The 144,179-nt window shown below is 41.9% G+C and overlaps 5 protein-coding genes across 8 annotated transcripts; 2 read left to right on the forward strand and 3 right to left on the reverse strand.

Moving 5' to 3' along the window:
• Positions 1-1,164: 1,164 nt before the first annotated feature.
• On the forward strand, positions 1,165-30,303 carry CHRNB4 (cholinergic receptor nicotinic beta 4 subunit). The gene is made up of 6 exons (XM_077828034.1): positions 1,165-1,219; positions 10,329-10,474; positions 19,448-19,492; positions 19,608-19,717; positions 26,806-27,778; positions 30,163-30,303. The coding sequence occupies exons 1-6, from the start codon at positions 1,165-1,167 to the stop codon at positions 30,301-30,303; spliced, it is 1,470 nt and encodes a 489-aa protein (XP_077684160.1).
• Positions 30,304-39,721: 9,418 nt separating this feature from the next.
• On the forward strand, positions 39,722-51,172 carry CHRNA3 (cholinergic receptor nicotinic alpha 3 subunit). The gene is made up of 6 exons (XM_077828057.1): positions 39,722-39,800; positions 41,993-42,132; positions 42,225-42,269; positions 46,740-46,849; positions 48,259-49,270; positions 51,044-51,172. Exons 1-6 carry the CDS (start codon positions 39,722-39,724, stop codon positions 51,170-51,172), a joined length of 1,515 nt encoding a protein of 504 aa, XP_077684183.1.
• Positions 51,173-60,156: 8,984 nt separating this feature from the next.
• CHRNA5 (cholinergic receptor nicotinic alpha 5 subunit) lies at positions 60,157-86,843 on the reverse strand. The gene is made up of 6 exons (XM_077828062.1): positions 86,690-86,843; positions 69,443-69,594; positions 68,341-68,385; positions 67,313-67,422; positions 65,413-66,244; positions 60,157-60,318 (listed from the first exon to the last, which is right to left on the reverse strand). Exons 1-6 carry the CDS (start codon positions 86,841-86,843, stop codon positions 60,157-60,159), a joined length of 1,455 nt encoding a protein of 484 aa, XP_077684188.1.
• An 11,376-nt stretch (positions 86,844-98,219) lies between these two features.
• On the reverse strand, positions 98,220-109,535 carry PSMA4 (proteasome 20S subunit alpha 4). Of its 4 annotated transcripts, none has more exons than XM_077827889.1 (9): positions 109,421-109,535; positions 108,316-108,335; positions 107,814-107,856; positions 105,356-105,518; positions 103,380-103,457; positions 101,215-101,303; positions 100,144-100,274; positions 99,773-99,896; positions 98,220-98,632 (listed from the first exon to the last, which is right to left on the reverse strand). In XM_077827889.1, exons 2-9 carry the CDS (start codon positions 108,316-108,318, stop codon positions 98,478-98,480), a joined length of 786 nt encoding a protein of 261 aa, XP_077684015.1. In that variant the 5' UTR covers positions 108,319-108,335; positions 109,421-109,535; the 3' UTR covers positions 98,220-98,477. The 4 variants fall into 4 exon arrangements, with proteins under 4 accessions (XP_077684015.1, XP_077684014.1, XP_077684016.1 ...); XM_077827888.1 differs by lacking the exon at positions 109,421-109,535 and adding an exon at positions 109,104-109,326; XM_077827890.1 differs by lacking the exon at positions 109,421-109,535 and adding an exon at positions 108,659-108,682.
• A 5,288-nt stretch (positions 109,536-114,823) lies between these two features.
• On the reverse strand, positions 114,824-133,254 carry HYKK (hydroxylysine kinase). Its single transcript, XM_077828979.1, has 4 exons — positions 132,902-133,254; positions 130,311-130,453; positions 117,857-118,040; positions 114,824-115,284 (listed from the first exon to the last, which is right to left on the reverse strand). The coding sequence occupies exons 1-4, from the start codon at positions 133,245-133,247 to the stop codon at positions 114,824-114,826; spliced, it is 1,134 nt and encodes a 377-aa protein (XP_077685105.1). The 5' UTR covers positions 133,248-133,254.
• Between the last annotated feature and the right edge of the window lie 10,925 nt (positions 133,255-144,179).

Here is a 144,179-nt window from a genome sequence, read left to right on the forward strand (position 1 = left end):
CTAGATAAGAGGAGACGTATTACAAGTGACTACTTTTGGAGGATATGGACATTAACACAACAGTAATTCTTGGTACATATATAGAGCTTTTTATCCTCAAAGCTCCTTATACAAGCTTTAAGATATCAATAAAAAGAGAGAGTAAAAATCAGACCATGCACAAAGTTACCTTCTATACATGTAAGAAGTTTAGCAATTAAAATAGATTAAGAGGCACAAAAATTGAGCAATACTTTTGGACTTCTGGGCAATAATTAGAGAACAATAATCTATCGTTCATTCTCTCTGTCCTTAAAGGGTAGGTGAGCTCTCCTTCCCCCACTCCCTGATTCATGACTCTTCGCTGTAACTCCACAATACATAACATTTTCTACCCTTCATATACTGTTACCAGATGTGAACTCTCCAAACAGTAACAATGACCGGCACAGAGTTCTCCTGACTTCCCCTACTACCTCTCAACAGTGTCTTTATTATTGGTACTATTATTTCTCACTGGGCTGATTTAACCTCCCTTTTACAATTCCTATTAATGTTAATCACAATACATGCGCTTTGGCTTTCCTTGGGCTTTCAGAGATCTAGCTGAAACAGAACACGTACCATCTGGGTTTTGGAGAGGAAATAGGTTGGTGGTAGATGACCAACTTTTCCACTAATGCAAAAAGTGATCCTAATATTTGGGCCTTAATTCACTTATGTGAGTTTCATTAGCTGGGCTTCTGGAACACAGTTATCTCTAGCTCTTTCCCAGCCAGCCATCCCCTGCCAACTCCAATGCATCCACTAATGAGAAAGCTATTTAAATATTAGACAAATGCATAATTCTTGCTATTATATATTACAGACCTTGTTTATTTACTGGCCGTTATACTCCCCTCTTGCTTTTTTCATATTAGCACATTATGTTTCTTCTTTTCACATGCTTTTGCTCTTGCTCTGGTTCTTTAAACAGCTTCAAAGGGGGAGGGATCCCCATGCTCATGAAAGCTCCACTTTGCAGATCAGATCTGCTGGGTCCTACTGTCTCTCTCTTTCCAGAGAGTTAATATCTCCAAGGCTCAGGTTTGCTTTTATCTCTCATGCCTGTGCAACCCAGACAGCTGTGCCTATCCTCAGCAGTCTCGACTGAAGAACAGTAATTCACATCCTCTTGTTATTGCCATGAGGAATACACAGAGGTTCTTTCTCTTTGTAGTGGTTTCTTTTTCTTTTAACGGTGAGTGTCTTTTTGGATAGAGTTTGTAGAACAATTGTGGCATTCAGGGAAGAGGAGGGAGCAATGGGGTTATTGATTTCAAAATGTCTCTAACTTCCAGGGGGATAGTTTACAGTCATCAGAAAGATGCATGAAATCTGTTATTTTAGTGCTGTTTTGTCTTGTGTAGTATTAATGAAACCAGGATGTAGCAATGGTAACCTGGATTTAACATAACTCAATAAAAGCCAAAGTCAGTAGGAAACTATGATCATGGAAGAATATTCCTGTAAATGCCGCCTGGATCACCTGTGATAGTGATGGGGATGTGTTTAGAGTGACTGTAAATAGTAAGGAGAGAAGCGTGGCTTCAAATAATGTATCGCACAACTGATTCTACAAGAACAAGGCAAATATTTCCCTATGCTTTCTGATTTATTTCCCAGAGTTCTTGTTACCTAAATACTTGATTAATAGTATTTAAATATTGTTTCAAATAAGTTTATGTAAATATATGTTAAAGTATTCAATCATATATTAAGACCATTTCCTATAGCCTATCCCTATTTTCATATACAGAATTTAGCCAACACATAGACACAAAAATCAGGCAAGAGTATTAGTTTAGTGGTGGTGGTAGAAATGAAAGTCTGATTCCCAAATGACTAACCTTCCCTTCTGATCGTTGTTATTTCTGCACCCAGCATTTTCTTACTTTATTCATAAAATGTAGTTTAAAAAAAATCTGTTTTGAAACATAATATTTGAAGAGTGAGGCCTAGTTTAGATTTAACAAAAAAAAGAAATTAAGAGGACAAGCTTTGAGCCCTGTAAATATTTGCTATTGCTTTGCATTAATTTTTTATTGGAAATTAAAACGAACTTTAAAATGAGGCTCCATTAGATGCTACTCTGTATTGGAACAACCGGCATTAATACTATACCACACTATAATGCAACAGCAATGGATTTTACATAAATAAATAATTTTACATAGAATATTTTGAGAAGTAATAACAATGTCAGTAAATAATGTAAGAGGAGACAATGGAACATTCTTATTTCTCTTCCCTGACAGTAGGAGAGAATCTGGCAAGTTACCATGGTCCATTTAGTCATTTTGCAGGGGGAAGGAAAGAAAAACAAAAGAAGTTAGTCTACACATAGAACAATATGCCATTTCTAAATATGATTCAACATTTGTTAAAAGGTCTCAAAAGTCAGGAAAACAAAGGAAATGTGATTTATGTTTAGTTTTGCAGTTTAGAAGGTGTTCACAGGGCACTCAACTGTAGCTGCCAACTTTACTCCTTACTTCATTCTGTGGAAATCGATCCAACATGTTTGTTGTGATGTTCTCAAAGTGACCAGCTGTTGAAGGTGGTGAGTAGCTATTTCAATCTCATTTTACATTATTAAATGCTAGATCATGTAAAAGAGAAACTTTACACTGATGCTTTAATAAAACATATGATTTTGTTTCTTTTAGTATGAAATGCAAAATATGGTGGAAGGAATTTGTCGTAGCAAATGAGCTGTGGAAAGAAACCTTGCCGCTGAAAGGTATATTGTAAGTTACATACCAGTTTGGATTTTCTTTCATTGTACTGTAGCGTGTCCACTGCTGTTATGACAATTTGCACCAGCTGAGGATCTGGCCCTAACTGTTTTTCCCATTTCTGTTTTCAGTATGTGAAAAAAATATGTACACCTCCTAATTAGAGCTGCTTGATTATTCTTGTTACAATCGTTTGTCCAAAAGCATCTGTCTACTCAAATGCAACATTTTTGTTGGTTACTGCCATTTGGAAAACATTTTGTCAAGGAAAGAAGCACTTAAAAAAAGAAAAAAAGTTTGAAATACATTGCCACTGACATTGTGAAATATATAGGACCTTGTCCACTTGGCTATTTTGCTTTCATTAGGTGCCATCCAATTAATATGTAGTTTGGCAAACAGAAAGTAGATTATAAAACCGGCTCAGGAACAAAAATAATTTTTAGACACTACTTGCAGGCATAGTTTCATCCTGGAATCTTTAAGTCAATGCGCTGGTGACATCTAGTGGCATCCTATCTGTGCATCTGAATGATGATGAATTGTCATTTAAAGCTAGACATGAATGGATAAGAATCATTTATTCAAAGAGTTCCTTCTCATTACCTTGCTTGTGACTTGCCCAAGAGCAGCTGATAGTTTCTTAAATGTACACATTATTTGAAAATATTTGCATAAGACTTTCTCAAAATAATTCTTAGTCTGTAACTCATTTGTGAACAATTCATTGCAAATATTTGATATTCCAGACATGAGCTGTTCTGATTGGACTCAAGTCCCATGGGATGTTTTGGTTTCCTACTTGGATGCAGATAAGGTTTAGAATCAGATTTCAAATGGAGAATACTCATGAACACAAATTCAAAATTCACCTTCTGCAAATATTCTGCAATATTCATTTAACATTGGCCATTCCAGCAGATATCGCAGGGAGTAAACTCATTTGCTAGAATAATCTCAGGCAGGGGTGTGAACACTAATACAGAGAATTAACAAAGATATATTCACTGAAATTTGTTAGCAGGGGTCACTCAGCTCCATTTAATTCATACCAAACTGCACTCCATTTCTATCTGGCTTTCTTATACAAAGAAGCTAGAGCACTGGATTTGTTGCTGAGACTATTTATACATTGAAGTTACCTCACTGATTTTAAAACATCTTTGTGTTTAAGCAGAGATACTCTTTTCAACTACCTCAAGACATCACCTCTAATAAACACACAATTAAAATTAATCACTCTGGGTCTGTAGTATTTCTCACTTTCTTCACTATATAGATATTTTTACTCTATGTTAATGAGAAGATAGAATAGAAAAGAAAATAAAGCAAGCCCAGAGTTCAGCATGGATCAGCACAATTCTATCTTGTTTGGCCTTTGATGAGACAGATTTGGATTTAGAAATGCCACAGCTAGTATGAATATGATATTAAAATCTCATATGGTACTATGTTTTTTGACTGAAAACAAAACAAAAACAGCCACCCAGAAGCACTGGCCTGCAAAACTTTTCAAATAATTTGGAACATTTTTGTGGCGTCTGTTCTGATATGCAGAGCTACAGTTATCTTATTTTTTTCTGGTGATTCATCACATAAGAACAATTCTTAAGTAGATCTCTCACATGGGAGAAAGAAAACACAGGTTTCAAGATATTCTAACTGAAGATTGTCTAAAACCAATGCTCACAGAAAGGCTTGTGAGAAGGGTGTGATCAGAAGTGTTAAAGCTGAATACCGATTTCAAATGTGGACATTACAATTCTCTTTCTGGAGCATACGAGGAAATAACAAAAGTTGCAACATGAAACATCCACTTTATACAGTATTCTGGTGCAATCCTGCACCACTGTAGTCAATGGGAAAAAGGCATCTGGCGCAAAGAGACAGCCTCCACTGTAACATATTAGAGTTGCTTGGATTCATAGGAAATAGAACAGCCTCAGCATAATCTATCTATGCTGCCCTGCTGCTTCTGATGGACCAAAAGCCCATAGTCTTTACGGCTGATGCAGATACACACTGTTAGTATCAGTAGGTTAGTGTATTTCAGGAATAGAGCCCTGGGTTCAAGCCATGACTGTTCAAAATAAATGTGGCAGTCTTCTCCTACCATGTATCCACCATACAATTATAACATTCAAAAACCAGTCAGAGAACACTTCAATCTCTCTGGTCACTCGATTAGAGACGTAAAACTGACAATTCTTCAACAAAAAAAACTTCAGAAACAGACTCCAACAAGAGACTGATGAATTGGAATTAATTTGCAAACTGGATACAATTAATTTAGGCTTGAATAGAGACTGGGAGTGGATGGGTCATTACACAAAGTAAAACTATTTCCCCATGTTTATTCCCCCCCTCCCACCACTGTTCCTCAGTAACAGCTCATCTTAAGTGATCACTCTCCTTACAGTGTGTATGGTAACACCCATTATTTCATGTTCTCTGTGTATATAAATCTCCCCACTGTATTTTCCTCTGAATGCATCCGATGAAGTGAGCTGTAGCTCACGAAAGCTTATGCTCAAACAAATTTGTTAGTCTCTAAGGTGCCACAAATCCTCCTTTTCTTTTTGTGAATACAGACTAACAGGGCTGCTACTCTGAAACCATACAATTGACAGTCTTTGCTCAAGAGAGTCCCTGAACAGAGGCAGCACCGGTGCTGTAGGTCAGGATTGAGATGCTGATTCAGCAAAACACTCAAAACACATGCTTAGTTTAAATAAGCGCTTAAATCCCACTGATTTATTTGAACTGAATTTCACCAACTTCATAGAATATAAAAAATGAAAAGCTAGCTAAGTGCTTTGTGACTCTCAAATGAGTCTCAGGATGGAAAGATCTGAATGGTGTCACTGAAAGACACAGTTTGTTTTCTGTCTCATTACAAAACCTCACTGAGTGGCAATTCTAGGCATAAGGTAGTGGAGTATGCAATATTCTTTGGGTTAGATCCTCAGCTTCTCCAGAGAAAAGGATGAGGAGAGGGGGCAAGGGGGCTTAAAGCCACCTTTGTGCTTACCAATTGCTGGGGCTGCCAAGGACCAGTCTGGCCCTGGTGTAGCTTAGAGCAGTCTAAATTACACTGGTTGGGGATCACTGGAGAATCGGCACTCTAGCCACATATTCTAAGCCCAGCCCATACACCAGCTGGCAGTCTGGGAGGGGGGCTGATGCAAAGGCAGTTACACCAGCTCTACACCAGCTGAGGTGTACTCCTCTATTTCAGAGAAATTTCAGCTGCCAGTTTAGTGCAACTTTACAGCTCTGTTGTAGTGCCAGAGAAGCTCAGGGGCCTTACTGAAGGGCAGAATCTGGCCTTCTCGTGTCCATAACGTATTAGAAAAAACACCAAAGACAACATTTGCATGACAGAAAAATTACCCTGAAAGCATCCCAGCAGTGAAATTAATCATAGTACAATAAACTTGGTGGAATTTTTCACTGCAGGACTTTGTGAATATCAGCAGCTAGGAACAGGCAGCTATTAATAATGAGGAAAAGAGGCAAACTGAACAAACTTTTTGACATTCAAAAGAAGAAAATGATACTTTTCTATACAGTTCCCAGGCTGGAGCATGAGCTAGGGGTTAGAGTTGACATGGGGAGGAGTGGGTAGAAGGAGTGTCAAGGATCCTGCACCTATTTCCAGATAGTATGTTGGCTTTTGTTCTGTTACTGACTCAGTCTTTGACCTTGAGTGTGTCATTTCAGTGCAATTCTCACTGAAATCAGTAGGAGTTTCACTCAACTGAAACATGCTGTAGAAAGGCTAGGTATGATCATCATCATCATCATCTTCTTCATTAACTTTATTATTCTGTGTCTACCCAGAGAGCAGTCAATTGCCAGAATATGTAATTCAGCCCTAGGGAAGAGAAATACCAGTGGTACCGGCCCATCACTTCCACAAGAAGAAAGGAGAGAACTGTGATTTGTTGCCAAAGAGGTGATGTTATATGTAATAGTTCATTAATAGTAATCAACAAGAAAAAACAGCTTTACTATTGCATGTTATAATCTGAGCTCTTTAAGAACAGCAGTGGAACATCAACGCTCTTCTGGATGAGAACAAGTCCCACCCTTTCCCTACCCACTTGAAGCTGTCCCAGCATGCACTGGAGTAACGGATGAAAGGGCAGCATACTAACAATTTTGACGTATGTTTTCAATTTTCCATTTTGGTGAAATAGTATAGGGCTTGCATTTGTTACTCTTGCTGCTGTGACTGAGAGTAAAGAGACAGACACAGGAATGAACTGCTAGCTCAGCTTTTTACCATCTGCATTAGATAACGAGGTCTCGTGAAACATTTTGAATGACTGTTACACTTATCCTATGCATTTCTGTAGAAATGGATACCATGACATACAGAGTAATAACTCAACAGTAAATAAAAATCTTTTCCCACCTGGCTGCTACTTGTCTGGAAATTCTTGACCTGAGCAATTCAGTCTGAATTATTTTGATCACATTTGGTAATTGATCACATGGTTGTCTCTTGTTGATAGTATTTTCAGAACTGGAGAGCTCCAGAACACACACTGAGTGGTCATTGCAACAGACATCATCTCAAAGTGGCACTTCTAGCTCATAAAGTAAGCAAGATGTTAAATGTCAAGCAGAGCTTTTTCTAAAGGGCAGGGGAAATCTTCACTTTTTTTCCAATGATCTTTAAGATCCTATACAATATGTAGCATCTGCCTTGAATTCAAATCTAAGCTGGCTCTCCTATCCAAATGGACATGTTCAAAAGTATGCTTACATGGCATTCCTAGTTCAGGCATACTGTGAGCCAAATATAAAGATGAATAAAATGTGCACACTGTCAACACACTGCATATGGATACTCAAGTTGGCTCTTGAATGCCCCATCACCCGATTGTAGTGACTACCGTGTCAAATCGATGGCCCATATGTGAGCCCTAACTTACATACCCACATGTCCCATGAGCCAAACTGTCTTCTCACTTACTAAGGTACATCTTCAATGTGGTAGCAACGACGTAAATGTGAAGATAATTTGGCATCTTGTCTTTTTATAGCTATTACTCCTTAAAATTACCAGAGGCTACACAAATCACCAACAGGAGATATAATTTCTTTTTCTTAGGGCTCTGTGAAAAAAAATCCTACTTGATGAAGAAACCAACTTTTCACTGGATTTTCAGAGTGAAAAATATAGTGCCTGTATGAAACACCTTGTTGCTGTCAACACCACTGACTGTTGGGAATTCCAATGCTTGAGACTGCAATGTCATCTTAGGCAGTCCACTGGCTGAAAAGACATCACACAACACTCTACCAACCCCATCTGGGTGTCAGTGACTCACCAGACAGGCAAAGTAGGATCTGAGGCATGGAAAGAACACTGCCCTAGAAGACTCATGGCTTACCAGAGATTTTTTCTCTTTGGCTCAATGCCAATCAGGTTGGATCTGAATAATTTTTTTTTTACTGGCAAAAAGAATGTTGTGAGCAGAGGATGTTGATATTTATGCAATTTTTGCTTTTCTAAAATTTCACAAATCTCTCTCTTTTCACAGTGGAAAATATGCAAAGTGAATACTTTGCATTTTGCTTAGCTTCGTCTTTTCAAACACAGGCACTGATCACTGCTTGTTGTATATCTTATCTTCTCCCATTGAAATGTCAATAAAGTAATTAAAGGTGTGAGGCTAAGCTCGTGAGTGTGCACCATGGACATATTTGCAGAGATAGATGGTATACATTTCTGTCACACATTGTGTAAATTTGCTATGCTATCAATGCCTTGCTAGATGCTGGTTCTTAAGGGAATGAGCAATGCTAATATTCACCTCAACCTCTCCAGAAAGGTTTAACAGATCCTGCTCTGAGATGTGAAAGTGTTTGGGTGGCTATATCCTACATTTTCCTCATTTAAATCAGAAGCAAAAATACTGAGAGGCTCTTCTTGTAGCATTTCTAACCTGGGCATAATCCAAAAGTACCACGATTCTCAAGAGAAAGCCTGTTCTCAAGAGATTTTAGCCCAGTTCTAGGTCAAATTAAGCAACTCTTCAGATATAAGCAATTCAACCACTTGGAGGATTATTGGATACAAGCTTTCTGATGACTGGTCCTCTTTGAGTCTTACTGACATGCTACAGTGTATTGAGCATGCTACCCTAATGTATTATAAATGTGAAATATTTGTAATGCTTAATGGCTTTTACTGCACATAACTGCTTTGCAATTACTATGTTTTTAGGAATATTGGGAATGTACGTGAAGAGGGTGTAAAGGAGATAAATATTACCCAGCGTCAGATTATCTCCCCCTCTCCCCAGATTTTTTGGGGATAGAGTTACTTGCTTATTTGAAAGAGGAGAAGATATTTAAATTACTGATATTTCTATCCCCTGGACCAGAATGTCTTCTCATTCACACCAGTATAAATCAGAAAGTAACTCCATTTACGTCAGTCAGTGGAGTCACACCAGTTCAGAGTTACTCTACATTTACCATTTTAACTAGGAAAATAATCTAGCCCTTATATAAATTTCCTGCTTCCTGTGGAGGATTTGTATCCCTATGAGAAGCTGCTGGGGTCTCTAACAGCAACAGTGTTGATCAATAAGGCCCAAATTCTGCTCAGGGTTATACCACTGAAGTCAATGGAGTTTCTCCAGATTTACACTCATGTAACTCAGAGCAGAATTTGCTTCTTAATCTATTATGTTGTCAACAGTAGTTTGCAGAGGACAACACTGGGAGCTTCGAGAACATAAGCAAGAGCCTAATAACGGATTTCATTATCTCTGGAGTTGTGCCATAGACTACTTCAACTAATAGAAAATGTTCTGGATTACTTGATAACCTGGAATCCCTCAGATGTTATATTTCACAAGTCACTTAAATAATTGGTCACCTAGAATTTAAAGTGTTAATATTATGGCTACTCCATATCTCAGTTTTGGTTTCCAACTGTCAGAAGGCCCAAGTCTAGAATAGTGCTTTTGGTTCTGCTATACTTCATCAAAATAGTCTAGAACCAGAAATATATAGTGCTCTTTAATCATTTGAAAACCTTTCTAAAGTTTATCCCCAGGCTCTTCCCTATAAATAGCGCACACTTTTCCTACCATACATGTGCCTGGGATTCCTCCTTCATCTTCTAGGACAGTTAAAGGGGAGATTTTCAAGTCACAAATGGGATTGGACATCTGTCTTCTGGGTCTTCAGAAATCTCTTCCTAAAACAAGAAAAAGGACTTCCAATTTCTATTTCACACCATAACACAGAGTATCTCTTGCTTTGGTGCTGCACTGATGAAGAGTTTCCAGTTTTAACATGAAAAGCAAAGGGGTAAATTCTGCCTTGATTTATGTCTTGTCCAACAAAGCTGACTTCAGTAGAGCAGAATTTGTCCCAAAAGGCTTTCATAATAAACCCAGATCCTTCTGTTTCACATTCAGTTAGAATCTTTCAAAAATCTAGAGCTTTTCTTATTTGATTTGGATGAGGATTCTGCGCTGCAATGCTTGCCTCATAATGTAATCTCTTCTTCATGTTGGGATCCTGTTCTGTGCTGTTTTACAGGAAGCGACGCAGCAGATGCTGAGGAGAAGCTAATGAACCACCTACTGAGCCCTGCCAGGTATAATAAGTTAATTCGCCCTGCTGTCAACTCCTCACAGTTGGTATCTATAGAACTGCTGGTTTCCCTGGCACAGCTAATCAGTGTGGTAAGTTTGAATAAGATGTGCTTTTTCATTCATTACTATTTGTACAGAACTTTGAAGAGGTAGCACGCTCTGTAGGTGATAGATTGTATTAGCATGACTGTCTCTGTTATTATATGGTTTATATAATCATAAGTGACATGGGAGGATACATATGTTTTATTATCTATTTGTCCATCATGCAATATTCAGAATGTGTAAGTGTAACCTTTATTCAGGCAAAAGGAGATCTCTTCATTCCTAAACTATAAAGTACTGAAAAATACAGAGCCAGATCCTTAGCTGACACAATCTGGCATAGTTCCATCAACTTCAATAGAGCCACACCAATTTACAGCACATGATGATCTTCTCCATAATGTGTATAATGATAAATTATCTTTTGCTGTGTATAGTGAAAAAATGTGGTATGGTCTGAGCACAGAAGTGAGGGCCAGGAACTCCTGTCCAAGAGCTCTGAATCTCTATGGGGTCTAGACCAAATCACTTAGGAAAGGACTTACCTAATCCCTATTTAGGACAGCAATTAGATATATGCTTAACTTTTGCATGAGCCTTAACTTAAATGGAGTTCAAGCACATTCTTAAAATTAAATATGTGCCTATGGTGGTCCTCACTCAGGGGTTGGTTGGTCAGGTAGTGTCACCTAGTGTTCAGGGCTAAGGCCTATGTCCTGCAGAGGGGTTGTTGGTAGGGGAGCCCGGGGCCCTCCCACTCCACCGGGCTCTGACCTAAGGCCCTTTGAGGGCTATCAGTCTGATCTGACAGCGGAGGCAGCTTAAGGCTGCCCTCCCTGGGCCACTTCCTGTCTCCCCCCCGCGATTGTCCCAAGTCACCATCTGGGTTAAGGCGGCATGAAGGCTGCCCATTCACCCCCACAAAGCACCTTCTGGTGGTGGCATGCAGCATGGTATCTCCCTTTCTCAGGTGGCAACTGCCTTCTCCCATGGTATGGCCACCTTCCTGTGCCAGCTCAGCCCAAGGGGCTTTCCCCTGCGGGGGTAGTCCAAACAAAAAACCTAAGGGAATTACCAAAGTCCAAAGCTCATATGAGGGGGAGAGTGAAATGCTTTCCTCTCAGGCTGTCTCTGTGGCAGGTCCTCCCTTCCCTCAGGGAGGGACCTTTGGGCAGTTATCTTAGGGAGAAATTTCTGCCTTCTTTCTGCTCTCTTCCTTGGTCTGCCCCAAAATAGCTGTTCCCCAGCCTTTTAACTCCTCCTCCAGTTGGAGCATATCCTACAGGTATGGCAGGATAGGGCTGCCTAGATCCAAGGTAAGACCTTAACCCCTTGTTGCCCAGGTGGGGTTTGTACACAATGCCTAAGAGCTACTCTAGGACTGGATGCTGCACCAATAAAGGCAATGGAGGTTTTGTTATTGACTGCAGTGGGAGAAGCATCTGGCCCATAAATAGGGTTATGTCTTGAACTCTGCCTCAGTCCCCCTAGCTGTAAAATGGGCATAGGAGTGACCTGCCATGGTTTTTGTAATGATGAACTAGTGATTAATTATAAAGTACTCTGAAGTTGGAAAGTGACATATATTTCTAATTTTGATATAAGACAGGAAGCAGAAAGACACCGATGGAAGTAATAGGAAGCTGCATGAATGCATGCGTTTGAAGATACGGAATTCCTTACCCAACAGATATTCTAATATAAACAAAGGGATTGTAGGCCCCATGTTCCCCTCCGCTAGGAGATTCCATCTGGAGACACTGACTGAGTTCCCTTTCAGAGAGTCCCCATGGTTCTCCCACAAGGAATGAAGGGTGCAGACTCACAGAATAGGGGGAAGCATGGTCTGCAAACCTCACAGAACCCAGGAGCAATAGGGTAAACAGTAAGTGCATAGATCCCAGACCATCACTCGGGTTAGCAAGCTCCTCCAGAGCCACTGCAAGGCCTTCCTCCCACATGGCAGCAAGAATTGATTAGGCACAGCACTGCCATTTGCTCAGCTCCAACCACTTCTTCTATAGGGACAGATGCTTCCTAAGAGAGTTAATGGTGCTTTTTAGGAGCATTAGCGCCACCTTCAGGGATTTCTTGGCAGAAGTCCTCCAGGATCTTTGCCCTTCCGTCTTTAGAGGCCCAGCCATGCCAGGGAGACTTCCATATGCTCCAACAGAGGGAAGGTATGTGCAGCAAAGCCACTGCTCCTCCCTGTCCTCCAGACTGTACCAGAGACACACATGCCCACATCTGCTCACAGGGAGGGGCGCTCCGGACCCATAAAGCTTAGACATACTATATTGCTAATGATATAACTCTAAGTGTGGAAGGAATCCTATCCAAAGGCTCTTCCTTCTCCTTCATGCAGTAGGATATCTGTTCTAAATTTGCCAAAGTGCCTACACTTGGTGATATTTAGCCCAGATGCAGACGTCCACCTTCTTGACACAGCCTGCTGTACTACTGGAGAGGCTCTCAACAACTGCCTCTGAAGCTTATATAAGGACACAAGGCTTTTCACAACTTCGGGAACAACTTCCCCCCTGCCCACCCCCGCCCCCAATCACTTTGATGTCACTATTGTCTCATGATCAGTCTGGTTCTCTCTTCCACCCAATATATCTGAATGGCCGGGTGCATATGAAACAAGGCCATACTATGGGTTTGTGTAGGAGTAAAGCAGCGTGTTCTCCTTTTATCAGACACTGTGGTGATGAACAAGGTATAAATGCACAGACAGATAAAATTAGCTAGCCTGAACACTCCACAGACATTTATTCCTAGAGCTCAGGATAAGGTAAACCACAAATATTTGTGGAGTATCCAGACCTGAGCATACAAACAGATAAATGATTGCCAATTGATTTGCATTAGATAACATAACAGTCAAAAACACTAGTGCGGACAAACTCTTAGGCAATATCTACACGAGAAAAAGAGGTGTTTTTAACAGCTTAGATGACACGTTAAGATCTTAGGGAAGAGAAGACAAGCTGTAGTTTCCATATGTGTCCTTATTCCTACAGTTTGCCTTGACCACTTCACAAATTAAACTGCATCCTCTACATAAGATCTTAACACATTAGTTAACATATGTTAAAAAAACACCCTTTCCTAGTGTAGACATGGTCTTAGGGTACAGCTACTCAGTAAATTACAGTTCAATTGTATGGTATACCTGCTTTAGCTCTAATTTAACTAGCTCCCATACCAACAGTAGTGAAGACACAGTGGCATGAACCCCAGCATAGGCTAACAACCTGAGTATATACCCAGGGTCAGCAGCAGGCATGTAGTGAGGTGGTAGCCCATACCACTGAGTCTTCGCTGCCATCATTACCCATGCTATCAAGATTAAATCTAGTTTGGGTATGCCTACCTACCCACAATTATACCTTAATTTGCACTGTATACATACCCTATATATAAGCGGGGGAATGGTCCCACTATTGTGGGGAACTTTCCTGGCTTCTGCACTACCCCGGTGAGGTGGGATAGCAAAAGATCTTAGTCCTTGTTCCCACTTCCTTTACCCAGAGGCCTCCCTGCCCTTGAGGACTCCCCTTCCACTCTCCTGTCTGGCAGAGTCCTCGTAACCCCAACAAGGCAGGGCCCAGGATTCCGGGGGTCAACCCCCCAACCCTGCTGCGGTCACCTAGGACAGGGGCTAGGGTGTCCCCACTCCGGGGTACTCTCTCTGCACTGGGCACTTCCCTGACCCACTGATCATTACATACAATTTAAAGCAAATGCAAGTTATTTAAATCAACAATTAATTTTAAAAATAATAAGGAAAAATGGGAAAGGTAAAGGAAAACACATCACCTTGCTCTGTGGCAGGGAACATTACAAACAGTGTCTCTGGAATGCTAGGGCAGTTCACAGTCTGTTCCTTGTAAGTCCCAGGCCTCCTTCTCAGGCCCTGGCTGTGCTGCAGGGATGCTGCGGGTTGGACACTTGTTCTGGTGGTGGCCACACACCTCCAGGCTTTGGGTGGTGGGACCCTTCTTCCCAGCGTCAGCGCCCCCCATCAGGTTAAGATCCCCCTCCCAGTCTGGCCTGCAAGGACCCTTGGCTGGCGGTGTCCTTCTGCGCTGGGCCCTTTGCCCAGGGTCCCTCCTTGGCTGGCCACAGTTGCTCACCACACCTGGCTCTGTGGCTGCAGCCCTGCTCCCAGCACAGGATCTGCTCTCTCCCTGGGCTGCTTCTGTGACTCTGCTCCCAACTCTGACCTGCTTCCTGGGCTGCTTTTCTGGCCCCTCTGGATCTGGCATGGTTCTGCTCCGCAGCTCAGCTTGGGCCCTTGCTTTCTCCTTAGGTTGGTCCCACTGTGTCTGACCCAGGCAATTCCAGCTCACACAGAGGACGATGGGACCCCTGTGGCCTCCTGACTCCCTGATTAGCCTACCCGCCCTGTCCTTCAGGCTGACCTGGAGCACTGACCTCTCTCCATTGTTCCTGGGGACTGTCAGTCTCAGGGTCCTGATTTCCCATCGACCCTTCCCCTTTTAGCACCCGGAGCTAACCAACCAAAACACCCCCACTGAATGTTAGTAAGGGGGCAACCATCCCCTTACATATAGGGAGCAGAGTGCAGGGAGCCTGAAATGTACTATTGCTCATGCATAGCCTCCACTCACATTGTCACAGTAATGCAACAACCCTGCTTCCTATCCTGAAAGGAATTCCAGGATCCAGGCCCATAAAGGGCCTCACATGATTTAATCTAGAGCATCTTTATGATAAATCTTCCTGTAAAATGAGAGATCAAGATTCTCACTGACCAACTAGTGTGGCATCAACTCAGACGAATAATGAGGGAAGGAATGGATTTATTGAATCCAACTGAGTCCCAAGCAGAATAAAATAAACAGAAGATCAAGAAAGAAAATAAAAACAAATAATGATCTAGCTATTACTTATACGTATTCTATTTACCTAACATTGTTAATTTGAAGACACAGACTCAATTTCTAGAGATAACTATGACATTGGAATTAGTGAGACAAGGCTAACCCAGGGCAATGGCTGGGAACTTAAAGGCAATTAGCAATATTGCTAAGGGACAATATTGAGTCTTAACTGATTTAGTTTATCTTTGTATTTTTGGCCCTTTTCACTGGCGTCTCTTATCTGAAAAACCACTCCAGCTCCACTTCCTGCCATTGCCCTGCAGGTCTGAAGCAACATTTAAGGACAGCTTGATTATCTTTTTGTCCTTATCTTCCATCCAAATTGCTTTTATGCTGGCTGCCAAGCTACTTAATTTAAAGGGCCCCTTTGTGTTTACAGCCAACTAACGAGAAAAAGAGAGTCAATGAGGTTTGGTCAATTTAACTGCCAGGTAGCGACTCACCTATTTCTAGAGAGCACAGTGCCTGTGAATTTAATGCTGGAGAAAGGTGCAGAATTGAGGAGACTTCTGTTTATCCACAGAATGGGTAGAGCATAAGAAGCAGCAGGTGAGGCTTCCACTAATGAGCCTCTTCCCACAGCTAGAGTAACTACCTCTACAGACAAGAAACCAGACAGGTCTCCATATCCATTCAGTCTTTGGCATCTTGTTGAGACGTCCTGCCAGGATACACATTAGTGACGGTTACGTTGGCTTTTTGTGATGTGTCCACCAGGAATTGGACTGAGACCCTCTACCACTTCACAGCAGAGGATGTGGGGGAGATCCTCACACCCAAGCTATTCTTTTTATGTGACAAATCTGACTGAGGTGTCAGTACAAGACATTTTGGAACAAACTGATAAATTAAACAGTAATAAGTCGCTCGGACCAGATGGTGTTCATCCAAGAGTTCTGAAGGAACTCACATATGAAGTCTCAGAACTACTTACTGTGGTATGTAACCTATCACTTAAATCAGCCTCCATACCAGATGACTGGAAGATACTAATGTAATGCCTATTTTTAAAAAAGGCTCCTGAGGTGATCCTGGCAATTGCAGGCTGGTAAGCCTAACTACAGTACCAGACAAATTGTTTGAAAGTATAGTAAAGAAAAAAATTATTACATGCACAGATAAACACATGTTGGGGAAGAGTCAACATGGCTTTACTAACTGGAAATTATGCCTCACCAATCTATTACAATTCTTTGGGGAAGTCAACAAGCATGTAGACAAGAGTGATCCAAACTATATAGTGTGCTTCAACTTTCAGAAAGCTTTCAACAAGGTCCCTCACCAAAGGTTTTTAAGCAAACTAAGCAGTCATGGGATAAAAGGGAAGGTCCTTCCATGACTCAATAACTGGTTAAAAGATAGGAAACAAAGGGTAGGAATAAATGGTCAGTTTTCACAAAGGAAAGAGGTAAATAGCAGGGTCCCCCAAGGATCTGTACTGGGACCTGTGCTGTTCAACATATTCATAAGTGATCTGGAAAAGGGAGTGAACAGTGAGTGGCAAAATTTGCAGACGATACAAAATTACTTGACAGTTATGTCCAAAGCAGACTGCAAAAGGGATCTCGCTAAACTGACTGGGCAAAAAAATGGCAGATGAAATTCAGTGTTAATAAATACAAAGTAATGCATATTGGAAAAATTAATCCCAACTGTACATACAAAATGATAGGATCTAATTTAGCTATTACCACTCAAAAAGAGATCTTGGCGTCATCGTGGATAGTTCTCTGAAAACTTCCTCTCAATGTGCGGCAGCAGTCAAAAAAGCTAACAATGTTAGGAACATTAGGAAAGAGATAGATAATAAAACAGGAAATATCACACCTTCAATAATTTGTGCAGTTCTGGTCACCACATCTTTAAAAAGATATATTAGAATTGGAAAAGGTGCAGAGAAGGGCAACAAAAATGATTAAGGGTGTGAAACAACTTCCATATGAGGAGAGATGAAAAAGACTGGGATTGTTCATTTTAGGAAAGAGACAACTAAGGGGAGATATGACAGCAATCTATAAAATCACGAACGGTATGGAGAAAGTGAATACGGAAGTGTTATTTACCCCTTCACATAAATACAACAACTAGGCATCACCTGATTAAATAAATAGACAGATGGTTTAAAACAAACAAGAGGAAGTACTTCTTCACACAACACACAACCAACCTGTGGAACTCATTGCCATGGGAAGTTGCAAAGGCCAAGTATAACTGGGTTCAAAAAAGAATTAGATAAGTTAATAGAGGACTGGTCCATCAATGACAATAAGCCAAGATGTTCAGGGATGCAACCCCATGATCTGGGTGTTCCTAAACTTCCAACTGGCAGAAGCTGGGACTGGATGGATTACTCGAAATTGCTCTGTTCTGTTCATTCCCTCTGAAGCATTTGGCATTGGCCACTGTAAGAGATAGGATACTGGGATAGGTGGATCATTGGTCTAACCCAGTATCACCATTCTTTAAATATTTAAAATTTAAAATATGCTTTACCAGTCTCCCAAAACATCAAGCCCCTTGGCATAGCGGAGGGAGGAGTTTATTACTCTTTATTGTTTGGAATACTCCTTCAACAGTTTGAAAATAGAATCTCTTCAATGGCGTGATGGATTTTTAAGATAAATATATTTAGAATCTGAATACTTCTCACCATTTTTATCTAGGACAATATTTGGGGTCTCAGCTATTTGACAGTGTCCTCTCCCTGCCAGTCTCACTCAGACATTAGTAACTGTCACAGGTCACCCTCCTTTGTTCTTCTCTCAGCCTTCTTATCGTTTTTCATCATCCATGTCATTAAGGCTGCTGCTGCTCTTGGATCACTGGTAGAATTATTTACATTGTTGAATGAACAAAAATCTGCAATGAGAATAAGCCTTAGTTCTATTGCTAGAATCTTTCTGGGTCTTATGGAATGTCAAAACTGGTGTGGCTTCAGGAATCTCAGCTTTATAGAAATCTTTCTTCATAATTTATCTATCCTCATTTTATTTACCACTCCACTAATTTTTATGTCATCTGTAAATTTTATCTGCAATGACTTTATATTTTCTTCTAAATCATCAACAAAAATATTGAATGTAGGACCAAGAACAGATCCCCCTGAAACTCCACTAGAAACATCCCCACAGAATCATAATTCCCTATTTACAATTAGTTTTTACAATCTATCAGCTAACCAGTTTTTAATCCATTTAATAGGGGCCTCATTGATTCTGTATATCACTGGGATCACTATTTATTTTTATCAGAATGACATGTGGGACTAAGTCAAATGCCTCGCAGAATTTTAAGTATATTACATCAACCAAACATGTAATCTCATCAAAAAAATCCATGTCAAGTTCGCTTGACAAGACCTATTACCCATAAAATCATGTTGATTGACATTAATTATGCTACCATCCATTAATTCTGTACTGACTGAGTTCTATATCTGCCTTTCTATGATTTTGCCTAGAATCATTTTCAGGCTAACTGAGCTGCACTCATGCAGGTCATTCCGTTTATCCATTTCAAATATTGGTACAGCATTAGCTTCTTCCAGTCCTCTGGAACTTTCTCAGTATTCCAAGATTTGTTAAAAATCAACAGTGGTTGTTCAGAGAGTTCCTTGCCAATTCTTTTAATACTCCTAGGTGCTGGTCATCCAGTTCAGAGTGGATGAGAGCCCCCAACCTGTACTAGCCCCAATAGTGGTATAATCCAAAATGACAATTCCATTGGCCTGATGAATAGAAAAAGATGGTCAGAAGACTATTGCTTTACCCATTTCTTGTTCTAGGGTTTTAAAAACAGCTTCTTAAAGCTGCACATACCCAAGTCCATCTTAGTTAACAGTTATAATGAATTACATAATTGTATGAAATTCTGTACCATGTCATATTTTATGTGATGATTATTATTAATATAGTCAGAATTGTGCATTTTAGTGATAGACCAGTAGACACAGAAAGATTCCTAATGTTATAAGAGGTAGATTTTACATTATATACAATGGTTTTAGGCAGCCAGGAGTTTGAGGTATCCCTGAAAGATTTATGAATAAATCCTAATAATAGGACTAACTTGTACAGTTTAGATTTATAAATGTTTTTTCCTTCTTTAGAATGAACGTGAACAGATCATGACCACAAATGTCTGGCTAAACCAGGTAACCATCCCATGGGGATGCTATTGCAATCTACTAACACATTGCTTTCTTGTTGTCAGTATGACTTGACTGACACAAAATAACTTACATCACTGCTGTACAATTCTCTCTCTAGGAATGGACTGACTATCGTTTGGCATGGCAGCCCTCTGACTATGAAGGCATAAATAAGCTGAGAATCCCATCTAAGCAAATCTGGCTGCCCGACATTGTGCTTTACAATAAGTAAGTTTTGATACAAAAAATGTTGCAAAGATTTTAAACAGAAACAAAAATCCTATTGATTTAGCAAGAAAAAAAATCCCCAAATCTTTTTCTTTTGCAGGGAAAATAAGCTTACAGTAAGCTAACGATATTATTTAGATTTTAATAATATTGTATACTGCACAGTGAAAAGTCTCTTCAAGGAGAGGTGATAGAGACCTGTTCAAATCCCTTCTCATCAAGAAGAGGGGGAACTAGAACCCATTGTCTCCCACATCCCAGGTGATTACCCTAATCATTGGGCTAACGGTTATAAGAATGATCTTCCTCCTCCATCCTCCCAGCTGTTTTGCATGGAATTAGGTGGCCTCTGAGCCCATGTATCAGATCAGGCCCTGCACTTAGTTTAGGTGCCAGAACAGGTCTTCCTCCCAGTTCATGGATCACTAGCACAAATAGGCACCTCCCTGCAGGCCAGACTTAAAAACCTATCTCTGAGGGCAGAGCAGGACTGAGGACACACTCCTCTGATCAGCATCTCCCAGTGCCTAGTATAGGTGGCTTCCCACCTAGGATGCTGGCTTTTGTGGATTGTTTTCTAAGGAGCCTCTCTCTCCACATTCATTGTACAGGGTGCCAGGTGTCTAATTCTGGGTCACAGTGTTGCTCCTGTGATTTTCTAGACACCTAAAAGTTATGCGTTGTGATGCTTAGCGTCACATCTAGGTTCCTTTGTAGATGCAGGCCTATAGAACCAGCATGAAGAGATAAAATGAATAAGGCAAAGAGATTCTATGTTGCTGAGTACCAGATGACTGGCAATGGATTAAAGAGCCTTACATTTCTATGCTGCTAGTTGTAATTGCCCCAAGCTGTCATAGAATCATAGAATAGAATTATAGAATATCAGGGTTGGAAGGGACCTCAGGAGGTCATCTAGTCCAACCCCCTGCTCAAAGCAGGACCAATCCCCACCTAAATCATCCCAGCCAGGGCTTTGTCAAGCCTGACCTTAAAAACTTCTAAGGAAGGAGATTCCACCACCTCCCTAGGTAACGCATTCCAGAGTTTCACCACCCTCCGAGTGAAAAAGTTTTTCCTAATATCCAACCTAAACCTCCCCCACTGCAACTTAAGACCATTACTCCTTGTTCTGTCATCTGCTACCACTGAGAACAGTCTAGATCCATCCTTCTTGGAACCCCCTTTCAGGTAGTTGAAAGCAGCTCTCAAATCCCCCCTCATTCTTCTCTTCTGCAGACCAAACAATCCCAGTTCCCTCAGCCTCTCCTCATAAGTCATGTATTCCAGTCCATTAATCATTTTTGTTGCCCTCCGCTGGACTCTTTCCAATTTTTCCACATCCTTCTTGTAGTGTGGGGCCCAAAACTGGACACAGTACTCCAGATGAGGCCTCACCAATGTCGAATAGAGGGGAACGATCACGTCCCGCGATCTGCTGGCAATGCCCCTACTTATACATCCCAAAATGCCATTGGCCTTCTTGGCAACAACAGCACACTGTTGACTCATATCCAGCTTCTCGTCCACTGTAACCCCAGGTCCTTTTCTGCAGAACTGCTGCCAAGCCATTCGGTCCCTAGTCTGTAGCGGTGCATGGGATTCTTCTGTCCTAAGTGCAGGACGCTGCACTTGTCCTTGTTGAACCTCATCAGATTTCTTTTGGCCCAATCCTCTAATTTGTCTAGGGCCTTCTGTATCCTATCCCTACCCTCCAGCGTATCTACCTCTCCTCCCAGTTTAGTGTCACCTGCAAACTTGCTGAGGGTGCAATCCACACCATCCTCCAGATTATTTATGAAGATATTGAAGAAAACCGGCCCAAGGACCGACTTTTGGGTTACTCCACTTGATACCGGCTGCCAACTAGACATGGAGCCATTGATCACTACCCGTTGAGCCCAACAATCTAGCGAGCTTTCTATCCACCTTACGGTCCATTCATCCAGCCCACACTTCTTTAACTTGCTGGCAAGAATACTGTGGGAGACCGTGTCAAAAGCTTTGCTAAAGTCCAGGAACAACATGTCCACTGCTTTCCCCTCATCCACAGAGCCAGTTATCTCGTCATAGAAGGCAATTAGGTTAGTCAGGCATGACTTGCCCTTGGTGAATCCATGCTGACTGTTCCTGACCACTTTCCTCTCCTCTAAGTGCTTCAGAATTGATTCCTTGAGAACCTGCTCCATGATTTTTCCAGGGACTGAGGTGAGGCTGACTGGCCCGTAGTTCCCTGGATCCTCCTTCTACCCTTTTTTAAAATGGGAACTACATTAGCCTTTTTTCCAGTCATCCAGGACTTCCCCCGATCGCCATGAGTTTTCAAAGAATGGCCCACGGCTCTGCAATCACATCCGCCAACTCCTTTAGCACTCTCGGATGCAGCGCATCCGGCCCCATGGACTTGTGCTCGTCCAGCTTTTCTAAATAGTCCTGAACCACTTCTTTCTCCACAGAGGGCTGGTCACCTCCTCCCCATGCTGTGCTGCCCAGTGCAGTAGTCTGGGAGCTGACCTTGTTCATGCAGATCGAGGCAAAAAAAGAGTACATTAGCTTTTTCCACATCCTCTGTCACTAGATTGCCTCCCTCATTCAGTAAGGGGCCCACACTTTCCTCAACTTTTTTCTTGTTGCAAACATACCTGAAGAAACCCTTCTTGTTATTCTTAACATCTCTTGCTAGCTGCAACTCCAGGTGTGATTTGGCCTTCCTGATTTCACTTCTGCATGCCCGAGCAATATTTTTATACTCTTCCCTGGTCATTTGTCCAATCTTCCACTTCTTGTAAGCTTCTTTTTTGTGTTTAAGATCAGCAAGGATTTCACTGTTAAGCCAAGCTGGTCGCCTGCCATATTTACTATTCTTTCTACACATCGGGATGGTTTGTCCCTGTAACCTCAATAAGGATTCTTTAAAATACAGCCAGCTCTCCTGGACTCCTTTCCCGCTCATGTTATTCTCCCAGGGGATCCTGCCCATCAGTTCCCTGAGGGAGTCAAAATCTGCTTTTCTGAAGTCCAGGGTCCGTATTCTGCTGCTCTCCTTTCTTTCCTGTGTCAGGATCCTGAACTCGACCATCTCATGGTCACTGCCTCCCAGGTTCCCATCCACTTTTGCTTCCCTTACTAATTCTTCCCGGTTTGTAAGCAGCAAGTCAAGAAGAGCTCTGCCTCAAGTTGGTTCCTCCAGCACTTGCACCAGGAAATTGTCCCCTACACTTTCCAAAAACTTCCTGGATTGTCTGTGCACTGCTGTATTGCTCTCCCAGCAGATATCAGGGTGACTGAGAACCAGGGCCTGCAATCTAGTAACTTCCATGAGTTGCTGGAAAAAAGCCTCGTCCACCTCATCCCCCTGGTCTGGTGGTCTATAGCAGACTCCCACCACAACATCACCCTTGTTGCTCACACTTCTAAACTTAATCCAGAGACTCTCAGGTTTTTCTGCAGTTTCATACTTGAGCTCTGTGCAGTCATACTGCTCCCTTACCTACAGTGCAACTCCCCCACCTTTTCTGCCCTGCCTGTCCTTCCTGAACAGTTTATATCCATCCATGACAGTACTCCAGTCATGTGAGTTACCCCACCAAGTCTCTGTTATTCCAGTCACATCATAATTCCTTGCCTGTGCCAGGACTTCCAGTTCTCCCTGCTTGTTTCCCAGGCTTCTTGCATTTGTGTATAGGCACTTGAGATAAGTCGCTGATCGTCCCTCTTTCTCAGTATGAGGCAGGAGCCCTGCCCTCTCGCACGCTCCTGCTCGTGCTTCCTCCCGGTATCCCACTTCCCCACGTACCTCAGGGCTTCAGTCTCCTTCCCCTAGTTTAAAGCCCTCCTCACTAGGTTAGCCAGCCTGCTTGCGAAGATGCTCTTCCCTCTCTTTGTTAGGTGGAGCCCGTCTCTGCCTAGCACTCCTCCTTCTTGGAGCACCATCCCATGGTCAAAGAATCCAAAGCCTTCTCTCCGACACCACCTGCATAGCCATTCGTTGACTTCCACGATTCGACGGTCTCTACCCAGGCCTTTTCCTTCCATGGGGAGGATGGACGAGAAGACCATTTGCACCTCAAACTCCTTTATCCTTCTTCCCAGAGCCACGTAGTCTGCAGTGATCTGCTCAAGGCCATGCTTGGCAGTATCAGTGGTGCCCGCGTGGAGAAGCAGGAAGGGGTAGCGATCCGAGGATTTGATGAGTCTCGGCAGTCTCTCCGTCACATCGTGAATCTTAGCTCCTGGCAAGAGGCAGACTTCTTGGTTTTCCCGGTCAGCGTGGCAGATAGATGACTCAGTCCCCCTGAGGAGAGAGAGTCCCCGACCACCACCACTCGCCTCCTTCTCTTGGGAGTGGTGATCGTGGAACCCCCAACCCTAGGACAGTGCATCTCATGCCTTCCAATCAGCGGAGTCTCCTTCTGTTCCCTTCCCTCAGATGTATCATCTAGTCCACTCTCCGCATTAGTACCTGTGGAGAGAACATGAAAATGGTTACTTACCTGTATCTGCGTTGCTGGTACATGGACACTCCCCTTTCTTCTTCTGGAGGTCACATGCTGCCAAATTTCTTCACCGTCCTCCTGTCCCCACAGTGCAGCCTGCTCTGAATCTTCAGAACGTTGTGTCTGTAGAAGCATATCCTGACGTCTGTCCAGGAAATCTTCCGTTTCTCTTATGCAACGCAGGGTCGATATCTGTTGCTCCAGACCTTGAACCTTCTCTTCCAATATGGAGACCAGCTTGCACTTTGTACAGACAAAGTCGCTTCTGTCCTGTGGAAGAAAGACAAACATGGCACATCCAGTGCAGGTAACAACAGCTGAACACTCCCCATCCATATTACCTTCCTTCTACGAGCTTCCTGAGGAGTTGTAGTAACTATTCAGAGAAGCCGGCAAGATGCTGTCAGTGATTCAAACATGCTTGCCTCTGGTGGCTGTTAATTACCTAAATGAAATGGCTTTGATGGTCTCAGTTGATTTTTATTCTCTGGGATTGTCAGACTGGCACCTTTAAACTGTAACCGATTAGGAGAGTTTTTTAATTATACATATATTCTGCACATCAATACTCTGTGTCACACACGCAGTATTGATGTGCAGAATTTATTTGGCTGTTTATTTGTTTCACACTTTACTTAGAAGAAAAATGTTAATACTTACATGGCTCTTTTCTTCTTCAAGGAGCTTTATTAACAGCGAATAATTACTTATACCTATTTCTAAATATTATGGCATAATTTCTGCTTCAGAAAGTAGGTGCAACTCAGTTGAAGTCAATGGAGCTATTTACATCCGTGGTAAATTTAATCCGATTTTTTTTGCTGACGATAGATGGCCTCTAAATTATGTATAAAAATATATTATATTCTTATATTATATTCCTTATATTCTTTAATAAAAAGGAAAAGGAAAAACATAAAGAGTACTCTAATTCAGACAATTTCTCCCTTACTATATTTACTCTCATCTAACTTTAAAAACTGACTAACCCTGTTTTATTAAAAATGACTTTCCTACTCAAGTTTTTATTCATGTGTTTGTTAATTTACAGAGAAATAAGGTGATGAATAGTTACTCTTTTCTAGCCTCATGGTGTCTTTCAATAACAGGATCAGTTAAGTTTATCAACAAATACGTATTTGGGGAAAAGTGCTGCCTGAGTGGATGACCTATTTAAGCAAAATAATCTTGGGATCTTAACAGCCTTTTTTGTTAAACCTATCTCAGCCTGATCATACTTTCAGGAATATTTATTTGCAGTCATGCCACTTAGCTTATGATATTTTTTAGGACAGCAATGCAAAGTGGCATCAAGCTGTTAGTTCAAGGATTCTGCAAGGAGCATTGAAGTATGGCAGGAGGTGGTGTTCACCATTACTTAGGGAACACTCTTCCCACTGAACCAGTTACCCACCCTGGTGATGGAGGACACTCTTCTGGTACAGTTTTAGTCTTTTGGATGAGAAACTAAACTAAGAGAATTTGTGGGCATTAAAAATCCCATGGCACTTTTAGTAAGAGCAGGAGCTTTAATCACAATTATCCTGCCTAAATTACAACTCACGTAATTGCATTCGTTCTGCCATGTTCCCCCTGTATCCCCAACTGAATATAGCATTCTTCTTCACTTCCTGCTCAAAACTGTTCAGAAGAGTTGCCATGTGCTTTTAATGGCTGTGTTCCAAAGCAATGGTGGCTGCATTTTGGTGATGGGTGATCTTATCTTTACATCTCTTTACACATCCCAATGGGGGTAATAATGCATAATTAATTGTTTTTAAAATACTTTGTGATTATTGGATGAAACAGGCTCTAGACATACACGTTATCATTAATAAAGGATACTGTCTAACTATTGGCAAAAGTGTTAATTCCCAGGTTGAAAAATGTATACATAGTTTTCATTGTCAACTTATAAATACCTGGAAAATGGGTTTTATCATTGAAAGGGTACAGAAGTTTAATTCTAGCAGAGATAGTGGGACCCCTTTTGGATTCAGTAGAGGAGGCTGAGAATGTAGTAGTTTGTCCTTTTCTGTATTTTGAACCCATATTCTGTTTCTTCACTGATTTCAGAGTAGTAGCCGTGTTAGTCTGTTATCAGCAAAAACAACAAGGAGTCCTTGTGGCACCTTAGAGACTAACCAATTTATTTGGGCATAAGCTTTCGTGGGCTAGAACCCACTTCATCAGATGCATGGAGTGGAAAATACAGGAGCAGGTATAAATACATGAAAAGATAGGAGTTCCCTTACCAAGTGTGAGGTCAGTCTAACGAGACAATTCAATTACCCGTAGGATACCAAGGGAGGAAAAATAACTTTTGTAGTGGTAATGAGAGTGGCCCATTTCAAACAGTTGACAAGAAGTAGTGTTAATTGAATTGTCTCAGACTGACCTCACACTTGGTAAGGGATCTTCTCATGTATTTATACCTGCTACTGTATTTTCCACTCCATACATCTGATGAAGTGGGTTCTAGCCCACGAAAGCTTATGCCCAAATAAATTTGTTAGTCTATAAGGTGCCACAAGGACTCCTCGCTGTTTTTGTCTTTTCACTATTTGTTTGTTTTTTCTCCCATTTCCTCAGCGCGGATGGTACATATGAAGTTTCTGTGTATACAAATGTGATTTTAAAGAACAATGGAAGCATTTTCTGGTTGCCTCCAGCCATCTACAAGAGTGCCTGCAGGATTGAGGTGAAGCATTTCCCATTTGATCAACAAAACTGCACACTGAAGTTCCGCTCTTGGACATATGATCACACAGAAATAGATTTGGTACTTAAAACTTCCATGGCAAGCATGGATGACTTTAGACCAAGTGGAGAATGGGATATTGTAGCACTTCCAGGAAGAAGGACTGTAAACCCCTTAGACCCAAAGTATGTTGATGTGACATACGACTTTATTATTAAAAGGAAACCTCTTTTTTATACCATCAATCTTATAATTCCCTGTGTGCTTATTACATCATTGGCTATCCTGGTGTTCTACTTGCCTTCAGACTGTGGTGAAAAGATGACCTTATGCATATCTGTACTGCTTGCCTTGACTGTGTTCTTATTGCTGATCTCCAAAATTGTCCCGCCGACATCACTGGATGTTCCACTGATTGGAAAGTACCTGATGTTTACAATGGTACTAGTAACATTCTCAATAGTTACCAGCGTCTGTGTACTGAATGTCCATCACAGATCTCCCAGCACCCACACTATGCCCCCATGGGTAAAGGTGATTTTCCTTCATAAACTTCCAACTTTTCTGTTCATGAAACGCCCAGAGAATACCTCTGCAAGACAAAGCTTAAGCAAGCGCAGAAAGAATAAATCTGATAATCTATGCACTGATCCAGCCAACCTGTACAAAAACTCCACCTACTTTGTGAACACAGCCTCTGCCAAAAAATATGATTTGAAAGTTACTGAGAATCCGGATAACATCAGTGGCCATCAAGATTTTAGGTTAAGATCTTCAATGAAGTTTTCTCCAGAAGTCCAAGAAGCAATTGATGGAGTCAGTTTTATAGCAGACCACATGAAAAGTGAGGACAATGACCAAAGTGTAAGTAACAGGGGAAATCATTCCCATCTTTCCAAACCCCAGTTTTCTTTCCTTTGATGTCTCAAATAAGTGTATTCTTCTTCAGAAGGGAAATAAGAACCCAACAATCTTCCTTAGTGTTAATTTTTATAGAGATCCTAGCTATAATTTTCATAGTCAATCACTGTTTAGTAATAAGTTTATTTTCCTATAAATTTCCTATGAATAACAACTTGATAAAGTGGATATTGTTCTAAAAAGCAGTGTGCCAGACAAGAATCTCAGTCCCCACAAATAGAACATGTTTATTGCTTTGGGGCAGAGGGAGATGGAGATGAGTTAACGTTAAACAAACTGTGTTTTTACATCAGCAAGGTAATGGGGTGTAGAGACCACAGCTAGTGTGTGGCAGGGAGAGGGTTAACATTCAATACCTGTTCAGAGGAAACACCATATAACTGGGCCCATAATGAAGGGACTGCAGGTAAGTCAGCCATGACCATGGCTGCGTTCTGCTAGAGTAAGTTACTTAGAGCTGGGCTACATAAAAGTAGTTTAACTAAATGGGTTTAGAAATGGATTTAGTTTGATTGGCACAAACCCTTTCTAGGAACGCTATTATTTTGGATTAAAATTATTTGGATTATTTTGGAGCGCTATCAATTAGCTCTCCATACCCTGTTTGGTTGGTTGACACATGGTGGTCATTATGTTTCCTCCCAAGATAATTCAGCACTGTCTGGCAAGAGCGTAGATAGAACCACAATATTCATACCACAAAAGCTGAGGCTTCTTCCACTTGAGCAAACGGAGACTCTCCATCAACTATGAGCAGTATAGGACCTAGGACACACATTCGAGCAGTTCTGCTCCCATCCTGTAGAGACACATTACACTAGCTAGTACATTAAAGTTCATATAAGTATCCATTGAATAATGTTCAGCAAAACTCAGAAGGCTAAGATGAACACCCATGACTTTCCCCAACACCCACCCCGCATCCATGAAAAATTTCCTACGTGACCTTCCTCTGCCCCAACTCCCAATCTAGTCTTAAGTTCTCCATTACTGCTCTGTCCTCCTCCTCTCCTTTTACTATACAGGTCAAGTAGTCTGAAAGCCTGGCTCCTTTTCCCCTTCTGATCTTGCAGGAATCCCACATGAAGCCACGCTGGTGACTTTCTTGCATTTTCAAGAAACTAGTTACTGGTCAACAGAAAAAAGAAAGATCAGACGCTAAATCTGTAAATATAGCCTTAAGCTTAAACAAGCATAGGCCTCACAATGCTGAAAAAGTGTTTCAATACTATCTGTGCTTTTGTAAAGAACTTATACTGGATATTAAAAAATGAGTGCAGGGTACTGGACTAGATGACCTTGCAAGGTCCCTTCCAGTCCTCTGATTCACAAACTCCCTGTCCTCACCCTAGACTAAAGAGCAATTTTCCAAGGTATTGTAAGTTAGACATTAATTTAATGCTTTCTGCACACAGGTCCTCTGACATTAACTTAAAGTGCTTAGTTACAAACCATTGTTTTCTAGATTCATAATTCTAGTCTCCGCTTTTTCCATTAGTATCATGCTCCGATAGTGACTGTTCATGTACCTACAGTATATTCTCTTCTCAGAAGCATGTAACAACACCCATTAACAGCAATGGGAGGTACATGTGTTCATTGGGGGGGAAATGTGTAATGGTCTAATACAAGGCAGGAGTCAATTGGGAAGTACTGTGAAGTTGTTAAGAGGAAGAATTCCCATGTGTAACTAGAGTCAATTATGAAGGAAAAAATAAAAAAGTGATAAAAAAGATTAACACTTTCCCTTTACAACTCACTAGTATGCCTGTAGTCACTGTAGTGTATGTAAAGATAGGAGGTAAAATCCTGGCCCCATTAAAATCAATGGCACAACTCCCATTGTGACTTCAATGGGACCAGGATCTCATCTACACTGGACAGGGATGTGAGTACAACCAGCAGTGCTAACATGTATTAAAACACTTGCATACTGAGAATCAAGATCAACTACAGAATTATTTTCTTAAAAGCAGTAAATATTGTTCATCGTTATTAATTGGGATGAATAGTATCAGCAAATTACAATTCACACACAGGAGCTTACTGGATTATGCTGAGGATCCATCCTGTCTGGCACCAAGCATTTAGTAGTGATCAATACCTGCTGCTTCAGAGCAAGGTGTAAACTATTTATAGTGTCATTCACCAACTGTTCAGGACAGTATATGAGGGAAAATTCCTTCCTGACCCCTGTGGTGATCCTGAACCTTAAGAATTGTTTTCTCTTATTTTCATATACAAACTACAAACATTGAGCATCAACAAAAGAGATGGAGATGAACATGGTAAATTGCTATGTATCTTTAACTGACTTTTTCTTCCAGGTCATTGAAGATTGGAAGTATGTTGCCATGGTAGTGGACAGACTGTTTCTCTGGATATTCATCTTTGTTTGTGTCCTTGGGACTGCTGGGCTATTTCTCCAGCCCCTTTTTCAAAACCACTCTGCTGCTGTGAGCCCTTAACTCTCATTTAAAACTGTAAAATGTTTACACAGATGCTGCACGTGATTTTGCTCCCAGTTCCACTGGTGTAAATCCAAAGTGATGCCATTGAAGTCAGTTGAGTTAGTCTGGATTTACACTGGTAAACTGAGAGCAGAATTTGGCCTGCTGTGTTAACATGATGTTAGGAATTTTCTAGAAGACAATCTTTTCTTTTTTAATTTCATTACTTTTGATTAAATATTGGCTCTTTTTTTAATATGTTTAAAAATTTTACAGAGAAATTTATTTATTTCTACAACTTACCAGTTTTCCTCAGAGTGCACCAGGATCATTATTAAAATGGCATTTACTTATGCCACTTTGGGAAAGACATTGTGTTTCCATAAGATCCTGCAGTTCACATTGCACAATTTTGCTGTTTCAAGAGAAACAATTGCTACAGTATTTATTTCCTTAAATGCATCAAAAAACTCTGTGTTTGGTTTATGGAGCCCAACTCAATATATGATAAATAAACATATTTATACCCTCTGTTCATTGGTGAAATCTAAATAAAATATGAAAAAAAAACTCTCCTTTAAATAGCCTTACTTCCAAAATGTTCCAGCAGCCTTTATAACTCAGAAAAGGGGAATTGGTATACAGCACCACAAATCTGAAGCTCAACAGGAAAGTGTATAAGGAGCAGAGGCAAATGGTGACTCAAGAGAGATTGGACTGCAAGCTCACTCTATGGGAAGGAGAGAGAGCAGCGCTAAAATGGGGAAGAAACAGCAAAGAAGAATCAATCCAAATTGACCATCCTGTTTTATTGGAGGAAATTATTTTTGGGCATGGATTATGGTATTTTACAACGCAATTCTCAGAAAATAGCTGAGAAAGTACATAAACATGTCTTAGGGACTGGAGATTTGGGGGCCCGATTCTCCTACTACAGGATAGGACTTACCACCTACTGACTTCATTAGCTGTTACTCATACCCTGCTGCAGGAGAACTGCATTTTTTGTTCTGGAGCAATCTCAGCTTCATCTGGCAATATCATATGCAGTCACTTGAGCACCAGTACGCACCACTGAAACAAATCACTAAGGGGCATCAGTGTTTCCACAGGAGAAACTCTAAACTGTTGTTTCTATGTGAGCTTAACAGAATACAGAAGAACTTCAGAGTTACGAACACCAGAGTTATGAACTGACCATTCAACCACACACCTCATTTGGAACCAGAAGTACACAATCAGGCAGCAGCAGAGACAAAAAAAAAAAAAAACAAGTACGGTATAGTACTGCATTAAACGTAAATGACTAAAAAAATAAAGGGAAAGCAGCATTTTTCTTTTGCATAGAAGAGTTTCAAAGCTGTATTAAGGCAATGTTCAGCTGTAAACTTTTGAAAGAGCCACCATAATGTTTTGTTCAGCATTACAAACATTTCAGAGCTACGAACAACTGCCATTCCTGAGGTGTTCGTAATTCTGTGGCTTTACTGTAAAAGTTTAAACCTAGTAGATAATTCACAGATGAAGACACCATTAGTTTTACCAGACATTGTTTCTGTATCATAAACCAATTACCGTACTTCATGCAACCTACTTTCAAAAAACCACTGTGAGTGGTGTACGGTAGCTGGGTGAAGGCAGCTATATTCAATATGAATTGCAATGTTCTCCTTTTTCTGAGTGTGGTAGTACCTCAGGTTTCCCCAACAGGAGATGTTGGGGCCATGTCCTTGTGACAATTTGTGGACTGTGGGAATAGCTGAAAGGGTCAGGCCTGCTTATACCACCTGGAGAGAATGCATACGTACAGTAAGACAGGCAGGCCTCCTTGTACTCCAGGATTCTGCAGCTGCAGGGTTTTCACAGAACTGTGCTCTACAATCCAAGGTTTCATATAAAAAATGTTATTCTAGCCCTTTTGGTTGTGAAAAAACCTTACAAGTGTAACCAGATGCCTGATGTTTGCCTAGCTCTGCTGACAACCCAAACCAAAAGCTGTGGAGTGTCAACACCCCCAATCATCTCAACAGGGGTTAATGCTGAAACCTAACAATGACAGTATAAATGTCAATATTAACTATCAAATTCTTTCAATCGTTTTAACAAAACCATTCAGTGTATCCCACAATCCCAAACCTCTTTCCCTGCTTTTCTGGGTCCCAAAAACCCTAAATGTCCCCTGTCCATGAGCCAAAACCTTCAGTTTCTCCCCTTACATTCTCTCTAATGCAGTGAATGTTTTCAGTAAAAATTCTGTAGTACAATGGAGATCCAGGGACAGACTCAGGGATTAATTTGTTCCAGGGCTTGGCAGCTTATAGCCCCGGCACCTCTAGGCTTGGCAGTTCATAGCCCCGGCATCTCTAGGTTTGCTGCATCAGTTATGAATGTAAAAAAAAATTGCTTGAGCCCCGGCACCTCTTTCATTACAAATTAAGTACTGGACAGACTCCATCTGTTTTGCACCACTCTGGCAGCGTAAAGGAGACAGAGAGCTATACCCTAATAGGGCAGCAGAGAAGGAGAACCCCCAACAAAGCCTGACAGGACCCAGGGATCTGGCCTTGACAGCTTAAGAGCAGAATAAAATCAAATTAATTTAGTATAAAAAACAACACAAGCCGCCTCAGACTCTCCAGTCTGCCCCTCTAGAGCGGCACAGAAACTAGGGAGCCTTTCCTGCCGAATTCAGCTCCAGCCTCCCCCAGCGTACACCGGTACACACAGCATGAAACTTGAGAACAGCAATATAGGCACCATAGCAAATATGTTCCCCATCTGATCCCATAGCCCCTGCACAGCCTGTCTATTCTGCCGTCCTGCCCCGGCACTCTACAGCCAGTCTCTACAGAGTCTATGTGCTCTATCCCATTGGCCCTAAAGCCCGTGCCGATGCTAGCCCACCAGGGGCCCTGAGTAGGAATATTTTTGCCTTCTCTCCCCTCCCCAACACATACTAATAATTAAGGGCAGGGGGAGGGGCCTTAAGCCGCTCAGGGCCCTAAGCAATTGCTTAGTCTGTTTATGCCTAGCACCAGGTCTGCCTACGCCTGTCTCTGCTCACACACAAGACACTGCTCCTCACCTCTCTGCCTTCACATCAAACTGCTTCCTCCTTTCCCTCATGCTGCTCGGTGCCAACACAGGGGTGGGTCACTGAGAGCGCAGGAGAGTCTCTTTGCTCTCAGTTCTGGCACCTGGTGCCACCACAGCCCTCACTCCCAGCTAGCAGTTGCAGGGAAAGGCCTGCTCAGTCCCCCTAAGGCAGGGGTGGCCAACCTGAGCCTGAGAAGGAGCCAGAATTTACCAATGGACATTGCCAAAGAGCCACAGTAATACCTCAGCAGCCCCCCCATCAGCTCTTCACCCCTGCTCCCAGTCCCACTGATCAGTGCCTCCTCCTCCCTCCCTGCACCTCTGGATCAGCTGTTTCGTGGCATGCAGGAGGCTCTGGGAGGGAGGGGGAAGGAGCAAGGGCACGGCAGGCTCAGGGGAAGGGCTGGAGTGGGGGCAGGGCCTGGGGCAGGGCCAGGGGTTAAGCAGTGAGCACCCCCCAGCACATTAGAAAGTTGGTGCCTGTAGCTCCAGACCTGGAGTCGGTGCCTCCGACAAGGAGCCGCATATTAACTTCCGAAGAGCCGCATGTTGCTCCGGAGCCACCGGTTGGCCACCCCTGCCCTAAGGGCTGAGCTGGAGCAAGCTCAGGGCAGATAGAATCTTCAGCAAACTTAAAAGCCAAACTAACAGTCACTACTGAGCATGTGCAAACTGCAATTTCACAGAGGTTTATAATTTGGCCGGATTTTGGTGGATTTTCACAGGGATGGTACAAAGTATATCTCTGGCACCAGATGACTTCCCTGCTCCAAAAAATGAAGGCACTAGAGATTCTCGATTAAACAGCTGTAAGAATTTTTTTTTATCATGGATAAAATAATGTACTTTTCCCTAATCTTATTATCAGAAATGGCTGACTCATTTTTGCTGAAACTTTCACAAGTAATTCAGCTTGTGACAAGACCCAGCACAGAAAATTTCAGCCCAAACATTTAAAGTCTGGCAAAGTTTTAAACAGGGTGCTATAAGAGAATGTTTGGCAATGCTCCTAGCTATTTCCATTAGAGCTGGTCAGAAAATATTTCCTTCCCCTCTCCCTCACTCTCCCATGGAAAGTGTCAATAAAAAAAATTTAATTTTAATTTATAATGGAAAATGTTGACATTTCATCAAAAATCAAAATATTTCCACTGACAATTGAAATAATCTGATTTAAACTGGCACTACAGTGCCTCATGCTCCCATTCTTCTCTATAGGTTGGGCTCGGTTTTTCTGGGGGTTGTTTTTTCAATGAAATACAGAAATTTTACACGGAAAGCAGACACCTCTCACAAAAATTTGTTTAGTCAAAAATTCTGTCAAAAAACAATTTCAATAGAAAATTTTCAGTCAGTCCGTGCTCCCATCCTAGTGGGAAAAGTCTCTGCCCAGGAGACTTAGAAAGTGTTCCCTTTTCTTTTCAGAGCTACTTCTGCCTGGACTGACCAGGGCTGGTCCAAGAGCCCCTATTAGGAAATCAAATGTAACATTTTTATGAGATACTACACACACATGACACAGCTCCTGATCAATCTGTTTGGGACTGTGGTGGCAAAAGGCAAACAAGCAAAATGAGCAAGAGCAGTGGACAACAGCTGAACGTTGGCTTGTTGCAAAGGTAGCACCAATATCATGGTGTGGGGCAGGAGAAGAATCCCGTTTCCCCTGACTCATAATCTGAGCTGGATAGGGCTTGGTTTCCAGAAGCATTTTTATAAAACACTTTGTTATGAAGAGTAAATGCCATGCAGTTCTGTGTAACTGCAGGTTCTGTGTTACCGCAGATATTTGTGGTTGGAGGAGCTTTTCCCCTGTCTGCCCAAACCCTTCTTCTACATAGTCCTGCAGTTTTCATAATCATATTTTTATATCACATCACTATCTGTTACCATGAAAATAACCTTATTACTGATCTAGCTGATTTCATCATGAGCTCCAGCAGCTGGATGAGAAAGAAGATCTTGCTTTGGAATATAAATATCACTGGACATTTGCAACAGCAACACGCCAAATTAAGGGAAAACACCTGAAGTTTAGTATGGTTTGTAGTTGCTATTAGACAAACACCCCTTGAGCTTCGGGGGAATCTGGATTCCGATCTGAGCTTTAGCTCATGTCTAGCTGCTATAATTTATTTGTTTGTAGTGCAAAAGCTGCTCGTTAATTAAAATGAAGAGGAAGGTGGGTGGGGAGAAAAGCCCAGTCAGAAAATCCTAGAAAGGCTGAGAAACAAACATCCACAAAGAGTTAAGCTGCAGGACCAAAAAGACTGAGATCCTACTGAAAAATCAAAGGGACATACAGCCCATTTCCTCCAGCCTAATAGAATTATACAAATTATCAGAAGAGCATGTGTCTGGGATGGATTGAATGATGCTCCGAGACAGATAAGCAGAGTAAATAAACTCCATGCTGAGAGCATAGAAAAAGGATTCCTTGACATTTGGCAGCGAACCAGCAAGATGGCAACTTGGGTGTATGCCTATGCTGCAATAAAAGACCCACAGCACAGCTGAGGCTGGCCCGGTGAGCTGATTCGAGCTCACAAGGCTTGGGCTGTAGGACTAAAAATGGCAGTGTAGACATTTGGGCTTGGGCTGGACTCCAGAACCCTGTGACGGGGGGAAGATCTCAGAGCCTGGGCCCAAAGATCTACACTGCTATTTTTAGCCCCACAACTTAAGCCCCATGAGCCCAAGTCAACCGACCTGGGCTCTGAGACGTGGTGCTGTGGGATTTTTATTGCAATATAGACACACCCCCTCAAATAAAATCTTGGTGGCTTACATCAGCATACATCACCATTTCCGTTTTTTCAGTCCCCACTTCTTTAGGCAGCCTAATTGTCTTACAACATAGGGTGACTTGGCCAGAGTCATACAGGAAGTCAGTGGTACAGCAGGGAATTGAATTACAGTCTCCTGAGTCCCAGGCTAGGCCCTACCCACAGATCCATCTTGCCTCTACAAAGAGCCTTTTCTCAAATCCACATAGAAGGAAAAGCCAGTTGCAAGAATCCCTCAAAACACTTAACTCAGATATTTATGGGCATTTCTATTCCAAATTAGTTGGCTGTAAATCAGTGTGGTACTTTGCAGGGCACTTAGAATTCTCAGTACCTTAAAAGTGATCTGGAAAGGGAGTTCTTAAATTGGCCATGTACCCTTTTTTTGTTTCATTATAACGTACGTAAGATGGCTTAGAAGGATTTTTTTTTCTCTGATCGGTTTTTACTTTAGGGACATATCAGGCATGTAAAGAGACCTTCCCCGTCTTTGTTGGAGAACCTTTGGGAGGTCTCAGAGATGTTTATTCGTAAACTTTATTGGTAGGAACTGAGATTCGTTCCAGGGTGAATTGTCACAACCCACCAAAGAGAACATCACGGTGCTCCGGGGAGGTGTGGCATCTCTTTGAGAAGAGTCTTCACTGCCCCACAAGTCTACAGTCCCTAACATGTTTTAGGCTTTTCTTTAGGTGCATAAGGCATCTCAGACACTGGCCTTATATTTCTGGGTTATTTTAAGAATTCCTTCTACACAGCTTTAGCTCCAATCAATTTATCCTGGAAATATGATCTTACACAGGCCCATTGGGTCAAACACATGCCTGGAATAATTTTACTGGGCCAAATGCTGTTCTTAGATATGTGTGTAAATATGGAATAAAGCCACTGACTTCAATCAATTTATTTGAGCATAAGCTTTCGTGAGCTACAGCTCACTTCATCAGATGCATCCGATGAAGTGAGCTGTAGCTCACGAAAGCTTATGCTCAAATAAATTGGTTAGTCTCTAAGGTGTCACAAGTACTCCTTTTCTTTTTGCGAATACAGACTAACACAGCTGTTACTCTGAAAACTGACTTCAATGTAACTGAGATCAGAATCTGGACTACTCAAAACTGCCACGCTCAAGAGGAAAAAATCCTGAGTAGCTCACCACCCCCAAAAAATTCATGAGATTGGCCCCCCAAAATCATGTGTTTTGTTTTGTTTTGTTTTTTTTAAGGATTATACTGTGTTTTTTGGTCAGTCTTGATTTTTGAACTCTCCTTTCCCATCCTCTGTATCTCTGAGTGACAGTTCATGCCCCCTATTCTACCATATGTATTGAGTAAGAGGATTTTGGCCCCTGCTACAGAAGCTCTTGCTGCCACATCTCCTGTCCCCTGCCCAGCAATTAATGCTGCCCCAAACTTCCAAATCAATACTGTGCAAAGCAACCCTGCATCAGTTCAGTGCCCACCAAGCCTCACCTCCGCTCCTCCTGGGATTCTTCACCCCCACACCAAGTGTAAGGGGGCTGCAACAGGGCCCCATCTCTCACTTCCAGGCTAAGCGGGGCAGCCAAGGGGCTCTTCATCACCACCCCTTTATCCATTCTGCCTCTTTCCAAGCCAGGTGTTGCTCAGCCAAATTTAAAGAGCCAGCCTGAGAAAGTCATGCAGGGGGAAAAGCTATGGTAAGAGCCCCGCCCTGCACGGAGGCAAACTGATAGTGACGAGGAAGGCACTCCATTGGTATGCTCCCCTTAGGGTGACCAGACAGCAAATGTGAAAAATCAGGACAGGAGGTGGGGGGTAATAGGAGCCTATATAAGAAAAAGACCCCAAAATGGGGACTGTCCCTATAAAATCGGGACATCTGGTCACCCTTGCTCCCCTCTCTGCCTGGAGAGAGAGTTCTTTGCTAGAGCAAGATCCTAGGCCTGAGAATTATTCCTGAAATTAAAAAGATAAGCTCTCAACAAACAAGCCCTTAAACATCATCCACCCCCAGCTGCTTTCCACCTCCCTATGACTAGAGGGGCGTTAATAGACCTCTTCACCTTGAATGGTGAAGGTGACACCTTGACATATGGGGGAACTACTTACACGAAACAATCTGTTCCACCTTGTATTTAGTTGTCACTTTCTGAGTTAGTTTCCCAGGCCTGAGGAAGAGCTCTGAGTAAGCTTGAAAGCTTGTTTTTCTCATTAAAAGAAGTTGGTCCAATAAAAGACATTACCTCACCCACCTTTTCTCTCTAATACCCTGGGACCAACACAGCTACTACAACACTGCATACAAAGAAAAACCCTGGCAATTAAAAAAAAAAAAAAAAATCAGTACATTTGATGCCTCATAGGAATTTGAAACAGTCTCCTGTTAAATTCCAAGGAGAGGCGCAAGTGAGCTTTTAAGCCACTATCCAGCCATTGCTAGAGATGGGCCTCAGCCAGAACGTCAAACCCAACCCCTCTCCCTCAATGTCGGGTTTCGGAGGAATCAGTCTGGAGTTGCTGCATCCTTCCCTTCCCTTTTGAATTTGGTACCAACATTTAATTTTCCTGACCCAAGATGGCAGGACTCTGGCAAGCACAGCTGTTCTCAGGAGATTTCAGTGCTGTTGGACCCAAACTAGTTTAACCTCAAACCTGAGCTCTTGGCCTAACTGTGGTCACTGTACCTTATGTCAATCTCTGGGCCCCAATCCTGCAAACACTTAAGCATGTGCTTAACTTTCCTACTGTGGGTAGTCCCATTGATTTCAAAGTAGGGGAGCAAGTCTACTACTGCTCTCACAGAGCACCCCCATCAGGAAGCTGAAAGTGAAGCTAAAGTAGATGAAATGCAACATCAGGATGAAGTAGTAAATACTTTCACACATGCCTACAGGATTGGGGCTCTCCTCACTACAAAGCCTCAAACAGGTACACATTTTTATCTGTGTCAGTTAATTAACTGTGCACCTGAAGAAGAGCTCTGTGTAAGCTTGAAAGCTTGTCTCCCTCACCCACAGAAGTTGGTTCAATAAAAGATATTACTTCACCCACCTTCTGGCGGTTTTGGTCTCTTGGGCTCAGTTTACTGATAATTTGAGTATCTCTAATGTCAATATCCATTTCAGCACAGTTCAGTTATAAGATTTTTATTAATTAAACCTGTTCTAATGGCTTGGCACAAAGTTCCTATAAAGATTCATATCCTGTAAAGGAGCTGATTGGAAAAACTCTTAGCATTATCCAATTACTGGGCTCATTTATGCATCCACTAATGGCCTCTTGCCTACCCTTGTTGCCCGATGAATCGATGATTGCTTCTTGCCTACAGTAACTACATCTATTTGGTCTACGATTTATTTTGTGTTTCCAGTGCTCTCTGTTTATGACAATATGAACAGCTGAAAAGGGGGGCAGCACATCTTGCTAATGGGATCTCCATGGTGCAGAACTGTTCTTCAGGGTCCTGCAGTCTGCCTTATACAAGGATTTTATACATTGGAAGATTGGAGCTGTCTGTATTTCCCATGCCTGTGCAATCCTAGCAACTGAGCTTGTCGCCAGCAGTCTCTGTTGATGACAGTAATTCACAACGCCATGGAGAGCACATTCGCTCTATTTCTAGCTGCTGCTGCTGCCTTCTTTTTCTTTAAAGGTGAGTGGTCCTTGAATTTTTTTTTTAAAAGGAGGGGGTAGAAAGAGGATGGGTTATGGCTTTGTACAATTGTTTTTAATTGGTCTGGACTTAGGTTCAGCACTAATAAGTGGCATGCTGCAGGATTCGTATGAATCCCAGCTTCTTTTGTTAAACAATTTTAAAATCTCACCTTATGAACTCGTAACAAATAGCAGCCCTGATTTGGCATGCCAAATGGGTCCCATGATCCCACAAAGCCATTTAAACTTTAATCAAAAACTTCAATGTGGTTTTAAGGTTTAGCTCACTGTGGATACGTGCTCTAAAGTACTGGGGCATCAGCAGAAATAGGTGATGCCAAACAGCTGCTTGAGATAGCCTTAGAGGTGGCTCTGAACAGTGCACCTTATCTCTGCAGAACAAAGATCTCCTTCTTGCTATTACTGGTGCTCTGAGATGACAGCAACTTTAACCAAAATGTTGAAACACTGGTTTATATATACGTAGTTATTGTCTACAATGTGATGGATGCTGGATGTGTGGTAAACACAGAGATTTAATTCACATGTTATGGAAATGTAAGTTGGTCAACAGCATTTGGGAAGGAGCTGGCAAGAGGCTGAATATGAATCTTAAAACCCACCTACATAAAGGACTCAGGCATATTTAATCCAGGGGACTCCTGACTTGCTAATAATTATAGGTGAGATATCACTAAATGATTAAAGCAAGTCTACTGGCTAAAAAGTTAATTTTCCAGAAATAGGAAAGTATAAAGCTATCTATTTTAATCTGGTGTGTTGATTTGAGTGACTTTACTACCCTTGAAAAAAAAATAGCCTTCAAAATGAGTAGAGAGTGGGGATTTTTAACTGTATGTGGTCTGACATTGTGCCAGTCTCAGACTGGATGTCAGCAGAACTTCCAGAATAGGTCGGAAGGTAGATATTTTGTTTCTGAAACTTTATAGATCAGTTATTGTGCAGATGAGTACTTCTGCTGCCCTTCTGTTTGCTGGAAAATACTAACCTAGTAGGACTGGGGAAAAAAACCTCTCAAACATATCCTAGCAACTGCATGTAAATCTATATGCAGTCATTCTGTCATATTTTAAAAAGATCAACAGACTCTGTGTAGCTATTCCAGATTTACACAAGTGTTTCTGAAAGCAGAATTTAGCCCTAACTGTTAGTTTGTCTCACCAGCCATGTTGAAATATAAAATTATCCATAAATGGAGAAGAGATCTAATTTTTTTTAATGAAAGGATTTGGGCATATCACATCCAAGTACCAGTAGAGAGTCTCTTTAGGACAAGGCCACTAAATTCCAGGCAGGATCTGCCTCCCACAGTGTTTATCTGTTGCCTATGAGAATGGAAGCATAGTTTAAGGGACAGAAGATTCCCAGTTGTGCTTTGAGACCTTCAGTTTATAGCCATAAGATACCACAGATAGCAAAACCAGCATCAGAAAGGGACAATTGCAAATAGAATGAACTACCTATTACCAGCAGGACAGTGGGGTGGGAGGAGGTATTGTTTCATGGTCTCTGTGTGTATATAATGTCTTCATCGGATGCATACCGTGGAAACTGCAGAAGTGAGCTGTAGCTCACGAAAGCTCATGCTCAAATAAATTGGTTAGTCTCTAAGGTGCCACAAGTACTCCTTTTCTTTTTGCGAAGACAGACTAACATGGCTGTTACTCTGATACCTTTGAAATGGTGAATCAATTTTTAATCCTTGTTTCCTTATTTATAATGAGCAAGCTGTTAGCATCATTGCAACCATCCTATAATGAGCCTCAGTCTCCTGGGACAGTAAAATTTCCCAGGAGCTGGTCATATTAGAAAGTGTAGTTTTAGCTCCTCATGGGCTTAAGTTTGTAAGGAACATTTTTTTCTCTGACTTTGCTCAACCCCAACTCCTTTTTGTAGCGTTGAGGGACAAGGTGAGCCAGGGAAAAGGGCTTTTTCAGCTCCAGTTTCTAGGATTTTATTAAATTATCCTTTAAACTCCACTTGCAGAGACATATGAAAATCTCCATCTACCATTACATTTTATTCTTCTATTTTCATCTTAAATGAATGCCAAATTAACATCATGCAGATTTAATGTCTGGTTATTTAATTTTCAAAGGAAATAGCATTTGGCCACAAGAAGCTTCGTGGGTTGTTTCAAAACCAGAAGCCAACATAATCTCTTTTCAGGTTGCAGTTGTTCAGAAGTGGAGCACAGACTGTTTGCAGCCTTGTTTGCAAACTACAGTCAGTTTATCAGACCAGTGGAGAATGTGTCAGACCCTGCCATCATTCAGTTTGAGGTATCCATGTCACAGCTGGTGAAGGTGGTGAGTACAGGCTTCTTTCAGAACCTAGTAAGTATTACATTATTAGCCCAAAGAAAGGCCCACTCCTTTTTCAACATGGCTCTGTTTTTCAGGATGAAGTGAACCAGATAATGGAGACCAAGTTGTGGCTGAAACATGTGAGTAAATATAATCCCAGCACTGATAATATCAGCTCAGTTAATTTTTCTTTTAATGTCAATATGTAAGGTTTCTTGCTGTGTCCTCCACCCGCAATTTGGAAAGCAAAATGTTATATTGACCATCCTTTGCGTAATGCTCATTAATATCAACATTTAGCTAACTACTATAAAAGTGACATTGCACGTTACATTTATATACTACTTTTCATCCAGACATTTCAAAGCACTGTAGCTAGGTGGGAAAGCATTATTATTGCAATATTATAGTTGGGTGAACTGAACAAAAAGGTTAAATGGTTTTGCCAAAAAACAGAATCCAGATCTGCTGCCTCCATGCTGTCACCATTCAACTACACTGGGTTCTTCCCTGTAACCATTAGGTCCCATGCTAGGAGTTCCAAGGTCTAACCATTAGGTTATCCTGAATCCCCATTTTTCCATTCAATCTCTTTAATGAAAAATGTAAACTGCTAACATTAAAGATTTGTAAATAGGAATATTTAGGTCAAAAGCAAGGAATACCAGCTAAATCTTATGCTCAAATACATCTGTTAGTCGATAAGGTACCACAGGACTCTGCCGCTTTTACAGCTAGATAAACTGACCTAGGAATATTTTGGGAGGAACAGAGGAGGAAAATGGTAAACATTTTGCTAAATACAAACTGTTTCTACTACGTAAGTGTGACTATTATGTAAAGTAAATAAAACGTCCTTTCAGTCATGAAAAACAGCACAACAGAAAAATGCCTCAGCATAAGTAAACAAAAACTTAAATAAGCCAATGCTCAAAGCTGCTGGGACATTCTTCCTAGCCAGCATTTGTATAGATTTGACTTGCATTTAAGAAAAGGAAAGATCACAGCATCAGAGGTGCTGGCCTGGTAGGGTACTATGCTGCTTTGGTGCAGAGATTTGGGTTGGCCACACTTACCTTAATCCATTGCTGACACCTAGTGGCTGGCTATTTATTTGCCTTGAATGATTATGCAGCCTCCTGTGATAAAACCCACTGGAGCAGCACAGGAGGCCTACGAAACTCTGTGAAGCTCATCTTGTGGAGCGTAATTACACCGGCTACAGCCAGTCACAGTGCAGACACTGTGCAAGTTTCCCCCTGCATGTCTGCTAGTGCACTTTAGTTCTGTGAGGCCTCTGCAAGCCTAGCTTGGAATTCTTCTCACTATAATCTTTGTTGAACTGGACTACAGGTTATTGTTATGGGTAGAGTCGGATTAATGCAGGGGATTTAGGGGCTGCAGCCCAGGGCCTCGGGCTAATGGGGACCCCACAGGCCGGATGCGGCCCGCTGCTGCTTTTAATCTGGCTCACAGCAAGTCTCTGAGCCACAGGCTGGACGCTGGTCCCCGAGCCTTGGCACCCCCGCCCGGGGCTAGAGCCGCGAGCGCTGGCTGGCCGATGTGCCCCGTGGCCCCTAGGTGAGGGGAGTTCAGGGAACCTCTGCGCGCTGCCCCCAGCACCAGCTCCACAGCTCCCATTGGCCAGGTACTGTAGCCAATGGGAGCTGCGGGGGCAGTGCCTGCGATGCCTGTTGGCACAGGCAGTGTGCACCACACAGAGCGGCCTGGCTCCTCTGCTTTGGGAGTGGATGTGCCAGCCACCTCGGGGAGCAGAGCAGAGTAGCGCGGAGCCAGGGCAGGCAGGGATCCTGCCTTAGCCCTGCTGCACCACCAACCAGGAGCCTGCATCCCCTCCTGCACCCCAACCCCCTACCCCAGCCTGGAGCCCCCTCCTATACCCAACCTCCCTCCCAGACCCTGCACCTCCACCTGTACCCCAACCCCCTGTCCCAGCCCTGAGCCCCCTCCTGCACCCAAACTCCCACCTGGAGCCTATACCCCGAACCTCTTGCTGCACCCCACCCCCTGTCCATCCCTGGCCCCACCCCAGAGCCCACCCCCCAGCTGGAGCTGCATCCCCTCCTGTATCCCAATCCCCCGCCCCCACCCTGAGCCCACTTCCCCACTCCAAACCCCCAGGTGCCCAACAAAACCTAATAGCCCCTGGCCCACAGGAGAGTTAATCCAGCCCTGGTTATGGGCTGTGAACAAAATGCCTGTTGGAGACCAATATGGAACCAAACCCAAGGCCAGGTTGTGCTTGGCCTTTGGACAGGGGCAGAGGGAAATGAGGAAAGAAAGGATCCTTCCCCACCCCCTTTCTTGTATTTCCCATGAGAGTCCAGGCACACTTACAGTTCCTGGGCTTTGAAGATATTTACTTCAATGGGAGTTAGAGTCAAATCCTGCCTGAACACCTGCATGACCTGCACAAGGTCACACAGCAAGTCAGTGGCAGAATTAGGAATAGAATTCCCAGTACAATATTATTATGCAAGGTTAAAAGCACTACAACCACCTAATATAGGAGACTGCTAAGAATAATCTCTGCCAGTCCTAAGGGTTTTTTAGTGCCCTGAATTGTAGAATACTGTCTCTCAGGGAATAGCAGTACTGTAGAACATGTGCTGATTAAGGTGTTAACTACTGTTGGTCATACTGTTCAGAAATATGTCAGGCACACGATGAATCAATTAAATCGGTCATTAACTACAGTATTAACCTTTCCAAACTGAAAACACAGACCCATTAACGATATCCTTTATCCAGAAGGATCCCAAACATACTAACTCTATAGACCTATTTATACCCAAGAATTACCTCACCCACAACTGAAATGCAGCCACCCCTGGAATGGAACATGGTAATAGCTTAACACCATACAGCAACACCACAGTACAGGACAAAAAACACAGAATATCTGACCCAGCTGGAACTACATGGAACTTTATGTAGAGACAATGTACGTACCTATCCGGGGCCTTGTCCCGGACAACAGCATTAACACCCTGACTCTGAAAAAGAACCATGGCATTTTAATTACCAAATTGACCAAGATTTTTGTTTTTGAGTCTCACCAAAACAATGATATCTGCCACACTCCTTAAAATATCCTGGATTCTTTGTTCAATACTGACTCGTTTTGTAGTATGCAGTGTTGCAGTAGCGGTGTTGCTCCTAGAATATTGGAGACACAAGGTAGGTGAGGTCATATCTTTTATTGGACCCCTTCTGTTGGTGAGAGACAAGCTTTTGAACTTACACAGAGCTCTTCTTCAGCTCTGGGAAACTTACTCAGACTATATCTACAGTATCACTTTTGTTGGTAAAACTTATGTCACTCGGGTGTGAAAAAACACTCCCCTGAATGACATATATTTCACCGACAGAAGCACAGGTGTGGACAGCGTTATGTCGGTGAGAGAGCATTCCCCACCCACATAGCTACTGCCGCTTTTTAGGGGGGGATTTAATTATGCCAACCGGAGAGCTCTCCCTGCTGGCATAGAGCAGCTATACGGGAGACCTTGTGGCGGCACACCACTGCAAGGTCTGTAATGTGGCTGTGTCCACACTGCGCACCTTACAGTGGCACAGCTGTGCTGCTGCAAGGTATACAGGGTGGCCGCTCTTTGTCAGCAGGCGAGAACTCTCCTGCCAGCAAAATAAAGTTACCCCCAATGAGACGCTCTCCCACCGACAAAGCAGTGTCCACACCGGCGCTTTTGTCAGTTGGGGGGTGAGGGGAGGGAGTTTCACAGCCCTGATGACATAAGTTTTACCAATGGAAGTGCAGTGTAGACATAGCCTTAGTTTCCCAGAGCTGAAGAAGAGCTCTGTGTAAACTTGAAACCTTCTCTCTCCAAAACAGAAGTTGGTCCAATAAAAGATATTACTTCACCACATTGTGACTCAGAGGGAACTGTGTCACCTATTGAATTATCACTTTTTCTGTACTTTGGCATTCCTTTGATATCTCCTATTCAAGCATTAACCAAGCCCTACCCTCCTGTGCTGCCTTAGCTGGAGGGATCTGGCGTGGAGCTAGTTTACAATCTCAGAAATCTCTCTGGTTGCTCTAGAGATATTGTAAGATTGCTTTACCTTATGAGTGGTGATCATAGCATGAAAATATCAGGAGCAATTACATTCTAATATAATTGGGGGCTGAGAGGAAGAGGAGGCAGCCTGGTCTAGTGTAAAGGGAACTGGGATTGGGCATTAGGAGACCTGAGATGTATTCCTAGCTCTGCAACTGATCTGCTGTGTGACTTTGGTCAAATCACTTTACTTAATTGGGACTGTTTCCCATGTCACCCTTGGTCCATCTTGTCTATTTAAAATGTATGCTCTTTGGGGTAGGAGCTTTCTCTTGCATGTATACAGCACCTGGCACAATGGGTTCCCAATGTATGTGCTAATGAATACAAATAAATAACATGGTCTTAAAAGGTGATACATCTAGTCAGAGATTCTGAAAAAAAAACACCAACTTTATAAAAGTGACATTACAGCACTTTGTTTTAATGGAAAGAAGGGGCAGTAGTCCACAATTCGAGATGGGTCTTTTTGTAATTCTAATGAAGTTTGGTTTCTTCTGTGATTAGATCTGGAATGATTACAAACTTAAGTGGAATCCAGAGGAATATGGAGGTGTTGAGTTTATTCGAGTTCCAGCTGATAGGATCTGGAAGCCAGACATTGTCTTATATAACAAGTAAGACTATGCCATATCGAGTGCCTTTACTCTTAATTTGTTTTGGTTTTGTATCATGCATTTTAAAAAAAATTGAGCATTCCCATGACTATTACAAAAGACTTAAGATTTTGATGAAACCTGGGTAGCAATACACAGCAACTACGGTATATATTGCAAACTGTTACTTCTCTAGTAGAGCTACCCCCCAATCACTGCTTCTGTTGAACATCAATACTTTTGGAGTCTGTTGAGCTAATAAGTATTAAAAATTGAAAACACACATTTTAATAAGAGAAACAGACAGGAAACTTTAGACTCTGCATCCCTGTGCTCCTTCTACTCCCCACTCTTTCTATAATTGTTTTTGGAACTATATGCAAGGCTGGCAGTAAGAAGGAGCAGATAGTTCTGCCACACAACTTTCCTCTCATTTACAGATGAGAAACTCTTCAGTAATTCAGACCTTTCATTGAAAGGGAGTATTAGATCCAGACATTTTTGCAGTTAAAATTGCTACCCATCTGACATCAACACAGCATTAAATATAATTATATAAAAGCCCCAGGGTTGGTACACACTTAGGACTTTTGCTTCCAGCACGTCAATAGGAGACCAAATGTGTTACTGAGATGATACGTTGGCTATACACTATGTAAGGAAGCTGGCCTCAGTGAAACATGCTTGAAATACTCTCCAATACAGGAGTTCCCAAACTGTGGTCTGTACAGCACATGCTGGTAGGTCCATGAAGAGCTGGCTGGTCACGTGGTGCTGCCCTCTTCTCTTCTACAGTTTTCTAATCACATAAATAGCTAAAAATGCTTTCCCAGTCTTACTTTTCCATGTAAACAACAGCTGAAGTTGCCCCAGGGATGTTATGTGATTGTGAACAGGGTGGAGAGATGGCCCTGCTCTGATCCATGCATCCATAGTGACAAGCTGCGGTAGGAGCCCTGAATTCCTGCTTTCTTAGAGGAGTGATACTGCAAGGTACTGGGGGGATGGAGAGGAGAGAGAGAGAGAGAGAGAGAACCAAGCACAGTAAGGAAGATCAGCTTGTCCATCACTTTGTTCTGACACAAAAGAGCTCAAGTTTGCTGCCTTGGGTATGGATCACATTTAGCCAGGTTACAGGAGTAGAAAATACTACCATCTTGATCTTCAGCAGTTGTAAGTCCATGTAGCTCCACTGATGACAATGGAACTACGCTTATTTACATCAGCCATGGATCTAGTACTACATATGCAATTTAGCACAGTTAACATTACTGCTGGAATGCTGAAGTGTGCATTTGCTCACTTACAGTGCATGAATCCAGAGTCACTGTATATACATAAACCTATGTTCTTAACCTTTTCTTATATGAAAGTGATTTGATTAGTTGAAATGCCTATCTTTTTTTTCCACCCTGGTTTATTTTTTACAGTGCAGTTGGGAACTTCCAAGTTGATGACAAGACAAAGGCCTTTTTGAAATACACAGGAGAAGTGACCTGGATACCTCCAGCTATTTTTAAAAGTTCATGTAAAATAGATGTGACCTACTTTCCATTTGACTATCAAAACTGCACCATGAAGTTTGGTTCCTGGTCTTATGATAAAGTTAAAATTGACTTAGTTTTAATTGGCTCTACAATGAACCTCCAAGACTACTGGGAGAGTGGAGAATGGGTTATTATTAAAGCTCCTGGATATAAACATGACATTAAGTACAACTGTTGTGAAGAGGTATATCCAGATATCACCTATTCTCTTTATATTAGGCGCCTGCCTTTATTTTATACTATCAACATGATTATCCCATGTCTGTTGATTTCTTTCTTAACTGTTTTGGTGTTCTACTTGCCTTCAGACTGTGGTGAGAAGGTGACACTATGCATATCAGTCCTTTTATCCTTAACTGTATTTCTCCTAGTGATCACAGAGACCATCCCCTCTACCTCTTTGGTGATCCCACTTATTGGAGAATACCTCCTCTTCACCATGATATTTGTAACTCTTTCCATTGTCATTACTGTGTTTGTACTTAATGTGCACTATAGAACACCCAAGACACACACAATGCCTGAGTGGGTGAAGACCGTTTTCTTGAACTTACTTCCCAAGATCATGTTTATGACCAGGCCTGCCCGTGATAGAGAGAAGAATCAGAAGCCAAAGCCACTTTACAGTGCTGAGCTCTCAGACTTAAATTGCTTCAGCAGCTCTGAAACCAAATGCTGCAAAGATGGCTTCATATGTCAAGATATAACATGCAGCTGTTGTTGGTGTCAACGAATAAAGTTTTCTGACTTCAGTGGCAATCTTACAAGGAGTACAAGCTATGAATCGGTAGATGCTCCACTTTCGTTTTCAGTTTTGTCACCAGAAATGAGAGATGCAATTGAAAGTGTCAAATATATTGCAGAGAATATGAAAATGCAGAATGAAGCCAAAGAGGTAAGAACAACTTTCAGCATTAGTTACTGAGGTTACAGGCATTATTTACCATGAGTGTCGGAGTGTGGTTTTTTTTTTGGTAGTAGTAAACATCCCAGCTGCCTTTCATAAAAACATTGCAGAACAACTCACAATTTCTTGATACAAATAACCCACATTGTTTACATTACAGGTGTATGGGGCCATGAATCAATCAGTGGAGTGAAATTCATATTGGGGAGAAACAGTGTTGCACTGAACTCCTTTTACTGCCAATGCCAACCCATCTGCTAAAGTGGAATCAATTACATTAACTCTTTTGGAGGGAGTAACAAGCACAAGATTTGCAGTCAGAATGAGAGCTTGGGAAATCCTAGCACCGCAGTTAGCTCACTGTGTGCCCTTGGGCAAGTCACCACTGCCGTAAAATAAATATTTACTTACCTGTAGTGAGGCTTTCCCTGATAATAATTCTCATGCTGAACTGCTTCTGTGGATAAATACAAAACAGCGAAGTTCAGGGCTCTCAATTTGGCATTTTTCTTAAGTGCTAAATTCACTCAATTTTTCTGTTTCAAAAGCCAGGAGAGCTTCTGATGGTTATCACTACTTCTCAGTCATACAGAGAGCAGATACAAGTAACTCATATGCAGCCACTCTATCATTATCTTTACCACCTGTAGGTCATGTTCAGCAAAGCACTCAAGCACCTGCTTAAATTAAGTTTGGTGCTAAGTATTTTGTTGAATCTGGGCCTTATTCAGGATTCATGTGTTCTATATGCTCTTTTGATCTCCCTCAGCTTTAAGAATTATAGTTCTTTTCTAGAAAAATCTATTTTCTACATCAAAAGTAAAATGCATTGTTCTTATTTTTCATAATAGCATTCAAGAATGAAGTATGCACATATACTGTGTTCATCTAGGAAAGCTGAAGTAAAGACTGAAATTTATTAAGCTTAGCTTTACTTAGGATACTTATTTAACATTTATTTCCAACATTAACTTAAGTTTATGCATTATTTCAAAGCTATTTATCATTTTATTTCTTGTTATCAACATAATCATTCAATGTAAAAACCACTCCTGCTGGAAAGCTTTTTTTCCAGTCTTGATACAGTATATGAAGGAGAAAAGTTTTTACATCATACATAAGCATCTTGCTTTCTAATACAGTATTAAAAACTGTAAGAAATGTCAAGAGATGCTTTTAAAGTCATTGACAGATTAATTAAGTTGCATCCGCCCATGCACTTACCCCTTCAACAGGAATGGTGCGTTTCAATAGGACTTAGATACATAGGTGCCCAAGTGACTTTTGAAAGAGTTCCCTCTATAAAGTCTCTTTCACCTTCAAATTTCTGTCCCCATGGAAGAGGGGCCATATGTCCCCTGTGTGTTTAGTGAAAGGGTCAGTTCTATTATCTTAAAATAGTGTTACGAAGTTGGAATTAATTTAGAAAGATAGCTTCTGCAACTCATGCAAAGCAAGTTTCAGCCATAATGAATCAAACCATTTGGGGGATGAAGAGATAGTAAGTTAATTCTGCACTGTTTTTGGCCTGAATGTTTTTGGATGAATGGTGGATGAATTTCTGCTGCCTCAAAAGCCAGGTTCGAAGTTGTGGTCATATGAAAGAGGAAACATTCTGTACATGGAGGAGCTCCCATGTACATTTTTGCTGAACACAGAAAGAAGTTCTGATATTACCAACCAATTTAATGATTAGTAAACTTTACCTTTATCAGAACATGCCTGCTTCCTGTCTTATTTGTCTGTGTTTATATTTTTCAGATTCAGGATGATTGGAAGTATGTTGCCATGGTAATTGATCGCATTTTTCTGTGGGTTTTTATTCTGGTATGTATTCTAGGAACAGCGGGATTGTTTTTACAACCATTGATGGCTGGAGATGAAATGTAGGAATTCAAAATACTCTGTTGTAAAAGAAAGTTGTTTGCTGACCAAACATTTTATGCTCTTTTTTGTTACTTTAGCTGCTTCTGTATATACTGCTTTATTAGTAGAATAAAAGATGTCTGTAGACTCATTAAGCTTCACCCAGCAAAGCTTCATTATAAATGTGAAAAGCTTTAACTGATTTTAAAAATGTAATGACAGCCAATCTGAAGGTAATATTCTCCAGACTATTGCCAGATATCCCTTACAAGAGCTGGGGAAAAGGAAGGTAGTGTATAAAAATTCACAGAAGTGTTTGTTTAAAAGCATTTATGATATGGACATGTCCAACAGAAATTGGAAATCACAGCATTTCCACAGGAATGTTTAGAGAACTGTCAAAAGGCTGAAGAATTTAGGTTACCTGACCTACTTCCAACACTCATGTCCAGTGCTATATCCTCCAGGATGCAACATGCTTCAGTACAATTCTTCTGGGAGCAAGATCACAACTAGTGCCATAAATCCACTCCAGTATATAGCCATTTAGAAACTGTAGCTCTTGAATTGCTGTACTAATATGCAACTTGTTGGTATATGATGTACCCATTATTATGCCAGGTTTTGAGGGGAACAAGTAGTGGGTAAGTTACTTTAGAACAAGGCCAACTCATTTATAGCTGGATATTATGTTAAGGTAGCAAAGTGGCCATTGCATGATTCTGCTCACCTCCCATTTTGGAAACGGAACAAAATTGCTAGCAAAATGTCAAGTTATTCAGACCTAATAATATCATTACACACGCGCGTGCACACACAAACAGCTCACATGAAGGAATTAAGATATTACAGGATAATTTTGTTTCACATGCTATAGACAAGTACTTAAATAAAAGGTAGGTAGATATAAAATTTTCCTGTAAAGTGTAGTAGAACTGCTTCTCATACATACATCCCATATGTTTTTACCAGTAACTGTAGAGATACTTAAACAGGAGCATGAATATAAATATAGTATACTAAAAGGGTCGGGGAAGGCGCTTGGTAAAAATGTGAATTGTTCTAATGCAAAATTGGAAATTTCATGGAAATGTGGAAGTAGTTATATAAAATTTTTGAAAAAATAAACAGAATTATGTAGTTTCAAAACGTATTTGTTATTCTGGTTGCATGATACTCTGTGTAGAGTAACATTAGCTACTGTTTGGTGCACTCAGACCCCCAGTAATTCACAGAAGCACAGACCCAGGAGTAGGGGATCTATTAGAAATTATTTGGTTTTAAAACGCTTAGAGCAGCAATTTGAGGATGAACTGTAGAGCCCAATAATTGTGGTGTGAGCGATTTTGTCTTTATGTAATACATAAAAATTATGGAAGTGACTGAAAGCTTTTCTCCATTTTACAAAAAATGTTACTTAAATCAGGGTTGGGGCCCTGTTGTATTAGAACCTGACAATCAGCTCAACTGTAAATACAGCATAATTTTCATTTTTGTATTGAAGCAAGAGGGGAAATAAACATTAGCAGCAAGGAGGTTAGAACCAGGTATCCAGTCCATACTGTTGCTCTCATTTTCATACAACATGACTACAGTAACTAAACAATGTGTGCACTGCAACTGTAAGCAGAAGCAATGAAGAAAATATGAATGTGAGAGGAGATCCAAAACATGTTCTGTGTCACCACTCACAGGCAATGGGCTAGGGTGCTGATGCACCTTAATACTAGGAAAGATAAAAGTTGAGTCATACCACAGGTCAAATCAGATACCTTATTAGACGTCTACTTTTGAAATGAACTGTAACAACAAAGGAAGACAAGTTAATGTCTGATTACATGTAACTATATACACAAAGGAGATAAGTTAGAATCTTTTCAATCACATGTACCTGTAAATTGAAGGCCAGAAAATGGCAATGTGCATTTTTTTCTCCTGTTTGTGAGTGTAATTATATACTCTGTACAACCTAGAAAGTTACTCCACAGATTAAATGTGTTGTGAAGTAACAAGCAACTATATTGAAAATGTTTACAAAATAACTTTTATAAATACTAAATATGAAGTAATTCCAACCAGTATGAAAGTCAGCATGACACCAGATCCAAATAGAAACAAAAAGAGAAATATCTAATTCCCCAACACTGCAGCCACTACCATATACCATTAATATCAAAGGACAGAATGTTGTAATTTTCACAAAAGAAACACCTTATTAATACCTCTCTGCAATTTACATGAAACTCTTCACAGTAGCTATCAAGGTTCCTTCCCCACTCTGAACTCTAGGGTACAGATGTGGGGACCTGCATTAAAACCCCCTAAGCTTATTTTTACCAGCTTAGATTAAAACTTCCCCAAGGTACAAACTATTTTACCTTTTGCCCTTGGACTTTATTGCTGCCACCACCAAGCATCTAATCAATATATAACAGGGAAAGAGCCCGCTTGGAAACGTCTTTCCCCCCAAAATCCTCCCCAAACCCTACACCCCCTTTCCTGGGGAAGGCTTGATAAAAAGCCTCATCAATTTGCATAAGTGAACATAGACCCAAACCCTTGGATCTTAACAATGAAAAAGCAATCAGGTTCTTAAAATAAGAATTTTAATTGAAGAAAAAATAAAAGAATCACCTCTGTAAAATCAGGATGGTAAATACCTTACAGGGTAATCAGATTCAAAACATAGAGAATCCCTCTAGGCAAAACCTTAAGTTACAGAAAGGCACAAAAACAGGAATCTACATTCCATTCAGCACAGCTTATTTTATCACCTATTTAAACAAAACAGAATCTAAGGCATATCTAGCTAGATTACTTACTAAGTTCTAAGACTCTGTTCCTGGCAAAACAACACACAGACAGAGCAAACCTTTGTTTCTCCCCCCTCCAGCTTTGAAAGTATCTTGTCTCCTTATTGGTCATTTTGGTCAGGTGCCAGCGAGGTTATCCTAGCTTCTTAACGCTTTACAGGTGAAAGGGTTTTTCCTCTGGCCAGGAGGGATTTTAAAAGTGTTTACCCTTCCCTTTATATTTATGACAGTAGCTAAATAGCAAAATCAATATTTTTTCTAGCTTTTAAAACAAGTATTAAATAAAGATATTCTCTAAAATGTTCTTGTTTGGTTACTGAATTAAACTTGATGTGGGGGTGCTGCTATAGTATGACATACTCATGTTAAAAACAACAGTGTAGAATAGTCAGGGAGACCTTAGATTCCAGGGCACAATATGAGCATAAATTCAATCCAGCTGGTGTTACTGAAACCTGATGGGAGGGTTGTAAGATTGGAATGTGACAATCAATGGTTATAACCTCTTAGAAAGAACTGAGTGAGCAAAAGAAGAAAGGTAGTGGCACTCCTTCTCAAAAGTGGCATTACTTTGTTTCCAAGTCATTGATAATTCAGAAGAAAAATGATTTTGAATGCATAAGGATCAATGTCCTAAGAGATAAAGCACAAGATGGAGTATTAGTTGGTGTCTGCTACAGACCACCCAATCACATGAGGGAACAGGATTACCATCTCCTTTTGCACCTATTTTTAATGTGCAGAGGGAAAAGCTGCATGATCATGGTGGACTTCAGTTTGAGTGACAAATGCTGGAAGTCTCATGCTGCTGGTACTCAAACATCCTTGGGGTTTCTAAATATTATAGCTAATAATTTCCTAACTCAAGAAGTGTTGCATCCACCACGGGGGAATTCTATATTAGACAGCATCTTGACTGATAAAGAGGAAGTGATCATAGAACATGATCACACTCATAATGTGCAAACACATTAAAGTCCAGACCAGTAATATTTATACTTGGTGCTTTAAAGGGGCAATTTCACAAAGCTGAAAACAATTATGAGCCAAATCAGCTGGATGAATTTAATCAGAAAAATATGAATGATAATTGGGAATCATTTAAGGACACTTTACTAGATGCCCAAAAAGCCACAATTCCACAATCGAGGAAGAAGAACATACTGGCTAAAAACTGACTTGAAATTGAGAGGGGAAGTGAAGGGAGCTATACAAAAATAATATATAACAAAAGGAAGAAAGGGGAAGTTAACAGTAATGAATATAAATCAAAAGCTAGGAATTGTAGAAAGATTGATAAGGGAAGCAAAGGGACACAAGGAGCAATCCATGGACAGCAGAGTTAAGGACAACAGTTTTGTTTACAAAAAGAATCCTGACAATGATATTGGTCCATTACTAGATGGAAATGGTAGAATCATTATTAATAACGCAGAAAAGGCAGAAAAGTTCAATAAACATTTCTGTTTTATATTTGGGAAAAAAACAGATGATATAGTCATATCATATGAGAACACTCTTTCCATTCCACTAGTATTACAGGAGGATGTTAAACAGCAGCTACTAAAGTTAGACATTTTTAAATCAGCAGGTCTAGATAACTTGCATCTAAAAGTTTTTAAAGAACTAGATGGACCATTAATACTGATTTTTAATAAGTCTTGAAACTTCAGGAAAACTCCAGAAGACTGGAAGAAAGCTAAAGTTGTGCCAGTATTTAAAAAGGATAGACTGGATGACCCCAGTAATTATATACTTTTCAGTCTGAAAATGATCCCGCACAGAATAATGGAGCAGCTGATTCAGGAGTCTATTAATATAGAATTAAAAGAGGATAATATAATTAATATCAACCATCCTGGGTTTATGGAAAATATATCCTGTCAAACAACTTGATATTTTTTGGATGAAATTACACGTTCAGTTGATAAAGGTAATAGTGTTGAAGTAATAGACTTAGACTTTTGTAAGATGTTTGTCTTGGAATCACACAACATTATGATTACAAAACTTGATCTATATAAAACTAAGATGGCACACATTAAAAGGATTTAAAACTGGCTAACCAATAGGTCTCTAGATGTAGTTGTAAACAGGGAATCATTGAGAAGGTGTGTTTCTACTGGCATACTGCACAGATCTGTTCTTGTCCCTACGCTATTTAACATTTTTATCAATAACCTGGAATAAAACATAAAATCATCACTGAACGTTTGCAAAAGACAAAAATTGGAGGAGTGGTAAATAGTGTAAAGGACAAGTCATGGATGCAGAGTTATCTGGATCACTTGATAAAAGCTGGGTACGTGGGAACAATATACATTTTAATATGGCTCAATGTAAATGTATACATCTAGGAACAAAGAATGCAGGCCACACTTACATGATGGGGAACTCTATCCTGGGAAGCAGGATCTCTGAAGAAGATTTGGGGGAAGGAGAATGGATAATCTGCTGAACATGAGCTCCCAGTGAGACGCTGTGGCCAAAAAGGCTAATCTGATCAGTGGAGGCATAAACAGGGGAAGCTCAAGTAGATGACAGGTGCCCTCCATACTGGGGGGATACCAGCTAAAAGGGAGGACACATGACCTTTCCTCTCCTGGCTGTTCAGCTGCTCTCCTTGGCAGCCAGACACAGGCAGGGAGTGGGACCGAACCGCTCCTGGATGCTGCCCAGGGCAGCGCAGCTGCTGTCTGGGAGAGCACCTGGTGGCAGCGGTGGTGGGCTGCCTCCCGGGCTTGGCTTCTGGGACAGCGGCTGAGCGAGTTGGAGCGTCCTTCCCCACCCCCCACCCCCAACCTTGGCATGTTCTGTGTCCAGCAGTGAGAGCCTGGCTGGGGAGGGATGGTGTCAATACCAAGAGAGAGAAAATTGCTTTTGTAGTGAGCCAGCCACTCCCAGTCCCTATTCAAGCCCAAATTGATGGTGTTAAGTTTGCAAATGAATTGTAGCTCTGCAGTTTCTCTTTGAAGTCTGTATTGACACCTCCTCATCAATTATTGGGAGTGGACCACAGCCACCCTGACTGAATTGGCCTTCAGCATTGGTTCTCCACTTGTAAAGTAACTCTCTTCTCTTCATATGCCAATATATATTTATGCCTGTATCTGTAATTTTCACTCCATGCATCTGAGGAAGTGGGGTTTTTACCCATGAAAGCTTATGCCCAAATAAATCTGTTAGTCTTTAAGGTGCCACCAGACTCCGCTGTTGTTTTTGTGGATACAGACTAACACGGCTACCTCTGATACTTGCGATGCACTAGGCAGCGGCCCAGGCAGCGTGGCAGGAAGAGGCTCTGGTCCCACCCCTTCTCTTCCGGCTGTGGCCCTGCCCCTTCCGCTCCCCCACTCATCCCCTTCCCCCCGCCCCACATGAATCACCTACAGTAGAGGTTATTTTACTGTGTTTTGTGTAGGCCTTGCTAGAGCCCTAGGCATAACTAACAGTGTGAACCAAAGGCTGTGAACCAGAGTAGGCCTGGCCTTGACAAAATAACAACACCCTACGTATTAGCTAACACCAAGTAACCACATTCCTGACCTGAGAGGATGGTGCAGGATGTCCAGAGTTCTCAAGTAACTACATAAACACATTCTTAAGAGGTGGCACAGGAACACACCAACCCCTCGTAAGATAAGGATTGGATGACAGGATAGTGGTGTTTTGTTTGAACTAGCAAGTACAAGGTGTAGGGCTGGTAACTAACAACATATGGAGTGTAATACGTAACTTGTTTGTATCAGTGTATATAAGAAGTCATAGGAGAGGCATCTTTGACCAGCCTAGGGGGCAGTGTCCTGGTGCGCTGACTGAGCTGGTACCACTGTTGCAGGCATACATGTATTAGTGTACCTGTAGCTCCTATGGGACCCTAGTACCGTGCTTTGTCAGCCGCGTGCCTTCACCACTGAACCAAACCGGTGGTCGTTCTTATGAATAACATCAAGGTCTGCTGAATTAACATGTTTCAGTGTCTGCTAATGCAGCTGACATCAGAGCTCCAAGACCAGTAACAACACTGTTGGAGCAGCAACATTTCTCAGCACTTAACATTTGGCACTGCTGTGACAGCTGTTGGAATACTGTGTCCAGTTCTAGCGTCCACAATTCAAGAAGCATGTTGAAAAATTGGAGCGTGTTCAGAAAAGAACCATGAGAACGATTGAAGTATTAGAAAGCATGCCTTACAGAGACAGACTCAAGGAGCTCAATCTACTTAGCTCAAAGAGAAGGTTAAGGGGTGACTTGATTACAGACTAGAAACACCTGCATAGGGAACAAATATCTGATAACTAGCTCTTCAATCTAGCAGAGAAGTGTAACACATCCAATGGCTGGAAGTTGAAGCTAGCCAAATTCAGACTGGAAATAAGGCATAAATTTGTAAACAGTGAAGGTAATTAATCAGTGAAATAATTTACGAAGGATCATGGTAAATTTCCATCATTGGAAATTTTTAAATCAATATCAGATGACTTCTTTCAAGATATGCTCTAGGTATCATTCTGGGGAAAATTATATGGCCAATGTTATACAGGAAGTCAAATTAGTCCAGTGGTGGGCAACCTGAGGCTTGTGGGCGCCCGTCAGGGTAATCCACTGGTGGGCCGTGAGACATTTTGCTGATGTTGACCATCCGCAGGCACGGAGGCCTGCAATTTCCAGTGACCACGGTTTGCCGTTCCTGGCCAATGTGAGCTGAGGGAAGCGACAGCCAGCATGTCCCTGTGGCCCGTGCCGCTTCCCGCAGCTCCCATTGGCCAGGAACGGCGAACCGCAGCCACTGGGAGCCGCGGCTGGCTGTGCCTGTGGACAGTCAATGTAAACAAACTGTCTTGCAGTCCGCCAGTGGATTACCCTGATGGGCCGCATGCAGCTTGCTTGTGATAGTGTAATTGTGATAGTGTAATCCTGCAGCCACTACAGGATTACACTATCACAATGGCCCCTTCTGGCTTTGGAATCTATGAATTACATTAAAAAAAAATTAAATCCAGAGACAGAACTTTGCTTCAGACCAGATGGCTGTACATTGAATAGATGTCCAATAAATAGAGTTTTATTTTAAAAAATTAAAAAACTAAAAAAGCTGTTTTATTATGCAAATATATTTAGTTGCCAATACCAACTAAGCTTAATTCTTATAATTCAGATTTATGCGTGAGTCCAAAAGTGAAGAGAATCTAGGGAGACTATTTTATTAAGAATGTGGATATTAAATGTGTGAAACCTGAATTAAAAAGGCATACACAGCTTTCAGCAAGTTTTCTTTAGAAACCAGGACTCAAATTCTTGTTTTGTATAAGTGTTTACAAACGTCATTTTGAAAAACAAAGTATGTTAGAGAGGAAGTATAGTCTTGTGGTTATAGCACAGGACTAGGAATCAGAATTATTTCAGAACTCATGTGCAACTTTGGACAAGTCATTTAATTCTTTGCCTCTTTTTCCCTATCTGAAACAATACTATATACCTGTTGCAAGGTTTATATCTGGTAAATTACAGAAGCGCAAAATAGTATTAATTCCAAACTTAAACTGATAATTGAGCTATGTCTTTAAAGTTAATAGTATTTTTCACTGAAAATGTATGAATAAAGACAAATATAGAACCATAGATTATTTTAATTTACATATTACATCAAGTGTATTAGAATAGATGGTTAATATTTGTAATTTACTCTAAAAACTCAAATTTTCAGAACACTCAAAAGAACTTAGCCTCTTAAAATCCTCTTCTGCTCATTATAGTAAGTTAAGTAACCAACCACAATGCTCTAATACATAAACATCTTCACACTTTTAACACTCAGTAGTACAGTGTATGGTTTATATAGTGTTTTGCCAATTCTAAAACAATTAGCATCTAAAAAGTTTTTTAAATCCCTCTAGTTCTCAGCAGTTATCTATGTACTGTATTTTGGGGATTGGGGGGGAATACAATACATGCAAGTGTTTGAAAAGGTGTGTTTGATTTTGTCCAGATTTAAAAATGAATTAGTAGGCTAACAGCTAAGCAGTAGGTATTGTACATGTCCTAAAATGCCATGCTTAAATATAGGCATGATTCCTTATACTAAGTTTATAATTCTATTAAAAATGTGCCATACACACTATTTGCACGAACATAGAACTACCATGTATCTTTTAAGAATCATGTTCATAGCAGAAGTGGTACCCCACAAATATTTTATGTGTGTGTGTTTCCAATGTGGACTGGTACTATTATATTTGCCCATTTATAAATAACAGGAATAAACAACCCAAGTGATCCAATTATTGAAGCCAGAAGAAAAGTCCATAAAAACATTCGATCAAGCACCTGAGCTATAAATTTCCAGTCTTCAACAACCTAAAAAAAAAAAAAAAAAAACCCAAGAATTACTCAATATTCTAGAACATTTACAAGTACAGGGCCAAATCCTACAGTCCTGATTCAGGCAGAAGTCCTATTGACATTGTGATGTCAATGGGATAAGGACTGAAGAAGCAAGCCCATAGTATAAATTTTTCTATTATGCCTGTTCCATAAACATTCAAGATCTTTCTATTGTTACACTTTGAGTTAGAGCAAGGGTGTCAAACTCATTTTGGGAAGAGGGCAAAATACTTTAGTTACAGCCAAAGAATCAGGGCCTGACCCTGCAAGGTGCTGAACACTTTCAACTTCCTGGGAGATTAAAGTATTCAACACCTCAGAGGACTGGACCCTTTGGGCAATATGCTAACTTCAATCTATAGCACAATTCCCAGAGATCAGTCAGAGGCTTGTACGAATATTCAGGGTAGAATATGGCTCTTCTGTAGTAGCTATACCTACATGTAAGTAAAGTTATTGTTGCATTGAGTATCACATCAGGGAAAAAATGTGCAAGGCATTTTCAGGACTACCATTTCTTTGCCATTTTTAATGAGGTTATTTGTACATGCAGTCTATCAATTTTGCGCACACAAGTGCTGTAGTGGTACCCGCAAATTAAGCACACAACTAAACATTTTCAAGTGTGGTTATTAGATTTCAGAGTTGACATGTCATTAAAATTACCTGTGGCAGTAGGACTACAGGTTTGGAAAAAGGCAATGTAACATAAATTCCCATTAGGTAAGGTTTTCTTTGCAACCATAAGGGCCAAAAAAAAAAAAAAAATTAAATAAAAGCATTCTTCAGAAAAGAGCCAGATAACTACATCAGACAGGCTCAGAATTCGACACCCAGGGATGGAAATTTTCAATATAAAAATGAGGACATTTTTTTTACCATGGTTAGTAATAGTGTCTTTTTCTGTGTTCCCCTGTAGTAAGACTTTATCCAAGCATGGAAACAAACTTAAGAATGCTATACTAATATTTGATACATGGAAATAAGTTAGTTTGGTAAATTAAAGGCTATTCCTACATAATTATGTGATAGTTATCAATGACCATTCAATAAAAGATGTCCTTTTTAAAACAACTTTAAGATCTGCTGACTACAGAGTCTTTTTGAAGTACCTTATTACTTTAGAAAGAACAGGAGTACTTGTGGCACCTTACAGACTAACAAATTTATTAGAGTTAGTCTCTAAGGTGCCACAAGTACTCCTGTTCTTTTTGCGGATACAGACTAACATGGCTGCTACTCTGAAACCTATTACTTTAGAGTGACTCAGCAACAACAGTGAACATTTTGATGAGTAATAGTATTTTTAATTGTTTTGATAGCATTTCATTTTAGAAAAATTAATACTATTTTCCCCAAAGTTCCATAAAAGCATAATTTTGCCTTGATTTTGTACTCTTTTTAAACTAAATCAGCCAATTGTTTTTGCATTTAGTAGATAATGTTTTTTGGGGCTGAAACCAAAGAGTGAGAGAATTGTGTTTGATCAACTCTTCAATCATCTATCTAAACATAACTCAGCAAATAAGACTTTCCATTTAGTATGTGATATCCAGAAGAATACTCCACCCTTATATTTGAGTGGAAATCCATGGTCCAAGCAATTCCTACTGGGAGGAAGAAACAAAAACTAAGATCTAGAGGTGCAAAGGGGTAATGCATCTCTTGAGATCTAGGTTTGAGTTCCAGTTCAGGATACATGAGAAATGAGTTTGAAGGTCTAATAGCAGAGGCCTTAAATCAGGGGTGAAAGTGAGCAGGTACTGGCCGGTACAGCATACTGGTAAGAAGCCGGTACCGGCCCGTATGCAGTCCATGTTAAAGTGCTGCTGCGGCAGCGCTTTAACATCCCTGCCCCTTTTGCCTCCCCCATCAGCGGCCCTACCAGAAGGGTCCACACCGGCAGGACCGCCAATGGGGAAGGGGCAGCAACATTAAAGCGCTGCTGCGGCAGCACTTTAAGGAGGGTCCTTTACCTCGTCAGAGCTTTAAGGACCCTTAAAGTGCTGCTGAGACAGCGCTTTAACGTTACTATCCCTCCCCCCTGCCCCCGCATTGGCAGCCCTGCCGGTAGGGACCCTACCGGCAGGGCTGCCGACTGGGGAGGCAAAAGGGACAACAATGCTTTAATGTCATTGCCCCTTTTGCCCCCCCCCGGCTGCCGACGGGGGCGGGGCAAATGGGCAGCTTCCCCAGGGTCGGTGATTTAAAAGGGCTTGGGGCTCCCGGCTGCTGCTGCCACTACCACAGCAGTGGATGGAGCCCCAGGCCCTTTTAAATCACCGCCGGAGCCCAGGGCGGCAGAGGCCAGGCAGCGTAGATGTGCTGGCTGGGGGAGGCTGACCCTCCCAGCCCCGCCCCTTCTGCCTGAGGCCCCGCCCCTTCCAGGGGCTGGAGCCGCCTCCTTACCGTTAATAATTTATTATTACTTTCACCCCTGCCTTAAATGGACATTTGTCCATGTCACTAAACTACCACAGTAGCCATTTCTCAAGACGATTATAACTGGAATAGAATGGGTTTTGCAGTTTAGGAGAGAGGTACATTTTGCAGAGTTGTGTGAACTTGTATACCTCAGGTTTTTTTGATGAGCACTAAATTAATCCGCATGATTTTTAAACAGCAGTTTTGCCAACAAGTAATGGAAATTATCTCCCAGAAGACATTGTCATTATTCTCTAGCTATATCAAAGAGAAAGAGAAAGTCCAGTATGGTTAATCTGGAAGTTTTGGACAATTAGCCAATAGTTCAAGCTGAGAAATTATCAGAAATCTCTCAGTATGGGTGTTATACAGAAATTGGTTTCTTTCATATCTGATGTTTGTAATTTCTTTGTGCAAGTCATCTTCACCACACAACCCTAAACTGAACAAACTTTTGGCGCCTGGTCCAATTTCAAAGGCAAGACCAAAAATTTAAATTTATATTGCCTTATATTAAGGTAAATCAAAGAAGACAGATGTGAAATCTAATATTTCTATATTATTCCTATATTGTTATACTTTATTAAAATTAAACACATTATGTATATCTTTAAAATTGAAGAGGTATGATACTGTTGGCCACAGTGAAGAAGTGTTTTCCTAAGGTAGTAACTGTTTTCAGGTTTGGGCCTTATTACTATTTATTATTTGTATGACCGTAGCACTTACTAGCATACTTCAATAGCAATATTCACAGTAGCAAAAATTCCACTTGTAGCAACTGTTAACAGGATTGGATCCACAATGAGAAATCAAATTAGTTCTGTTTTTTCTTCACTTATTGAAAGATAAGTAAAATATTTACAAGTGATCCAGCTACTAGACCAAGGCCCTGATCCTGCAGGTGCTGGGGCCTACCTAGGAGAAGCTCATTGTAGGATCAAGACCTTAGATTATGATTTTTCTCTCTTATTAGTGTTTTCCCTCACAATATATAGACTGTATTTATAAATATATATTTAAAATCAAGATATTGCACTGTATGGCAAAGAATGCAGGTGATAAAAAGGAAATTGACCCAGAGCAACTGTTGTACCCCTAGCACACATTCAGGTATGCAGTTATTTGAATGTGTGGTTGCTGGATGCATAAATACACCTGCACATATTTTCCTTACAAATACCCCTTCACTTGTAGTTCAATGCAAAAAACATATGTTGGTGCAACATCACAGTTGAAAAATAATTCTCCATTCACTTATTCTAGTGTAAATCTAAATCAACAAATTTACACCAGTGAAAGTGAGAGAAGAATCAGACACATAAAATACAACATTGTGGTTCTGACAGTAACCATATTGTAGCCATAATACATATAGGAAATACTGTACATACAGCTATACTATATATAAAATGCATGAAGATAAGACACCAGTACAGCGCCTAGCACAATGGGCCTCTGGTCTATGTCTACATCTCCTAGGCACTACAGTAATACAAATAATTAATAATAATGCATATGCACCAAGCTATTCACATAGCTCTCCCATAAGAGCAAATGTCTGGGGCAGAAGCAAATAAGCCAGCTTGCAACTAAGGCCAGACATGGGAGAGGAGGCAAGCAGGCCAGTTTTCCCAACAGGTCACCCCTGGATGGAGAAATGTTGGTAGACTCCCACACTGCCAGAAGACACTCCATGATTGTCCCATGTGGCCAGACAGCAAAGTGGATGCACTCACATTTCCAAACACGTCAATAGTGCCCTGAAAATGGTTCTTAGGTCATAGAAGAAAGAATAGTTTTTGAAAAAGGGGAAACTAAAACAGCACATTTAAGATTCATTCAACTGATGTCATTACTGTCATTACTGTCTATTAAGAAATGTATTTTTGGTGATTTAAACATATTGATTAAAATAAATCTTTTAAAATGCTCTGCCTTAGCATACTTTCATCCAAAATACACATTGGTTACCACTTAAATTTAATCCTACTATAATTTATGGTAGTACTTAGAGAAGGACTATTATAGTTCATAACAAGAATTGTTCTGGTTTGGACTTAGGACTGTAAAATTAAGTTTAGTTCTATTTTTGCTGAACTGCACATAAGACAGCTTTAATGTGGTTTTCTTTTAAATTATAAAAATCAATTAAATTTAAAATGACAAAGATATCTTGTCATGTGTTAAAATTAAGAATACATACTCCCCAACAATAATGTGATAATGAAACAGTCCAGTAGCACTCTACAGGCAAATAAGATTTAGAATATTCATTCACTCTACAGTTGTAATTAACCAAACATCTCTATGGGATTTATAATTATAAGAAAATATTTTGAGAAAGACCACAACAGGCTTAACTGTAAAAGGGAGTGAGACAGATTTTGATCACCATTGCAGAAAGTGTACACTACCCATATGGAGTCTATCCAAAAATGTACTTGTTTACTGGAAGGTCTTTTTATTGCTTCCCGGAAGCAGGACATCTTGAAACAAGGCTAGCATTTCTAGTTACTTCAGGAAATAATTGGTCATTGCTATAGTAGATAAGAACAGAGATGGGTACTCTAAGCCATTGTTTAGATTTCTATTCTAATTTCTAATCTGAAAAAATGAGTGCAACATCACCACTACACACACCTCGCGAACATCATTCTCCTTCATGATATGTCTTGTAATGTATCGGATAGAATCTAGAGCTGCTTCCAAGGTGTTCCTTGGTGATTCTGATCCACTGATATTGCTAGTTTCTTCTTTCTGAGGAAAGTATCTATCTACATGACTTCTCATGCAAAGTAGCTTTGGAAGTTTATGAAGAAATATCTTGCGGACCCAAGGTGCCATAGCATTGTGAGTAGAAGAGGAACGATGATGAATATTAATAGCAAAGACAGTTACCACAATGGACAATGTCACAAAAATCATAGTAAACACCAAGTACTCTCCAATAAGTGGTATAACTTTAGAAGATGATGGTATTATCTCTTCAATAACAAGAAGAAAGACAGTCAAAGACACCAGTACTGAAGTGCAGAGAGAAATTTTTTCACCTTCATTTGAAGGGAGATAAAAGACAAGGACAGTTAAAAATGAAAGTCCTATACACGGAATAATGAGAAACAGTGTGTAAAAAAGAGGCAACCGTCTAATTACAAATGAATATGTAATAAATGGGTACCAGCAGCATCCATCAGTTCTCTTCCCTTTGCTCCCTGTTGCAGTTACTATTTCCCATTCTCCATTATCAAAGAAATCTCTCTTGTCAACATCATAATCTTCTAGAATAATATCAACCTGTGAGCCATCATAGGTCCAGGAACCAAATTTCATAGAGCAGTTTTGAAGGTCAAATGGAAAGAATGTAACATCTATGGTACAAGAACTTTTGTAGTTTGCTGGGGGAGTCCAAGCAACGGTCCCATCATATTTTACTACTGTTTTTGTAGATGTTCCTTCAAAGCGACCATCTGCACTGAAAGGAAAAAATATGCATATTTGGCTATGTTATTACACACATTACAACCAGATGCTTTTAGTTACGGTTTCCTATTAAGTGTTACCATTCCAAAGTGTCATTCAGATGCTTATCACTCTCAGACTTTTACCTTTTGAGTGGAAATTTTGCACTTTTGTCCTCAGATCAGGACTCTATTTTTTTTTAATTTAAGCTGACTGAGGAAAAGCAAAGCGTGAAAAAACATTTTTCCCATTATAACAATATTTGTGCAACTTTTCTGAACAGGTCTAGTGCCTCAGGAGAGAGGGTCAAAACTTGACTTTTGATAGGAATCGTCCCTGCTTAACAGATATGCATATTGGTGGGCTGGTGAAAATCAATTTTACTTTAACTTAATTATGCATGCAAAAAACAAACAATACACTTGGCACTTCCAAACTTTTTTGTTTTATAAATACAACAATAGGTGTTTTTACTAAACAATCAACCAGTGTTCTACGGGCACTGAGTATGCAAATATAAGTTGAGCAGAAACTTTCATTCAGAATTCAGTCTCTCCAAGTTCTATTACCTCTCCGCATAGATTATAAGAAAGGTGAGTAAAATTTCATTTCACATCTTTGTATATTGAGTATTATATATATATATGAGGATGTATATTGACAGCCTCAGCCTATTAGTTTGTATTCAGAACTGTGCACTCATTCAGGTAGGACTCTGCAGGGGCCCTAGCACAAAAGAATGCATGATTGTGCAGGATAGTGTTCTTCTTCTGACTAGCAAACCACTTCATATGAAGGAATTAAACCATTTAAAAAAAAATCCTAGAAAATTCCATAGAAAAAGGCAATGTCAAAAAACATTAAAATTGTAAAGCAAAGCACTCAGAAGTCTGGAAATGCCAAAGGTAAGGCAGTCCATGCTTTTTTAATTCTGACACCTTATGTGCATGTATTATAATACAGTCTAATTATGTGATCACAGACTATTTATCTTCAGAACCCATGCCTCATTCTATGTGTAGAGTGGACAGTCAACGTGGCAGGGGTAGATTTATTTTCTAGAATAAGATTAAAATCTTACTTGTCATACAACACAATATCTGGAATCCAGATAGACTCTGATGGGACACGAATAGATGTTATTCCAGCATAGTCTTCAGGGTTCCACCTTAATTTTACATCTATCCATTCCTATAAACACATGATAAAAGATATTACCGCATCTACATTGTCTCTCTCATACCCTGGGACACAACTGCAACAACACTGAAAACAACTGAGTATACATGGCAGTTACTTGGGAATGAGGAAAACTGAGAAAGTTCTACAAATATAATTTAGTAAACCGTGTGTTCACTGCAGGTAGGGCAGGGGCCCTAAACTTTTCTCAAAGTCAATAAAGGTGCAGGGAAGAGTTAGAGGACTGAAGATGGTAAGTGGGATGAAAGGAGGAAACATTTTGTAACAATTTAAGGGTAACTCAGTGACAAATATGTCTAAAGATAATAACTGCATCAAAGTTTAGTTCTGGATTGTGATTATTATAACTTGAGTGCACTTCCTGCTTATGAGCTAATACCTATACGTAGGGCAGAATAAACCAACTAGATGTTTATAGCAAGCCCCTCCTCGACCTCCAGATAGATTACTGGCCATGAAATTAAAAGTCCTGAACTTTGTTAATCAAAATAGGATAAAAAATATCTTAACAGTGTAATTTTAAAATAACTTTTTAAAAGCAATTATACAAAGCTATACTATCTTGTGTTTGTGACAGTTTCTGACTAAAAATAGGATGCTTTGTTATAGGAATTTCAAAATATATGTCTGAATATATGTAGCTTCATTTAATAAATGTATCTAAAATGTGTCACTTTTATTAGAAATTTTGTTTTTTGAGAGAGCTTTTAGATTTATTTTTTAATTATTTAACTGAATTTTTAATTCTTTCAAGCATTGTAATGTGCCTTTTGTATTAAACATGCTATATAAAATAAAGATTAATATAGCTTTTAAATGAAGATCCTATAAATAGACAAACACCTAAAAAAATTGATAACTTTACATTTTAGTCACTCAGTGGACTCTTCAGTTGACATTTGCACATACCTGTTTCAGCCAAACATTTGTTTTCATCAACTGATTTTTCTCATCCTATAAAAAATTTAAACAGCATGTTTTTATGGGAACAATGATTTTACACTGCTTATTCACGGTAACCAACTGTGGTTTTGTTCAAAGGAGGCTCATAAATTGCAATACAAATATATTAATTGAGAAGGACTCCATTTGAAAATCACGTTTGTCTATTTTTTCTAAGTACTATTGTTACAGCCACCAACTACGATTACAGTAACCAAAAGAAGTTAATGAAAAAGTGATTTCCCCTCCCCCTCACATCCAACATTGATTTACTTTGTATATTTTACAGCATTTCATGCATAGTACTACTGTTTCCCTGCAGAATCATCAAGGAACAAAATGACTGATTAAAAATACTCTTTAAAACCATTAAGGGAGCAGAAAAAATCTTTACAGATTTTTTTTTCTGTTTAAATTCAGAATATACTTTTCAAAAGGTGCTCAATTAGGAAACATTTTTTAAATTAGTAAATTTAAAAAAATCAAGTTGACATCTTTAATGTTCTAAGCTATGCCATGCCAGTAGATTATCTCCTCTTTTATGAAACTGACATTTTCAAGGACATTATCTTTATTTCTTCTTTTTTTGTGCAATAACTTTCCTGTATTTTATATTTATAGAACCAACAACAGAACAGATTGCTATAATTTGAAAACATATATTTTTGTATTTATTCATTGAAATTAATTTTAAACAATAGAAAACCCAATAACTCTACAAATACTAAAAGCTTTAGTTAACAAAGTTTACAGAAAACAAAAATATGTCCAAGGACCACTTATTTTCATCATTCTCTCTGTGGCCTCTGACAATTCTCTATTTTTCTTCCTTCATCTTCACTTCTCTGAGGCTCTCTCTTTCTGGGGCTTCCCTCCTCATTGCACCCTTACCTATATAAGCCTCTTTTTAAAATGTTTCATTTATTTTATATAAAGAAAAAAATATATATATATATATATGATATGCACAATTATTTAACAATAGAATATCAAGTTATTTTTCATAAGCACTTCCCTATTCCAAAAGCTTTGCTCAGTTTTTAGTTTTAAAATTATTTATCATACATACCACATCCACTAACTGCGAGATTGCAAGACCAAACTTTATTTTTATTGTGTCATTCAAGTGTTGGACTGGGCGAACCCATTTTTGATAGTCTTGAAATAAGTGTTTAAACAAACAATCTTCACTTTTAGCAATAAAAGAAGGTTCTGATACACCTACACAACAAAAGAAATATGTTTAATGTACACATATAGTGAAATACAATGTACTCATTTTCATGAACATTGGTACAATTTGATATTTAATTATATAGATTCAGGTATGTACATATAGAAATTTATTTCTCATCTAATCACCTTTTTGTCTGTGAGGGTGGTGGAGGTTAAGCCACCTAGGGTTAGCTTGATAAAATTCACTGATTTTATTATTCATTACTCTTGTTAGCACCATCATACTTTCCAAATCTGAAGCCCAAAACCAGTGGATCCTTATCTCACCATCTATGAGTAACACTGGAAAAAGTGAGACATAACCAAAAAATTTTCTTGTGCCATTTTTACAAATCATCCAGGCACCAGATAATTGGAAAAATCCTACAGAGAGTGTTTTTTAAACTAGATAATGCCACTAAACTAACTACAGCTATTTATTCATAATAGTGTGGTTTCAAACACATTTTAACCATACTACAAAACCCTCCCCAAAATGGGCACCAGTCAATGTAAGTCTCATCCTCCCATGACGCAAACATAAAAACTGAGTCAGAAAGGAGTTGCAGCATCCTTTATAGGTGGGATGACTGTCAGGTTTTTTTGCCTTCTTGCTTCGGTGGAGTAAGGTGGAAGGAATTCAGACAAAAGGAATACTTTCATCTCGTGGTTAGAACAGCATCATATAAAACATTCACTAATATGGTTGTATATGTCCTACTCTACTGAACGTTGGGTGTAATTGTTTCAAATCAGAGCAAAATGAAAGACTATTGTGTATTTTTCCTCTTAACACCAGGTAAGGTCAAGTTTTAAAACTGTTACTGTATTTCTTGGTTATTTAAGAACTCATGTTTACTAGAGATGTAAATATTGTTTAAAAAGTTAACAGTTTAAACAATTAAAAAATATTTTGTTTAAATGGTTAACTGATTAAAGGGAGAGGGGCTGGGACCGATCCGGCTGGCGCGGCTGGGGTTGGTGGGCCGGCCTGCTCGGGGATTAACGGTTAAGCTGGGTTAACCAGTAAGACTAATGCTTACCGGTTAACTGGTTAACATTTTACATCCCTAATGTTTACTTTATTAACTCATTTGGAATGTAGGAGTTGCAGCTATTGTGAGGGGGCGGGAGGAAGGGAACTACTACTTGAAAAAAACCTAGCAATAACTTGGAAACACATCCAAACTCAAGGGAACTTGCAGCAGAAAGTAAATGCTGCCTGGCTCTGGCTCTTCCCCATCCCTCCCAACCACAAACCCCTATACCAGCATGGAAGGGCCAGGAAGAAAATAGAGCAGCAATTCTTCCCTCTCACCCTCAACTCTGCTGGTTTGGTTTCTATTATGCCAGCCTCCGCACTGTGCAGGGGAGGGTAATGTGGTTTGTGGTTAAGGAACTGAACATATATAATGGAAGAAAATGTAAATGCTCATATACACCAATAAGGTTCTAGATTGACTGAAACCACTCAGGAAAAATAGCTAGGCATCACTGTGACCTGCTCAAGGTAAATGGAGTAAAAACAGACAAGAAAAAAAAACCCAAGTAAGATATCAGTATTATTCTCTATTCCTTTCCTAATATAGCCTAAAAATATTATAATGTCATTACATAAATTCATGGCTTGTCCTCACCTGAAATTCTGTGCTCCGTATTGGTACCCATCTAAAAAGGATATTGCAGAAACAGAAAGGGTCCAAAGAAGGGCAACAAAAAGGATTAAAGACATGAAAAGATTTCCATATGAGGAGAGATTAAAAAGATTAAGACTATTTAGTTTAGAGAGGAGGTGAATCTATCCAACATACAGAAGTAAATAAAATAGTGAATGATACAGAGAAAGTCACTCAGATACTCCTATATACCCCATCTTATAATAGAAGCACAAGGGGACAATAAATGCAATTAAAGTAATACTTAAAACCAATTACAAATATTTTAATACAAAAATTAACACGCAACACTCATTGTGACAAACTATTAGTGAGGAGAGATTAGTAGGATTTAAAAGATGATTAGATGTTCATATGAATATGCTGGCCTCAGTTACACTAACCAGGATGAAAAAATATACATGTTATCAACACTCATGCTTCAGGACCTAAGACTCACTAACTCCCTAGGATTAAGCCCATAATAGCGTTTTTTCATTTTCCTTTGGTGCAGTTGTTACTTGCCAGTTTTGACTATGGGACTAAACAGGCCACTGATCTGATCAGTGCTGCAATTTTTATGATCCTATAAAAACTGATACACAAAGCATGAAAAGATAAGGGGGTTTGACAGGTTAAGAGTCATCTACCTCTGTATACTCTATGGCAGGCAGCCATACTGTTATTATCAGTAATCCCTTTGAATTTTGTTTCTCTGATACAGTACACAGGCTTTTCCATTGTTAATACATAAACCTTGGAAAATACACGTATCGGTGATGGAGGATCTTTTTCTTTCAACAACAGGCTATGGACAATATTGTTGCCACCAACAGGAGAGAGCAACAATTATTTTTGCCTTGTAGATAGCAGACTGTATCCTGGAAATCCTAGCAATAGTGTTAACAAATTCATTTGTAGTTCACTGTAATATTAGTAATGTTTTGTAGTTAAATCTGAATTTCCTTCCACAAACCCCTGCATGAATGAACATGTACAAAAAATGGATATGAAATGGAGCCTTAGACCAAATACCTTTCAGCAGTCGTCCCCTAAACCATAAATTCTCTTTCAGTAAGCAGGAATGAGATCTCACTGAGCCTAAACTCCGGCAATCCATTCAGTATTCATTAAATACAGAAGATTTACCCTATTTGTCAACAGCATGTAAAGGTTTGAGTTAAGTTCACCCTAAAGTTCCAGGCATATCAATTTGAGGGGTAAAACTAAATCAGAAATAGCAAGATTTCAGCATTAACACCCCGTTCATCTGAATGGAACAGTTCACACGCTTAGAGGCAAACAATTCTGTCCCCTTCTATTCAGCAGTGGAGGGACCTCCTGTGGCAAAATCAGTGACATTCCGCTGTGTAGGAATGGGAGGTGGGATCTGAGGAACTTGTAAAGAGAAGGCCCACAACCTGTGCACTACAGAGCCCAGCTCCAGGGGGATACCCTGCATTCTTCTGCACAGTGCAGATTTGGGTCAGATTTGCCACTATGGCTATTAACTAGCTCTTCTTTCGCCCTCAGCAGGAGAACAAGTAGCAAAAACACTACTCTAGTCTTCAGAGCTGGAGTAGCAACAACAGTGCAGGTCTGCTGCCAGGGAATGGTTTTGGGTAAAGGACTCCTTCTGCCACCAACTCCGGCAGCACTTTAATGCCTCGTGTTGTGTGCTGCTTTCAGGATTAGGGTAACACCTCAGTTTCAGAATACAACTCTATTAGTTTACAGTTAATTTAATTCATATTCAGAAAGTTATCTTTGCAGATGCCCTAAGGGCTGGAAATTTCTGTTTGTTTGTTTTTTAGTGAAATCCTATATTCTGCAGAAGCTGAATGTAACCCTCACTAGCCAGGGAATGTTTCCTATTTGTAACTGATAAGTGGGCAAGTGAATTTGTCAAACCCTGCAGCAGTTTATACAGCAGTTTAAAATTATACTACTTGAAGACACAATATACTGAGAGAACTATTCCTCTGTCTCCATATCTTTCATTTCTTCATCAAATCATGAAGTGTTTTCTACATTTGAGCCTAATCCTTTGAAAATACATGAAATATCCTTTTTTGTGTTACGATTAATACAACTTTCTTTTCTATCACTGACAATTATCTGTTGAATTTGTCATACAATTTGAGTGACCATGCAGTTTGACATTCTTTCTTCATGAACTGACCTTGGACCAGGGGCATAGAAAGTTGTGCATTGATGGTGCTTGGCACTTCACATTATCGTCTACATTTCTGTAAAGAGATATCTTGAACAGAAATTTGTTATCTTCAGGCTACACATGCCTCTAAATGTTCACATGGAAATCCTATTAAACATGAAATTTAATTCACTAATGTAGATGGGATTTTTTATGTTCTTAAATGTTTATTTTAGACATTTGGCATTCAATTCCATTTTAAACAAAGGAGTGCACAATTTTCCAAAGATCTAATTTATTTCATTGGGGGAGTATATATGCAAATAATAGCTTCTGTGATGCCTTTTAATTCCTTTTCTCTTTCAAGACCACAGATCAGTACTTTTTCAAGTTATCAGCTACTCATATTTATAAGCAATACCTTGGGCTTCAGTACGAACATTTTTTGCAATATGATAAACCCCCAAATCTACAAACTTTATGCTTTTGTATTCATACAGGTTGTATGGGTAGCAGCTTGTTACAAAATATTTTAAATACCTTCCAGATAGTAACTTAGATAACACTCCGTATCATTTTGCCAATACTCCTTTTTTGTTATCAATTTTTTTTTAAAATCAAGCTGGACTGGATGACACATAGGGCTAGTAAAGAGGCTGGTCGAGGCTGCTCATTCAAATTCAGCCCAGACCATTAAAGGCTGGGAGAGTCCAGAGTAGTTTGGAAGACTGTGTGAAATGAATAATTTGGTTTCTAATAGGCAAGAATCCACATCTTAAAATTAGCACCTGATTAGCTTGATTTCTTCAAGTCTCAACAGAAAGGCAAAAAATTGAAAGGACAGCACAATGCAGACTGAAAAATCCTCTGACCCCTACTGAAAATCAGAACTACTGTTCCAATTTTGGAAAAGAATCCATCTCCAAAGTGGCCAGACCTGAAGAGAGTAGCCAAACTGGATACAAGGGCTAAAAGAGCTTATGAACACTTTTACAACAGATGTCATTCAGAGAACTGCTGGGTCTAGAACCTGGTCACTGTGTTCGTGTTTAATTGGATGGAGAAAAGGGATGGACAACTCTAGCTGTCATAAAGAGAAATAATTCAGCATCCAGATCATATTTGATCAAGACCAACAGTAGAGAGTTCAACAGAAACAGCTGGCATCGACAGTATGCGCCTCAAAGAGAACAATCAACAAAGCAAACTCTACAGATGGCAGATGCAGAACAAGACAATGATGATTCAAGGATTCTGGACCAACCACAGCCAGTTGTTGCAACTAATGGCTAGCCAGATGACAAGTTGTTACGCATGCAGGTCATGTAATTAGAAAACCAGCATGATTCAGAGACACTTAGCAGACATACATACTTCAAAGACAGCATGATAGCGTACACATTGTAAATGGCAGGAATGTAGAACATAAAAGGGGAGGTGTAATGGAATGCTAAACTGTATTATACTATTCAGCGACTAGGTGGTGTTATGAGTAAATACCTAATTTAAATGAACCTCAGCCATGTCTGGCAGAGCATTAAAGCATCTTATCATGAACACATGTGATGTGTATAAGCAAACTCTGTGATCAGTCCATATTAGGGTTGCCAACCCTCCCAGATTGTCCTGAAGTCTCCAGGAATTAAAGGTTAATCTTTAATTAAAGATTATGTCATGTGATGAAACCTCCAGGAATATGTCAAACCAAAACTGGCAACTCTAGTCCATATCTGGTACATAAATACATGACAACTATTCTGTAGAAAGAAGCTGTCAGTATCCACAGCTGTCAATCTCACACTGATTTTTTTTAAAGTTAGGATATGAGTGTGCTACTAATTAAGGCATAATATCTATAACTGGGATATTTCAATTCTCAGTGAAAAGATAATTTTCTTGCTTCTAGTTAAACTTGAAGCTATTTCTGAACGATCTAATTGCTCAAGTGGCTAGCGATAAAGTTGTATCAATTGTTTATTATATCCAGTTTAATTCAAAGCTGATCAAGACATTATTTAAAATCTCACCTACTGTCAACAGCTCTGTACTAAGGAACTGAGAAGCAAGATTATTTTCATCAGCTTTCTATTGCCACCACTTCAAATATTTCCAAACAAGAGTATGAATGAGCAAATTTTTCTGGTCATTGAGTAAAATATGTGTTTGCCATTTCCTTTTTAAAATTCATTTTCCCAATGCAATGGATGTTTGATGCTGTTCCATGTTGTATAAATATACTTATAAAAGTACAAAACTATCAGGAAAAAGCCTTTGCTAAATTTGGAGCACGTATGGGCTGAGAACAGGGCAATTTTAAAAACAAGTCCTTTGTAGGTCACCTTTAAAATTGTTGCCTGGGATGACATATGCTCTACATTTTTAAATCTACCTATTTGGTTAATCCACTATGGACAGCAACAATGTAGTCAGTGTTGACAGAGGCCTGACATGGTTTTGTATTTGAAAACTATTCTGATTTTATTGATATTGGCATATAAATAATCAAGAATGGTAAATATAAAAAAAATGAGCCATGTTTACTTCTGCTCCATTACCAAGCAAGAGTCTTACTTTTAAAAGGGTGAAAAAGTTCTATAATCTAAAAGCTGTACTTTAAACAGTACAAAGTAAAAAAAATAAGCTTAGAGTAATTAACAGTAACACTTTATTAAAAATCTTATGATTAGGGATGGCTGTTTTGTACCAAACACTGAATAGTTTTTTAATGCCTAAGTGACATAGGAGTTTAATTCCCATTTACTTACTTTAAGGCTTGAACCCCTAAGTACCTAAGTCACTTTTGAAAATGAATTTAGGCATTTTTGGAAATTTTACCCTACGTGTTTTTCTGACAGGTATTTATATTTTCAAGAAATACAATAAAAAAACTAAAATTAAACTTTCTAATCCTATTAGAATATATTGAACATCTTATTTTCAGTATTTGGAAACATAAGTAACAACTCAAGAATAAGTGTACTTATGAAGTAGCTATAAACACGTTTAAATGTTACAAAGATTCATTTTTGTGCTTTAAGTGGGTAGATAACAGCAAGTCTGAAGAACAAACTTTTGACTAAAATGATTCTTTTCCTTGAGATTCAGAGATGTAGAGCACAATATTTTCAACAAAAAAGGGACAATGTATTGCCCACTCTAAGTACTCACAGGAGACAGGAATAATGGTACAATCAATTATAGCACAGCAAACTTTATATATATCTGTGATATCTTATTCATCACAAACTCACATCCTGAAATGTGTCAGAATGCAGTGATGGATTGTCAGTCCCAAAGAACAATGTCCCTCCTTTAGCCACAGAATAGAAATGACCCATGGTGAAGCAACACAAGTTTCCCCACACTACTGGGACAATCTAGTTCTTCAGAAAAAGCCTGTAGTGGTGAGAAGAGTTTGCTCTGTACATTTATTTCAATCTCTGACTGCTCTACAAAATGCCAGAGGTGTAAAACACCATGTCATCCAGTCTTCCAATAACTAGTGTTAATACTAACTTTAAGAAACTAAAGTAAAATGATTTTTAAAGAAAATTGCTACCAGTAATACCTTACTGCATATCAAAATTTGATAACATATAAAGGTTTGGTCATGAAACTTAATTAGAATAAAGCCTCTTTGCAAATTTTGTAAATCTTAATATTAACAAAATATACTGAAATTTGCATGCCCTTACCTCAATTGTTAAAATTAAATATTTAAGAAAGTGTTTCACCAGTGCCAATGAATGGGGAACTCAATTACACAATTTCTGTATTGCAACTCATAAAAAAGAATAAAAAGTTTTATAGTTGCCATCGATGCAAACAAGCAGAATATGTAGATTATAAATATTAAATCTATGGGCAGATTTGGTAGAGCAGCAGTGAAAGGGGAACAGAGGCCATATAACTGAAAATATAATAGGTACATCTTCAGACAGATTTGATGATTTCCTGGTCACATAGGTGCTGGAACTAGGGGTGCTGGGGGTGTGGCACCACCCCCTGGCTTGAAGTGGTTTCCATCATATAACAGGGTTTACGGTTTGGTTCAATGGCTCTGAGCACTCCCACTATACAAATTGTTCCAGCACCCGTGCCTGGTCATGCAATGGAAAAAGTTACAGTAATCATTACACCTCTTTCTAACTTCCTTCTATCACATTTGCCCTCATTTTAACATAGTAATTTAGTTACTTATTTAGAGATTCAGTCCAACTTGTATCCCCCTATTTCAGAAAAACTTCAACTGTTGATAGGAAAAGTATTTTTAGAGTTACACAAACACTTTCATTACAACCCCCAAAGGTACCTTTGGGTTAAACTGAATTTCCACCTTTATTTCTTGATGAGTTTTTCGAAGATGAAAAATGCTCAAATCCTTGGTAGAAGAGATGAAAGAATTTACATCTCAATATTGGGTGCAATGCATGAAGCAGTTTACCATGCTTTGCCCAGAGAGAGACCTCTGTCGTTTTTTGCCTCTCCATTGAGCAATGGAATATTCACTCCACTGCATCAGATTCAAGCTCCCGAATAAAGGAGCATGACTGACAATGAATTTAATATTCAATTGATGCCTGTCAGTTTGTCCTAATCACAAATGTAATCTGATTGCAAAAAAATTGTTTCGTTCAAGGCCAGGAGCCCTAAAGTACTTTAGACTTCATCACCACATAAACAGCAATTCTAAACAAAACTCATTGTCCCCACCTAATGAGGTCCTGGATGCTGAATTTCCCCCACATTCATGCCAAAATCAGAAGTATTTAATCAAAAACTGAAGGTAGATTGAAACTCAATCCTTCAATTGCTAAAGGAAAATTCTTTCCCAGTGAAAACTATAGAATTGTTTCAGACAATCCTTGCTGCCCATCTTTTTCTAAAGATATTTTTGCTTTTTTTTTTTTTGGCAAGAAATCTTTGGCAATCCAGGTACCATTTAACAGTAGATCATTAGTTCCTTTTTCTGTAAAAGCAAGGTGACAAACTAGAAACAAAACAACACAAACAAAAAATTCGAAGGTGCCACAAGGGCTCCTCGTTGTTTACACTAGGGAAAGCAGAAAAAGACTCAGAATGGTAATTTGTAATTTTTATATGTTTTAATAGAAATGAACAATGTTCAGTGTGTGTTCCTGGACTATTGATGCACTTGGAAGGCAGTGAAAAAATCAGGCTTTCATGCCATCCCCACAGTTACTCGGGCCTTTCCTACACTAGAAAGGGTTTGCCATTCCTAGTGAAGACAGAGTTTATGAACTGTAAGGCTTATGTTGCCCTAACTCTGTAAGCCTCTACACTAAAATGTTGCTCCCAGCAATGTAACTCGCCCGCTATGCCGACTTAATAATTACCTCTGCAAGAGACATAGCGCTTAGGTTGACGTAGTTAGATCAATTCAGTGTCAGTGTAAACACTGTGCTATTTATGTTAAACTTTATGTCCCACAGTGTAGAGACTGTGTTATGACCCACAGTGCCCCACCATGACTGCTCTGGTCACTGTTTTGAACTCTGCTGCCTGGTGGCCAGGCACCAGAGATGTAAATATTGTTTTAAAAAGTTAACCATTTCAACAATTAAAATTATATCGTTTAACCAGTTAACTGCTGGTTGCTCCTGTCGGCCAGCCGGCGTGGCTGGGGCTGCTCACTAATGCTTACTGGTTAACTGGTTACTATTTTACATCCCTACCAGACACACAGGTATATGCCCTGTCCTCTAAATCACTGTGAATTATTGAGATTCCATTTCCTGCTTGCTTGGTGTGGAGAGCTCACCTAGCAACTGCCCAGCTGACTGTGCTGGCTACATGCTGCAGGCTGCTCTAGCCTGGTGTACACAGGAGGTGGTGGGTGTCCTGAGTCTGTGAGAAGAGGCTGTGCAGGCACAGCTCCAATCCAGCTACTGAAAAGTCAATATCTACGAGCAAATCGCTTGGGGCATGGGGGAAAAGGGCTACAAAAGGGACCCGCAGGAATGCCACATGAAAGCCAAGGAGCTGCGGCAGGCGTAACAAAAGGCAATGGTGTCTGACAGTCACTCTGGTGCAGAGCCACAGATTTGCTGCTTTTACAAAGAGCTGCATGCATGTCTCAGCGGAGACACCACCACCACCCCCAAGAGCCCTGTGGATACTTCAGAGGAGTCAGAGTCACAAACCCCAGAGTGAACAGTGAGGAGGAGTTGTTGGATGAGGAAGAGCAGGAGGAGGAGTATGGGGGAGAGGCGACCCGTGATTCAGTAGCACAGCAAGCCAGGACCTGTGTTTTGAGTCCAGCACAGGCAAGTCTGATGCAGGGGAAAGAACCTCTGGTAAGTATGTCGTTTGCTTTGATATTGCAGGGACATATCTGTTCATTTACTCCTTTTTAATCATGCTAGAAGAGGTAGTGAAATAGCAATTCTATTCATTATCTGCTTCTCATTCCCCTGTAGAGTTAGGCAGAGAGGGCCCTGCAGAACAGAACAGGAAAAGGAGAGAGATGTGCAGCAGGAGATGCTAGCACTTTTCAAGCGTCAAACAGACATGCTGGAGACTTTTGTTGATCTTCAGGTTCAACAGACCTGTGCTCTCCTCCCTCTGCAACCCATAGAGAACGACATTCCAGGACCTCCTTACACCCCTCATTCCCACATGGTATCTGGGGCTGCTGCACATACACTGACCTGTGAGAGACACAATTGGTATATATGTTTGTGAAATGAAAATGACTGTTCTTTCCCCTTCAAATGTTCTTTTCTCTGTATTTATAAAGTTTCATTCAATTATAAATATGTCTATTAGCATGGGTTTGGAATAAAAGTCTATTTATGGACACTTAATCTTTATTAGTTCACAACATATGCTGGCTGGGGCTGACATCATTCACAGATAATAGCAATATGTGCATTCGCAATGTTATATTACTACACACACAGCATTCATTACAAGGTTCATACCAGGATGCAAAAAAAAAACAATGCCAGGCGCAACACACATTACTGTGGCTCACAATTAAAATGGTCTTTCAAAGCCTCCCTGAGCCCTATAGCTCCCCATTGAGTCTTCTTATAGCCCTGGTATCTGGCTGCTCAAAGTCAGCAGACAGTCATTCCACCTCTACCCAGGCAAAAACTATTCCCCCTTTGCCTCACAGATATTATGAAACACACAGCAGGCAGCTATAACCATTGGGCTATTTTTTTCACTGAGGGCTGATCTCCTGAGTAGACAGTGCCAGTGTAATTCTGCCTCTGCTGAGCCTGTGGTTGAAGCACTCCTTGCTGCTGTCAAGGTGGCCAATGTATGGCTTCATGAGTCACGGCAGTAATGGATAGGCTGGGTCTCCCAGGATCACTGTTGACATTTCAACATCCCCAATGTTGAGAAGTCTGGTCTGGAAAGAAAGCCCCTGCTTGCAGCTTTCTGAACAGGCCTGCGTTCTTAAAGATGTGTGCGTCATGCACCTTCCCTGGCCATCCCATATTGATGTAGGTAAAACGTCCCCAGTGATCACCCAGCACTTGCAATACCATAGAAAAGAAGCCCTTTCTATTGATGTACTCTGTGGCACGGTGGTCTGATGCCAAAATAGGGGTATGCATGCCATCTATCACCCCACTGCAGTTTGGGAACCCCATTGCAGCAAAACCATCCAGTATGCCCTGCACATTGCCCAGTCCTTCGTAGCAGGATTCCATTAATGGCCCTGCACACTTGCATCACAGCAACCCATACAGTGGATTTCCCAGCTCCAAACTGATTCCCGACTGATTGATAGCAACCTGGCCTTGCAAGCTTCCACACAGAAATTGCCACTTACTTCTCCACTGTCAGTGCAGTTTCATTTTGGTGTTGCTGTGCTGGAGCAAGCTCCACAAACAGTTCCAGGAATGTGGCCATGTGCATCTGAAAGAGCAGCAGCCACCGCTAGTCATCCCATACCTACATAATGATGCGATCCCACCAGTCAGTGCTTGTTTCTTGTCCTCAGAACCAGTGCTCTACCATCTGCAGCTGCTCCGTGAATGCCAACAACAACCTTGAATTATTTCTTTCCATATCCCACAGCAAGCTGATCTCCAAAGAATTGTCAAGTTTCCCACGGTTCCTCTGCAGATACTGCAGGATCAGGTGCATTGTGCTTGCAACACTCATCAAAACAGTGCAGAACTGTGCATGCTTCTCAGAGAGATGGCGGATGCACAGGTTTGCACGGCTTTTGAAAAAATGCGTGAAACATTATGGGATGCAGATAAAATTCTGGGATGGAGAAAACTACATCACGGAACATTGAAACCATGTTCCCAATCACTCCTGTATGACTCGTTTGCCCCAATGAGGCATTGTAAACCCTTCCCAAAACACCCTGTGCTAGATGGTGGTGAGTTCCACAGTGGGATAGCTACTCAGGGTGCACTGCTGTCTGCATCAATGCAAGCATTGCCAGTGAGGATGTGCACTGATGACACAAAAAGCATCGTGCAGACATGCAAAAGAGATGTAACTACTGTAGCAGCTGTACGTTGACATAACTCAGGTCGACCTAATTTTGTAATGCAGACTTGCTCTGAACCAGTAAGAGTGTTTTTGCCAATATAACTAACTGTTCTTTGAATGAAATAAGCTGTACCAGCAAAAGGACCTTTTTCTGAGTATAACTTTGTTTATACTGGGCTTTTGTTGGTATGGCTACGTTGGTTGGGGGAGTGATTTCCCTCCCTCATGCCTAACTGATATAAAAAGGAAACGGGTGGTAGTATTTCTATTTTCCTTTTTTTGGGATGGGATGCAGGGGGGAGGCTTTGTTTTTTGTATCAGCTCTGGCCAGTAAATATCTTATGAGTATGAAGCTTCACTCTCTCTAGCTTCTAGAAAGGAAGAGCCTTCTGTTTCTTCTCCCACCATCAGAGCCGTCTAGCTATTTCAGGGAGCAGAATTATTCTCTATCCTAGCAAATAACCCCAGAACATACTTCCACTACTCCTTTTTCCCAGGCAGCAGCAGCAGAGTGAAATGGATGTACTTGACAGTTTCACACTGACAACTGCAAAAGTTTGAAAAGCGGCTGTGTGACTGACCAGATTTTTTAAGTTTCTTTCATAGAATATCAGGGTTGGAAGGGACCTCAGCAGGTCATCTTGTCCAACCCCCTGCTCAAAGCAGAGCCAATCCCCAATTTTTGCCCCAGATCCCTAAATGGCCCCCTCAAGGATTGAACTCTTAACCCTGGGTTTAGCAGGCCAATGCTCAAACCACTGAGCTATCCCTCCCCTGTGCTGGTACTGCTTGGCAACGTTATAAAGATGAGCAGACGAACTGAGCTGTGTTTGTGAAGTAAAGAAGGCAACACTGATTTTTTTATGTTCACATTTAGAAGGTTATTATTGCAGTCAGAAAAGCAAGGAACGTTTAAATCAAAACTTCGGCAAAATATCTACTAATGGCTTGGCAGCAGGGAAAGCTTACTACTTACCACTGGTTAATGGATTTTGCAAGTCTTGCTGAAAACCAGCATCATCATAGTATATGGCCATGCTGCTTACAGAGAATCAAGTTGACATATATAGATTACCTATTTTTTCCCTTGCCCATGTCTGTCAGTCCTTAGATTAAGAGCTCCTCAGACCTTACACTGCCACCCTTCTTGAATGCCTGTACTGTGCTTAGCATATTGTGGGCACAACTGTAAATATTAAAAGATAACAATGTCTCAACCTATGGCTTGCCAAGATGTTTATTGCTCCACCAGTCTCCAGGGTCACTGAATACCAGCAGCACTGTTGTACATATGATAAAATGCACTGCTTTGAAGAGCCCTAGCAATATTCTTTTTTAGTTTAGCATTAGTTTCTTCTGCTCAGTGATAAGTTCAGTGGGGAACAGAAGTGATGTCTACTTCCTGCTGAACAGCTAAAGTAGATGAAGAAACCAAATGCCAGATGCCTCGGAGTGGAAAGCAGAGCCACTGTGTGGCAATCCTGGCCTCATTGAAGTCAATGGGATAGGCCACTATCAGCCTAGGAACAGGATGGGGGAAAGGCATCATTCTTGCTGACCAGGGACCTGGCAGTGAGGACAGAAGAAGGGACATGCAGAATGTTGGGGAAGGCTGCAATTAAACAACTGATGGGGAAATCTGGAAGGAAAAAAGACATCTGAAAGGTTGAAGGAGAGAGAAAAAGTAGGAAAAGTGTACAAAGTAAAGTGGGAAGTGGAAAGAGGAAAAGAAAAAGACATAATGAAGGATTTTAAGGTTAGAAACATTTTATTCATACAAATTTAATTTATTCTGTACACATCATGGAATTAAACTGACAATTTTGTAAATACTTATACAAATAAGGTACAGCCCTCAGGCTCCTGGCAAGTTGCCAGTGCAGCCCTTGATGCTGCAGAGGTTGTGCACTGGTACATCATCTGTCCACAGCAGAATTCTGCTCACGCAACTAGATTCCAATCTCAGATACATAGGTATGTAATGTCCCCATGGCTTGTACAAATCAGGTACTCTTCTTTAGTATGCAAGAACAGTAGTAGATTTCAGAAGATATGCCAGTATGTTTTCCATATGTATTTGCCAGAATATCAAAAATTAAGATTTTCATTTCTGGACAGAGTGGAACTATACAAGAGGTCCCTTCACTAATTTCTCTACAGTCTACTGGAAAATTCAATTTTTTTATATTTGCAAAAGAAAGCAAAATCATTTAAAGGAGAATCATGATATAAGTAAACTGATAAATATAGGAAACTTTGTCCAACAATTCTAACAGATGCAGCTTCTCTCAGAGTTCACTTCAGAAAACTAATTCTTATCCTTTAAGTTGAAATTCTTCTATATTACAAAACACTTCATTGATTTAAAGGCAATCATCTCATATTTTGTTTTGCAACAAACAACTACAGTTTGTAAAACTGGGATACTCCAGGAAGAAAGAAAAGGAGTACTTGTGGCACCTTAGAGACTAACCAATTTATTTGAGCATAAGCTTTCATGAGCTACAGCTCACTTCATCGGATGCTGTAGCTCACGAAAGCTTATGGCTCAAATAAATTGGTTAGTCTCTAAAGTGCCACAAGTACTCCTTTTCTTTTTGCGAATACAGACTAGCACGGCTGCTACTCTGAATCTAGGAAGAAAGTTACAACATGCACACTCACACATAGCCACGTTGTAATGAATAGAAAACTGAAGTTTAATTTTCAAGGGTTTGGAAAGCATACATAATAACCAAGTGATATGGAATTTAGTACACCTACATCTGATAAATTGTTTACTAAATAACTTGTAAAGGATTTCCCCCACAATTTTAATATACTATTCTAAAGCAATACTATAATATAGTTTACTGCCCCAATGCACCACAGTTTTCAAACAACTAGTTAAATATCTACCACCAATTTCTATTTTTTAGTAAATTACAATTTTATTTTAGTTAAAATGGCCAAGAGAGAAACAAATTCTCCCTTCAAGTACATACAGATAGTTCTCATTGAAGAAAAAGTTGCATGCTTGTACCCAAGGGCAAGATTTGGCTCCACAAAAGTACCTGACTATGACCTTTTTTTAACAGCTCTATATAATTATTCTTTCTATTGTGATGAGACTCATTTAGTGAAAACATAATTCTTCCAACTACTACAATTCACAGTAACTTTAAAAATCACTTTTAGCATGATAGTAACGTAGGTAAGGATTTGTTACATTTCAAACTAAAGTTCACAGTTTTAATCCAGTTTAAATTTCAGGATTTGCACTGTTTATTTTTTGCATCCCAGTTTAGAAAATGAAAATCAATTAAGTCAATTTCACTTTTGCTTCAAGTGAGTTTAACTTTCAGGCTTTTAATACTGCCATGTTAGGACTTCAAACTGGGTGGAATATTTATCTAAAACCAACTGTTTGGAAGACTTATACATTTCACTGCTCTTAAATTCTGTAAAAGCAATATTTTACAACATCTGTATTTTGGGACAAGCTTGAGCTGACTACCCTTTTAAATTTGCACAGTTTTATCTATACAATTTTGTTTTGTGGAGTGTTTTATAATTTAAACTGTACAACTCAAATCCTTACTTTGAGATTAGCCCCTGGGACTTCAACAGGGTTAACTCAATGAATAAGTGAAGCAGAATTTTATCATAAATCCATAAGAATGGTATTTCAACAATAAGAAATATTTGTCATGTATCATAAGCATTCCTATGGTTTGCCTCTGGCATGTAGATAAACACACAAAGCAGATAAATCACAAATCCATGACCACATCAGTTGTGAATAAATGCAATACACCTTACAGAGAACAAAACACAACAAAAAAAACCCCACTAAGGTCTGATATTATAACAACAATAGCATTCTTCATTATTTGGAGTAGTTGTACAACCACCTAATGAGATGTTGTGATCAGTATTTGTAAATATGTATGTGTGCACCCAGAGAAATTTTGCTTGACAAGGGCAAAGAAAAAAAGACTCAACCTCTAAACAAGGTTGTTTGTGGGGTTTTTGCCCTATCTTCTGGTAAATAAAGCCGTGTCTGTTTAATCGTGGTCGCTCTAGATTACTTTAATTAAAAATCAAATAAAAAATTCTTCTGAGCTTTACTTCTGCACTGGCCCTAAGGACTGCAAAGCTAGTGCTCAAGCCTTGACTTGTTCTTCAAATCAGATTTAAAATGTTTGAGTCTGGTCTTTCAAAAAGTTGACATAGTATGCAAAACCCCTCACGACCCCCTCTCCTACATCCCCCTCCCCCAAGCCCCTCCACGACCCCCTCTCCTACATCCTCCTTCCCCAAACCCCTCCACGACCTCCTCTCCTACATCCCCCTCCCCCAAACCCCTCCACGACCTCCTCCCCTACATCCCCCTCCCCCAAATCCCTCCACGACCTCCTCCCCTACATCCCCCTCCCCCAAATCCCTCCAAGACCCCCTCTTCTACATCCCCCTCCCCCAAACCCCTCCACGACCCCCTCTCCTACATCCCCCTCCCCAAACCTCTCCACGACCCTCTCGCCTACATCCTCCTCCCCCAAATTCCACCAGGACCCCCTCTCCTGAATCCCCCTCCCCCAAACGCCTCCACGACCCCCTCTCCTACATCCCCCTCCCCAAACCCCTCCACGACACCCCCCACATACCCCTTCTCCAAACCCCTCCACGATCTCCAACATACCCGCTATATCCCCCTCTCTTAACCCCTCTTCAGCCTCACTTCACCTTCCCTCCTAACATACACGCGGCTGCCTCCCCGACTCCCCCAAAGCCCACACCGGGGAGCGTGCAGCCGTGGTCCCTTTACCCGTGTAGGGGGTGCGGGCGCTGCCCCTGGCGGCGGTGGCTCTGCCGGCCGGACCGGGCACCCCGAGCAGGGGCACGAAGAGGCAGGTGAGGAGGAACAGGAGGCGGCTGCCGGGGGAGAGGACGCGCCGCGCCTGGATTCCCCGTTCCGCCATGGCTCAGCGCAGCACAGCGCGGCGCCGCCTGGCAGCCCAGAGAGCGCGCGGAGCCGCAGCCTCAGGCAGCTCCGCCTCACACTCGAGGAAGGAGCGTCTGCCCAGCGCGGCGAGGCTACCCTGCTCTGCCCCTCGCTGGGGGCGGGGGGGAGAGGAGGAGTGGGCGGGGCACGGGGCGAGACACCCCCGCTTCGGGGCGCTCTGGAAACCGTTAGGGACTCGTTGTGTCCCTCCCCGCGGGGCGCGTGCTCTCCTCCTCTGAAGGGGAGGGCGGGAAAGGAGCGGCCTGCTCTGTTGCCCTGAAGCGAGGGGGCCGAAGGGGGGGGTATCACAAAAGATACACAAGGGCGGTGCTTAAAGTGGTCTGAATAAAGTGGAGGGTCTATCTTGAGCTGGAAGCTTTGTGCTTAATGTGCGCGACTCAGCTTGATTATACATGTAGCCAGGGGTGCGAGCCCCCCTGCCACTCTAAGCCCTGCCTGGAGGGGTCCCGGAAGGGCCTGGGCACAGCAGGGGCATCACACCTGCCGCAGCTGAGGTAATGAGGGGTTTGTTTCTCAGACCTCTCTTCCTTGCCCTGTGGCATAGGAGCAGCCCTGGCCCTCATGCAGCTTGAGAATGACCTGGCAGGCAGCTAACACTGGGCACAGTGGGGTTGTCCTTGTTTGGACGCTGTGCTGCACATCTGTGGCCCCTGCTCAGATGCTGTAGGCCATGTGTCTGAGCTTATGGCAGGCATCACAGATGGCCTTATGTTTGGACATCATGCCAGACATGTACCATCCTGTTGACCCCCAGCTTTGCTGCTCTGAGCAGCATGGTAAAGGCGGGGTTGGATAAGGGGTAAAGGGTCCTGGGGGACAGGGAGCAGGGGGCAGTTGGATGGGGCTGAGGTTTTGGGGGGGGGGTAAGTCAAGGGACAGGGAACAAGGGGGTTTGGATAGGCATGGGAGTCCCGGGGGGGGGGCTCTCTGGGGGCGGGGGTGTGAATAGGGGTCTGTGCAGACGGGAGGGAGCAGGGAGGGTTAGATAGGGGGTGGGGTCCTGGGGGGCAGTTAGGGGCAGGGGTGTGAATAGGGGTCGGGGCAGTCAGGGGACAGGGAGAAGGGGGAGTCGGATAGGGGGTGGGGTCCTGGGGGGTGGTTAGGGGCCAGGGGACAAGGAGCATTGGATGGGTCTGGGGTTCTGATGGGGGGGGAAGTGGGAGGGGCAGATGGGGGCGGGGGCCAGGCACAGCCTTCCTTACCCGGCCTTCCATACAGTTTTGCAACACCGATGTGGCCCTTGGGCCAAAATGTTTGCCCACCCTTGAGTTAGACCCTCCAAAGCCATGAGTTCTTTAAAAACATACTACTATGAGTTTTGCTTTTTGGTCTGTCTTCTATTTTTTTAATTCCCCCTGCTCCTCCAGTGTATGTGTGTGAGAATTAATGTGGCTGTCTCTCCCAGATGTATTGATTTTGGCCCCCACTGCAGCAGCTGTCGCTCTCACATCTGTCCATCTGCCTGCCCAGCAATTAATTCTGCCCCCACAACCAAAGATCAATCCTGTCTCCCCAGCCCCCACATCAGTTCTGCTCCCTAAACAACCCACTAATTCCATCCACACATCTGATCCTCCTGCAACTCCAGTGGGCCTCACTCTCCTCCCAGCCCTGAGTGGGGGCTTAGCAGTAAAACTGATTTTTAAATGCTTTATTGATTTTTCCTTTATTAACATAATATATACTTTTAAAAAGGTACATAAGAAAACAGAAAATAGAAGTAACTGACATACTCAAACAATATATTTCTGATTTGAGGTATTACCTGATAATACTTTTCAGTTTGTAGAGAGAAGGAGAGAAAAAAATAGGTTAAATGACTTTAACACAATATTTATTAGCCATAATGTTTATTAACCTTATGTTAAAAGATGTTTTGGGTACTAGTGTGAGGTGTATCTACTGTGTGTATTTGTGTCTCCAGAGACTCTATTCTCAGAAAATGAAGAACATTTTCAACTCATATCATTTTTACCAATTCTTTATCTCCTTTTCAATATGGTTATTATATGTGTTTGGGATTTCATTGTTATACATATTGTCAATGATCAAAACTATATTTTATATCAATTATTTGTTTTACAGAACAGATCAGTCTGCCTATTTGTATACATCATAACATGTTTGGTTTCAGAGTAGCAGCCGTGTTAGTCTGTATCTGCAAAAAGAACAGGAGTACTTGTGGCACCTTAGACTAAACTTGTGGCACCTTAGACTAACAAATTTATTAGCGCATAAGCTTTCGTGGGCTACAGCCCACTTCATCGGATGCAAAATATTAAACAGTACTTCATCACGTCAGACCTTAATGAAAATTGTTTACCTTAATGAAAATCAATACTTTAACACTTTTATATTATTTTTTCCTGTATGCTCTTTGTTTTAATATGCTGAATGTCATATTGAGATTATTCATGTCTGCAGAAGGCATAATGCAGTCAGCATAAGCCATCCAAGGAGCGATTGCTTACATGGTAGTTTTTCCAGTGTAGTCGTCCAGTGGCCTGTTATATGGATTAGAATGCTCTGCAGTAAAAAATGACATTTCATACATTGGGAACATATATCTTCTTGTTTAGTCTTGACAATTTCTTACTTTACATACACTGAGTGATTGATTCTGCATCCATTGCACACCAGAACTTCCATTAATTTTAGGTGTTCAAGATGTAGGATTTAATCCTTAGTTTGCCATTTGTAGTTTACATGCAGGTTTCAGCATAAGATTATAAAATTAGCCATTTTGGCCTAATGTGTCATGAAAATATGTGCTGTTCTCATGTTTAATATCATTAATATAAATTTGGAGCAAGCAATTTTCTGAGCACTCCAAAAATCAGTCAGCAACATTTCTATTGTTTATCACAAATTTAAGGTTCTGGCTGCGATTGATCTTTGACCACATTGCACTGTCTGTATTCCTAAATCAAATTTGCTTCTTAAGAGCTATATATATACTAACCTTATGTAGGAATTGCATGAAAGGTATTTTATTATGGTAGTTTCTGGTTAAAGGTATTGGATGTAGTTTATTGACTTTCCAGCACATAAAAAATAAATTATTTTTAATTCATACCCATGAATTTGCTTGCAAATGGGTGCCATTTGGGTAAAATAGATGTTGCAAGATTGAAAAGGATTAAAGTCAAGGTACATGCCCATCATTATGCTAAATATATCGAGGGTCATCTGATCAGTGGCAGATTTAGAGTTAGTGGGGCCTTCTGTGCAGCTTCATTTTCAGGGGCCCCCCCTCGGGACCAGCTAAGAAAAAGAACATTCTCTCTTATCTCCCCCATTTTTTATTCTTTTTTTCTTCATATGATATAAGTAATGGGAAATAAATGAAAATAAAGTGAGGTACCTTGACTGGGACAGGGGGTTGGGGTGCAGGAGGGGGTATGGAGGGCAGGCTCTGGGAGGAAGTTTGGGTGCTCGGTGCGGTCTCTGGGCTGGGGTGTGGGAGGAGGGGGAAGGGGTGTGGGCTCTGAGAGGAAGTTTGGGTGCAGGCTCTGGACTGGGACGGGGTTGGGGTGTGGGAAAGGGTAAGGTGTGAGGGCTCTGGGAGGAAGTTTGGGTGCGAGGTGCAGGCTCTGGGCTGGGGCAAGGGATTGGGGTGCGGGAAGGGGGCAGAGGGGTGGCGCTTAACTCGGGCAGCACGGCTCCCAAAGCAACCTGTAGACACACCCCTCTAGCAGCGGCTCCTAGGCGGGGGGGGCAGCGGGGCAGGGCGTCTCTGTGCACTGCTGCCTGCAGGCTCCGCCCCTGCAGCTCCCATTGGCCACAGTTCCTGGCCAATGGGAGTTGCGGAGTCAGCGCTTGGGGCAGGGGCAGCGCGCAGACACACACATACACCCAGGGACCACAGGGACATGCTGGCCGCTTCCAGGAGCGAAGTGGCGAGGAGGGAGGGAGGCAGAGCAGGCAGGGAGCTGCCTTAGCCCTGCTGCTGGCACATCTCTGCATGCCCCTTGTGGGGAGGGGGCAGCAGGTCTCCGTGAGCTGCCTGGGGCAGGAGCAGCATGTGGAGCCACCTCCCCGACCCGCCAGGGGCACACAGACACATGCCAGCAGCTGGCCGCTGTGGGGCCACTGGCCACGGCATGCAGGCAGCCTGCCTTCCTGAGCCCTGCTGCACCACCAGCCGGGACTTGGGGGCAGGTTGTCAGATATTTGGCCTGCATTTTGGAGGCCCCCGTGTCGTTGGGGGCTCTGTGCCACCACATGGTTTGTTTCATGGTAAATCCACTCCTGGATCTGGTGAATGTGTAAATATTTTTATGGTAGTAAATAACATATATAAATAAAGAAACTAATTTTCCACTGGGTGTTTTGAACTTGAACAAAATGTTAATATTGCAATAGCTAGCATTAAGCATATAATTGTGTATATCAAAATAACTGCATAAATAATACTTTGATTTCTGGTATCTTTAATAGGGTCCACTTAACCAGAAATGGAGATTCTAAAAGGCCCTACTAAAGTGACTCCTATGAATCATCCATCAGAGCCAGTAATGCAAAAAGTAAATTGGAAGTTAATTACAGATAAAAATAGCAAACTGCTCAGTTCTATTAGTAAAATAAGATGTTTTTCACAAAATTCTGTGAAGTGCATTTTTTTTTTCAGACTAAAGCAAAGTAGTAGGAAATTAGCAAATGGGATACTAAAATCAATCCTTTTAAAATGCTAATTTAAAAGCCCTGTCTGAAAAATCTGTTATAATAGAAGTGAATGAAGCAATTAAAACTTGAAAAGCAGAGGTCTTTGGAGTTCGAAAGTCCTGATGGAGAGTATTTTAAGTTTTTGAAAGAAATTGGGAAAATGTTTGGATGACATTTTTTAATTAGAAGTCTTGTCTGAGACTATAAGAAAGAGAGAATATTTGTACTACAATTATCTGGAAGCATAATCTCATTGCGCCAAGGTGATACATACTACTCACTTGTCTGTAGGTGTAAGGGAGTTTATCATCTCTCTATTTAGGTACTTGCATAGTTTCCATTACCATATTATCTGTGTGCCTCATGAGCTTTAATGTATTTGTCTTCATAGCACACCCTTGTGAGGCAAACAAGTATTATTATTCCCATTTTACAGATGGGGAAATGAGGTAGCATCAGACTTAATCACTTACCCGAGGTCAGACAGGAAGTTTGTGGCAAAGCAGGAAATTCAACCTGGTACTCCTGAGTCCCAGGCTAGTGCCATAACAACTGGACCATCATTCCTCTCCTCAGTCTGACACTAAAGCTCTAATTCTGCAAGATAATCAGTGCAGATGGTCCCTTGCATCTGTATAGAGAGCCAATGAGGTCAGTGGGGTTCTGTGCAGGTAGATCCCTGTACCATGCAGAGCTCCATTATAATCAATGGGTCTCCATACAGGTAATAAAAGATCATCTGCACAGATCAGCCTGCAAGATCAGGGACTTAACTGGTGTAACTCATACATTAAGTGGCAAAAAGGGAGAAGTGCAGCAGTAAAGAAACTAAAACAGTAGGATACTTTCAAGTAGTTCTTCTCTTCCACTTAAATTTAACTTTCTGACATTTGTTCAGCATGTAAGTTACACCAACGTAGATTGCTCTGCAGTCATTTAAACTCCTTACCCCCACTTACTTATGTGTAACTTATACCACCACATGATTTCTGTACTTTGCCTCTCTTCCTTAATGCAAATACCTATTGATTTTGAATAGTTTTGGCCTTGATAGGGGATACGTACTTCCCCAGTGTCAAAGGGATCAAACATGATTAATAAGAATAAGTCAAATAATGGACAATGTTATTTTCATTATTTATATAGCATTATGATATACATGACTTTACATATTTATATAAGTTGCTTGGGTGGCCTTCTTAATTTGTATGCTTTTATAATTAGATACCAAATAGATATTTGATTGGACCAAAAGAGTATATCTGAAAGAAGCTCTGGGTCGTCTACCCAGGATACATTGCTATACACAGGCAAAATACAGTAGGTGAGAAAAAGAACGTCCATAAAGGTGAATAGAGCATAAAAAATAAAGAGAGCATAATAATCTGGAGAACAAGTTTACTGAGCCCTTGGCATTTTTGTAATTATTTTTTGTAATTATTATGGTACTGTTTCTGTAGAGGCCAAAGACAGTAGAGATATTTTAGGAATGATTACAAGGAAAACGGGAAAAGGTTGCATTTTATGCAGATGATATATTGATTATAGTTAGTCCTAATTTGCTACTAAAGAATTTAAATAACTTTTGTGATTACAAAAGGATCCCCAGATTTCTAACAATTCCTTAGTGAATACTGACTTTAACGAGTTCCAGCATCCACTGAAATGAGAACTACGCTCCATTCTATTTTTATATATTGTTCAGTATCATCATCTAATGCAAACATTTCTGGAGAGGGAATATGTTCATTTGAAACATGAACCTTAGTAGACAACACCACATGAACTTACATGTAGGAAAATAACACTAAATTTAGAGGGACAGCTAAATAGAATACTTAGGTACTAGTATATTGTAAACAGTTCCTACGTTGTGCACTAAAAATAAATATGTAAATAGGTAGAAAGACAGTGCGGATTATTAAACCTGACATAACATATTGTTAAAATCTGTTTTTGGTATTTATAACCTGTCAAGATTCCTTCCCCACTCTGAACTCTAGGGTACAGATGTGGGGACCTGCATGAAATACCCCCTAAGCTTATTCTTACCAGCTGAGGTTAAAAACTTCCTCAAGGTGAAAACTTTGCCTTGTCCTTGAACCGTATGCTGCCACCAGCAAGCGTTTTAAACAAAGAACAGGGAAAGAGCCCACTTGGAGACGACTTCCTTCAAAATATCCCCCCAAGCCCTACACCCCTTTTCCTGGGGAAGGCTTGGTAAGAATCCTCACCAATTTCTACAGGTGAAAACAGACCCAAACCCTTGGATCTTAAGAACAATGAAAAATCAATCAGGTTCTTGAAAGAAGAATTTTAATTAAAGAAAAGGTAAAAGAATCACCTCTGTAAAATCAGGATGGTAAACACCTTACAGGGTAATCAGATTCAAAACATAGAGCGTCCCTCTAGGCAAAACCTTAAGTTACAAAAAGACACAAAAACAGGAATATAGATTCCATCCAGCACAGCTTATTTTACCAGCCATTAAACAAAAGGAAATCTAACGCATTTCTAGCTAGATTACTTACTAACTTTACAGGAGTTGTAATCCTGATCTGTTCCTGGCAAAAGCATCACACAGGCAGACCAACACTTTGTTCCCCCCTCCAGATTTGAAAGTATCTTGTCCTCTCATTGGTCATTTTGGGTCAGGTGCCAGCTAGATTACATTAGCTTCTTAACCCTTTACAGGTGAAAGGGTTTTGCCTCTGACCAGGAGGGATTTTATAGCACTGTATACAGAAAGGTAGTTACCCTTCCCTTTATATTTATGACATAATCCATTCCTAATTGAGCTCTGAAAGAGGCATAGATACTGTGGTGGGCACAAGAAATACATTCTTGCAAGGCTAAGGAATGTAGACGGTAGGTTTAGCATGGTCAAATATTAGATATACTTCTGGGAAAAGCAGATAAGAGTCTGCGCATAGTGTTAATATACCTCTACAAGGTTCTCTGGTATACATTTAGTGTTGAATATACCTTTCTACTTCTGATCAAAATACAGCCAGAAATTGGGAGGAAATTGACTCAAGCGTACTATAACTTTTCTAACAGGTTTCAGAGTAGCAGCCATGTTAGTCTGTATCCACAAAAAGAAAAGGAGTACTTGGGGCAGCTTAGAGACTAACCAATTTATTTGAGCATAAGCTTTCGTGAGCTACAGCTCACTTCATCGGATGCATCAAATAAATTGGTTAGTCTCTAAGGTGCCCCAAGTACTCCTTTTCTTATGACGTTTCTGTATATTTCAGATGTTAGAGGACTGCTAGTTATTGAACATCATCTTGGTAATGCTGCAGGCCTGCATCCATTTAAAAGTTTTAAGGGACATTAATGGAATATTGGCCTTCTCTGTTACTATAACAGTTCAAATAAAAAAACCAGAACTTTTAAAAATGTAGTATTACTCATAATTTTATTCTAATTATTTGCACTACTATAGTGCCTAGGAGCCCCAGTCATGAACCAGGACCTCATTCTGCTAAGGTGCTGCACAAACACAGAACAAAAAGATAGCCCAAAGATCTTACAATCTAGTTATAAGACATGAGACAATATATGAATACTAACAGATGAGAGTGCAAGGGAAAAAAGTAGACATTTGGTCAATGGGATTTAGGCTACTAAGTGCCTAAACCTCTTTTGGAATGAGATTTAGGCTCTTAAATCAGCAAGGCATTGCAATGCTGAGAGCAGTAATGCCCAAATACTTTTAAAAATCTGGGCCAAAGACTTATCAACCTTATAAAATGTTATAGGCATATTTATAGGCTTGTTAGTGATTGTATTCCTGGATCAGTGGGTGAGCTAATGGACCTAAAGACACTTGGGGGTAAATAATGCAAATTCCCAATACTGAAACAACGTAAAGTCTTTTGACGCTACACCCCCCGAAGCATATCTTGTGGGCGTGGGGCCTGCCCGGGTTCGGGACATGTTTGCCTTGGCCCGCAAACATGCCCCCTGCGTCCTGTTCATCAATGAGATCGACGCCGTCGGCCGGAAGAGGGGCTGGGGGAACTTCGGGGGGCAGAGCAAGCAGGAAAACACCCTGAACCAGCTGCTGCTCGAAATGGATGGGTTCTACTCCCACACCAACGTGGTGGTGCTTGCAGGAACAAATTGCCCCGACATTCTGGACCCTGTGCTGAATAGACTAGTTTGACCTGGTTTAAGATGACTAAGACAACAAAGAACTTGAAACTGTATAAAATATCAGCCCTGACCTTAGTATATGGTCCTTAACACTAGCTGGTAAGCCAGGCATGCAGAACAGCTGTTTATTGTTTGTAAAATGTTTTCTCTTAAATGCTTTGGTTCTAAATAAATAGTACTTTTCTTCATGAACGTAGTCTGGTCACTGAATAACCCTGTTATTGCCCGGAGAGACAAGAATTGCAGCTGCTGAAGTCACACCTGCTGAGGTGATCACAATGAACTGCAGGAGTCTGGAGCCTAAAACCCTTAGATGGAGACAGACATTTCGTGGGATCCCAGCCTGAGAAAGGTGTGAGCTAGACTTGACACCTGAAACTTAAGTGGGGTGCCCTTAACTTCAACTGTGACAGCCCCTCCACAGACTACTATATATATGCTTAGGCGATAGTTGTGTGTACATCATTTATAGAGCACGCACACAAGCCAACTGCTGCATAAGATTCCCAGAAGCTAGAGAGAATACTTACTGTGCATACCCAATCTTTTTCAGATGGTGTTAACATCTTCAAAAATAATCCATTACTTTTGGAACGATCACTATTGGGAACTAGGTACTTATATGGGCCCCATTACTGTAATATGTGTGCTTCTGTGAACTTAAAAAGTGAAAAGGCTCAAAACTTCTGGAATTTCTACATTAGTCTAGATTAATGCACCAGGAGCAACTCCATTATGTACAAGAGTTTAAGCTTCATTTTTATGATGCCCATATATAATGAAGGGAATTTAATTCTTTGCATTAGTCTACATATAATGAACAGTTTTAGTCAGGATTTCATTTTTTCAGCAAACTTGCTCTCATGTCAAAAATTCCTCCTACTCTAACTACACTTAGTTATAGTTAATAGTAAATCAGTACATAAATCCAATTAATGTAAAACCTTGGGATTAAAATATCTTTAAGTCCACTTTGATATATAATGTGCTACTAAAAGTTGAAAGAATTCAGTATAATGTGCAGGTATCAACTAGATAAGTCTTAAAAAACAAACAAGAAGAATGCTATCTATTAGATAGACACAAATGCCTCATCTTAAAATAAATTATAGTTATGATCCCCAAATCATTTAAACTTTTAATGCAGGATGTTTGGAAACAATCTGACAGAATTCTAATGTTTCTTTGAGGCAACACGCTATATAAATTTACTTTTGTTCAGACTGCGGGTTGTTTCTGGCCACATTTGGAGGAGGTACTTAACCAGTCAAAACTATCTGGGATAGATTATACAAAATAAAATGACACATGAAACTGAACTTAACTTTTTTCAGATCAAATTCAATCCTGTGAACCTGGTTTCCTTTAGAGGAACAATAAGAGATAGTGAATATTAAACTAAAGGCCCAACGACCAATATTACAGCTTGAAATGCATCAGTTAAAGCCCCTCAGTTAAGGAACAATCAGTTAATCCTATTTTTTAAAATTACCGGTGATATTCTGGGATGTGTCAGAGAATTGAGACTATTGAATAGAAAGGACAGTAAAAAGGCACATCACCACCTATACAATACCTATTTGGCTGTTTACCCTAGATGAAATCCCTTTAGCACTGAAGGAAAAGTTAGTTGTTCTAAGTCGTAGGACTTCATTGTATAATATTTGTTCCATATGGATTTTTATTTCATACTTAGTGTGTAGAACTTTAAGTTTGGGCTAGTTTTTTTGGTTTTGGTTTTCTACCTCTCCCAATAATTTGTCTGGTTTATCAGTACTTAGTGAGGAGTATTAAAGAGGAGCACTGCACATTGATTTAAGCTTATTCAGATTTTTTAAAAGTATTTTTATAACATTTTAAAGCAAATGGACACAGCTGTTGGGAGCGGTTTAATACTTCACTGCAATGTCAGAAAATCCATTAGCATCAAGCCAGGGCATGAAAACAAGACAGAAGTGTTTAATGCCCTTGGAATACAAAAAACAGCCAAACAGCTTAAGTTCTGTGGAAGTGGTTGATTTAAAGATAATTTACTTTTTCTTACAAATACCTTCCTTAGGGAGGGCCATGTTCCTTTCTTGTGAGAAAATAGCTTATTTTGATATCTTGGTCATTTAAACTTGGGCAATTAGTTTATTTGAAAGTGTATACTTTTCTGGAAGATTATGTTAAACTAACAGTATTTACTACTAATTAGAAGTACTCTTGCTGCTTACAGGAATATTAGTGGAGCAGCCTTAATCAACATTATAAAATTTAATATGCCAAAAAATTATAGATAATCTTGTGTGACAAGTATACTTTCATTCAGTATTAGAATTTTAAATAGGAAATGTTCTATAAACGTGTTCTACGTTTCTGAATGGCTTTATTTTTCACAGTAGTGTCATAACTCTGTTATTTACCAAGTAGCCACATCTAGGCTCTAGACTGGTTTAAAATATTTAACTTCCCTCAAGAATCAGTGTATTTAGATGTTACTGATGAAATAAAATACCCATTACCATTCTTTTCACATTTTATTCTTTAATACAAAACAAAAAGATGTAAGAAATAAATGAATTCCAGAATTAAAGTAATAGTAATTCAATGCAAGAAGTGGTAAATCAAGTATTAAATTTTATAATGACTGAGGGGCCTGGCTCAATAAATAGTATTTCTGGCTTTTCCACTGTATCAGATTTGCAGGCTTTCATGAAGTGGAAATCCAAATCTTTCATTGAAGCAGGTCCTATGTAATCTATAAAATGCCTGATTTCAAGTTCTATTTATCTTTTTCTTTTTGTTCTTTTTCTTTCTTTTCACGCTCAGATTTTGCTTCTTCCTCCTCATGTTTTTTTATCAACTGTTCCACCTCTTTTTGCTTTAGTACTCTAATTGTTGTCTTTCCATTCTCTCTTGTCAATGTTGCAATTTCAACTGAAACAGACGGAAAATATTTGCATTGTCACTTTTACCTAAAATCAGTAATATTTAATAGCCAAGGTTCTTTAAGGTTATGATTGTCAAAGGAGCCCGAGGGATTTAGGCACCAAACTCAAAATAGTCTCCTTTGAAAATCTCAGCCTAAGGCCTTGATTCTGTCAACACTTTTGTACATGTGTTACTTACTCATGTGAGTAGTAAAAAAATAAATGGACTACTCTCATATACACGGCTGTCCCTGGAGGCGTGCAGGTCCTGGGACACAGGCACAAAGTTTCTATCTGCTGGGGGGTGCTCCCCCTGCCCCTTCCCCAAGGCCCCACCCCCACCCCACCTCTTCCTCCCCAGCCCCTTCCCACCCAGTTCTGCCCCCTTCCTTGAGCTCACTGTGCCCTCGCTCCTCTCCCCTTCCCCCCAGCACCTCCAGACACTGGGAAACAGCTGATCGACCGCGTTGGGAGGGAGTAGGAAGCACTGATTGGCAGGGCCCGCTGGCAGGCCAGAGGCACTGGGAGGAGGAGAAGGTTGATAGCAGGGCTCCTCCTTGCCCCCCTGCCATGAAGCAAAGGGCCCCCCAAAGCACAGGGCCTGCAGCAGTAACCCCGATTCACCATACCCTAGGGATGGCTCTGCTCATATAAACAAAGTTAAGCACGTTCTTGTTCACAGGCTCAAGGTTGAGAGTAAGTAATTCCTACATCTGCACAACTCGCCATCGTCCACCGTCTCTATTATACTGTCGAAACTGAGTGGCAATATAATAGAGAGAATGTGGGAGAGGTAATATCTTTTATTGGACCAGTTTCTGTTGGTGAGAGAGGCAAGAGAGCTCTGTGTGGCTCAAAAGCATGTCTCTCTCACCAAAAGAATTTGGTCCAATAAAAGATATTACCTCTCCCACCTTGTCTCTCTAATATCCTGGGATTGACACAGCTACAACTACCCTGTGTGGCAATATAATACACTAGTTTGTTCTCTAAAACTCCATTATCACAGACTTATTTTTGACTAAAAAGCAATTGTTTGAAAAACATCCAGTTTATTGTAATCTTTTTACAGCAAGTATTTGGGTTTTTCAGCAGCAAGGAGTTAAAAGAAGTTCACCTTTAAATATGGGAGAGCAATATTGCTTACCTTTCTCTGCAGAAAGTTTGCTAACGTCCATGGTTTTGTTTAGCACTTTAATGGCTAAAGCAAGTGCAGATTTCAAGGTCATTGCTCCTTCTTTATAGTCTTGTTTTAACATTGACACAGCTGCCTGTAAGACAAAGAATGGAAATTTATTTAATGCAAAGCAATGCATACAGGCAATTTAAAGTTCTGTTGTGTCAGATGTCAGAGATCATGAATACTGCTGGCATTAACATTACTGTAGGAAATGTTTTACAACTATTTCTGCTTGTAGTAGTAATGAATATGGAATTGTGGTTAGTACAGTCCAACTGTAAACTATTTATCCATGGACAAGTTCATTTATTTTGTTTTATTAAGAAAAAATATCTTACAGCACTATTATTCCCAATGCATGTAGCTTTCCATCCTCCATAGTTTCCACTAGGATCACTCTGATACAGCTGAAATCCATAATGCTTATCCCAGCCAATGTACAGCAATGAAACACCAAAAGGACGTTTTCCTGTTAAAATACAAGGGTATTAGTCATCTAAATTTAGTAACAAGATTGGTCCTGAATGCTGCTTTAAAAAAAAGAGTCAAGGAAAATGTTAAATCCTTTCCTCGGAGCTAGGATTTAATAGACTGCTCTGTACTTCTGGTATTTTAGATAAGCTCTACTATAAATCCTTTTATTGTTTCCTTCTAAGATGTGACTAAGAAAAGAATGCTGCTAGTGTCTTATTTCAATCTCTTACCCTACTAGCAATTTATTTCCATGTAAACAAACTGGATTTTATCACCTTAGTATCTTAAAACAAATCTTCAATGACCATCCTTAAATTTATAGCATAAGAGCTCCAGAAACCAGAAGTACATTAATGGTCAAGTCACACTACAAATATAATGGAGGTTATCAGTCAGCTAGGGTCTTCTGTGTTTTAACACTGTTATTGCTTGTGTTTGTGGAAACATCACCGTTCTGTGTATTTGGAAACACTCCCTAGGCCATAACATTGTTGTCTAACAGTCACAGAACCATGTTGTCTCATCTACACTAATAATTAAAAAAAAGTGTTGGAAGACTGATGCCCCTAGCCACAGCTGCTGGTACATAGTTACACTGGTACAATATGAGAACTAGATTTAATAAATAAATAAAATGCACAAAACTAATTTCCTCCTGTTGGGATTCAGGGCGTTCCTGTGCTCAAAAAGCCCTACATCTCAGCCACCAACTTTTCAACAGTGATTAATGGCTGTGTCTATATCAGCAAATTTAGTATCTATAAATTTATAATCATTGCAGTGTCATCATTTGGAAACAAAAGTTAATTCCCTCGGCAATTTTTCAGGGGTCATTTGCACTTAGCAATTTTACAGGTCAGTAACCAAGTATTGTAAATAACTTCATAAAATCATTCTTTAGAAATTTAAAAGTTCAAATATGTTTCATTTATTACCTCCAAACTGTGTATAAGCTTGCTTGATATCACACAGTGCTGTTACCAACTGCTCACAAGGAATTGGTTCTTGATACTGCAATAGATACCTAATATTCAAAAGAAATATCAAAAATAATATTTTTTTCAAAATATTCCTTTTGTTTGTCAGCTCCATGATTCAGGTACAGAGCTCAGCACAGCAATGCATAAGATATTACTTTGATTCACAGTTTTATCAGAATGAGAATGGAAATCCCAAAACACACACAGCTGGTACCACAGCATAAAGTACTATGCCTCCCTATTATTTAGTAATTCTTATCAGCCAATTTGCAATGTGGCTGTGATAGCAACCTCCATGGAAACTACTTTTTTGCAAGAGGGGAATGAAAAGTAAAATTAGCTAATGGAAGGATTAGAATGAGCAGAAGGTAATACAAAACAAGTCATTGAACAAAATCCCTGGCACTGGTGTCTTTATTACTAAACTTTATGAACGGAAAATGTTTGTCAAAGTTGTTTCACAAGACTTAATAAAAAACAAATCACTTTGAATTTGTCCACAATGATTAGGTTGTACATTTGTCACAAGAGTGAGTGGACTCAGTATACTACCTGATGATGGCCCGTGATCACAGACCAATGAATCTGGAACAATCTTTTTGGAGCAGGATAAATTAGGAGAGAAAACACGTTGGCAAGACAGGTGTATTGTAAAAATTAAAAAATAAATGCAGCATGAATCTTACAAAGAATGGAATAACAAGTAATCAGTTATCCAAAAAGGATTGAGGTTAGCAATTTAGTAAAGAGTACACATGCCTGTAACTTTAATTTTCAACAAAAAAATTTATTACTTGTGACATCACCATCACAATGTCTGTAAATTTACTATAAGACTACAGATATAATAATAATAAATTAAGAAAAAAGTATTAAAGAAATGGACCAGATCCCTGGGTATAATGAAAGTGTACCCTTTCACAGTTCTGGGTGATAGTATGCAAACGTAGTTTAAAATATATGAATGGCTTTGTACTCCATGAGGTGATATGGTAAATAAAATGTTTCTTTAACAGAAACCAAATTTATATTTGAGGACACTTTCTGTGATTACATATTATTTCCTTATTTAAAGAATCAGACAACCTTGAAGCTGCACACGTTTATTAGGTCTTTACCTAGCTTTCCAGTAGTTAAAGGTGTTTCATTTTTTAAAAAGGACATTTCCGAAGTAAAGTACACAAACTACCTCTAACACATTAACAATAAATTGATTGTGGCACCTTAGAGACTAACCAATTTATTTGAGCATAAGCTTTCGTGAGCTACAGCTCAAAGCTTATGCTCAAATAAATTGGTTAGTCTCTAAGGTGCCACAAGTACTCCTTTTCTTTTTGCGAATACAGACTAACACGGCTGTTACTCTGAAATAAATTGATTAGCATTTCACTGGAACAGGCTAAATTCTTAGTGGATGTAATCCAAGCATTTTGGTTATCTATTTTATCCAATGTAAACAAACGGGGGAAATGATATTATTTCCTTTATTGCTCTAAATGACTAGAGATTCAGCTATAAACTGGAGCTGTCTGGAATACATAACAAGATAATGTAAAATGCAGTTTGACAGATTGTTATTTTCCATTTTCTTGGCCTGGTTTGTCAAATCATCTAAAACTGAACAAATTTATCTTCTGCTAGTATATTTAATTATCTGAATAGTGTTAAAGTTGGGTATACGCTCCATATATATAGGCCACAAAAAGGAGGCTCACATGCAAGGCATTACATTTTATAACATTTATACAATTGGACCAGAATAGTAAACAAGAATTATAAAATAAGCAGATCCAGAGTTCAATTTGTTGACTGGTATCAAGTATTCATTAAACCATTGATAAGGTTCTGGTAAATGTTAAAGCTCTTTTAGACCTACTCCTTTTAGTTCACATAAGCAAAACCATACATGAAAGTAAAAGCAAAACTTAATATGGGCAGGGGCTAAAATGTAGAACATTTATTCCTTTTGTTTGATTAATCTTTAATACATATACAGAGAACAAAAAAGAGAAGCACTTTCCTTGTTAGAGGACTGAATTTGAAGTCAGGGTTAGTCTTAAATCCTTATTATCACACGTTACAGCTTTTAAGTAAAGCTACAAGAATATCTGTAACCATACCTTTGTGCAATAAGTCTCAGTTCATTTGTTAGAACATTAGCATCTGAAGTTATCCCTGCAACACTGCAAGCCATATCCCTGAAATATAAATACACAAGTTCATTGGGTTGTTATTCATTCCCGAGCAATAGCTGTATCATTATGCAACATTTCAGAGGAAGAACACAGTTTCATACCTACGATCAAACCCACACTCTGTAAAACAAAAAGGCCATAAGCTCTTGCCACTGCATTTGTCAGATACATGTTGTAACCACTCCCATAACAATACAACAAAACAGCAATTTACATATGATTCTACAAACATGAGGATTAGTCCACGGATTATTAAATTCCAGATACTGACAATACACTCTGGACGTGTCTAGAGGAAACATATATACATTACCATTTTGCAGGCCACCTTTAACATTCTTACATAACCTTTTATTCGGGTCAAATATACTGTGCAATGACCAACTAAAACAAAACTTTAAATTCTTATTAATGGAGATTCTACAGCAGCGGTGTCCAATAGAAATTCGATGCTAGCCACACTTGTGGTTTTGAATTTTTCTTATTAGCCACATTATAAAAAAGCCACATGCATTAGACACAATTCAGTAGCCTATTAGCCACATGTGGCTAGTGGCGAACATATTGGACACCACTGTTCTAGAAGATATTCAGTGTGTGCACAATTTACAATCTGGTTAATTGTTACTGGAAAAACAATGAGAGAAACAGCTGATTCAGATGAGAACAGATGAGAATTTTCTTAGCTGTATTTATTTTTAACAAAAAATATTGCATAACCTTAACGTGCCAAGTAGCTTAAATTTAGTGTTTCTCCTGCTGAATTTGAGATGGCTATAAAATATCCACTGCTCAAGCAGACAGGATCAAATACAAAAGTAGAAAAATAATCCAGGTAGTGGATTTAGAGAAAAAAAGTAGGAGCAGACACAAGTAATCACTCCTTTGATTGTAGGTAACAGGATTCCTGAATAACCCAGTTCTTTCCCCCTGCTAAATAAGCCCCTGGCTGCCCCCGGGGTTGGGAAAGAAAGGGAGGGAGAAAGAGGACAAAGTCACTTATGCCTCACATGCACCGAGCAAAACTCCAGTGAACATGAGTATCCAGACCTTTATTGGGCAGAGTGGAAAACAATCCACAGTATGATTCTTGTTGATAACACTGGTAAAAAAAATCTGAATAATTAGAAAAAAAGAGATTGAGAAATGGAGATATGGATCATCTCTATTAGAGTTATGTCATAGAATATTAATGCATGCTTTACTCATATCCACAGAAAATACAAAAGATAGAACAAATGCACGATTTGAAATGTGACTTACAGCCTATACAAACTAAAGATTACATTTGAACAAGGCAGGGACCAATGCTATTGCAGAAATAATGCGCAGAATTGTTCAGTTTTAAAATAGAACAGAGAGCAAATGAAGAAAAACAATGGAAGTGGAAGGTAATGTATGTAACAGAGTGCACATCACTGAAATATGAAAACCTATTAGCAATAGAAGCAACGGATAAATTTGTTCAAGAGCGAATCTGAAAATTAGGAGAAATGAGGGAATCAGAGAGCACTGCTCTTGATTAAAAGATTCGGGGATTTTTTTGCAAGACTTTTTGCTTTTTCATAGTACTTGGTAAGACTGGGCATTATCACATAAATGCTAATGCAGTGATAGCACCTTGTATTGGGAAATACGAGTTCCCATTACAAAAAACATTCCCATATTAGCTTTAACATATGGGTTACTCTGTCTAAAAAAGAAAAAGGTTTCGCTTTAACCATAATTTTTGAAAGCTATTAAAGTTAACACTGATAAAATAATTTCACTCAAGAACTCAAAACTCCTCAAGTAACAAAGAAAATCAGTTTTAATTATTTTGTTTGAATGACAGAGGTAATTAAATACCCTATTAGCAATTATAACAGCAGTAAACATCTTTCACCAACATCTCAACTTACTCATTAAGCTTGTATATTTTCTCTGAAAAAAAGACTTCATCAAGAAGCTTGTGGATGTTGCGCCGTTCTGCTGCTAACAATACACCATCATTTGCTAAAATTCCCAGGCAAGTGCCTGCATGTCCAATTGCTTCCATAGCATATTCAACTTGATACAAACGACCTAGGAAAAGAGGTTTCAATTGGTAAATTCAACCATTTAACTCTGAAGAGGGACAATCCTACAAGGTGTTGAGCACCTCATACAACATACTAAGAAAGCATAACTCAACCAACTCTCACTGTAATCACATCATCACAGGATCAGGTTCTAGGTCTGTCACTGATGGCAAGTTAATTGGTCAGAATCAAGTAGGAAATCCAATGAATACACACAGTGGCAGGTTCAGATAGAAATAAGCATTGCCCTTACAGAGAATTTTAAATGCAAGTTATCTACAACAGTGGTTCTCAATTGGGGGTCCACAAACACTTTCAGGGGTCTGCAGGGCCCCACGGATAAAATCCAGAGCCCGAGCCCCAGCACCTCCTGCAGGGCTGAAGCCAGGAGCTGCTGGATTGAAGTCCCAATCCTCAGCACCCCCCACAGGGCTGAAGCCTGAAGCAGCAGGGCTGCATTCCAGAGGGGCAGAAGCCCTGAGCCCATGGGCAGAGTTGGAGGGACACAGGGGTGTTGCCCCCCTGAAACTACAGTGCAAGAGCAGGACACTCCTGGGGCAGCAACACCCCCCTCCTGCTGCCCCCTGGCCAGGTAGGAGGTGGGAAGCCAGAGCCAGGCAATGCAGGACAGCTGTTGCTCTGGCTGGTGCCATGGAGCAGGCAGCTGCAGTGCTCCCTCATCTCCTGCTGCTACTGGTGCAGGGGGTTGAAGCTGCTTCTCAGCTCCCAGCCCCCTTTGCTCACACAGCCGGTCAGAGCTGCCTGGGCTGGGGGACCTGGCTCCATGGCTGGCAGAGCCCTCGGGGAACAGAGACCGCAAGAAAGGCCTCCTGGCACACAGCCCCTAGCTACCCCCCTCCCTACACCCTGAGCTACCCCTCTGCCCGCACACAGCCCCTATCTACTACCTCCCTGCACCATGAGTGGTTTTCAAACATTTGGAGCTGAGCCCCCACCATTGAGTTATAATTTTTGGTTGCGCCTCCCTCCCCACAATCCACACAGGCAGGTGGGTGGCCTGCTGACCTGCGTCAGAGCGTGGTGGTGGTGCTCCCTCTCCAGACCCTACTGTGCGGAGCTGGCTTGAGCCCCCCTGCCCAGAGCCCCCTCCTCTCCGCACTGGACCCTGGAGTTTTTATAGTATGGTGTGGGGGGCCTCAGAAAAAAAAGGGTTGAGAAACCCTGATCTACAAAACTAACTGAAGCAGAAACGGAGACAAAAAACATGGATTCTTCAAGATTCAAAAAGGAGTTTTAGACACGTCCATGAATGAGTAGCATCAAATGTTACATTAGGTAGGATACTATTGTATGGGCTATTAATACTCATGTGTTAGGGCTTAGCCAATAGCCAAGAGATGTTTTCCTTGTATTATTCCATTGCCTAAGATGTACAATCTTTTTTTAAACACAAATTTTCCAGTTTAAATAAAGCATTTTGTTAAATGTCTGTGCAGTGTTGTTCAATTAGAGTATTTCAGGCTAGATTCTTGAACAGGTACCGGGGGGGGGAGGGGGGCGGCGCACAGGTCACTGTACTTTGAATACTGAATAAAAGGTAACCAAATATATATATATAAAAAATAGTACTGAAGAATGGTTTGAATTTTGGAAGGTTAACACCTTCCTCTGATGCATTCAGCATTAAACACTGTTGACAAAAGGAAACAGTATACTGAGTAGATAAACCTTTGGGTCTGCTTCTACATGAAAATTCTTATGCTTTTGCAATTCATACTTTTGTGCATTGTTTCCGTAGCTATAAGGATGAATGCAGTTATCTTTCTGGAAACTGGGGATGTACCCAGGCTCGCACAAGCAACTCTCCAGCTGACAAAGTTTACTGCAAAATCTCACTGAATTTTTCCCAAAGCTGGACTGAAAAAACGTACTCAAACTTACTACCAAAAGGGTGGTGGCAGTCAGCCCCTCTGGGCACAAGCATGTAATTCACTGCCAATGGAATAGGCAAGAACCATATATAAATTAAGCTGGAGAGCCTTCAAAAAGAAATGTAAAGAAGCAGATCTCACTTAGATAGAGAAACTTTTATACTTTATTCTTAAAATTATCTCAATTTGCATTAAAATTAAAAGCATATCTCCACTATGGTCATGAAATCCCTTATAGTTTTGGATGTTCCTCTTAATGTGAAGATCTGATTTCTGTGTCACAGATGAACTCAGGCAAATTGTCAACACTCAAGACCGCTACATATTTCAGTTGCTATTTAAAATTCTTGGGGAGGCATAAGGATAGAAGTTGATTGGTCATGTGGTTCCCATTTACAGAACAATACCTTCTGGAGAAAATATAGTAGTTCTGGAATCATATCTTCGAGACTGTAACAAAAACATAACAGAACTCGTTATTTTTTCCCCTTTAACAGAACAAACTTTATTCAGTAATATTGGCAATCATGTTCAGCAGTAACATAGTGACTTCAGTTTAATATCTGTGAGGCGTATAGCATTACAGGTAGTTTTGTTACCATTATTGTATTAGTTACCTTTTGTTACTAGTCAAGGGATGAGTGCTCAATTTACTTCAACGCTTTTTCCTCTTATCCCTATCCCAATCATTGTATTCCTCACAAAGCTTTACAACTAATGCTGTAAACACTTCTGCACATGCTTAATTTACGTAAAAAATCCCAATTTAAGGTGGGTAAAGTTAAACACATGTATAAGTATTTTCAAGACTGGGGCCTCTGTTATTTAAAGTCATTTAGCTGCAGAGAGCTTAATGATACTGCTGAACTCAGGCACCAAAAGGGATATATTTCATGCATAGTAACTCACCATCTTGCTTGTATTTTACACTGTAAAAACAAAACAAACAAAAAAACCCTAATCAATACAAAGAATAGGTTCATAGAACATAACTACACATATCACTTAGACATTGAAAAATGATGTACAAAAGTACTAATTACAGTAATTAGCCCTCAATAATAGAAGAGTTTTTTTTAAATGTTGTAATTAAGTTTTTAATATACATGAATCTCACTGATGAGATCATTAAAAGGGGGTCGTAGGAATCACCTTGACAGGTGATAAGTAAACCCGATTAAAAAGGTCCCTTTTAATGAATTATATCAAAGCAGAAATCGTCGTAATGGAGCAGATCAGTGCCTCTACCTACTGGGCAAGTGTTGAGGCTGGGACAGGTTTCTCCCCTTCATTCTCCTTGCAAAGTCCCTATTCCCAGAGAGAGAAATCTTGGGACAGAGAAGAGCTCATCCCCCACACGAGAGGAACTTGGGAGCTAAGTCCCCACCACCTCCCCCTTACACCCCGGCTCACTGAGAGGGCGGGGGGAAGAGAAGCAGGCCCTGCCCAGCCCCCTTACGCCCCGACCTATCGAGAGGGGCTGGGGACAGCCACAGTCCCGTGAGAGAGGCTATGGGGTTCCCCAGCCCAGGGAGGCCGGCTGAAGCCCAGTTCGCAGGCGACTGCACTGCAGAGTCATCCCCCTCCCCCCGCAGCAAGGGAAGGCCTCACCGCCGCCCACTTCACACCGGGGGCTGCTACTCTCCGCGGGCCGGGCCGGGCCAGCCCTGCCCCTCGGGCGGCCGCCCCGCACTCACCGCCGCACTACGGGGTCTCGGCCGCCGGGAAGAGACTGTCCTGCCACCGGCAACTGACTCAACGTCGCACCGCTCGCCAAAATGGCCGCCGCGCACGCGCGATAGCATGGCCTGGCCCGCTGGTCGGGGCACTCCCGAATCCCGGCTCAGCGACGCGCTGCCGGGGGCGAGGAGAGGCGGGGCGGGCGGGCGGCTCGCTGCCTAGGGAGGTAGGGCCCGGTGGGGGACCGCTCCGCTCCCAGCCCAGGCCTCTCGCTCTCCTCGCAGGTCCCCGGGCCAGGCGCCTCCGAGCTGGAGCAGGGAGCGCGCTGTCTCACCGGCAACGGCTGGGCTCCAGCCTCTTCAATGTGTCCCTCATTTCAGCAGCTCCGGAACTGCCTCGCTAAACCGACTTGTCCCTGACAACGCGCCAGCACTGGGGAGGCCTTGAATCTGCTCGGCCACCTCGGCCTGGCGCCATGGCGCTTCAGGCTCCTCCGCTCTTCTTCAGTAACCAGATTGGAGGGAGAGAGAGAGAGAGAAATAGTGGTGTCCCCCCGGGGCCTGACCTGGGCGCAGTCCTGTTCAGTATATTCATCAGTGATCTGGAAAAAGGGGTAAACAGTGCGGTGGCAAAGTTTGCAGATAATACAAAGCTACTCAAGATAGTTAAGTCCCAGGCAGAGAGTGAAGAGCTACAACAGCATCTCTCAAAACTGGGTGACTTGGCAACAAAATGGCAGATGACATTCCATGTTGATAAATGGACAGTAATGCACATTGGAAAACATAATCCCAACTATACATATGAAAAGGTGGAGTCTAAATTATCTGTTACCACTCAAGAAAGATCCTGGAGTCATGGTGGATAGTTCTCTGAAAACATCTGCTCACTGTGCAGTGTCAGTCAAAAAAGCGAACAGAGTGTTGAGAATCATTAAGAAAGGGTAAGATAAAAGGACAGAAAATATCCTATTGCCTCTATATAAATCCCTGGTACGCCCACATCTTGAATACTGCATGCAGATGCGATCATCCCATCTCAAGATATATTGGAATTGGAAAAGGTTCAGAAAATGATTAGGGATATGGAAAGGCTGCCATATGAGGAGAGATTAATAAGACTGGGACTTTTCAGCTTGGAAAAGCGATGACTAAGGGGGGGGATATGATAGAGGTCTATAAAATCATGGTGTTGAGGGCAAGGGGTTGGGGCTGAGGAGGGGTGTGGAGTATACAAGGGGGCTCAGGGCAGGGGGCTGGGGTGCGGAGGGCAGGAGGGGGCTCAGGGCAGGGGGTTGGATGCAGGAGAGGTTTGGGGTGTGGGCTTCAGCCTGGCACCGCTTACCTTGAGCAGCTCTGGGGTGGCAGCGGCACACAGCAGGGCTAAGACAGGTTCCCTGTCTGTCCTGGACCCACGTTACTCCCAGAAGCGGCCGGCACCACGTCCCTGGGGTAGGGCGTGGGGGCAGAGGGCTCCATGTGCTGCCCTCACCTGCAGGTACCTCCCCCAAAGCTCCCATTAGCCGCGGTTCCCTGTTTCCGGCCAATGGGAGCTGCGGGGGGCGGTGCTGGCAGCTGAGGGCAGCGTGAGGAGCCCTCTGCCCCACCCACTCCCACAGGAACCTCAGGGACGTGGTGCTGGCCGCTTCCGGAAGTGGTGCGGGGCCCACAGCGCCACAAGGGTGGCAATCCCGCGGGCTGGATCCAAAGCCCTGACGGGCCAGATCCGGCCCACGGGCTATAGTTTGTCCACCCGTGCCCTAGCCTCTGTTGCAAAAAGCTGGGAATGGGTGACGGGATGGATCACTTGATGATTACCTATTCTGTTAATTCCCTCTGAGGCACCTGGTATTGGCCACTGTTGGAAGACAGGATGCTGGGCTAGATGGATCTTTTGTCTGACCCAGTGTGGCTGTTATGTCCAGCAAGGTTATGCCAGCAACCACGGTATTAGTGTGAAGGACTGGCACCTTGATACCACTTAATTTTGGGTGTATCCAGGTGGAATTACTGCTGTGTCCTTGCACTACATTTGAATTCTTCACCAGACATTGTAAAAAAGTCCATATGAAATAAAATCTCAACTGGCAAAGATTAAAAGGATAAAATAAAGTCTGTGTATTATGCCAAAATTAAACATGGGGAATTCATCTGAAAATACACTTTATGTGATCAGGCAAAGATGGACAAGTAGGATTAAGAACTAGATCCAAAGTTCACTGAAATTTAGGAGAATATTTCAATTGATTTCAATGGCCTTTGGCTAGACTTAGAGAGTATCATAGAATCATAGAAGATTAGGGTTGGAAGAGACCTCAGGAGGTCATCTAAACCAACCCCCTGCTCAAAGCAGGACCAACACCAACTAAATCATCCCAGCCAGGGCTTTGTCAAGCTGGGCCTTAAAAACCTCTAAGGATGGAGATTCCACCACCTCCCTAGATAACCCATTCCAGTGCTTCACCACCCTCCAAGTGAAATAGTATTTCCTAATATCCAACCTTGACCTCCCCCACTGCGACTTGAGATCATTGCTCCTTGTTCTATCATCTGCCATCACTGAGAACAGCCGAGCTCCATCCTCTTTCGAACCCCCTGTGATACATGAAGTGGGGGGAGGGAGTAGCTCCCTTCAATGGACACTCAGCCAGCCAGTTGGCTGTAAAATCCCTCTTGGTCTGTTCTCTGTTTGCTTTACCTGTAAAGGGTTAACAAGCCCACAGGTAAAAGTAAAAGAGTGGGCACCTGACCAAAAGAGCCAATGGGAAGGTAGAACTTTTAAAAAATGGGAAAAAGAAACTTTCTCTTTGTTGTTCTCTGGGCTGCAAGGACGGAGCAGCAATGCTGTGTAAGGCTTGATCCAGGTATGAAAATTCATCTTCTATACATAGAAGAAATTATTTGGATAGGGAATGTTTAGTTCCACACAATCAGGTTTATTTTTTATTTTGGTTTGTGGATCTCCTCTATGCTAACCCCAGATGCTTTTGTTTGCTTGTAACCTTTAAGCTGAACCCCCAAGAAAGCTATTTTGGATGTTTGATTTTTGGAATTGCTCTTTTAAACTCTAGCAAAAGCCTAAATTCCAGATGTAACTTTAAATAAAATTTACCTTTTCTAAGAACAGGGATGGATTTTTGGTGTCCAAAGAGGTTTGTGCATGTTGTTTGATTAGCTGGTAGCCACAGCTAATTCCCTTTGTTTTCTTTCTCCGCTCTTTCCCGGAGGGAGGGTGAAAGGGCTTGAGGGTACCCCACGGGGAGGAATTCCCAAGTGCTCCTTCCTGGGTTCAAAGGGTTGGGGTTTTTTTGCATTTGGGTGGTGGCAGCATTTACCAAGCCAAAGTAAGAGAAAAGCTGTAACCTTGGAGTGGCAAGTATTAATTTTTAAAATCCTTGCAGGCCCCCACTTTCTGCACTCGGAGTGACAGAGTGGGGATTCAGCCTTGACACTCCTGTTCAGGTAGTTGAAGGCTGCTATCAAATCCACCCTTACTTTTCTGCAGACTAAACAAGCCCAGTTCCCTCAGCCTCTCCTTGTAAGTCGTGTGCCCTAGCCCCTTGATCATTTTCATTGTCCTCCGTTGGACTCTCTCTAATTTGTCCACATTCTTTCTGTAGTGGGGGGCCAAAACTGGAGTAGAGACATGTTGTTACCAACGTTACTTTGGGATATGCTCATTTATTAGGATTACTCTTCTGGGGGCAAGGGGGGAGTCAGTGTATCATCATCATCAGTGTATCTATCAGTGTATTGCTTGTGTCACTTGTGTTCTCATATGGAGCTCTACTTCTCCCTGCTGCAAGTTCCCTCCCAATGGACCTATCCTGCAGGACCTAGGTTCCCCAGTGCTGCGTTCTTTCAGCCCCAGAATCAGACGAACACACACACATTAACAGAGCACATCCAAGAGGACCGGGTTACCTCCCAAGCTGACCCCTTATATGTCCCTGGACTCAGTAGGCTGGGTCGAGCAGCATTTTCAAGCTGTCACCCTCATAGGCCCTTGGATTCAGTTGGCTGGATCGAACAGCACCTCCAAGCTGTCACCCTCCTATGCCATAGGCACCGCACTGGAATAGAGCACGTGTGAGCAGGCTGAGTCGAGCAGCACTTTCAATCTGCCACCCTCAACTGCCCCTGGATTCAGCAGACTGGATCAAGCAGCACTTCCAAGCTCCCACCTTCATATGTCCCATGTTCAGCACATCCCTATCCCCACTTTCACGTTACACTTGTTCTGGTAGTAACCCACTTGATGAGCAAACCCCACAGGATTTTTGGGCACTGCAGTGATCTTTTAGCTTAGGTACGAGGGGTGTTGCTGCAGAATGAATGAGGAAACCAAAAAACACCCAATAGGGGGAGAGAGAGAGAAGCAACCAGCTTAATCATGAAAGTTATTTATTGCCAGGTAATAACCATAGGGGAGCCAAACAAACAAAAGAGTTATAATATTAAATCTAACTTAAATTTGATTATAAAAGTCAGGTTTAGAAAATGATAACTAATCACACAAGTCAGGGTCAGAAGGCTATACCTAGACCGAGAGAGAGAGAAAGAGAAAGATGGGTTCTCAGCACTCCGTGAAGCTTAAATCGATCAGGGGTCCCAGAAGGTAGTGGTAGTTGAGGGTCTGGAGTACTGGAGATAGGCAGAGGCCCCAGCACGAGCAGTCAGGAGAAGATGAAGTCCCAACGGAACTGATTCAGATTTTGGATCCAGGCATCAGAACGCTTACTTGGGCATGGGTGGGTTTTTGTAGAGAAACAACAATGGTTCAAGGGAGAACTCTAGATTTATGTGTAAACTGATGGCTCAAGGGAGTATACCAAAGTTGTTTTGTTAAGGCTATACAACGGGAGCTGCACATTCCTGGCTATGGGTAATGGTCCTTGGAGGGAGCTCACAATGCAATTAGGGAGCTTCACTATTTTGGATACCAATAAAGGATTTATTACTAGAATTAGTCTGATAACTACTGAGTCGAGTGTGTGCAGGCGTGGGTTCATTAACATCTGGAGCAGAGATCCCCTGTCATGCAGTGTTTCTCTGCTTTTCTGGTCCCAGAGTTCCCCGTGGTTCTTGCCTTGGAATCTCTGTTCTCCATTCTATATGCTAATGGAGATGCCTCCTTGTCCTATCTTCAATGTAAATGAGGCGAGGGGAGTTTCCTTAATCCTGTCACCCTTATCCCAGGGGCTTAGGTGTGTCCCACACTGCTTTTTCATTGCTTTTTGTAAGTCTTTCTTCTGATTGGTTTTGGTTCAAGCACATGGGGGGCAACGAAGGAAAGGTCTTTCGTGAGTCAGACAGGCTGGGTACTGTGCCCTGGTTCCCCAAGAACACACAACTGCCAGGTAACAATGTTGAGCTCAATTTTCTAAACAGTACATGGACAATTACCTGTGAAAAAATGCACAATTTCAATGCACATTTAGCAAACCAAGTGACTGTCTTTAGGCATATACATGACTGGCTGTTCGGGTGTGTAAGTATTCAGTGTGCATCCACCACCCTGGTAACTGAAGATGAGCAGACAACTTGTAGTTTTTTTAAAAAAATCATGGTCTTAAGAGCCATTGATGCATCTAGGAAAACATTCTCAATGCATTATTTTATATGAAAATTACTTTAAAAAAATGTAGTGAATACAAATTGTACAATTACATAAATTGTTAGGTGCATCTTTACTTGTAAGTATATGAACATTTGTGTCTGTAATAAAGGTATGAAAGCTACATGGGTTCATTGTTCATATATGCTTTTGCAGTCTCAAACCAAATCTTCTCTACAGCTTCTTGGCCCATGTCAAACATTCTTAATAAGTGCTTCCATCCAGTTTTTGCTGTGATCATTAGGTATTCTTTGTTCTCAGGATACAAGAGGGAAGTGTATGAGGCTATTACAAGTGACTGAGAAAATCTACCACTCACCAAGAGAAACAGGGCGTCTCTCTCCTCTGTTGTCAATGGTACAATGCTTTCAAACCCTGCAAGAATATGCCCTCCCACACTGAGAGGATCCTTGCTCTCAATCATCATGTACATGATAGTTATTGCTAATTCAAATACATAGTAACCATAGCTCATGTCACTAAAGTCCAAAATACCGGACACTCTATATTGTGGATTCTCTGGTGAAGCAGTGTTGGAATCTAATAAGATATTATGATCATTAAGGTCCCCATGATTGATACCTAAATGCAGAAAAAATGAAAACAGTATTATGAATAAATAGTAAACAGAAGAAACTTTCCTCTGGCTTTTTTCATTCTCTTCAGAAAATCACACTGAAAATATACACTTGATTTCCTCATCATATGTGAATACTCAGAGTGTAAACGGACACATACACTGATCTATCTCAGAACTAAGGCATGATAATATTCCTATAAGCCATCATGCCTTGCCAGGTCTCACTGCTTCCTCATAAGAACCTTAGCTTCATTAATCCTATATAATAGCTGACTAGATGGCAACTGGCAATGGGATTGGGATGATTTATTATTTAGCTTGTTGTAATACCCACAATATGCTAAGTGCATTCTAAATGCAAGTGATTGCACAGAGAGCTTCAAAGACATTGCTATCTGATAGCGGTCTGGTGGCCTATATTAAACGAGTTAGTATTCTCTTCCTTATTTCTACCATTTGGTGTCTACATAATGAAAACCTACATCGTAGGTGGCAGTCTCAGCAGAGTGAGGGCTCGTCTACACTGGCAATGTAAAAGCGCTGCCATCTTTGGTCTTTAACACTGGTAGTGTTAAAGAAGTGGTTTGGGACTATTTAGAAAAGCTGAACGAGCACAAGTCCATGGGGCTGGATGCGCTGCATCCGAGAGTGCTAAAGAAATTGGTGGATGTGATTGTAGAGCCATTGGCCATTATCTTTGAAAATTCATGGTGATCGGGGGAGGTCCCGGACGTCTGGAAAAAGGCTAACATAGTGCCCATCTTTAAAAAAGGGAAGAAGGAGGATCTGGGGAACTACAGACCAGTCAGCCTCACCTCAGTCCCTGGAAAAATCATGGAGCAGGTCCTCAAGGAATCAATTCTGAAGTACTTGAAGGAGAGGAAAGTGATCAGGAACAGTTAGCATGGATTCACCAAGGGCAAGTCATGCCTGACTGATCTAATTGCCTTCTATGATGAGATAACTGGCTCTGTGGATGAGGGGAAAGCAGTGGACGTGTTATTCCTTGACTTTAGCAAAGCTTTTGATACGGTCTCCCATACTATTCTTGCCAGCAAGTTGAAGAAGTATGGGCTGGATGAATGGACTATAAGGTGGATAGAAAGCTGGCTAGATCGTCCGGCTCAACAGGTAGTGATCAATGGTTCCATGTCTAGTTGACAGCCGGTATCAAGCGGAGTGCCCCAAGGGTCGGCCGTAGGGCCGGTTTTGTTCAATATCTTCATTAATGATCTGGAGGATGGCGTGGATTGCACCCTCAGCAAGTTTACAGATGACGCTAAACTGGGAGGAGAGGTAAATATGCTGGAGGATAGGGATGGGATACAGAGGCCCCTAGACAAATTAGAGGATTGGGCCAAAAGAAATCTGATGAGGTTCAACAAAGACAAGTGCAGAGTCCTGCACTTAGGACAGAAGAATCCCATGCACTGCTACAGACTAGGGACCGAATGGCTAGGCATCAGTTCTGCAGAAAAGGACCTAGGGGTTACAGTGGACAAGAAGCTGGATATGAGTCAACAGTGTGCCCTTGTTGCCAAAAAGGCTAACGGCATTTTGGGCTGTATATTTAGGGGCATTGTCAGCAGATCGAGGGACAAGATCGTTCCCCTCTACTGGATACTGGTGAGGCCTCATCTGGAGTACTGTGTTCAGTTTTGGGCCCCACACTACAAGAAGGATGTGAATAAAATTGGAAAGCGTCCAGCGGAGGGCAACAAAAATGATTAGGGGACGGGAACACATGACTTATGAGGAGAGGCTGAGGGAACTGTGATTGTTTAGTCTGCGGAAGAGAAGACTATGGGGGGATTTGATAGCTGCTTTCAACTACCTGAAAGGGGGTTCCAAAGAGGATGGATCTAGACTGTTCTCTGTGGTAGCAGATGACAGAACAAGAAGTAATGGTCTCCAGTTGCATTGGGGGAGGTTTAGGTTGGATATTAGGAAAACCTTTTTCACTAGGAGCGTGGTGAAGTACTGGAATGTGTTACCTAGGGAGATGGTGGAATCGCCTTCCTTTGAGATTTTTAAGGTCAGGCTTGACAAAGCCCTGGCTGGGATGATTTAGTTGGGGATTGGTCCTGCTTTGAGCAGGGGATTGGACTAGATGACCTCCTGAGGTCCCTTCCAACCCTGATATTCTATGATTTAACGTGGCTTGTGTAGTCATGGCACAGCGAGCTCTCCTAGTGGTCTTAAAAAAAAAAATTACCTCCACGAGCGGTGTAGCTACTAGCGTTGTCTAAACTGGCACGTTATAGTGCTGCAACTTGCAGTGCTCAGGGTTTTTTTTTCACACCCCTGAGTGAGAAAGTTGTAGCACGGTAAAGTGCCAGTGTAGACAAGCCCTGACACTGAACTCCCCTTTCATTCTTTGAGATGATTCCCTCCCAGTCCTGTTTCTGAGGCATGCTCATGGTGCATTGTGGGGAAATTTGTACATGTCCTGTGGATAAAGTAAATAATTTCTGCCTACAGTGCCTTGAATCTGCCACCTCGTACAAGGACTCACATTCCCTTTTAAAAATTTATTAGATCACATTACAGTATAATTGTATTAAAAATACTCACAGGCTCGAAAATTCCTTAGCTTGGGTACTATTTTATCTTTGAACTGCTGAATAAGTTGCTCCACAACTTCACGATAACTGTTCTGGCCCAAGGCATGAATATACTGCTCTAGAAGAGGAACATTTGCCAAGTTCCAAATGAACTTCCCTCGATGCAGACTTTTTATTGATGGATGATGGAATTTCTTAAGAAAACACAAGAAAGAAAAAAAAGACTCTATACAACAGCTCTGCTACAATGAAGACGTGGCCTGATCCAATGCTCAATGAAGTCAGTTGGAATGCATTGACTTTAATGGGCTTTGGATCAAGTCCATAGAGAGGGGGCTTTGCTTTGACAGTCATTTCATACCATGTGAAACCTTGTGATTGTCTGAAATTAAAACCTCATTCAAGCTGATGTGTGAAAATCCTTCCCTTAAGACAGCTGTAAGAAACACTTAAGGGCCACACCTAAAAACAAGGCCTAATATAATCTCTCCAGAAACTAACACTATGTAGGTGAGAGGTTCCGCGCCCATTGTGACTCTGGGTATGTCTACACTACGGAATAAGGTCGAATTTATAGAAGTCGGTTTTTTAGAAATCGGTTTTATATATTCGAGTGTGTGTGTCCCCACAGAAAATGCTCTAAGTGCATTAACTCGGCGGAGCGCTTCCACAGTACCGAGGCTAGAGTCGACTTCCAGAGCGTTGCACTGTGGGTAGCTATCCCACAGTTCCCGCAGTCTCCGCTGCCCATTGGAATTCTGGGTTGAGATCCCAATGCCTGATGGGGCTAAAACATTGTCGCGGGTGGTTCTGGGTACATATCGTCAGGCCCCCGTTCCCTCCCTCCCTCCGTGAAAGCAAGGGCAGACAATCGTTTCGCGCCTTTTTTCCTGAGTTACCTGTGCAGACGCCATACCACGGCAAGCATGGAGCCCGCTCAGGTAACCGTCACCCTATGACTCCTGGGTGCTGGCAGACGCGGTACGGCATTGCTATACAGTAACAGCAACCCCTTGCCTTGTGGCAGCAGACGGTACAGTACAACTGGTAGCCGTCATCGTCATGTCCGAGGTGCTCCTGGCCACGTTGGCTGGGAGCGCCTGAACAGACATGGGCGCAGGGACTAAATTTGGAGTGACTTGACCAGGTCATTCTCTTTAGTCCTGCAGTCAGTCCTATTGAACCGTCTTATGGTGAGCGGGCAGGCGATACGGACTGCTAGCAGTCGTACTGTACCATCTTCTGCCAGGCAGGCAAGAGATGAGGATGGCTAGCAGTCGTACTGTACCATCTTCTGCCGAGCAGCCATGAGATGTGGATGGCATGCAGTCCTTCTGCACCGTCTGCTGCCAGCCAAAGATGTAAAAGATAGATGGAGTGGGTCAAAACAAGAAATAGACCAGATTTGTTTTGTACTCATTTGCCTCCTCCCCTGTCTAGGGGACTCATTCCTCTAGGTCACACTGCAGTCACTCACAGAGAAGGTGCAGCGAGGTAAATCTAGCCATGTATCAATCAGAGGCCAGGCTAACCTCCTTGTTCCAATAAGAACGATAACTTAGGTGCACCATTTCTTATTGGAACCCTCCGTGAAGTCCTGCCTGAAATACTCCTTGATGTAAAGACACACCCTTTGTTGATTTTAGCCCCCTGAAGCCAACCCTGTAAGCCGTGTCGTCAGTCGCCCCTCCCTCCATCAGAGCAACGGCAGACAATCGTTCCGCGCCTTTTTTCTGTGCGGACGCCATACCAAGGCAAGCATGGAGGCCGCTCAGCTCACTTTGGCAATTAGGAGCACGTTAAACACCACACGCATTATCCAGCAGTGTATGCAGCACCGGAACCTGGCAAAGCGATACCGGGCAAGGAGGCGACGTCAGCACGGTCACGTGAGCGATCAGGACATGGACACAGATTTCTCTGAAAGCATGGGCCCTGCCAATGCATGCATCATGGTGCTAATGGGGCAGGTTCATGCTGTGGAACGCCGATTCTGGGCTCGGGAAACAAGCACAGACTGGTGGGACCGCATAGTGTTGCAGTTCTGGGACGATTCCCAGTGGCTGCGAAACTTTCACATGCGTAAGGGCACTTTCATGGAACTTTGTGACTTGCTTTCCCCTGCCCTGAAGCGCATGAATACCAAGATGAGAGCAGCCCTCACAGTTGAGAAGCGAGTGGCGATAGCCCTGTGGAAGCTTGCAACGCCAGACAGCTACCAGTCAGTTGGGAATCAATTTGGAGTGGGCAAATCTACTGTGGGGGCTGCTGTGATGCAAGTAGCCCACGCAATCAAAGATCTGCTGATATCAAGGGTAGTGACCCTGGGAAATGTGCAGGTCATAGTGGATGGCTTTGCTGCAATGGGATTCCCTAACTGTGGTGGGGCCATAGACGGAACCCATATCCCTATCTTGGCACCGGAGCACCAAGCCGCCAAGTACATAAACCGCAAGGGGTACTTTTCGATAGTGCTGCAAGCTCTGGTGGATCACAAGGGACGTTTCACCAACATCAACGTGGGATGGCTGGGAAAGGTGCATGATGCTCGCATCTTCAGGAACTCTGGTCTGTTTCAAAAGCTGCAGGAAGGGACTTTATTCCCAGACCAGAAAATAACTGTTGGGGATGTTGAAATGCCTATATGTATCCTTGGGGACCCAGCCTAGCCCTTAATGCCATGGCTCATGAAGCCGTACACAGGCAGCCTGGACAGTAGTCAGGAGCTGTTCAACTACAGGCTGAGCAAGTGCAGAATGGTGGTAGAATGTGCATTTGGACATTTAAATGCGCGCTGGCGCAGTTTACTGACTCGCATAGACCTCAGCGAAACCAATATTCCCACTGTTATTACTGCTTGCTGTGTGCTCCACAATATCTGTGAGAGTAAGGGGGAGACATTTATGGCGGGGTGGGAGGTTGAGGCAAATCGCCTGGCTGCTGGTTACGCGCAGCCAGACACCAGGGCGGTTAGAAGAGCACAGGAGGGCGCGGTACGCATCAGAGAAGCTTTGAAAACCAGTTTCATGACTGGCCAGGCTACGGTGTGAAAGTTCTGTTTGTTTCTCCTTGATGAAACCCCCCGCCCCTTGGTTCACTCTACTTCCCTGTAAGCTAACCACCCGCCCCTCCTCCCTTCAATCACCACTTGCAGAGGCAATAAAGTCATTGTTGCTTCACATTCATGCATTCTTTATTCATTCATCACACAAATAGGGGGATGACTACCAAGGTAGCCCAGGAGGGGTGGTGGAGGAGGGAAGGAAAATGCCACACAGCACTTTAAGCACAGCACTTTAAAAGTTTACAACTTTAAAATTTATTGAATGACAGCCTTCTTTTTTTTGGGCAATCCTCTGTGGTGGAGTGGCTGGTTGGCCGGAGGCCCCCCCACCACGTTCTTGGGCGTCTGGGTATGGAGGCTATGGAACTTGGGGAGGAGGGCGGTTGGTTACAGAGGGGCTGCAGTGGCAGTCTGTGCTCCAGCTGCCTTTGCTGCAGCTCAACCATACACTGGAGCATACTGGTTTGGTCCTGCAGCAGCCTCAGCATTGAATCCTGCCTCCTCTCATGACGCTGCCGCCACATTTGAGCTTCAGCCCTGTCTTCAGCCCGCCACTTACTCTCTTCAGCCCGCCACCTCTCCTCCCGGTCATTTTGTGCTTTCCTGCACTCTGACATTATTTGCCTCCATGCATTCGTCTGTGCTCTGTCAGTGTGGGAGGACAGCATGAGCTTGGAGAACATTTCATCGCGAGTGCGTTTTTTTTTCTTTCTAAGCTTCACTAGCCTCTGGGAAGGAGAAGATCCTGTGATCATTGAAACACATGCAGCTGGTGGAGAAAAAAAAAGGGACAGCGGTATTTAAAAAGACACATTTTATAAAACAGTGGCTACACTCTTTCAGGGTAAACCTTGCTGTTAACATTACATACATAGCACATGTGCTTTCGTTACAAGGTCGCATTTTGCCTCCCCCCACCGCGTGACTACCCCCTCAACCTTCCCCCCTCCCTGTGGCTAACAGCGGGGAACATTTCTGTTTAGCCACAGGCAAACAGCCCAGCAGGAATGGGCTCCTCTGAGTGTACCCTGAAGAAAAGCACTCTATTTCAACCAGGTGACCATGAATTATATCTCACTCTCCTGAGGATAACACAGAGAGATAAAGAACGGATGTTGTTTGAATGCCAGCAAACATACACTGCAATGCTTTGTTCTACAATGATTCCCGAGTACATGTTACTGGCCTGGAGTGGTAAAGTGTCCTACAATGAAGGACGCAATAAGGCTGCCCTCCCCAGAAACCTTTTGCAAAGGCTTTAGGACTACATCTAGGAGAACCGCGAATGCCAGGGCAAAGTAATTCTTTCACATGCTTGCTTTTAAACCATGTATAGTATTTTAAAAGGTACACTCACCAGAGGTCCCTTCTCCGCCTGCTGGGTCCAGGAGGCAGCCTTGGGTGGGTTCGGGGGGTACTGGCTCCAGGTCCAGGGTGAGAAACAGTTCCTGGCTGTCGGGAAAACCAGTTTCTCCGCTTGCTTGTTGTGAGCTATCTACAACCTCATCATCATCATCATCATCATCTTCTTCGTCCCCAAAACCTGCTTCCGTATTGCCTCCATCTCCATTGAAGGAGTCAAACAACACGACTGGGGTAGTGGTGGCTGAACCCCCTAAAATGGCATGCAGCTCATCATAGAAGCGGCATGTTTGGGGCTCTGATCCGGAGTGGCCGTTCGCCTCTCTGGTTTTCTGGTAGGCTTGCCTCAGCTCCTTCAGTTTCACGCAGCACTGCTTCGGGTCCCTGTTATGGCCTCTGTCCTTCATGCCCTGGGAGATTTTGACAAAGGTTTTGGCATTTTGAAAACTGGAACGGAGTTCTGATAGCACGGATTCCTCTCCCCAAACAGCGATCAGATTCCGTACCTCCCGTTCGGTCCATGCTGGAGCTCTTTTGCGATTCTGGGACTCCATCATGGTCACCTGTGCTGATGAGCTCTGCATGGTCACCTGCAGCTTGCCACGCTGGCCAAACAGGAAATGAGATTCAAAAGTTCGCGGTTCTTTTCCTGTCTACCTGGCCAGTGCATCTGAGTTGAGAGTGCTGTCCAGAGCGGTCACAATGGAGCACTCTGGGATAGCTCCCGGAGGCCAATACCATCGAATTGTGTCCACAGTACCCCAAATTCGAGCCGGCAACGTCGATTTAAGCGCTAATCCACTTGTCAGGGGTGGAGTAAGGAAATCGATTTTAAGAGCCCTTTAAGTCGAAATAAAGGGCTTCATTGTGTGGACGGGTGCAGGTTTACATCAATTTAACGCTGCTAAATTCGACCTAAAGTCCTAGTGTAGACCAGGGCTCTGTGTGTGTGTGTGCGCACGCATTAGAGAGAGAAGCAGAGAACACAGAAACTGAGGACAGACAAGAACAGAGAGAGGGACAGAGACAAAAAGCAAAAAAGCCGAGCAGTAGCATCTGAGCACAGTGTCAAAAAAAAAGCTAGAGAGAAGGCTTTTGGCTAAAGAGGCTTGGGCAGTAAGCTAAGAAACTGCTCCTTTTGCTTTTGGTTCCTCCTGCATTTGGAGAAGCAGGACTTGGTACATTCCTTGTAAATATACAAGATTGCATCAAAGAAAATACCAGACTTCATCAATTTCTACTTTCACCAGGAACATCCCCAGCACCCCAAAATTTGACTAGCAGCTCAGGGAAACAATACCAGCGGTGTCCTGGAAGATGGTTAGTTTCAGTACATTGATATCCACCCACATCTTTTAGTAAGAAAGATTAATTTAAGCAATTCATCATTCTTTAAAATATTATAGAAGTGCTAGTGATGATAATATCTTCCATACATGTAGAAACTTTAATCCGTAAGAATTCCACAGTGCTTCTCAAATTGCATACATCCAATAACACTTCTTGGGCACAACAAGCTATACATACAACTGCTGCCAAAGTGTAAAAGAGACAGAACCTGAAGGTACTTGCCAAAAGTGGATACAATCTGACCATTTAAATGCAGCCACTTCTGGGATAGAGACTGCCAACCAGCTGGCTCTCAGCATACTGCACAACAGTGCAAGGGATAGGAAGTTTTGGCTAATAATAATGGAGCAAAGCTCTAGCCTTATAAAAAGTGTCACGGGACTTTTAATGTCCATTCAACACAGGCAGACACTCACCCATAAGGTCTGCATGCAGTAAACAAACTGCATCTCATTTATTTACTTGGAAAAAATGAACAACCAAGTCAACGGTACTCTGATTTGACCCTGTGTATCCAGGGAATCTAGGTATTGTCAAATTTAATCTTTAGGTCATGAAGCCATTCTCTCTCTTGCAGATGTGCAGGGAATTTCTGAAAGCAGTATAGAGGAGGGGTGGCAGACCACTGTGTAGCGGGGTTGTCACCCCGCTCTGGCCCTGAAGGGGCTGCAGCTGGCGAAAAAGAGTTAAAACACCCAAGCTAGGCTGATTGGAGTAGCAGCCACAGCTGTGGCCAGCTTAATCTGGGCCCAGCAGGCCCTTATAAGAGGGCTGTGGGCCAGAAGCTGGAGAAGTCTCACTCTAGCCCTGGAGTGGGAGGGGCTAGCTGCCGAAGGGGAAAGGGGAAGGGGAAAGGGGAAGGGGAAGGGGAAGGGGAAGGGGAAGGGAGCTCCAGCCTGGTAAACCCCCAGGCTGCAGGCCTTGGTAAAGGCCCAGAAAGGTACTGGGGTTGCAGAGGGGCAGCCTGGGAATAGGCAAAGGCAGCAGGTCCTACCCCCTTGCCAATGATGAGTGGCTATTACACTGCAGTCTGCCCCAGTGAGTGGGGGCTAGATGATGACTGGCAGTAGCCAATGAGGCAAGGTGAGTTTAGAGGGTTGGGGGTTCCCCTGGGAGGGGAGACCCAGAGTGGGGGGGGTACTGCTGGGGCAGAACCCTGAGGTAAAGGGGCACTGGGGTCCAGGAGGGATATGGGGGCCAGCAGCAGGTGAGACATAGGCCTGCAGAGGGTGCTCTGGGCTGGAAAGAGCTAATTTCCAAGATGACCAGCAGGAGGCACCAAATTGGTGAAGCGTCACCTCACTACAAAGTGCCTTTCTTAATTTTTGCCACTCTCTTATATTGGCACAATCTTCGTGGGGTGGCTTGGCTAAACTGGCTTTAGGGGCAGATTCTGCCAGTGGTGCAGTGCAAAAGCATGCTGCAGTGGCAAATCTAGCCCCAGGTTGGTTTGGTATAGTTGATTTGGTTTGGGACAGCTGAAAACAGAAGTATGGATGAAAATCAGATATGATAATGAACAGGATATTGCCTCAACTAAAACTTGATTACATACTACTATAGTACTTACATACTACTCTGCAGTAAGATGCACTGCACTAGTAAGAACAATGCCACTTGGTGATCAAACATTGCAATTTTAACCTTCTATAACAGGCAATGTCCTCTGTTCAGGAGAGAGGGACACCATCAATATGAAACCTAATCAGTTTTAAAATACAAGTTACACGTTACTCAGGTTCCTATACCTTCCTATGAGTATCACCTGCTAATATTTATGGTTTTACAATAACATGTTGCTATTTTAAATATTTCTCTCCCCTGTGGCTCTGTAAGAGCCACACAGGCAAACAGAGAATCTAATGGGGAAACAGTGAAACTTACTATACATAAAGTGCTGTCAAGTGTACAAGGAAACTAACTGGGGGGAAAAAAGGGAATTATTTTTCTCTATCATCTGTCAGCTAAAGTAATCTTAGATTTTGTGAGTCTCTTGAGTGACAAGAAGAAAGTTATACAAATTTAATTTAGTTAAAAAGAATAACTGAAGTTATATGGGGCATATGGATTTTTCCCCATTCTCCATTAAAATTAATCCTCTACTTCTCTCTTCAGATAATGTAACATTCATATTCTGAGAGCAGCTTGTCTATTTAAATGGTTTCAACCATATTGCATTTTAACACCATGGACTCTGGTAACACTAAATTATCTTTCCCACACTGATAAATGCTCTTAACATTTAAAAACATGGGCAGTAACACTAGCACAATTGAGAGGAGTACAATTATCTGAAGTCTGTAGCACAGAAAATGAGAAACAGAGGTTAATGAAAAGTACTACACAATGCAAAGTTCTTTTATGTAACAAACTCAATTACTAGCTGATTTATTCGACTTTGCCTTTCATCTTTGATTAGACAAAGTAACAGACTTTACTTTGCATTCCATGCTGTTTAAAAGGTATTTAACTGGAAGCAGCACATTGAGGGAATTGTCATAAATGTCTCCATATTAAGCCCCACTGTTCTGTTACAAGTGTACCAATCTGTACCAGTGTTAACTGGTCATGGTTCAAATGGTTACTATAAAAAGAGTCAGGTCAAAATGAATTTTCAAAAAATTTAGCCAGCTGAGCCTCTGGGATGTTTACTTCACATAATAAATAATAATACTACCTTGTCCTTCTTTAGCACCTTCCCTGTGAGGATCTCAAAGCACAGTACAAATATTAATGAAATCAGCCTCAAAACACCCATTAGTAGGCAATAGTATTTCCATTTTGCAGATGAGTCACACAGAAGTTAAGGTCAAGCAGCAATTCTATTATGGAGAACAGTCTATTAATAGAAGAAGCTCTTCCTACAGGAAGGGTTATGCTAATTATGGGCATGGCAAAAGACCCCATGGCTGGACTCTGAAGACAATCAGTGGGAGGTTCTCACTAATAGAGGAAGGAGCTGCAGACAGTCGCAGTAGGTTGGTTCTGTCCAATTTTCCTTAGGGGGGTGTGTCTCTCTCTCTCTCTCTCTCTCTCTCTATATATATATATAAAAAAACGCATCTAAATCTGCCTATCTTAGGTACTTTTATGGCTCCTGTAATGAGTATCTGAGAATCTCACCATCTTTAATATATTTAATCCTTATAAAACCTTTGTGAGGTAAGGAAGTACTATTACCCTCATCTTACGGATGGGGAACAGAGGCAGAGAGAGAATAAAAGTGGCTTGCTCAAAGTCACACAGGAAGTCTGTGCCAGAGCGAGGAACTGAACTCGGGTCTCCTGGTGTCCTATTCACTGCACCATCCTTCCTCTCTAACAATATTGTCCTGTTTGTTAGCTTTATTTACTCACAAAAAGAACATGTCTCTGTTCCGATGTCTTCAGAAACCATCTCTCAAATCATCTCTCATGCACTGGACAGCTCCTGATATAGTTGTAATAATAAGTGAAAGTAATTTTCAGGCTGCAAGTGTACATAGTCCCAGCCACTAGCTGCTAGAATCCCTAAGGATGGCTGGCTCATGAGCTGCAAAGTTTGGACTCAGATCTAAACTCTCACAAAGTCCAGAGGCATTTAGATCAGAGTTTTTATCTGCCCTATCTGAAAAAGGCCCAGGACAACCGGGGGGCACACTGGGTCTAAAAGCTTTTTGGCCTCCAAAGCTGCAAAGAACTCCATAGAACAGTGCACTAATCGTCAGCGGACATACTCAATTTAAAAGGCATTTTAAAGAATAAGGGGGATTCCCTTTTGTTCTTATTGCCAGCTGTAGTTATGGTTAATGATTCTTTGGTGTAGTTAAGGGGAATTGGACAAAGTCATAAGTAGGAAGGTGTGTTGCTGAAGAAATGTATAGACTCCATCATGCTGGCATGTGGCCAGTTAGGGTACATCTATGTCACAATCGGGAGGTCTGACTGCAGTTCATGTAGACATAGCTAAGCTAGCAGAGCGGGCGCTAGGCATAAGCAGACTAAGCGATTGCTTAGAGCCCCGAGCAGCTCAAGGAGGGCTCCCTCTTTGCTTTTTATTATCTGTTATCTGTGGGGGTCCCCCATAATATTCCTGCTTAGGGACCCCAATGGGGCAGCACTGCCTCTGCAAGCTAGCTTTGATTCACCTAGCTTGCTAAAAAAGGCAGTGAAATCACAGGGTGGAGACACGCTTGGGTCTGCCTACATGTGCAGCTATCACACCTCCTGATTGCAGTGCAGACACACCTTCACATTCACACTCATAATCTGACCCACCAGTCTGGGCTCGCTGCCAGGGGGAATCATTTAACAATAACGGTCATATTTGAGAATTCTCGTAGGTATTTTTCAGCTGAAAGCCAAATTAAATTGACGAACAGGAGCAAAGTAAGGATGTTCTCATTAGCTGGCCATAAGTGATTTTGCCTGAACATCTCTCCACTGGGAGGAAAGAAGAGAAGGAACAATTTTTAGTTTAAGTGAAGGAGAGGAGGTTAAGGGGGTGGAGAAGGAAAGGGAAGTTTATTTGGAGGTGAAGTGAATTTTTCATGCGGTGTCGCAAAATGACTGCTCCCTGAGCTGCTGTGTCACACATTAGACATGAATCACTCCTACCTAATCCCCTCTCCACTGCTAATTCAGGATATATCAAAATTGAAAATAGCTGAGCTGCTGGAATCATATTAAAGAGCAGACACCATCACTTTTGTTCTGTTCAGCACTTTGAAAATTCACTCTGAATACACAGTGAAATGTGCTTCAAAATACAGTGACTCTCTGTCATAAAAGTACATCTAAAACTGGGAATGCACACATTTCCTTTAAACCATCAACAAAGTTACAGAACATAGCCAGAGGGAGAAGGCAAATAACTATAAGTAAGAAACTGTAGTTGCAGCCGTGTCAGTCCTAGGATATTAGCGAGTCAAAGTGGGTGAGGTAATGGCTTTTATTGCACCAACTTCTGTGAATAGGGCTAAGAAGAGCTCTGTGTGGATCAAAAGCTAGTCTCTCTCACTAACAGAAGCTGGTCCAATAAACAATATTACCTCACCCATCTTGTGTCTCTATAAGTAAGAAAGACACATAGGACAAGATTCTGAGGCACAGCCTAATATGTGCAGCCCATGCAGTAGGGGTCTATGGTAGCTTTAAGCCACCTTTGTATCCTCCGTCCTGTTCCTGGATTGCCCCAGGAGTTGTAGAGGCCCTGGAATAAGGCAGACAGCAGTTCCCTGTAGGATGCAGCATTGCCCAGAGTCTCCACACTACTGCATTCTGAAGCACCCCCCCCCCCACCATACTACATGCCAGGGCTTGCAAGGGGGTCTCACAAGCAGCCTTCGCACTGCCTGCAGCAGTGATTCTGCCAGGGGAATCATCCCCTAGCCAGAATTCAGGCTTTTAGGACCCATTAATGGTGCTCTGGCCCTTTAACTGTATGTAAAGGGGCCAGAATGGAGGGGAGAATCTCACTTGTATTGTTTGTGTGCATCGTTATGAAGTCTTCTGCATTTCTATATTGCCTTCCATTCAAGGATCCCAAAGAACTTTACACACATTTATATATTCAGCTTCAGAGGTCTTGTGTGCAACAGGTAAGAAAGAAGCATTCTCTCCATTTTACTGAGAGGGACAGGGAAGTGAAGTAACTTGACCAAGATCACAGTAAGTCTGTGGCAGAGCTGGGAATAGAACCCCAATCTTTAGACTCCCAGTTGTGTGCTTTAACCACAAGAGCATCGCACCTCCCCTAATGTATACAGTAAAATAATGGGCAGACATGCTCTTAAACAGTAAAGCCACAGGTGGGCTTGGGGACCTTGTCTAACATCATCCACTCTTATGTTTGCTGAGAAACATGGCTGAAGGCCAAGGACATTCAATCTTGCATTTGAGATCCATTCAACACAGGACTGGGGGAAGCTAGATACAACTCCCCTGTTCTCTGGGCTGGTCTGCACTGCGTCAGTTCTGGCATAAAACAGAGCAGCCATAAGAACCACAAGCTATTTGAGAAAAAAGAAAAGGAGTACTTGTGGCACCTTAGAGACTAACCAATTTATTTGAGCATAAGCTTTCGTGAGCTACAGCTCCCTTCATCGGATGCATACTGTGGAAAATACAGAAGATGTTTGTTTTTATACACACAAATCATGAAAAAATGGGTGTTTATCACTACAAAAGGTTTTCTCTCCCCCCACCCCACTCTCCTGCTGGTAATAGCTTTTGTAAAATGATCACTCTCCTTACAATGTGTATGATAATCAAGGTGGGCCATTTCCAGCACAAATCCAGCAGCTGGCAGAGGAGACAGTTCAGACAGAGCAGGAGGGATCCATGTTCTAACCCTGGCTCACTGAGGCATTCCAGTTGGTCATGATATGCAACATAGTGACAAACGTGGAGTCCTAAGTGACCACAGATTTGTAGTACTTAACAAAGTGGTTGTGTTCTCCTTTCAAACCTCGAAAGAATAAGGGAAGCCATGGCTAGGGCATAGTTACGTACTACAGAGCCACGCAGAAGAGTACTGTCGTGTGTTGAGCACTCTATGTCTACAGTGTTCAGGCTGTGTTTGCAGGTAGCTCTGAAACTGCAGGAGTGTCTCTGATGTTACTGTGAGATGCCACTAGTTATACGTGTTATGAAATGTATAAAATACTACGAATCACTCCCACTTGCATGCTGAGAACAAAAAGTCCTACCTCTGTGAGAGTTTTATCCAATCTGGCAGCTAGTTTCCCAATCTCGTATAAAATGTGAGGATTTGTAGAGATTGTTGCCACCATCATGCCTGGGAGGTAGGTCAGCAGTCTCACCATGTACTTTTTTGTCACAGAGCCAGTACCTAATAGGCAAAGAGATACACTGTGAATCATTTCAATACACTCCATTAAAGGTCATTGTGTGTAAGGATAAGGAGGTTTCTCCCATCATAAAAGAAATCAAACTCAGATCATAAAAGAGACAATTCAAAGAACAGATTTACTAGATGACATTAGGAAAGGCCAACGCTCAGCACATGTGGAGTGTAAGTGCAACTCCTTGCCTTTACGTAGGAGAGTGACACACCTTGGGAAGGTTCCCCTTTCATGTGCACAAAGGGCCTGATCCAACACCAATGGCAGTCTTTGCATTGATTGCAGTGGGCCTAAAGAGAACCTAAAATAATAGGTTTCTTTATCAGCGTGATGAGTCTCAATGGCCCTGGTTACCCTATTGAAATTACAGTGTTGAGGAAACCAGGTTCAACACAGTATTCTCCCACCATGCATGTTCTTGCATTGTAGATGGGTCTGAACTGCGTTTGAAACTACATCCCCAAACCATGGAGCTGGGGAAATAATTTGTAATAAGATTTATTTAATGAAGTTTGCCTTTTTTTGTTTGTGATTTGCCTGCAAGCAGATCAGCGTTTTCTCACATCTATTAATTTGAATGTATTTTCTGAATAATTTTTATGGCTAAGTCTTTTTCTGTTCTGTTTCTATTTGTGAGCAGTTTGATGCATTCACTATTTGAAGTTCAAGCTATTTTGACTTGTCACATAGTTCACATGGCATGTTTCTGTTCCCTTAATGGACGAGTAAGTCTGTGGCAAAGCTGGGAATAGAACCCCAATCTTTAAAATCCTAGTTGTGTGCTTTAACCACAAGAGCATCACACCTCCCCTAATGTATAAGGTAAAATAATGGGCAGACATGCTCTTAAACAGTAAAGCCATGTGTGGGCTTGGGGGCCCATAGGCTTAATTTTCTGGTATGAATACTCATGATTCTGAATTCCAAATTCCTTGTTGGTGATTCTTTCACTGCAGTTATTTGCTAAAATTTGCTGTTTCTACAAACAGTCCTGCCAGAAACACATTAGAACATTTGCAGAAAGCAAATACAAAAATGGCCATGACATGGTCAAAACAATTTAACTGAAAAATTAGAATTAATATGTGCAGAAAGTCCTTTGGAGAATTCACAGTTCTCTGATGAACCATGCCATGACCCTGTGTGACAAGGCATCATTCCACTCCTGTCTTTTTTCTAGACATAAACTGCTCAGAGACAGTGATGCTGGAACAATTTTTATTGTGGGGGTGCTGAAGATGGAAAGCATGTATTTGGGTTGTTATTACTACTTTAAGCCAGGGGGTGCAGCAGCATCCCCTGAACCCCTAGTTCCAGCACCTATGCTCAGAGACCTTCTTCTGGTCAAATACCTTGTGCCATCTATTTACTGCATTCTCCCCACCATCTTTACAAAGTCATGCAACTCTGTATTTACAAGCATACAATCCTTAGCTCACTCAGCCAAGTAACAGAAGATATCTTTCCCCTGAGAGATCTCTCCTGGTTCTGGCTCTAGCTCTTTCAAGCCTGCCAGCCTGTCTCTTCCCCCTGGCCTGGGCACTTCATTCTCATGCCTTTTTCTTTCTGGGCTAATGGGCTAATGTCTTCTGGGCTTTCCTCAGCCCATCCCAAACTATCAATTACACACAGCTTTGTCCCTCAAGTTTACTCCAGGGCAATTTAACTGGTGATTCAGAGATCAGAGGGCTGGTACAACTGATGTTGTCCAGCACCTTGTCACACCCTGCTAGAACTACCAAAGAGAATTTTAGCCTAATTACCTGAACGTCTCTTTTAATACACTTCACATGCTTACACGCAAAAGTGCTTGTAGTGGTGCACAGGCATTTTATCAGTGCTTTTGCAATTGCACTGATTCTGAGCAAGACTCACCTAAGTTGCCTCCTGCCCTGCGACTCCCTGCACCATGGTAGTGCCAGTGTAGGACAGAAAGCACTGGCATTTCACTTGCATAGGTGCAATTGGTCTTCCTAGCACAGTTCTACAGTGCACCTGATATGCTGGCAGTGAGCTTTCTGGTCAAGGTTCTCCTCTCCAGAGCAGAGGTGATATTTCACCTATAAAGTTTAAGTGCTTATATTTTAGAAATAGAAAATTCAATGGGGCAGTGGATTGGAAGCAGTGTCTGGACCTGTAGGACAGGTACCTACACCACACTACTACTGCAACAGTTCAGAGAATGCTGTATGTGCAAGCTGAGCACCTGAACAAGGGCAACTGTTGCAGATATTCTGCACTGTTGCAACTGCTCTAGGTCACTCATGCTGGTGTGGATTTCAGTGGCATTACTCCAGATTTATACAAGTGTAACAGAGCAGAATGTGGCCCAATTGCAATCACTGGGACAAACTGGGATACTCAGTGGTAGAATGTTTTGACATGAGAATGATAAAGCAGAAAGTAATTTTTTGAAGGATTTTGTAATCTCTCACCTAATGATTCTAGAGACATTATGTTACCGTCTTTAGTAAGATGGGGCGTAGCTGAAGGAAACCCTTCAACATTCAAAAATATCATGATCTGGGTCTGCACTTCAATGAGTTCAGGATTCTGGCTGTCTTCACAGTTGGTGATTTTGAGAACATACTTGTCAGCACAGTCTGCTGTTCCCTCACTTCTTGAAACGTGCACATGAAAATTCTGATCAGTATAGCTGGGGAGTGATCTGATCACAGATACTTTTAATCCAAATACCCTTTCAACTAATTCAGTGGCTTCTTTTTCACTGAATGCTGGTTTAATTAATGTCTGGGATCCATGGATGTTTCCAGAAGACATTGTGTATCTAGAAGAAAACAGAGATGAGAAGATTTCAATTGTATTCTGCCATTTAATATGGGAATAAGTTAGTGTAACAAAACAGACTCTTGGGTAGAAGGCGTCATACATTTATTAGCAAGGGGGAAAAAAGCTTCCCTGTTTAATGAAAATTTAACTATTCAGGATTCTCCATGTGCATTCTCTCTCTCTTTCTTCACCAGCTTCTTGTTTGTAAACCCACTTCAACCTTTGCTGCAGTTTCCAGTATAAGGCCTAATTTAAATATATACACACACATACACAATTTTAGTTGAGAAATAAAACATAAAAATGAACAATTTAGTGGATGCTAGCTAACAAAATTCATAAGCACGAAATATAAAATATCGCCAGTCAATGTTAAGGTCACCAGTCATATTGCTAATATACCAAGAATTTCCTAAGAAAGAAAGGGATCAAAATGCTATCCATGGCTCTTAAATTCAGATCCAGGATCAGATAACCCTTTCAACCAATGTTAACGTGTAAAAAGTAAGTGTAATCCTTCTGCCAGATGCTATCATTCAACATTCAACGAAATATCAAGAAATATTCAGTGCCAATAAGTCAACAATACATTCAAAACAGCAGTACCATTAAAAAAAATCTAATCCATTCCCAAAAGCAGGGGTGGGCAAACTTTTTGGCCCAAGGGCCACAGCGGGGTTGCTAAACGGTACGGAGGGCCGGGTAGGGAAGGATGTGCCTCCTTAAACAGCCTGGCCCCCACCCCCATCTGCCCCCCCCCCCCACTTCCCAACCCCTAACCACGCCTCTGGGACTCCACCCCGTATCCAACGCCCCCCCCCCCAAGCCTCCTGACCGCCCCCGAACCTCCGCCCCATCCAACCGCCCCTTGTCTCCTGACTGGCCCCCGGACTTCCTGCCCCCCCGACCCCCCACCATGCCGCTCAGAGCGGCAGGACTGGCTTATTGGAAAGCCCAGGGAAGGCGGGAGAGCGGGGGATGGGCCGGGAATGTAGGGGCTGGGCAGGATGGTCCCGCGCGCCGTAGTTTGCCCACCTCTGCCCCAACGGTTCCTTTCCGTTTTCCCCCGATGCCAGATGTCAGTTTTTCTGTTGAAAGTGCTAAACCAACAGTTCTCCTCACAACCTCAGCCGAGCCTTGCCGCAACCTTGGACTCTGCTGAAGCCAGCAGCCCCATCTGGTGTGGGATGGGGCAGCTCCGCCCCACCTGGGTACAGGGGGAGGGACAGGGGAGTGAGTGCGTCTCAAGGTCCCAGCCACAACAACCGAACTATGCTCCCCATGTACAATCGTATTGGTGGCCCAATCCTGGTGTAAACCAGTTTGGTCTCGTGTAATAGACAGAGCCAAACGCCGTTTTAGCTCCATTCCTGACCTGTGCCACAGCCCTGGCCTGTCTCCTATAACCTACACGGGCTCGAGACCCCCTTGTTCTTACTCCGGCTAACGCCCAGGCTTCTGCTTGCTCCGCCTCTCAAACTGGTTCTTTCACCGCGCTCCCCTGGGGGAAATCCGCGACCGCTGCCCCGCAGGAGGGCATGCAGCTTTCACAGCAGCTAGGCAGCCCCAGCTCAGAGCACAGCCTCCGACAGCAGAGTGCCCCACGCTTCCCAAACGCGTCCTCAGAGATCTTAGACAATCCAACGGGGAACAAGAACCAGCCTCGGTTACAGCAGGGTCCCAACCACCTAGCAGCAAACTGCGTGGGAGCAGATCCGAAAGAATCAGACACGCTGGCCAGGACGTGGCGTCCCTTCTGATCCTGGCCCATTACGCGCGCAAAGCGTCCCGTGTCCTCTCACAGCGCATCCACCCCGCACCGCCGGCGCAAAGCGGACTGGCTCCGATTTCCCCGGGGGAACGGTTCCATACCGCACACGGCGCTCGGCCTCGCTGGGCACCTCGGACGCTTGGAACCGGACAAGTTCCTCCTCTCAGACCAGAAGCGGTCAGCTCCCCGGCTCGTCGCCGCTGGCGGAGTGTGAGGAAATGTCTGATTGGCTGCTGGGTGCGTTAGGTATCGTGTATTCAACTGCTCTGCGTAGGGATGTGCTAAGGGTAGCGGTTACTGACACGTCCTACATGGCAAGTTTCTGGCACTGTTGTATACGTGAAATTGCGACACGTAGAAATGTGCTATCTGTAGCAGTTATTTATACGCATTGATTGTAAGAAACAGCTTTTGTAAAAAGATGCTACCTCCCTCATAGGTCATGTTTTCTAGACCTTAAATTTTTTTTCTCTTCTCTGGACTCTCTCCGGTTTGTTCACATCTTTCCTGAAATGTGGCGCCCATAACTGGACACAATACTCCAGCTGAGGCCTAATCAGCGCAGAGTAGAGCGGACATCCCAGAGTGATGTTCTGGTTTTCTGCGGCAGCGTTACACTGTTCGCTCATACTCAGCTTGTGGTCCACTAGGACTCCTAGATCCCTTTCCACAGTACTGGTATTCAGCTTGTGGTCCACTATGACCCCCAGATCCCTTTCCTCGGTACTCCTTCCTAGGAAGTCATTTTCCATTTTGTATGCGTGCAGCTTGTTATCATTCACAAACTTTATAATTGTACTCTCTAGGCCATTATCTCGATCATTGACTTAAGATTTTGAATAGAAACTTATCCAGAACTGATCCCTGGAAAACCCCACTCGTTATGCCCTTCCAGCCTGACTCAGCCCTTTCAGCCTGTGAATCACTGATAACTGCTGTGGAAACTGTTTTCCAACTAGTTTTGCACTCATCTTATTTTAGCTCCATCTAGGTTGCATTTCCATAGTTTGTTTATGAGACGGTCATGGGAGACCGTATCAAAAGTCTTACTAAAGGCAAGGTAGATCATGTCAGCCACTTCCCCACAACCACAAGGCTTGTTACACTGTTAAAGAAGGCTATCAGTTTGGTTTTACATGTGAGACTGCTTGAATTAGCTACATCAGATGGCCTTTTTTAGCAAAGTAGGACCTGTCACTGCTGCAGGTAGCCCAGTCCTACAGACAGCGTTTTCACACACACTCGTGTAAGAAACTGCAATCTGTAGGGATGTGCTGCCTGTAACACTGCAATCTGATGAAACTAATACCTACAGATAGCAGTTTCTCACACCGTGGGTATGAGCTACATCAGATGGCTTTTTTTTAGCAAAGTAGGACCTGTCACTGCTGCATATGTTTCTGGATAGTACAAGGCCCTGGAATCTAATAATAGAATCATAGAATATCAGGGTTGGAAGGGACCTCAGGAGGTCATCTAGTCCAACCCCCTGCTCAAAGCAGGACCAATCCCCAACTAAATCATTCCAGCCAGGGCTTTGTCAAGCCTGACCTTAAAAATCTCAAAGGAAGGAGATTCCACCAACTCCCTAGGTAACACATTCCAGTGCTTCACCACCCTCCTAGTGAAAAAGTTTTTCCTAATATCCAACGTAAACCTCCCCCACTGCAACTTGAGACCTTTACTCCTTGGTCTGTCATCTGCTACCACAGAGAACAGTCTAGATCCATCCTCTTTGGAACACCCTTTCAGGTAGTTGAATGCAGCTCTCAAATCCCCTCTCATTCTTCTCTTCTGCAGAATGATCAATCCCAGTTCCCTCAGCCTCTCCTCATAAGTCATGTGCTCTAGCCCCCTAATAATTTTTGTTGCCCTCCGCTGGACTCTTTCCAATTTTTCCACATCCTCTTGTAGTGTGGGGCCCCAGACTGGACACAGTACTTCAGATGAGGCCACACCAATGTCGAATAGAGGGGAACGATCACGTCCCTCAATCTGCTGGCAATGCCCCTATTTATAGGGCCTTTTGTTGGCCCCTTGTTGGCCTTCTTGGCAACAAAGGCACACTGTTGACTCATATCCAGCTTCTCATCCACTGTAACCCCTAGGTCCTTTTCTGCAGAACTGCTGCCTCATTATTCGGTCCGTAGTCTGTAGCAGTGCATGGGATTCTTCACTTGTCCTTGTTGAACCTCATCAGATTTCTTTTGGCCCAATCCTCTAATTTGTCTAGGGCCCTCTGTATCCTATCCCAACCCTTCAGCGTATCTACCACTCCTCCCAGTTTAGTGTCATCTGCAAACTTGCTGAGGGTGCAATCCACGCCATCCTCCAGATCATTAATGAAGATATTGAACAAAACCGGCCCCAGGACTGACCCTTGGGGCACTCCGCTTGATACTGGCTGCCAATTAGACATGGAGCCATGGATCACTACCCGTTGAGCTGGATGATCTAGCCAGCTTTCTATCCACCTTATTGTCCATTCATCCAGTCCATACTTCTTCAACTTGCTGGCAAGAATACTGTGGGAGACAGTATCAAATGCTTTGCTAAAGTCAAGGAATAACACATCCGCTGCTTTCCCCTCATACACAGAGCCAGTTATCTCATCATAGAAGGCAATTAGTTTAGTCAGGCATGACTTGCCCTTGATGAATCCATGCTGACTGTTCCTGATCACTTTCCTCTCCTCTAATTGCTTCAGAATTGTTTCTTTGAGGATCCACTCCATGATTTTTCCAGGGACTGAGGTGAGGCTGACTGGCCTGTAGTTCCCCAGATCCTCCTTCTTCCCTTTTTTAAAGATGGGCACTACATTAGCCTTTTTCCAGTCATCCGGGACCTCCCCCGATCGCCATGAGTTTTCAAAGATAATGGCCAATGGCTCTGCAATCACATCCACCAACTCCTTTAGCACACTCGGATGCAGGGCATCCAGCCCCATGGACTTGTGCTCGTCCAGCTTTTCTAAATAGTCCCGAACCACTTCTTTCTCCACAGAGGGCTGGTCACCTCCTCCCCATGCTGTGCTGCCCAGTGCAGTAGTCTGGGAGCTGACCTTGTTCATGAAGACAGAGACAAAAAAGCATTGAGTACATTAGCTTTTTTCACATATTCTGTCACTAGGTTGCCTCCCTCATTCAGTAAGGGGCCCACACTTTCCTTGACTTTCTTCTTGTTGCTAACATACCTAATGTAAACACATTAACCCTCACGGGGCACATCACTATACAAAAAAAGTTTTGTCTGTGCCTGTAGTGGGGCAGCTTCCCCACTCTGATAAGCAGGGAATTAAAAGCAGGCAAGGTAGGCTAATTGAGGGAAGCAGCCACAGCTGTGGCCAGCTCAGTTGGGGCCCAGCTGGCCCTGATAAGAGGGCTGTGGGCCAGAAGCTGGAAAAGTCTCACTCTAGCCCTGAAGTGGAGCAGTGCTGAGGAAGAGCAAGGGGAACTGGGGAGCTCCAGCCTGGTAAACCCCCCCAGGCTGCAGGTCTTGATGAAGGCTTATGAAAAGGTACTGGGGCTGCAGAGGGGCAGCCTGGGAATAGGTAAAGGCAGCAGGTCCTAACCCCTTGCGAATGATGAATGGCCATGACAGACTGCAGTCTGCCCCAGTGAGCCGGGGCTAAATGATGACTGGCAGTAGCCACTGAGGCAAGGTGGGTTTAGAGGGTTGGGGGGTAGACATAGTAACCGTAGTGACTCTATGCTGACATAACTTGAGTTAACACGCACTTAAAGTGTAGATATGGCCTTAGGTTTATTAAATGTTTGGGAGAGGTAACAGGAACAATATGAGGGTAGACTAAGATTCATTTAGGTGTTTAAGCTCAAGGCATTGGAACTAGCCTTACTGCACCCTACAGGCTCAGGAACAAAGAAGCACATAAAAAAAATTATTAAAATTTCTTGACTTGAGGGTGTATAACTCATGATTTTAGAATCCTTGTGGTTGTAAAGGTATCTTGGGGTTATAGATATGCGTTCATTATATTTTGAAAGGCTAAACTATGAATGGATTGAACAAAATTAGATCAGGTCCTCAGGATAAGTACATTGTCTATTAGCCAAGATAATCAGGGATGCAGGCCCATGCTCTGCATGTCCCTAAACTGACCTTTGACTGCCAGATGCTGGAAGTGGACAATGGGATGGTTCACTTAGTCATTGCCTGGTCTGATCATGCCCTTAGAAGCACCTGGCATTGACCACTATCACAAGACAGAATACTAGATTAGGCAGACTATTGGTCTGACCCACGATGGCAGTTCTAATTTTCTTCAAAAATTAGAATAGATTTTTTCCAGGGAGACAGATGTTATAGGAGATAGTATACTGCCTTTATTGAATATTTGAGAATCAAGTTGTATGCAATGGCATGCAGAAAAACACTAAGGGCTAGACTGAGAAGCAAAATAACAGTTGTAAAAATGCAATCCCCACTGGTGGATTGACTCAAAACTAAGTTTTGACACTAGGCCAGAAATTCAGTCAGCTCTAAAATGAGAAGAAAAAAATTAAATTTAAAAATTCAGGGAATCCCAGCAGCAGATAAGACAACTTGGGAAACTGCTAGGAGACTCTATGCAATCAGATACAGTGATAAGGGATTCTTTGTTTCTGAGGGGATAGATGTAAAATGTTTCACTGAATTAAGTCTCAGGGATTATTTATAGCGGCAAATTAAAGCGCTTTAACTTGCTGGCTCAGGGGTGTGAAAAATCCCCCCTCCCCGGAATGCAACAAGTTTGAGTGCTTTTCTAGTGTGGACTGGCTCGGCTCCCACTGCTCAGAGCTAATCCCCTTGTCGAGGTGGATTACCAGGAGCACTGGCACCCACAGCAGCACTTTGAACTTTGTACTCCAAACATAGCCTCAGTCGGTTAGGTAAGACAAAGAGCAGCTGCATTGAAGAATCCAGCCCTGGGAAGCTGATGCTGAGAGATGCTGTCTGTGAGAGGGGAAAATAAAAAAAAGCCCCTTTGCCTCCCACCATTTTGGCAAACGCTGGTGTCTCAGTCCCACTGGGGTACCTGTTACCCCCTGTGCCCTGCCTGTGCCAGGTTTTGCCCTCTGTCAGCACCTCGCACCGAGCTTAACTCCTGCTCCTCCCCCACAACGCTGATTTTGCCCTTTAGCCCCTCTCCTTATCCTGCCTCCAGCTGCTTGACCCCCCTGACCAGTCAATTTCCGCCCCCTGTTCAGACCCTGGCCACTCCCCTGCTCCGATTCGCCCCCTTTGTCCCCTTTTAACCCCTGTAAATAGCAGTCAGCAGAATTTTACGGCTAATAAGGGCAGGGTGAAGGGCTGTGGGTTCAGCAGATGTTACTGAGCATGCTCAGTTCATGTGACCATACAAAAAAGACACTTTGCTCAAATAAAAAAAGCCTCACCCCCCAAACTATTTTGCAAAGCACTGGTGTCTCAGTCCCACTGGGGTAACTGCTACCCCCTGTGCCCCTGTCTGTGCCAGGTTTTGCCCTCTGACACCCTCTGCCAGTGCCCCACTCCTGGGCTTAACTCCACCTCATTCCTGATTTTGCCCTTTAGCCCCTCTCCTAATGCTGCCTCCAGCTGCTTGATGCCCCCGACTAGTAAATTTCCACCCCCTGCTCAGACCCTGGCCACCCTCCTGCTCAGATTCGCCCCCCTGTCCAGGTTCCTTCCCCACTCTGAACTCTAGGGTACAGATGTGGGGACCTGCATGAAAACCTCCTAAGCTTACTTTTACCAGCTTAGGTTAAAACTTCCCCAAGGTACAAACTATTTTACCTTTTGCCCTTGGACTTTATCGCTGCCACCACCATACGTCTAACAGGTATATAATCGGGAAAGAGCCCATTTGGAAACATCTTTCCCCCCCAAAATCCTCCCAACCCTTACACCCCCTTTCCTGGGGAAGGCTTGATTAAAAATCCTCACCAATTTGCATAGGTGAACACAGACCCAAACCCTTGGATCTTAAGAACAATGAAAAAGCAATCAGATTCTTAGAAGAAGAATTTTAATAGAAGAAAAAGTAAAAAGAATCACCTCTGTAAAATCAGGATGGTAAATACCTTACAGGGTAATTAGATTCAAAACATAGAGAATCCCTCTAGGCAAAACCTTAAGTTACAGAAAGACACAAAAATAGGAATCTACATTCCATTCAGCACAGCCTATTTTCTCAGCCATTTAAAGGAATCAGAATTTAATGCATCTCTAGCTAGATTACTTACTAAGTTCTAAGACTCCATTCCTGTTCTGTCCCCGGCAAAAGCATCACACAGACAGAGAGAGGGGCTTTGTTTCTCCCTCCCCCCAGCTTTTGAAAGTATCTTATCTCCTCATTGGTCATTGTGGGCAGGTGCCAGCGAGGTTATCCTAGCTTCTTAACCCTTTACAGGTAAAAGGGTTTTTCCTCTGGCCAGGAGGGATTTTAAAGGGGTTTACCCTTCCCTTTATATTTATGACACCCCCTTTGCCACGTTTTAACCTCTGTCAAAAGCCGTCCGCAGAATCTTAGGGATAATAAGGGCACGGTGGCTTCAGCAGATATAAGTAGCACATTTCTGTGGAGAACAGTTTACTACGCTACACCGGCAGCCACGTGGAGTGAACAGGCAGCAAGCGGCTCAGCTCCGCTGTGCTGTCGGTGGTGGGTGGGGCCCCCGGGGCCATTTTAAATCACCCTGGGGACACGCTGGGGGGAGCGCCTGGGGGCGGAAGGTAGGGCCGAGGGGGAGACCAGGCACCACGGGCCCATGGAGCTCATTGGTTGTAAAGGTGCGGGTGCAAGGCCTTAGAGGTATTGCTATTATTTGCTGGAGCTGTCGATGGGGGACAGCTGCCTGTGCTATTGCAATGCCCTGTGACAAACATTCCAAAGGCAGTTTATGGCCACAGGGAAGCAGTCGTCTTGAAAGTAGTGGAGGTGGATAGTACTGGTTCCTGTTCAAATGCTAAGCCAGCCTTGAACTGAGCTCCCAAGTAGAAGCAGGATGATCTTATGATTAAGGCAGTGGAGTGGGACTCAGGAGATCTGGCTTCAGTTCCTGGCTCTACTGCTGATTTTCTGTTTGATTGGGGGCAGGTAACAATCAGGCTGTGGCTCAGTTTCCACGTATAAAATGGAGATAATAATCCTTTCTTTTGCATTGTCCAGGTGGATTTTGAGTTCTTTGGAGAAGGACTCACACTTACCTGTTTTTACAGCTCCTAGCACAATGTAACTGAAGCCTCTCTAGGTACTATTGCAATACAAATCAGTTAAGGAAGATCTAGGTTGTCCTGGCCCATGTGTCAGTAGTTCTCTAACACACACAGTCAGTCAGTGTCTTTTCTACTCAGTGACATTGTGATGCATGGCTAGAAAGGGTTAAACATCCTGCAAAATAAATAACCCTCAAAAGACATGTGGGGAGATAATGTTTGTGTTTTTGTGTATTTACATATGTATGAGTAGGGTCCACAATGTAATCAACAGTCCCTGTCTATGCTGTATTCTCATAATTCAGAGGTCAAAAGAACATCCAATCATTTAAATGAATTGAAACATGGGATATCTCAGAGACTAACAAATTTATTTGAGCATAAGCTTTCGTGAGCTACAGCTCACTTCATCCGATGAAGTGAGCTGTGGCTCACGAAAGCTTATGCTCAAATTTGTTAGTCTCTAAGGTGCCACAAGTATTCCTGTTCTTTTTGCGGATACAGACTAACATGGCTGCTACTCTGAAACATGGGATATCTCAGTATTCATCTCTCTTTGAAATGTGCCGTGAACGGTGAAGGAACAAGCAAATGGCTTTATATTAATTCTAGGGCTGTCAAGCGATTAAAATAATCATGATTAATCGCACTGTTAAAAAATAGAATATCATTTATTTTAAGTATTTTTGGATGTTTACTACATTTTCAAATATATTAATTTCAGGTACAACACAGAATACAAAGTGTACAATGCTCACTTTATATTTATTTTTGATTACAAATATTTGCACTGTAAAAAACAAAAAAAATTGTATTTTTCAATTCATTTCATACAAGTGCTGTAGTGCAATCTCTCTACCATGAAAGTTGAACTCACAAGTGTAGAATTATGTAAAAAAAACCCAAACAACCTGCATTCAAAAATAAAACAATGTAAAACTTTAGAGCCTACAAGTCCACTCAGTGCTGCTACTTGGTCAGCCAATCACTCAAACAAGTTTGGTTACAATTTGCAGGACATAATGCTGCCTGCTTCTTGTTTACAATGTCACCTGAAAACAGGCATTTGCATGGCACTGTTGTAGCTGGCATTGCAAGATATTTACGTGCCAGATGCACTAAAGATTCATATGTTCCTTCATGCTTCAACCACCATTCCAGAGAACATATGTCCATGCTGATGATGGATTCTTTTCAATAACAATCCAAAACAGTGCGGACCGACGCATGTTCATTTTCATTATCTGAGTCAGATGCCACCAGCAGAAGATTGGTCTTTTTTGTTGGTTTGGGTTCTGTAGTTTCTGCATCAGAGTGTTGCTCTTTTAAGACTTCTAAAAGCATGCTCCAAACCTCGTCCCTCTCAGATTTTGGACGGCACTTCAGATTATTAAACTTTGGGTTGAGTGCTGTAGCTATTTTTAGAAGTCGTACCTGCTTTGCGTTTTGTCAAATCTGCTGTGAAAGTGTTCTTAAAACGAACATGTGCTGGGTCATCATCTGAGACTGCTATAACATGAAATATATGCAGAATGCAGGTAAAACAGAGCAGAAGACATACAATTCTCCCCCCAAGGAGTACAGTCAGAAATTTAATAGTCACATTATTTTTTTAATGAGCATTATCAGCATGGAAGCATGTTCTCTGTAATGGTAGCCGAAGCATGAAGGGGCATACGAATGTTTAGCATACCTGGCATGTAAATACCTTGCAAAGCTGGTTACAAAAGTGCCTTATGAACGCCTGTTCTCACTTTCTGGTGACATTGTAAATAAGAAGCAGGCAGCAGTATTTTCTGCCAATGTAAACAAACTTGTTTGGTTTAGCAACTGGCAGAATAAGAAGCAGGACTGCGTAGATTTGTAGGCTCTAAAGTTTTACACTGTTTTGTTTCTGAGTGCAGTTATGTAACAAAAAAAAATCTGCATTTGTAAGTTACACTTTCACGATCAAG

Source organism: Eretmochelys imbricata, chromosome 10 (genome assembly GCF_965152235.1).
Source record: "Eretmochelys imbricata isolate rEreImb1 chromosome 10, rEreImb1.hap1, whole genome shotgun sequence".
Classification (NCBI taxonomy): domain Eukaryota; kingdom Metazoa; phylum Chordata; order Testudines; family Cheloniidae; genus Eretmochelys; species Eretmochelys imbricata.

What these genes read in the sequence shown, in the direction of transcription:
- CHRNB4 (XM_077828034.1), top strand. Translation starts at nt 1,165, where the DNA reads ATGAGGAATACACAGAGGTTCTTTCTCTTTGTAGTGGTTTCTTTTTCT. An exon ending in TGGCACAGCTAATCAGTGTG is followed by an intron (nt 10,475 to 19,447) that starts GTAAGTTTGAAT and finishes TTCCTTCTTTAG; the next exon opens with AATGAACGTGAACAGATCAT. An exon ending in GTGAGGACAATGACCAAAGT is followed by an intron (nt 27,779 to 30,162) that starts GTAAGTAACAGG and finishes TTTTTCTTCCAG; the next exon opens with GTCATTGAAGATTGGAAGTA.
- CHRNA5 (XM_077828062.1), bottom strand. Translation starts at nt 86,843, where the DNA reads ATGGCGGAACGGGGAATCCAGGCGCGGCGCGTCCTCTCCCCCGGCAGC. An exon ending in CAAATGTTTGGCTGAAACAG is followed by an intron (nt 67,423 to 68,340) that starts GTATGTGCAAAT and finishes ATGTGTTTATAG; the next exon opens with GAATGGATAGATGTAAAATT. An exon ending in GATATTGTGTTGTATGACAA is followed by an intron (nt 66,245 to 67,312) that starts GTAAGATTTTAA and finishes TTTTCCTTTCAG; the next exon opens with TGCAGATGGTCGCTTTGAAG.
- HYKK (XM_077828979.1), bottom strand. Translation starts at nt 133,247, where the DNA reads ATGTCTTCTGGAAACATCCATGGATCCCAGACATTAATTAAACCAGCA. An exon ending in TGGATAAAACTCTCACAGAG is followed by an intron (nt 118,041 to 130,310) that starts GTAGGACTTTTT and finishes TGTTTTCTTAAG; the next exon opens with AAATTCCATCATCCATCAAT. An exon ending in GCTAAGGAATTTTCGAGCCT is followed by an intron (nt 115,285 to 117,856) that starts GTGAGTATTTTT and finishes TTCTGCATTTAG; the next exon opens with GTATCAATCATGGGGACCTT.
- CHRNA3 (XM_077828057.1), top strand. Translation starts at nt 39,722, where the DNA reads ATGACAGTAATTCACAACGCCATGGAGAGCACATTCGCTCTATTTCTA. An exon ending in TGCCTTCTTTTTCTTTAAAG is followed by an intron (nt 39,801 to 41,992) that starts GTGAGTGGTCCT and finishes ATCTCTTTTCAG; the next exon opens with GTTGCAGTTGTTCAGAAGTG. An exon ending in CCAAGTTGTGGCTGAAACAT is followed by an intron (nt 42,270 to 46,739) that starts GTGAGTAAATAT and finishes TTCTGTGATTAG; the next exon opens with ATCTGGAATGATTACAAACT.
- PSMA4 (XM_077827886.1), bottom strand. Translation starts at nt 107,871, where the DNA reads ATGTTTTTGTTACAGTCTCGAAGATATGATTCCAGAACTACTATATTT. An exon ending in TACTATATTTTCTCCAGAAG is followed by an intron (nt 105,519 to 107,813) that starts GTATTGTTCTGT and finishes CTCTTTTCCTAG; the next exon opens with GTCGTTTGTATCAAGTTGAA. An exon ending in AGCTTATACACAGTTTGGAG is followed by an intron (nt 100,275 to 101,214) that starts GTAATAAATGAA and finishes GTATTTTAACAG; the next exon opens with GAAAACGTCCTTTTGGTGTT.